Here is a 128,643-nt window from a genome sequence, read left to right on the forward strand (position 1 = left end):
GTCATGGGATTTGTCTTCAATATGAACGCCCACAGCTCTTTTTCCTCCAGTGTCACCACTTTCTTTGTACAAATGCCTCAACCCTTCTGAGCTGGATGTCAGTCCCTCAGGGCAGGTATAACCTAACCCCCATATCCAGGTACCCCCAGCAGCAGCTGCATAGATGCCAGTGATTCACAGTCGGCCTACCCCTCCCAGACCAACCAGTGCCTATAGTGGGTACCCCCTTGATGGGAGGGCTCTCCTGTCTAGGGAAGGGCAGGAAACTATAAAGAACTTCCTTATTTTTGCTTTTAGGGAGAAGAGAGGAACTCAGGTTATGATCCATATCATAAAGCTCATTACATGATTTTTAGCCCTAAATCCACTGTCTTCCAAACCTCCCTATCACTGTACAGGGCATCATTATCCTTCCAGTCCCCCAACTCTTCATAGGCACTCACTCTCTCCCATTTCTCCTATTTAGACAGTTGCCAAATCCAGTCATTTCTGCCTCCACCAAATCTCCCACTTCTATCCCCTTTTCCCCCTCACAGTGCTACCACTACAGTCCGGGCCTTCTTCACCTCCTGCAAGAGTCTCTCCCGTCTCAAATCCAACCGCACACACCTGCCGATATGACTTTCCCAAATCACAGCTTTGACTGTGGCGCTCACTCCAGTGACTCCCCATTTGCTCTTGGACCAAATATTATATCCATCTTTGTGTCTTCTTGTTGTTTTTGTGTAAATTTCACAATACACCATACATATTACTGCTTATTTGTAATGTATAAATAACTATAAACATAATGTGGGTATATGCTCAAAAATCTTACTAATAGGGGTGCGTGTTGCCAGTCAAGGTTGGAGAGCACAGGACTAGACATCTCGAGTCTGTCCCAAGCTCTGAATATTCCACTGGCACCACCTGCAGGGCAGTGAGGAGAATGCCTCATTCTTGTAACATTTTAAAACTAAGTCAATAACAGCCCACAGGAATCCTTATGTATGGATTAGTGGTTTCCAATTCTGTTTGAGTTTGACACCACTACTTTATGTGACTATTCCCACTTTTTTTGTAATTGTTCTATGCAAAAAGTGTAGTAGTAGCTTATATAAGAACTTAGATCTGGAAGGAACCTGAGATGATTGTCTAACTCTCGTGTTGTGAAAGTTTAATGCTCCAGCAAAACCCTGAAGTTCTCACCAGACCAAACAGTGATCATGAAATCCAATGAGGAAACTACAGTGTCTTCCAGCTCAAAACTATCAAAAAAGTCAGTGAGAAGCCAATAAGGCAATGAGAACTTCCCCCAAGGCTTTATGCCTAGAGAAGCAGCAAGATCAGAGAGCTCTCCTGAGAAAGTCCCTGGATAGGGGCCTTGGAAACCTTGGTAATTTTAAGTGGGTAGCAGACAATGCAGTGCTATAGCATAATCTCAAGGACTCTGAGGTCCCTAATACTGTCCTAAGAGCTCAAAGATCCAAGGCGTAGACCTAATCTTAGGAAGGGGAAATCAGTGAAGGAATCCAGGGCAAGACCAAACAGGGTTGACCATCCCACCTGAAAGTGTATTGGGGACTTCCTGGTTCTAGTACAAGGCCTCATTTCTGAAAAGATGAGGAAATCAAAGAAAACACCTACCAGAATAAAAAATTTTTGCATGAGATGGTCCTCCAAAAGAAAGAGTGACATAAGAAAGCAACATAACTATAACAACTGTGAAACAACTCACAGGAAAAAAATGGATTGTTCTTAAAGATTACATGAATACCTAGAAAAGATTAAATGAGATTTTAAAAAAATGAAATAAAATGAAAGAAAGAATTGCAGGAAAAAATGGTTTAGAAGAAAAAGTGACAAACTTTACCCAAAAAATAAGACTCCCTGAAAACTAGAATAGACCAAACAAACCAGTGATTCCATAGGACCACAAGAAATAACAGAACAAAAACCAAAAGATTGAAAGAGAAGGGAATGCATGCAAAATGTCTGATACCAAAAACCATTGGCCTGGAAAACTGGTCATAGAGATTCTTTAGGAGCCAGTGCATACCCTGAAAAGCATGATTTTAAAAAAATTCCTGGACACTATCCTTCAAGAAGGCATAAATGGAAACTGCCCAGATCTATTAGAACCAGAAGGCAAAGTAAAGATAGAAAGAATCCCCTGATAATCTCCTAAAGTAATCCCCAGAAGGGAAAGTACTAGGAATATCATTGCCAAAATCCAGAGCTCTGAGATCAGAATACCAAAAGCATCAAGAAAGAAGCAGTTCAACTGCCAAGAAACTAGTCAGGATCACATAAGAACAGATCTTGGAATATAATATTTCAAAAGGCAAAGGCGAGAGGCTTCCAACCAAGAACATTTTACCCTGCTAAGCTGAGTATAATCCTATAGGGAAAAAATGAACAGAGGACTTTCAGGCATCTCATGAAAAGAGCTGAGTAAGAACATGAGTCCAGAGAAACATAGAAAAGTAAATTGATTTGATCAGTTGGAAGGAGCTATATCATGACATGCTAATCTTCTAATGGAGGAGAAGAAAGAAGTGATGCTTTAGAACCTTAGTGTCTTCAGGGGATGTTGAGGGAGTTAAATAAGAAAAAGAGGTCCTGGGTTTACATTGGCTCTATTCTGAGGGGAAAGAGAAGGGAGGGTAAGAGGAGTATACTAGTGTAGAAAGGAGGAAGAAAGGGTTAGAGTTTGCTAATTCCCATAAATGGGATGTGTGAAGAGTTTGCAAACATGGAAGATGGGGAGGGGGGAAACGGGCATCAGATGAACCTTACAAAGTAGAGTTGAACACAGAATTTGGGGTAGAACTGAATCAAGCTCAAGAAAACAAGTGCATATGGTGGAGGAGGGGGAATGGGATTAAGAGAAGATAATGCCAGGGAGGGACTAGTTGAAGCAAAACACATCTTTTCACCCTTAATGGAAGATTAAAAGTGGGGGGAAGGGTTGGAAGAAAAACGAACAATATAAGGTGGTGCCTTAGATTGTCTTAGACAAGTAGACAATGACTGAACAAACTGTCAGATATGTATGTAATGGAATATCATTGCACCATAAGAAATGATGAAGGAATTCCAAAGCATCCTGGGTGGTATGAACTAATGGAGTGAAGTAAGCAGAAACAGACCAAATTTTATAAGGACAGAAGTAAAGAAAAACAATTGTGAAAGACAATGCAATAACCAACCGTATCCCTCTGTCACTTGTGACAGAGATGTTGGGCACAGTGCTGAAAGAGACATACACTTTTTGATGTGGCCCCCGTATGTCTTTTTGTTTGACTACTTATTTTATTTATTACAAGGATTTTTCCCTCTCTCAGTTTTGAAATGGGAAGGTTGGTAGAGGGCAGTGAGAAACTAGCAATGGTGATGCCCCCAATCCACTACTATAACTTTATTTTTATATAATGCACAGAAAAGAAGAGAAAGAAATTTAGGAAGAAGTACACACTAACTGGACAATTTTGAGAGTAGCATGTAGAATTTATACATTTTTTTAAAATCGAGTTTTATGGAATGGAGATTTACGGTTTCATAGAGAATCCTTTTTGTATTCTGCTATGTATATAGAAATGTTCCTTTTCAGTGTTTAAATTCAGATAAAAAATTTTTTTAAAGTTTAAGGACTTGCCCATGATCACAAGTAATAAGAAATAGAATCAGGAATCAAATCTAGTGCACTGTCCACTCTGCCACATTCCCTCTTGTTAAAGGAAGCTAAGTAAAGCGAAAGAGGGCAGGGGTGGAGTAGAGACCTTGAGTGTCAAGTTATTCAAAGAATATTTTGAACAGGTTGAAAGTAACTTACTGGTCTTGTTTCTATGGACATTCAGAGAGTTCTTGAAATTCTACTGTTGACCATATTCTCCAAGCAATTTGACCTTTTCCAGTATTGCCTTATAATTCCAGCACTGTTCTTGGGACATCTTCCTCATTCTTTTCTTGTTCTGACATAAACTGATACTTTCTATTTTATTTCAGTATTTCTATTGATACTTGTATCAATGATATGCATAAATACAAATCCCACTGTAACTGTTGGTCTGTGATTTGTAAATATCATAAAGCACTTCAACCTGATTCAGTTCCTCTGGATTCCCGGATCTTCAATCAACACATGTAACAGACTGGCCATTGTTGCTTAGAGTCTTTTTTTCCCTTCTTCTCTCTAGGTAGCATAAGGTAATTAATACAATGTCCTATAAGTAACAGAATACTGGATTTGGAATGAGGAAGACCTGGGTTTTAATCCCACTGACAAGTTATAAATGCCAGGGTTCTCACACTGAAGAGAAATAATAGGATTATTAAAAATAGCCACAGTAGATAATTATTCCCGGTCAATCTTAATTCTTTAAGGTTAGGCAAGTCTTTATAGCAAGTGTTTAATGTGCATGCATCAAGGCAGCACCCTGGCTGGAGTGGAACATTCATATTGCAGATAAGTGGGAACAAAGGCAGAATAGTTTGTTTGTCTCCTGTGTCCTGGGAAAGCCTATTATTGGGAAAGGAAATGATGCAGTGTTGGCCAAACTTATCACTTGCACTGTCACAACTATTTTTGCCAATGCCCCACAAATACACACAACGACGACCTGGACATTTATGTTACAAATCTATGGGACAAATCTAAGGATTGGTCTTGTTTGAAGCTCTGTTCAGTTACCCGGCTTTTCAGACCTCTGCTGATGTTCATTTGTTAAGGGGTTGGAGTGGTGGAAGAAAGAGAGGCAGAGGGTTATCGAGGGAGCAGGTGAAAAGGAGAAGCAGAACCAGATTACATGTTGAAGGACATAACGGTCCTTGATGTTAGCGGGCAGGAAAGCTAATCAGGGGCGGGGGAAGCTGAATTGTGGGAGCACTAGGTCTTGTTTACATGGTGAAACTACAATTCCCATGAGCCTCTCCACCTCCTGCCCTAGCTTGAGGTGGCCTGGCAAGGGTCCCCATCTCACGTTCCAGACCAGAACGCTCATGGCTATGGGGGGAGGGCTCATCGCTGGGCGTGGCCAGGCCTTGGGGTGGTGGATAGACCTCCCCCAATCCTGAAACGTTCCTGTGGAGGAGCGCCCAGTCGGTGGCTGCTGTGGCCAGATCTCGACGGAGGCGGGGACGCTGGAAGGGGTCAGCTTGCGCTTGCCCCAAGGCCGAGCCGCTGCGTCAGACGCTGCTGCATTCTGCCTGGTTGCTTGCAGCCGTAGTTGCATCGCTGCCGTCACCCTCCCGGGTTCCAGCGGCTTCTGCCAACCTGCGGCCTTGCGCAGTAACTGGACAAACCGTAAGCGCTTAGGTCACGGCTGCTCTAATGCCCACAGGGATCAAAAGTGGGTCCTCCGCCTTTCCTAACCCTCCCCGTTCTTTCTGGGGAGAGACAACACAGCCAAGGCCGGGAGCGTAACCCCAGGGCAAGCCTCTGCGTGGACAGAGATCTTAAGGGACTCTGGCATGAGTCTGTCTCCTTCCGGGCCTCGGGCAGCGGGGCCTCTTAGTGCCAGGCTTTGGGGTGCGAACGTGGTCCTGCATCCTGGCTCAAAGGACAAGCCCGGAGGTTCTCTGCCTTACGGGCTGGAGGGGTGGGGATTGGGGCGCGGGGAGAGACGCAGCAAGTGGGGTTTGGACGGCCAGCAGAGCTGCCTAGGGGCACCTTCAGTAATACTGGATTTTGAGGGGCCCTGTTTCACCCTGATAGAATGCAGTTGTTCCTAAATAATTATCAAAAAATCTTTTCTCAAGATTGCTATTCATATCCTAACACAGAGATGATGCACTCAGTATGCGGAATGAAACACAATTTTGGACTTGGCCAAGGTGGAAATTTGTTTTACTTGGCTGCATATTTATTACAAGGATTTTGTTTTCCCATTTGCCGGGATGGGAAGGAAAGAAGATAAATGCTTGTTAATTGGAAAGAACTTTATATGTGTGTGTATAATACATGTATAACTTATTTTAAAAGAACCCATATAGTTTGGTTCTCCCCAATGGGCAATATTCTAGCCCTTATTTCCCTGTTCCTTTTCCTCATTCTGGACTTCCCCAAGTCTCCCACAGCTGTGGCCCTTCATTTCTCCACCCCTTAACCAAATTCATTTGATTAGTCTCCACGGCTATTTACATTACAGTTTGTTAGAGGAAAATCAACCCCTGATTTTGTGGAGGAGGAAACAGACCCAGAGAAGGTAGTGACTTGCCCTAAGTCACACAGTGAGCTAGAAAAATATTTTCCTTAAGAGAAGCCCAGGAAATTTGCTTGAAGAGCAAATAAAAATAGCTGAAGTTAAAATTCTGGGTCCCAAGTGAAAAAGTAATTAGGTGTCCAAACTATTGACTCCAGAAACACTGCCCCACTTCATGGTAAACCCTTGCAGGACTACTTTAAATAGCATTTGGGATATGCCTCCATAAATCTCCCTTGAGAAGACATTTGTTTTCCCAGATTTCAAAGATGTTTGGCAACATCCCTAAAACTGGAGGGCACCTTACCTTGTAGTTAGATCCCCAGATAGTCATGTTAGTTTCAGGCTAGAGGCAATTCTCTCTGAGCCCAGCATAATTTATTACATACTTTATCCTGTTTCTGTTAATCAGTAAAATGCCTTCAGATAGACAATTTGATTCAGGTTTGATGTTGTGTTCTTAAGTGAAACTTTCATCCCTGGAATGTTTGTATATTTTAAGCTTTGGAAGTAGAATGGCCTTGACCCCACTTACTCGAAGCCAGAAATGCTGTTTAAATAGTTTTAAGCAGAATTTTGTTTTGTCAAACAAACTTATGTAGCCAATACCAGGGATGGGGAACCTGCAGCCTCCAGGCTGCATGTGGCCCTCTAGGTCCTCAAGTGCAGCCCTTTGAATCCAAATATCACCGAACAAATCCCCCTAATAAAAGGATTTGTTTGGTAAAACTTGGGTGCAGTCAAAAGGCCACACCCAAAGGCCACAAGGCATAAGTCCTTGAGGTCACAGGTTCCCCACCCTTGCAAAATAGACCATAACTGATGCTAATATTTGTCCCCTACTTTTCTCTGGAGAACTTCAGGTAGCTTTTCAGCTTCTCTCCACCTCACTCCCCCACTCCAGCTCCCCCCCCCCCGCCCCCATCAGTGATTTAATGCAGAAGAAGTCAGCCATTGGACTTACATTCCACAGACTTTATAAATACCTTGCTCATGTGGGAGACAGGCTGTGGGAATGCTGGGCACCTAAACTGGCGGAGATCCCCAGGCCTCCCAACACAGGATGGCAGTCTGTGGAAGCGATGAGAGGCAGCGCAATGCTGCTGGCCATGAAACATCACCTGCTGGGGGTTGCAGCTCAAATGTATGAAAGGCGGCTTCTTGCACTTCTGGGAGACATAATGGCCAGGTAGACAGCTCTAATCCCTCCCCCCCCCACCCAGAGAATTCCTCGGAAAAAAAAAGAATGCTGGAACAGAGGAGATAGAAGTGGGGCTTGAGTGACCAAATAGTAGAAGTTCATTAATCCCAAGCCAGCAGGGGTCAACACCAGGAGCTCAGACATAATCTTGCTTCCCTAGGGGAAGTGCCCACACCAGCTCAAACAATAAAGAGCTGAGACCATTGCTGAAGAGCAACAGTGCTGGAGAGCACCCCTAGGGAAAGAGACATCAGGGAGCCAGACCCCCTCCCCCACACCTCAGGAAACTGAAGGATATAATTCACAAAGACAACAACTAGACTCACAATCCCCAGAATAAGAAAGCTGGGACAGAAAGCCCTGAGCCCCAAAGGCAGAAATTTGTTGTAAATCCAGGAAAAGGCTAACCAACATGAAGAAGAACACACACACACACAACACACACACAAAACTGAGGACCATTGATTCTTTTTATGGAGACAGGCATGATCAAAATACCAATTTGGAAGAGGACAGCAATGACACTATAGATACATCTGACACCTCAAAAGGTAATGTGAAGTGGTCTCCAGCCCAAAAAGCATTGCTGGAAGAGCTAAAGTAGGATTTTAAAAACCAAATTAGGGAGCTAAAAGAAAATATGGAAAAAAAAATCCACTGATGAAATCAAGTCCCTAAAGAATAAGACTGGCGAAATGGCTATGGAGAGTCAGAATCTAAGGAGAGAACTGACAACACTGAGAGGTAAACTCAACCAATTGGAAAAGGAGACTCAGAAGCAAAATGAAAACACTAACTCATTAAAAATTGGATTTGAGCAAGTGGAAGCTAATGAATCTAGGAGGCACCAAGAAGAAGTAAAACAAAATGTAAAGAATGAAAAAATAGGAAAAAATGTGAAATATCTGATTGGGAAAACAACTGACCTGGAAAATAGATCTAGGCAAGACAATTTAAGAGTTATTGGTCTACTGGAAATCCATGATGAATAAAAGAGCCTTGACAGCATCTTCGAAGAAATTATCAAAGACAACTGCCCAGAGGTCTAGAACCAGAGGGCAAAATAGTCATTAAAAGAATTCACCGATCACCCCCTGAAAGAGGTCCCAAACTGAAAACACCAAGAAATATTATAGCCAAATTTCAGAACTACAAAGTCAAGGAGAAAATCCTGCAAGCAGCCAAAAAGAAACAATTCAAATATCGTGGAACTATAGTCAGGATCACGCAGGATCTCTCAGCTTCCACATTAAAAGATAGGAGAAATTGGAATATGATATTCCGAAGGGCAAAGGACTACAAAGGGACTACAACCAAGGATCAACTACCCAGCAAAACTAAGCATAATTTTTCAGGCAAGGAGATGGACATTCAACGAAATAAGGGAATTCCAGACCTTCCTGATGAAAAGGCCAGAACTCAAAGGAAAATTTGATCTCCAAATTCAAAACTCAAGAGAGACATAAAAAGGTAAACAGGGGGGAAAACCCTCACAAACCTTATTAATCTATAAGGGCAAATTATTTGCATCTTTTTATAGGATTATATCATCTTATGTATGTTTTATATATATATATAGATGTATATATGTATATATATGTATATATATACATCTATATATATATATAGATATATATATATATAATGTCAGTCTTGAGAATAGTACAGCTATTATGACAATTGAAAGGGATACACATAGGTTGTGAATGCCTGTATAAAATAACTGATATAAGGATAAAAACATAATTAAGAGATGTAAAGGGAGGGCTATGAGAGAAGAGGTGAGGAGGTAGTAGAAAAGGGTAAATTACACCAAATGAAGAGGCACAAAAACATATTATAGTAGAGGGAAAGAAGGGAGGGAGAAGAGCAGTATTTGAGCTTTACTGTCATCTGATCTGGTTCAAGAAGGGAATAACATACCTTGATAAGTATAGAAATCTAACTTGTCCTACAGGAAGTAGGAGGGGAAGGGGGGAAAAAGGAGGGGGGTGGTCAGAAGGGAGGGGAGAAGTAACAAGTGGAAAAAGGTAAGATAAAGGAGGGGAGTAAAGAGGGAGGGTAAACTGAGGAAGGCAGCAGTCAAAAGCAAAACTGTGATGAGGAGGGGAAGGGGAAAGGGAGAAATAAAAGCATAAATGGGGAAATAGTATGGAGAAAAAGACACAGATAGAAATTATAACTGTGAATGAGAATGGGATGAACTGTCCCATAAAACAGAAGCAGATAGCAGAATGGATTAAAAACCTTAATCCTACAAGATGCTGTTTACAAGAAACACATTTGTAACAGGAGGATACACACAGGGTAAAGGTAAAAGGCTGGAGTAAAATATATTGCACCTCAGCTAAAGTAAAAAGAGCAGGTGTAGCAATCCTAATCTCAGACAAAGCAAAAGTAAAGATAGATTTAATTAAAAGAGATAAGGAAGGACACTACATCCTGCTAAAAAGCACTATAAACAATGAAGCAATATCATTGTTTAACATTTATGCACCAAGTGGTATGGCATGCAGATTCTTAGAGGAGAGGTTAAGGGAGTTACAGGAAGAAATAGACAGCAAAACTATAATATTGGGAGACCTCAACCTCCCCCTTTCTGAACTTGATAAATCTAACCTCAAAATAAATAAGAAAGAAGTTAAGGAGGTAAACAGAATTTTAGAAAAGGCAGATATGGGGGGGGGGGGCAGAGCCAAGATGGCAGCTGGAAAACAGGGACTAACATGAACTCCCTGCCGAGTCCCTCCAAAAATCTATTAAAAATGGCTCTGAACCAATTCTAGAACTGCAGAACCCACAAAACAACAGAGGGAAGAAGGGCTCCAGCCTAGGACAGCCTGGATGGTCTCTGGGTGAGGTCTATCCCGTACGGAGCTGGAAGCAGAGCGGAGCGGGGTGGAGCAGAGCCCAGCGTGAGTGGCATGGACCAACCAGACCAGGAGCCGGGCGGAGCGTGCCCTAGCGCCCTGAATCAGTGAGCTGCAGCAGTTACCAGACTTCTCAACCCACAAACACCAAAGACAACAGAGAAGGTTAATGGGAAAAGCTGCAGGAGTAGAAGGAGTTCGAGGTTTGGCTACCGCCCTGGGGGCATCAGAGGTGAGGCAGCTACAGAATTACAGCTGCAGTTGCTTCCAGGCCCAGGCCCACGTGGTGGGAGGAATTAAGTGGTGGATCAGAGCAACAGTGAAGAGCCTGCTGAAGATCTAAGTCCAGTCCGGGTTGGGGGTTCTTGGGGAAGGAGGAGTGCTGGTGTGGCAGAGCTGGCACATCCCCCCAAGCGTGGAACATAGTTCTCTAAACTCTACAAGCAGTCATACCCCACTGAAAAACTCAAGGGTCAAGTTAGTTGGCTGGGAATATGGCGAGGCAGCGAAAACCACCCAGATTCAGTCTCAGACTTTGGATTCAGACTTTGGTAACAAAGAAGACCAAAACATAGAGACAGAATAAGTTAACAAAGTCAAAGAGCCTACAACAAAAGCCTCCAAGAAAAACATGAACTGGTCTCAGGCCATGGATGAGCACAAAAAGGATTTGGAAAAGCAGGTTAGAGAAGTAGAGGAAAAATTGGGAAGAGAAATGAGAAGGATGCGAGAACACCATGAAAAACAAGTCAATGACTTGCCAAAGGAGACCCAAAAAAATACTGAAAAATATACTGAAGAAAACAACACCTTAAAAATAGACTAACTCAAATGGCAAAAGAGGTCCAAAAAGCCAATGAGGAGAAGAATGCCTTGAAAGACAGAATTATCCAAATGGAAAAGGAGGTCCAAAAGACCACTGAAGAAAATACTACCTTAAAAATTAGATTGGAGCAAGTAGAAGCTAGTGACTTGATGAGAAATCAAGATATTATAAAACAGAACCAAAGGAATGAAAAAGTGGAAGACAATGTGAAATATCTCTTTGGAAAAACCACTGACCTGGAAAATAGATCCAGGAGAGATAATTTAAAAATTATTGGACTACCTGAAAGCCATGATCAAAAAAAGAACCTAGATATCATCTTTCAAGAAATTATCAAGGAGAACTGCCCTGATATTCTAGAGCCACAGGGCAAAATAGAAATTGAAAGAATCCACCGATTGCCTCCTCAAATAGATCCCAAAAAGAAATCTCCTAGGAATAGTGTCGCCAAATTCCAGAGCTCCCAGATCAAGGAGAAAATACTGCAGGCAGCCAGAAAGAAACAATTTGAGTATTGTGGAAACAGAATCAGAATAATCCAAGATCTGGCAGCTTCTACATTAAGAGATTGAAGGGCTTGGAATACAATATTCCGGAGGTCAATGGAGCTAGGATTAAAACCAAGAATCACCTACCCAGCAAAACTGAGTATCATGCTCCAAGGCAAAATATGGACGTTCAATAAAATAGAGGACTTTCAAGCTTTCTCAGTGAAAAGACCAGAGCTGAATAGAAAATTTGACTTTCAAACACAAAAATCAAGAGAAGCATGAAAAGGTAATCAAGAAAAAGAACAAGAAAAAGAAATTGCAAGGAACTTACTAAAGTTGAACTGTTTTGTTTACATTCCTACATGGAAAGATGATGTGTAGGATTCATGAGACCTCAGTATTAGGGTAGCTGAAGGGAATATGCATATATATATATATATATCATATATATATATGTGTTTATGTATATATATGTATAAGTGAATGTGTATGTATGTATATATGTATGTGTAGATATATATATATATTATATATATATATACACAGAGAGAGAGAGAGAGCGAGAGAGAGAGAGAGAGCGAGCGAGCACAGGGTGATTTGATGATGAAGGGAAGATATCTAAAAGAAATAAAATCAAATTAAGGGATGAGAGAGGAATATATTGAGAGAGGGAGATAGGGAGAGATAGAATGGGGTAAATTATCTCACATAAAAGTAGCAAGAAAAAGCAGTTCTGTAGGAAGAGAAGAGAAGGCAAGTGAGGGGGGAATGAGTGAATCTTGCTCTCATCAGATTTGACCTGAGGAGGGAATACCATACATACTCAATTGGGTATCTTACACCACAGGAAATAAGAAGGAAGAAGATAAAAAAGGGGGGTGATAGAAGGGAGGGCAGATGGGAGTGGAGGTAATCAAAAACAAACACTTTCGAAAGGGGACAGGGTCAAGGGAGAAAATTCAGTAAAGGGGGATAGGCTAGGAAGGAGTAAAATATAGTTAGTCTTTCACAACATGAGTATTGTGGAAGGGTTATACATAATGATACACATGTGGCCTATGCTGAATGGCTTGACTTCTTAGGGAGGGTGGGTGGGAAGGGAAGAGGGGAGAGAATTTGGAGCTCAAAGTTTTAAAAACAGATGTTCAAAAACAAAAAAAAAAGTTTTTGCATACAACTAGAAAATAAGATACACAGGCAATGGGGCATAGAAATTTATCTTGCCCTACAAGAAAGGAATGCAAAAAGGGATGGGAGGGGAGTGGGGTGACAGAAGGGATGGCTGACTGGGGAACAGGGCAACCAGAATATATGCCATCTTGGAGTAGGGGGGAGGGTAGAAATGGGGAGAAAATTTGTAATTCAAACTCTTGTGAAAATCAATGCTGAAAACTAAATATATTAAATAAAAACAGAAAAGAAAAGGCAGATATGATAGACCCCTGGAGAAAACTGAATGGGGATAAAAAGGAATATAATTTCTTCTCAGCGTTACATGGCACATACTCAAAAATTGACCGTGTACTAGGGCATAAAAACCTCACAATCCAGTGCAGAAAGGCAGAAGTAGTCAAAACATACTTTTCAGATCATGATGCAATAAGAATTATTTGTAACAAAGAACCATGGAAAAATAAGCTAAAAATTAATTGGAATAAAAAATCTAATTCTAAAGAATGAATGGGCCAAAGAACAAATCAGAGAAACAATAACTTCATTCAAGAGAATGACAATAATGAAACAACATGCCAAAACTTATGGGATGCAGCAAAAGCAGTTCTTAAGGGAAGTTTTTTTTTATTTTACTTATTTAACATATTTAGTTTTCAGCATTGATTTTCACAAGAGTTTGAATTACAAATTTTCTCCCCATTTCTACCCTCACCACCACTCCAAGATGATGTATATTCTGGTTGCCCTGTTCCCCATTCAGTCCTCCCTTCTGTCACCCCACTCCCCTCCCATCCCCTTTTCCCTTCCTTTCTTGTAGGGCAAGATGAATTTCTACGCCCCATTGCCTGTGTATGTTATTTTCTAGTTGCATGCAAAAACTTTTTTTTTTGTTTTTGAACATCTGTTTTTAAAACTTTGAGTTCCAAATTCTCTCCCCTCTTCCCTTCCCACCCACCCTCCCTAAGAAGTCAAGCAATTCAACATAGGCCACATGTGTATCATTATGTATAACCCTTCCACAATACTCATGTTGTGAAAGACTCACTATATTTTGCTCCTTCCCAACCCATCCCCCTTTATTGAATTTTTTCCATTGACCCTGTGCCCTTTTGAAAGTGTTTGTTTTTGATAACCTCCACCCCCGTCTGCCCTCCCCTCCATCATCCCCCCCCCTTTTTTATCTTCTTCCCTCTTCTTTCCTGTGGGGTAAGATACCCAATTGAGTATGTATGGTATTCTCTCCTCAGGCCAAATCTGATGAGAGCAAGATTCACTCATTCCCCCCTCACCTGCCCTCTCCCCTCCTCCCACAGAACTGCTTCCTCTTGCCACCTTTATGCGAGATAATCCACCACATTCTATTTCTCCCTATCTCCCTCTCTCAATATATTCCTCTCTCATCCCTTAATTTGATTTTATTTCTTTTAGATATCTTCCTTTCATCTTCAACTCACCCTGTATCCGCTCTCTCTCTCTTTCCATATATATATATATATATATATATATATATATATATATATGTATATATGTATATATATACACACATATATACACATACATATATACATACATGCACATTCACTTATATATATATATATATATACATAAACATATATATATATATATATATATACATAAACATATATATATATGCGTATTCCTTTCAGCTACTGTGATATTGAGGTCTCATGAGTCATACACATCATCTTTCTATGTAGGAATATAAACAAAACAGTTCAACTTTAGTAAGTCCCTTATGGTTTCTCTTTCTTGTTTACCTTTTCATGCTTCTCTTGATTCTTGTGTTTGAAAGTCAAATTTTCTATTCAGCTCTGGTCTTTTCACTGAGAAAGCTTGAAAGTCCTCTATTTTATTGAAAGTCCATATTTTGCCTTGGAGCATGGTACTCAGTTTTGCTGGGTAGGTGATTCTTGGTTTTAATCCTAGCTCCATTGACCTGCAGAATATTGTATTCTAAGCCCTTCGATCTCTTAATGTAGAAGCTGCCAGATCGTGGGTTATTCTGATTGGGTTTCCACAATACTCAAATTATTTCTTTCTGGCTGCTTGCAGTATTTTCTCCTTGATCTGGGAGCTCTGGAATTTGGCGACACTATTCCTAGGAGATTTCTTTTTGGGATCTATTTGAGGAGGCAATCGGTGGATTCTTTCAATTTCTATTTTGCCCTGTGGCTCTCGAATATCAGAGCAGTTCTCCTTGATAATTTCTTGAAAGATGATATCTAGGTTCTTTTTTTGATCATGGCTTTCAGGTAGTCCAATAATTTTTAAATTATCTTTCCTGGATCTATTTTCCAGGTCAGTGGTTTTTCCAAAGAGATATTTCACATTGTCTTCCATTTTTTCATTCCTTTGGTTCTGTTTTATAATATCTTGATTTCTCATAAAGTCACTAGCTTACACTTGCTCCAATCTAATTTTTAAGGTAGTATTTTCTTCAGTGGTCCATTGGACCTCCTTTTCCATTTGGATAATTCTGTCTTTCAAGGCATTCTTCTCCTCATTGGCGTTTTGGACCTGTTTTGCCATTTGAATTAGTCTATTTTTAAGGTGTTGTTTTCTTCAGTGTATTTTTCAGTATTTTTTTGGGTCTCCTTTGGCAAGTCATTGACTTGCTTTTCATGGTTTTCTTGCATCCTTCTCATTTCTCTTCTTAGGGGAAGTTTTATATCCCTAAGTGCTTACATGAATAAAATAGGGAAAAAGGAGATCAATGATCTTGGCATACAGCTGAAAAAGCTAGAAAAAAGAGCAAATTGAAAATCCCCAATGAAACACAAAATTAGAAATACTGAAAATCAAAGGAGAGATTAATAAAATTGAAACCAAGAAAACTATTGAATTAATAAATAAAACAAAGAGCTGGTTTTATAAAAAAAACAATAAAATTGATAAACCTTTGGTCAATTTGATTAAACAACAGAAAGAAGAAAATCAAATTACCATATCAAAAATGAAAAGGGTAAGTTCACCTCCAATGAAGAGGAAATCAAAACAATAATTAGGAATTATTTTGCCCAATTGTATGCCCATAAATTTGACAACCTTAGAGATATGGATGAATATCTACAAAAACATAAATTGCCCAGGTTAACAGAAAAGGAAGTAAAATTTCTAAATAACCCCATCTCCGAAAAAGAAATTGAGCAAGCCAATAATGAACTCCCTAGGAAAAAATCTCCAGGGCCAGATGGTTTTACATGTGAATTCTTTCAAACATTTAAAGAACAACCAATTCCTATGCTTTGTAGGCTATTTGGGAAAATAGGTGAAGAAGGAGTCCTACCAAATTCCTTTTATGACACAAATATTATACTAATACCCAAACCAGGTAGAGTCAAAACAGAGAAAGAAAATTATAGACCAATTTCTCTAATGAATATTGATGCAAAAAGTTTAAATAAAATATTAGCAAAAAGATTGCAGCAACTTATCACCAGAATAATACACTATAACTAGGTAGGATTTATTCCAGGAATGCAAGGCTGGTTCAATATTAGGAAAACTATTAGCATAATTGACCATATCAACAACAAAACTAGCAAAAACCATATGATCATCTCAATAGATGCAGAAAAAGCCTTTGACAAAATACAACACCCATTCCTTTTAAAAACACTAGAAAGCATAGGAATAAGTGGAGCCTCCCTTAAAATTATAAATAGCATCTACCTAAACCATCAACAAGCATTATTTGTAATGGGGATAAGCTAGATGCATTCCCAATAAGATCAGGGGTGAAACAACGATGTCCATTATCACTCCTACTATTCAATTTGGTACTAGAAATGTTAGCTGTAGCAGTAAGAGAAGAAAAAGAAATTGAAGGAATTAGAATAGGAAAAGAAGAAGCTAAATTATCACGTTTTGCAGATGATATGATGATTTACTTAGAGAATCCCAGATACTAATACTAAATACTAAATAAACTAAACAACTTTAGCAAAGTTGCAGGATATAAAATAAACCCACATAAATCCTCAGCATTCCTATACATTACTAACAAAGCCCAACAGCAAGGGATAAAAAGAGAAATTCCATTCAAAGTTACTGTAGACACTATAAAATATTTGGGAGTCTATCTGCCAAGACAAACCCAGGGCTTATACGAACATAATTATGAAACACTTTTCACCAAATAAAGTCAGATCTAAGTAAATGGAAAACTATCAGTTGCTCATGGTTAGGCTGAGCTAATATAATAAAAATGACAATTTTACCTAAATTAATCTATCTATTCAGTGCCATACAAATTGAACTACCAAAAAATATTTTAGAGAACTGGACAAAATAATAACAAAATTCATCTGGAAGAACAAGAGGTCTAGAATATCTAAGGTATTGATGAAAAGAAACGCTAGAGAAGGTGGCCTAGCCATACCAGATATTAAACTGTACTATACAGCAGCAGTCATCAAAACCACCTGGTACTGGCTAAGAAACAGAGTTGTGGATCAGTGGAATAGGATAGGAACACAAGATGGAGAAGTCAACGACTATAACAATCTACTCTTTGATAAACCCAAAGAGGCCAGCTTCTGGGCTAATAATTCACTGTTTCACAAAAACTGTTGGGAAAATTGGAAAATGGTAGGACAGAAACTGGGCATAGACCAGTATCTTACACCATATAACAAAATAAAGTCAAAATGGGTTCATGATTTAGGAGTAAAGGCTGATACTATAAGAAATTTGGGAGAGCAAGGAATAGTTTACTTATCAGATTTATGGAAAAGAAAAGAATTCATGACACAACAAGAGAGAGAGAGCATTACAAAATGCAAAATGGATAATTTGGATTATGTTAAATTGAAATGTTTTTGTACAAAAAAGGCCAATGCAACAAAAATTAGGAGGGAAGCAGAAAATTGGGAGAAAATCTTTACAAGTAATGTCTCTGATAAAGGCCTCATTTCTAAAATATACAGGGAGCTGAGCCAAATATATAGGAATACAAGTTATTCCCCAATGGAGAAATGGTCAAAGGATATGAACAGGCAGTTTTCAGAGGAAGAAATTAAAGATGTCTATAAGCATATGAAAAAATGTTCTAAATCACTACTGATTAGAGAAATGCAAATCAAAACAACTCTTAGATACCACATCTCTCCTGAAAGTATATCATTCTTAATGCTTAAAGGCCTGATTCTAGCATGAATAGGCTGAAACACTACCCCTTCCCTTTTACTTTCTTTGGTTAGATAAGACTTTCCTTATCGTTCACTGGTTTTACATTTCTTCCCAAAGTCAACACAGTGGAATAGTCCATGGCCAAATCCAACAGTTTGCTCTATGAGGTCCAAAGGCTTTGTGCTTAAAGTTCAGGTTAGTTCTAGGTTAGACAAAGGGCAGAGATAACATGTTTAGTCATCATCCTGGGGGAAGGTGCATAGGAAGATCATCTACCCGTAGGAAGTGATCTACATACATTCACTTGTTGAATTGGACTGGGGAAGAAAATATACTCTTCTTTTTTTAAATGAAAAAACATTTATAGAATTCCTATTCCTCCTAAGTTCCAAGTGCTATGCTCAGTACTGGGGATGGAGAACAACCACAGAAAGACAGTCTATGGTCAAGTTCACATTTTCGGCAGGGGTGGGGGGGGTGGGAAAGAGATAACATATTATTAGAGATCTTAGTTGCTGGGTAAATGGAAAGACTTTTAAAAGTTCTAAGTCCTAAAAGTCATAAGAATGCACCAGAGGGGCAGATTGCATGGCCCAGACAGGCATCTTTAGATAGCAATCTGGATTAGTTTATAGGTAGTTTGGGGTAAGAGTTGAGCAAGTCAGAGTTCAGTTGGCTCTGAGAGAATCTGCCTTTCTCTTACTAGTAGTACATGTGAATAATTTCTACAGTTGTTTATAGTATAGAATATAGTATTTTGTTCATATTATTAAAGAAAAGTTAAAGTAGAAAAACAAAGATAGCCATGGAAGACAGCTACAACACAAGATGGGGGTAAGGGTAAAGAGACTGATTTGGAGATTATATTGCAGCATTAAAGAGAGTAATGCTTTGAATTTCACCATTTGCAAAGTATTGATCGAGTCTTCTCACTTCTTTCTAGTTGCTTTTCTGGCTAATCTTTGAGCTTCAGCATTGCCTTCATCTTTCAAACGAGCAGGTACATACTTCCACTCAACATTCACGTTCAGAGTCATATTATCCAGCTCAGTGAATTGGTCTTTGCGGACAACATCTTTATTTTCACTTGTTTTCCAGCCATTTTGTTTCCAGTTGGGAATCCATTCATTCATACTTTTGGTGATAAGTTGATTATCTGTGTACACAGTAAGTCTGTCCTTATTTTGGGCCTTTGGTTGCTCAGTCACTTTGGTAGCTGCTTCTAATGATGCTCTTTGATTTGTCTGTTGTCCAGAATGTGTACCACTTCTGTTTATATCATGGTCTGGTCCCCAGTAGACACCAATACCTCCTTGCACTCCTCTTTTATTATTTTTGCAGGCACTCCTTCTCTTATATTATTTTTTCAGGCCTAATCCTAACACACACACACAGTGTTAGGGTCTGATGCCTGGTATGATTGCCTGTATAGACTTTCAGAGCCTCTAGTCCACCAGCCATACTCACAGCTCCTTGGATTGTGTTTCCAACTCATCTCCAGTCTTTCCAAAGGCTTAGTGAAAAAAGAAAATGAGTCCAACCTTCAGAGATTGTGCCAAAATATATTATCCTTAATGCTTAAAGGCCTCATTCTAGCACGAGTAGCATGGAATACTATCCCTTGTCTTTCACCTTCTTCAGTTAGACAAGACATTCCTTATCATTCACTGATTTTGCCTTTCTTTCCTAAGTCAGGACAGTGGAGTAGTTTGCTCTATGAGGTCCAAAGGGTTTGTGCTTAAAGTTCAAGTTAGTCCCTTTCAAGATTTGACACAGGGCATAGATAATGTGCTTAGTCATCATTCATCAATAAGTGGGATCCTAGGAATGGTGTATAGGAAGATGGATGACAGGTTGAAGCTAGTCATTATTTTTTTTGAGGGGGGAAGGCAGGGTCACCCAGCTAGTAAGTGTGTCAAGTGTGTCAAGTTTCTGAGGCCAGATTTGAACTCAGGTCTTCCTGACTCCAGGGCTGGTGCTATATTCACTTCACCATCTAGCTGCTCCTGAAGTTAGTCATTCTGCCATTATGCTCAGTCCTTTCCAAGATGTTTGCCCCAATCTAAAGTCCCATCAGCATTGGGTGAGAGAATTTATGGTTGTGAGGCCCTAATCCCTATCAGATTTGGTCATCCTTTGATGTTTTTGCCATTCTGATGGACTTATAATGGTATCTTAAGGTTGCCTTGATTTTATTTTCTCTGATTCATAGGGAGCTTGATTGACATTTCACATTATCATTAGCAGCTTGTATTTAGAAATTTTACTGACTAAAGGCATGTGATTCTTGAAGAATAATTTTGAAAGAATGAATGGGGCCTGGCCTAAATATAATCTTGTAAGAACAAGAGGCCACTTCTTTAATCATGACCAAGCTGGGAAAGAATGAAAACTAGTCAAGATTGGGATTAGGGAAAATGGGTTGTCGTTTCATATTCTAAAATGTATAAAAGAGGCGTGAAATACAATTTGAGATCTTTTTCCTTGAGAAAGATCTTTTGCACTTCATGTTGTATACCAATTACAACAGCAATATGTAGGCTTTTTGTCGAGCTGCTCAAAGAGTTGGCTTGAAAGCCTGTGTATCAAAAGCTGAGGTATTTCGTAATAGACCTGGAAGGAGCTCTAGAGGTTTTTGAGTTCAGCTCTCTCACTTTACAGATGATGAAGAAGACCCACAGAGGTTAAGTGACTTGCCCACAATCAGATGTGTTATTTATAGAGGACTATGAATTTAAACTCTTATCCCCCAACTTCAAATCCAGCTGTCTTGCCCCTGTACCAAACCATCTCCTGTTTCAGAGGCCTGGAAACGTTCTTTTGGAGAGTAGTTTAGATTTCCGTGTAAAGGGATCAGCCATTGTCTCCAGAAAGACTGTTTATTCTTCCTGAATTCTTGGAGGAAGACTGGGGAAACCCTTCAACTCTAATGGGTCAGCAATACAACTCTGATTTACTGAAAGTTTGGGCTTCTACTTGAACTCTCAGGGAATCACAACCCCCTGGTAAGATTACGGGTCCCTTGTTTTGATACAGAGGTGTAAACTCCTAACTCAACAAAGAGCTAGTCTCTGTCTTGGAGACTCAGCTTTCCAGTAGTGTTTCAGCAGCCTTGTTAAGGAAGCATCTTTAGGATGATCAAGAGCCTCAAACTTTGAAGAACTCCTTCTGGAATCCACCTGCTAAATTTTAAGCAAATTATATGTTAAGCCCCAGTGTAAGGCAAGAACATTCTTCCCAAGTTCACCATCTAGTCTATCTCTAGAAATGCTTGTTGACTCATTTATTGATTGATTATTAGGTTATTTCCTCTGGCTTCTTTTCTCTAGCAGATTTATTTCAATGCCTCCAAACTTTCCATATATGTTCTATTTTCTAATTCTTTTCTCATTTTCTTTGTTTACTTCAGGATTCTCTCTGAAGTCTCCGCATTGATCATAAAAAAGGGAAAAGGACCCATGTGTACAAAAATATTTATAACAGCTCTTTTTGTGGTGGCAAAGAATTGGAAATTAAGGGGAAGCCCATCCGTTGGGGAATGGCTGAACAAGTTGTGGCATATGAATGTAATGGAATACTATTGTTCTATAGGAAATGATTGTTAGTAGGCAGATTTCAGAAAAACCTGGAAGGACTTACATAAACTGATGCTGAATGAAGTGAGTAGAACCTACACATGTTATAACAGCAACACTGTGTGATGACCAACTTTGATAGACTTAGCTCCTCTCAGCATTATAATGATCTAAGACAATTCTAAAAGACTCATGATGGAAAATTCCATCAACATCCAGAGAAAGAGCTATGAAGTCTGTATGCAGATGGAAGCATATTGTAACACTTTTTTTGTTTGTTTATTTTCTCTATCTTGTGGTTTTTCTTTCACAACATGACTAATGTGGAAATATGTTTAATACGCTTGTACATGTATAGCCTACATCAGATAGAATGCTGTCTTGGGGAGGGGGGTGAAGAATGAGAGGGGCAAATTTGGAACTCAAAATCTTATAAAAGTGAATGTTGAAAACTAAAAATAAATTTAAAAGAAATCTCCTCCTTCCTCTCTGGTGTTGAAGCCCAGGCCAGGAAAAACTTCACTCTCAGAATCCCACAATGTAAGAAGTAATGACTAACTTCAACCTGTCGTCTATCTTCCTATACACCATACCTGGGATGCCAGTTGCTGATGCATGATGACTAAGCATATTATCTGTGCCTTTTGTCTAATCTTGAGAGGACTAGCTTGAACATTAAACACAAATTCTTTTCACCTCATAAAGCAAACTGTCAGTTCCCCAGAAGAGAAAGGGAATCAGGCTTTCAGCAGGTGCAGTGAGTATTCTAGTTTATCTATTTCTCTTATAATTTTTAATATCTTCTTTTGTGTTTATCATAGATGTATTTGTTGGATTTCTAATTTTTCTATATATATTTAGTTTATTAATCCTCTCCTTTTATATTGTGTTAATGTATGTTTTCAGGTATAAAATTCTCCCCTCCCTGCAGAACTTCTTTATCTACATCTCAGAAATTTTGTTATTTCATTATTATAATTTTCTTTGGCATAATTTTTGTTTCTTGGTTTGTTCTTTGATCCATCATTATTTAGGATTTCATTGTTAGTCTTCATTTGGTTCAAATCTTTTGTTGTGCTCTCTGAACTGATTGCTATATCTCTTGCATTACTGTCTGTAAATGTCTTTTTTACATTTATTTGCCATACTTCTGCCCTAATGCCTGGACAATTTTTGTAAAAAGTTCAATGTGTTGCTGAGAAATAGACACACACACACACACACAAACACACACACAAATACACACTTAGCGATACTGTTTAGAAAATTCCATAAGTCTCTTAACTCTAGTTTCTCAAACAATTTGTTCAATTTCATAATTTCCTCTTTGTGTATCTTTCATTAAGATTTGTCTGAAACTGAGAGAGGGTTGTTAAAGTCTCCTGCAATTATTGTATTACTGTATATATCTCATGTAATTCAGTTAATTTTTCCTTAACTAGAGGAAATACTAAGTAAGGCATTCAGAGCATACAAGTTTGATATTGTTTTGTTGTCTGTGGTTCCTTTCAGCATAATGTAGTTTCCTAATTTATCTCTATGTTGTGAATTTTTATTTTTGCTTTTTCTGATAGAGTGATTGTGACTCCTGCTTTTTTGGATTCACCTAGTAAATAGCAAACTTTGTTCCAGCCTCTCATTTAGGTTTGTTCCAGTCACTACATTTAGGTGTGTTTCTAGTAAGCAACAGATTGTGTGTTTTACTTTCCTTTGTAATTGAAGAGCTTTTCCCAGTTACTTGCAAAATGTGTTGCTTGTCATTGGAATTGTTAAATTCAAGCACTACATGTCTTGAAGGTTACAGCACAGGTTTTTTATTTATTCTGGAGGTAACTTGTACATTCTTTTAATCGATTGTGTGTTTTCTCTGTTCAGAAGTTCTGGGCAGTTTTCTGTCTTTTTATTTTTTGCATTATATTGTTAAGGTTTTTGATCTGTCATGTTCCATCTAGAAGACCTGTAAGTTGTCTTTATCCATCTTCTCTTCAAGATCAATACATTTTGCTTGAACTTATCCCTTCCATATCTCGACTTTCCCCATCACGGTTTTGACATATCTCAGGGTCGCCATAAGAAGTAAAATGGGTGGGGCAGCTAGGTGGCATAGTGAGTAGAGTACCAGCTCTGGAGTCAGGAGGACATGAGTTCAAATCCAACCTCAGACACTTGACATACTAGCTGTGTGACCTTGGGCAAGTCACTTAACCCCAATTGCCCTGTCTTCTCCCCTCCAAAAAAAAAGAAAAAGAAACATATGGGAATTTGGGGGGAGTTTTGTGGAAGCCAAAGACGATACAAGAAGGCCAGCGGATGACACCAAAAAAGCTTAGAAACTCAGAAATGCAGGAAATATACGTATGATATTGTATAATATCTTTTAATACCATAATAATTCAGACTTCTTCTCTGATACAAAGGGAGGGCCAAAAAGTTTTATGTGGATTTTCCTGATATTGGAGGCACTGAGCTCGTAGCCGCACCACGATGTTGAAAGGATAACTATATAAAGATCATGTTTTATTTTAACATTATTGCTTTTTGCTCCTCTTCATCCAGGTTGTTCTTCATTTCTTTGTATTTGTATTCCCAGTCATTAGTTCTCTCTTTTGTGTTTTTGGCGAGATTTGCCTTTGTGGATTCAAGTTTTTTTTTATTTTGCCATTTGATTTTACTGTGTGGTCCATAAATTCTCCTTTCACAGTTCTTATTTCTCCCTCAAACCTTTTGGGAACCTCGCACTATGATTTCATGCTCTCTTGGGAATCTCCAGGATCCCCTGCTTCTTCAGGTGTCAATTCATTTTTGTTTGTCTTATTCAGAGGTGTTCAGGCTCATTTATATGATCTAGAGACCATAGTTCCCTCTGTAATTAATATCTTCTCTGTTGGTTTATCTGCTTGTGCTCAATATTTGTAACTGAACTTTCTTCCTCCTAAATTCTTTGGGAATTGCAGTCTTTTCCCCTCAAATTTCCTCATCACATACTTTCTTATTCCTTCTTTGATGGTATTTTCCCTGAAGGCTAGACCTCAAATCTATCCCAGTCTCCTCCCACCCTGGGGAGTTCATTTTTCTCTCACCTCAATCTCTGAGCCAAATGGCAGACAGCACTAGCTTCAGCTGGATGCCATCTCTCTGTCCTTCAGCCCTGGTGGAGCCCCACACATGCTAGTTGCAGTTCCCTTGCTTCCTTAGTGCTCTGGCTGGCTGGGTACTGCTACAGCACAGTGCAAGTTTGTGCAGCCATCCCAGATAGAGCAAATATTCTTCTTTCTTGCACCTTTCCCTCCACAGCAGAGGGTTGAAGGACTCGGGGTGGGGTGCGGTGGGGGAAGTAGCATTTAATTCTCTTCTTTATTGCTGTGGAATGGTAGAATGAGGGCAGGTGGGGGAGGCAGTTAGCTAGCATAGACTACAGCAACATGAAGAAAATTGCTGAGTGGGTCCCAGAGCACAAGTTGACAGACTGGGTTGTGCCCTGCTACCAGAGCATATATGTGTGCTTGTGGGAGACTGGGTGCTGAGTAAGTAGATTAGAAATTGGCCTTTTCTGCTATTAGTGCATCTGGTTGTTGCCTTGTTAGGGTTCTTGGTGTCTTAGGCTGCAACTGCATTATCTTCTGTGCATAGTTCTTTACTGTGGAAAGGTTTGAGAGCTCATGAAGATTGGAGAAAATGTCTTACCTGTCCTCTTGTTGGTCATGTGACTTGGAATATACACTCCAATGTGCATTCCAGTCCAAGGTATGAAGGAACGATGAACGATTTTACCCGTAACTAGTAATTTTGGTACCCAGCATATGCAGAATGAAGAGTTCCAGGGCAAGCATCCTCAAATTGACTTTGTAATTTGTGATCAGTTTTGTGAAAATGATTTTTTTAAACTGACTTGTGATTTTATCTGCTTAGAGAGTTCCTGGTGAGGGACTTCCCCCATCAAAGCAGGTGTCCTCTTCTTGGAAACTTATTGTCTTAAAGAAATGCCTAGAGCATTGAAAGATTCAGTGACTTGCCCAGGGTCACATAGGATGACTGAGAGGCATGACCTGAGCTCAGATCTTTCTGGCTCCAGGATTGCCTATGATACAAGATGGGACCAAGCATGGGATTTCAGGAGTTTAGGGAACTCTCAGGAGGATGAAACCCCTTCTTCTAATGCAGGTCAGTACCTTCTCTGCCATTTATGGTCTTAGAGATTTGCCTAGAATAATTTAGAGATTAAGTGACTGGCCCAGGGTCTTAGAGTCAATAGGACTTGAACCATGCCTTTCTGGCTCCAAGGCCAGCTTTCTAATCACTTCGCCACATTGCCTCTCCAAGAGCCTTGAGTACACAAAGTAATTGTCACTAATTTAGTTGAACTTGGGGGGAAGACTCTGGTACTAGCCCTAAAGGTGAAAGATCCTGGGAGATCTTAAGTCCATTTCTGGGGAGCTTGCTCTTAGGGAAGCAATTAAGAATGGAGAACAGGGTGGGGCTATATTCAGAAGGAGCTTATCTGGAGTCTCAGCTTTACAATGCTGACCAATTATTTTTTACGAACTGGATGTAACTCTTTCTTGTTTCTGCATTGCTGAAATGTGCTGCTCAGATGTAAATGGCACAGATTTTTTTTTAATCATCAACACATTTTATGGAATAGGACAATGTCTTAAATGAAAAAAAAACCCACAATAATGTCTTGGATGAAATCATCTGGATTAATGAAATTCACTCTAAGGGATCATAAGAGCTCATCAAGTCCAACTCCCTCATTTTACTGATAAGGAAACAGCCCCTAAGAATTTTTTGCTGTGGTCAAGATTATACAGGTATTAAATATCAGGGGTGGGATTCAAACCCATTCCCTCCAATTGCCAATCCAGGATTCTTTTCTCTAGGCTTCTAAAAACAAGAATTTCCACCAATTAAGAAAGTCATGGGATACATGTTGACCAGACCAACATGACATTTACATTTTGGGGGGGGGGGATCCTAATGGAAAGAACAAATGAGCCTCGTTAGAATACTTGGCTTTTGCAGGGTGTTGGAAAGCTGTATGAACAAGTGAATTACAGACATTTATGTTTTAGACCATGAAGTTGTGTTATTTTGAACCTTATCAGCATAATAGTGAACATTCCCATATGGGAGTTTACTACAGTTTCATAAGTGCCTTCAGGTCTGTTCCCAAGAAGTAAATGTGAAGCCTTGGTTTTACTTGCTCCAAAGTGACCAGACAAAATATCGTCCAAAATAAAAATGAAAATCACCCCTTTTCTCTTCATCTGGAGGAGCAACTAGGTGATTCAGTGGATAGAGAGGGCCAGGCCTGGAGTCAGGAAGACCTGAGTTTGAATCTGGCTTCAGAAATTTACTAGCTGTGTGACCCTGGGCAAGTCACCTAACCCTATTTGCCTCAGTTTCCTCCAAAATAAGATGGAGAAGGAAATGGCAAACCACTCCAGTATCTTTGCCAAGAAAACCCCAAATGGGGTCACAAAGAGTCAGACCAAATGGGGTCACAAAGAGTCAGACACTGAAACAACTGAACAACAGACCTCATCTGGGACACTGAGTGACTTGATGTGCGGATATGCTTAGTACAAAAGGGAGTTGGATGTGTTTTGCAGTAGCTGCTGTTGGTCTGTTGTCTCCCAGTCTAAGAAAGCACAAGGCAAAGGAGGCCAGTCAGTTCCCAGGCCCTGTGGCACAAGAAAAATTGTTAGTAGTCCTTTTTCCTTCTTTAACAAACAAAACTTGGAGGGACCCTCCCCAGTTGTCACTGTCAAAGCCTCAGAAAGATGAAGAAGGAAAGTCCCTTCAGCCAGGACCAACCCCAAAAGGCAGCCTCTGGACCTGGGCCAAGGGGGCGGGACCTCGCGAGAAAGGGGAGCAGAACCAGGGGTATAGAATTCCCTTGCTTTGTCTCTTTGGGGGAAATCTAAAGCACTTGCCCTGATTGAAAAGGATTAAAATCCTTTCTATTGGAGAAGCTGCCACATCTATTTTGTGTATTTACTTTCAAAAAGACAACTCTCATTTCTTTTGCTTTAGCTGGTTGTCTTACTCTCACAGTTCCTTGGAGCTATTTGGGCATGCTGAAAAAGAGACATCATTACCTAGCTGTAGTAGAGGGCTGACTACTAGGTTCTGAGAGAGGGGAAGGAGGTAAGTGAAAATGGCCTGTGAAGATGCAGCTTTTGAACCTCTCTGGGGCATTGCTCTGAGCTGATGCTCCTTCCAGCACCCCAAGGCCACCCCCTTGCATGTGATGTAATGCTGGGAGGGAGAAAAGAAGGAAGTAGGATAGTTTGTGGATGATTTCAGTTGGAAAAATGAACTAGGACGGTGATCCCGATAAGCGATACCATCATAGAGTGTTAGACTTGGAGTCAGGAAGAATGAGCTTCACGTCCTATCCCCCACTTCCCAACCCACTTACAAGGCGAGTCACCCTAAGCAAGTCACTTAACGTCTTTGAGATTCAGTTTATTCACCTGTAAAATGGTACAGTAATATCCCCTTACCTTAGAGGGTAGGTATAAGGACCCAAAGAAACAACCTATGTAAAGTGAGATAATATATGTACAGGGATTTACAAACCCTTAGGACAGCTAGGTGGTGCAGTGGGTAGAGTGCTGGGCCTGGAGTCAGGAAGACTCATTTTTGTGAGTTCAAATATGTCCTCAGACACTTACTAGCTGTGTGATTCTGGGAAAGTCACTTAACCCTGCTTGCCTCAGTTTCCTCAACTGTAAAATAAAATGGAGAAGGAAATAGCAAAGCACTCCAGGAAACTTTGCTGAGAAAACTCCCAATGGGGTCACAAAGCGTTGGATCCACCTGAACAACAAAGTGATATAGAAATGCTATGATTATTACCATTTGGTGTCAGCTGTTGTTACTTACTCTTACTGCCTTTGTGGCCTTGGACAAGTCATTCAACTTCTGGGCTGTGTTTTTGTCAAATGACAAATGATGGGGTTGGACTGGATGACCTCTAAGGTTCCCTTGTGCTTTGATTCTTTGATTTCTATGAAATTGTGTGTTACAAGTATTATCCTTCTCATTGTACTGATAAGAAAACTTAAAGAGGTTAAGTGACTTCCCTCTAGTCTCTCAGTAACTGTCTGAGGTAGGATGCAGACGGGTCTTCTAATTCCTCATTTAAGCACTCACCCTTCAGTGGTCAGCGACATGCTGAAGGGCCCCTGATAGACAGCAGAGCTGGGGCTTGGATCTAGGTCTTTTGACTCCAAATCTAGTGTTTTCCCCACTCTGTCACAATACCTCTTCTCTCACTACCAAAATGGCGGGAGGATGTTAGACTGGAGAAAAGCAGGATGTTATAGTCTTTTGTCCTCCCACCCAGGCACAGGCTCTTCGACAAATGGTAGGCTATCCTGCTGTCCATTAGGCACCCTCTTTGAGGAACCGAGAGGGCCAATACCAACTGTCTGTGGTTTCTCCCTGTTTTTGATCTTCCTGAAATCACAGAATTTGAGAGTTGGGAAGGAACCTCAAAGGACACCAGCCCATCCCAAAGGAGAATGAACAAGTGGCTGTCTGACTTCCCCGTGAAAACCTTTTTTGAGGTGAAATCCAAGTGCCGAATTGGGTGTCACAGGCCCTGAGTTCAGATTCTGGTTCTGCCATGAGAACATTGTACACAGTAACAGCTACATGGTGTGATGACCAACTTTGATAGACGTCACTCTTCTCAGCAGTACAGTGATCTAAGACATTTCGAAAAGACTCATAATGGAAAATGCTATCCATATCTGAATGCAAATTGAAGCATAACTATTTTCTCTCTTTTTTTTTCTTTCTCATGGTTTTTCCCTTTTGTTCTGATTTTTCTTCCACATGACTAATGTGGAAATATGTTTAATATGATCTATATACATATATATATATGTATATATATATATCCTATATCAGATTGCATGCCATCTTGAGGAGGGGGGAAGGGAGAGAGGGGGATAAATTTAGAACTCAAAATCGTATAAAAGTGAATGATGAAAACTGAAAATAACTAAATTAATTTAAAAAAAAAGATTCTGCTTCCACCACTTACTAGTGCTGTGATTTCAGGTAAGTCACATCATGTCCTTTCTCATGGGCCTCAGCTTTCTCGCCTGTAAAATGTAAGGGCTGGATTCAATAACTAGTCTAAGGTTCCTTCTAACTCCCTCTTTGTGGTCATAGACATAGAGGTAGCACCCGCTCCATACTCAGATCGCTCTGTAAGTTTTTCCTTGCATCAAGCCCAAATCTGATTCTCTGAAACTTTCCTCACACTGCTCCTACCTCCTGTCCTCTGGGGCTGAGCAGAATAAATCTAATCCTTCTTTCTTCCTTGGGCCAGGCCTTCAAATACTTAAAGACACTGATTGAATTCTTCCTGGGTCTTCTTTTCCCTAGACTCAACATCCCCAGTTCCACCCTTTTACAGCATCTACTATGCCTGTCCCAACTGAAATCTGACCTTTCTCAATATTTCTTAGTTCTAGTGCCTTCCCTCTATTAACTATTTCTTATATATCTCATATATAACTTGTTTGTACATAATTGCTTGCCTGTTGTCTCTCCTAATTCACTTGTAAGCTCCTTTTTGCAGGGATTGTCTTTTGCCTTTTTTGTATCCCCAGCACTTAGCACAGTGCTTGACACATAGGAGGCGCTTAATAAATGTTGATTCATTGATTGATTGATTGATTGGTCAGCCACCTCTTCATATTCTCCAGCTTTCTGGACATTTCCTTCTTATAATGTAGCACCAAGAACTGAATATAGTACTCCACCAGAGGTGTGACGAGGGCTAGTACCTCAGGGTTATTGCAACCCCTTGTAATGGGCACTGATATTTTGAATAAATCAGCTTGAGATTTCATTAGCTCGAAATCTAAACATTTTTGTCTAAAAAGAAGAAAGAATTGTGGTGGTATATGATTCAAAAAGGTCCACCCAAACCTTGATTAATATTAAACTTTGAATACAATGAACTGAAAAACAATTTTAAAAAAATATTCTTTTAAAAACTGTTTAAATCCTTATGTATTGTCAGTTCCTGTTTTAGTTTGTAAATATTCAACATTTATAGTTTGAATGAACAAAGCAGATCTTTTGAATATTGTTTTGGAAAAATTAAAACAAATTAATATATGAGGAAAAAAAACGATTTCATTAGCTCGTTCAGCTGCCATGCCATATTATTAACTCCTTCCATCCACTAAACCTGCTCAGCTCTTTTTTTTAGACAAACTCTTGTCAACTCACGCCTTTCCCATCTTGTTCTTGTGAAGCTGATTAAAAAAAATCCAACAGTAAGACTTTGCCCCTATCCATCCCTATTAAATTTCATCTTCTTAGATTCTGGTCATTGTTCTAAACTGCTGAGATCTTTTTGGAGCCTGATTCTTTGTCCCAGCCTGCAAGCTCTTCTTCCCAGCTTTGTGTCCTCTGTAAATATGATGAGGGAAGGTGAAAGGAAGGAGAGGGTATAAACATTTCTTTGGTAAGGCTCTCTAGGCAAACCTTTTGTTGATGCCCGAATGACCTTTGAGTGCCTTATTTCATTCCGACATTGAAACTGAACTAAGAGGGTTAATCCTGCAATACCCCATTTTCCCTGCCACATCCACCCAAGCACAGCATGCTAGATCGGTGGTTTAATGTGTAGTAACTATCTTATTACCACATGAAAGATACAGCCTTTGAAGCATATAATAGAGCAGCATCATAGAATAGAAATGCACTGGAATCGAAGTCAGGGAACTCTCTGTTCTTTTTCTCACTGCCTGGGAGACCTTGGGCAAGCCACCTTTTAGTGACTTGGGCTTCAGTTTCCTTATCTATAAACTTAAAGGGTTGATCCCTAAAGTTTCTTCTAGCTTTGACATGATGTGATCTACGGTATTTATCTTCTCTAGGCCAGTTACGGGTTCACTGATGGTTCAGGTTTATATAGCAATGTAGATAAGTAAGTTCATCTTCTGAGTTCACTCTCATTTCCAATAGCCAATACTTAATACTGAGCTTGTGAGAGTCTCCCCACATTCTGTGAAATAGGTGCTATTATCCCCATGTTACAGATGAGGAAAATGAAGCTTAAGTACACTAACTGCCCAAGGTCACACAGCCAGTAGGTGTTAGAGGCTGCATTGAATTCCAGGTCTACATTGAATCTTACGTTCAGGGCTCTTTTCACTGCACCATGCTGATTCATCCATGTCATCATCAAATGTGTTTACCAACTGCTAAGTCTGAGACTTGGCCCTTCAAAGTGAAAGAGCTAATGTTCCCTGTTTTTGAAGGGGGGCTGGGTTGGCGTGGTCCTAGGAAGAAGGCTGCGCCACTCTACTGGAAGCTTTAAGCCTTAGTCACTGGTCTCCAGGGGGGCTGACTGGTCCTGACCAGCTTTGCTTATGTGTGTCTTCTCTTACAGATATGTGGTTACAGATTTTTGTCGTCCTGTTTGTGGTCCGTTTAATCTACTGGATCCGTAACAGGAAAAATAATGAAAAATTGGAAATGAAAGACGCATGGTGGGGCCCAGGAAGTAAGCCTAGGTCACAGGAGGATGACAGTATCCGTCCCTTCAAGGTGGAAACCTCAGAGGAGGAGATCAAGGTAAGTAAGGCATCTAACTGGGGAGAACCAAACAGAAGAGATAAGCTGAGCTAGGAGACAGAGGGTGCAGTGGCTAGAGTGTTGGGCCTGGAGTCAGGAAGACCTGAGTAAGGATTTTCCTCTACCAATGTATCCTTCCTCTGCAACTTGTAATCTTACAGCATTGGTTGGGAGGGGCAGTATGGTTCAGTGGGTAGAGAGCTGCCTGTCCTACCTCTGACAACACAGTAGCCATGACTTTGGGTGGGGGTGGGGGAGGAGCATAGGATGGGGAAAGGGTGGGGTAATGCCCTTAGAGGTGAGGGAGAATGGAGTGTTTCTATAACCTCTCAAAGTATCACAGGCTTCTCATCAGTCTCTGGCTTCTTCCACACCACTTCTCCCCTCTGTCCCTGCCTCCCCAATCCTTGTATCCTGGCCACATACAGGGGAAGTAAGAAGGTAAGGGGTGAAGAGCAGGGGTAGGGGGGTTCTCTGTGGCCAGATGGCAGAGGTATAACTGGGAAAGCTGGAAATTGTGGCAAATTTGGCTGAATTAGGAGTTGCAGGGGGTGGGATGGTGTTGTCTAAGGTATGACTATTCCTATGTGTGGTCAGGTACACTAGAGAGAGTGCACACATGGTGAGAATCTTGAGAAACTAGGCAGTGAGGAACAAGATTTGTAGAGGTAAAAAAGACTGTGAACCTGGTAGTAACTTATTAAGGAGGAGGGTACCCCACCAACTTGGCAAGGACCCCAGGGGAGGAGGTTGTGATGGCTATAAGTCCCCAAAGGGCCTAGCCAGGAACGTATCTCTTGGCACCTGGACAAAGCTTACTAGTTTCAGTCTGGGCCTGGAATTTCCCAGCTGATGTGGTTCTTTGCCACCCGCTAGGCAACAGTGGAGAAGGGTACAGCTGTTGTGATCAGAATTAATCCATCACCAAATATTAATTATACTCCTACACTGTGCCTTGTACTGATTGAGGCACTGACCTGGATGTGTGTGTGCTGGGGAGGCGGGGCAGAGCAGGGTTGGTATCCAGAAATCAAATGAGTATAAGACATTCGTCTTTTTGAAGTGGTTACTTAAAAAAAAATGCATTCAAATGTTCACACTTAATGCACCCAAATAAGGTGTTGAGCATTTGGAGCAACGTGGTATAGTGGAAAAGATTACTAGCTCAGGTGATCTGGGTTCAAATCCCACCTCTTATGCTTACTACCCCTGAGACCTTGAGTAAGTTATTTACTTTCCTGGGCTTCAGTTTCCTTATCTTTAAAATGAGGAGGATGAACTAGATGGCCTTTGAGGTGTTATTTCAGCTCTCAGTCCATAATTGTGTGTAATTGTCTCTGCCTTCAAAGAACTTACAGCCTAGATAAGGAAACAAGCTTGGCACATGTTAGATGATAAGTATAATCCAAGGTGGTGGAGAGGGTACTCCCAGGAGAAACCTAAAGGGAGTTACTTTAGTTGTTTCTCCACAGAGCAATGTTGCCGCAACAGGCTTTGGGAGGTCCCACACACGGCTGTGCACTGGGGCAAGAAGATGTCCTATGTCCAACGTAGAGAGGTCAGACCTTGTGTAGAGAGCATGAACAGGTGCCAACTGGTAGCTGTGTCTCTCATTACCCAGTGTTTGTCTCTCATTTGTTGTTGTTCTGCTATGTCGAACTCTGCAAAGTCCGCAGGGTTTTCTTGGCAAAGATGCTGAGGGGTTTAGCAGTTCCTTCTCCACTGTGTCCCCGTTTTACAGATGAGGAAACTGAGGCAAACAGGGTTAAGTGACTTGCCCAGAGCCACACAACTAGTAAGTGTCTGAGGCCAGATTTGAACTCAGATCTTCCTCATTCCAGTGTTGGTGCTCTATCCACTGCTCTACATCACCGTCTCTCATCACCCAGGCATAGATCTTCTTCTTTTTGTTTGTCCTTCATTCCCAAAGAGGAGTATGACATCAGGGAGGTGATGCCATGACTTGCATGGGAATTGGATTTAAGTGAGGCAGGGCTGTGCAAATCACCAGCCTACCTCTCTCCTCCAGAGCCATCTGGGTCCAGTGGCAAGATGTAGATCGGGAAGAGTGGAGATGGCTCTGTGACAAGTCTAGTGTACAGAGCTAGGTGCAAATACAGAACCAAGAAGCAGTTCTGTGGCTCTGACCCTAGCCTAGTCTGAAACCTGTAGCAGAAGAGGTAGGGCAGGGAATCCAGACTGAAGGGGACCTATCATTCTGTTACTTTGAACCTTCAGAACTTTCCACGTGGCGATGGTGGGTACGCCCAGCGGTGGTCTACTAGGGCACAGTTATGTTGTTGTTCAGATCAATCTAACCTGGGTCAAGAAGTTGCAGAGCTCAGACCAAGAGGGCAACACTTAAACTTTACCCTGAATCAGAGCATTTTGAGCATTCCAGAAGTTGCAGGTCCCCAGCCTGAGCTGCCCCTGACATCCAGCGATAACCTAACATTCAAAAAAAAACAAAACAAAACAAGTATGTAGCCTTAGGACCCAAGAGGACCAAAGACGACCCACAGGACCAAACAGACATTCCCTACACAAGTGCACAGAACCTTACCCTAAAACAAATTACGAAGTCAGGAAGTAAAGGTGGGAGAATGAGCAAACTAACAAAAAAAGAATCCCATCATAAAGTGCTGTTTTGGTGACAAGGATATTTAAGACATAAACGCAGAAGAAGAGGATGGATTCAAAACATTTACAAGGAAGGCCTGAAAGAAAAACACTGCTTGAGCACAAGTTCATCTACAGCTTCTGGAAAAGATAAAGCAAGAGTTTAAATAAGAATTTTAAAATGATTTTATAAATGAAATAAAAGAGCTGGCAGAAACAATTGGAAAAGAAATGAGAGCACTAGGGGAAAAGGAAAAGAAATGGGAACAATGGAAGAAAGAATTAGAAAGAGAATTAATTAACAGCATGGCACAAGAAGTACAAAACCTTACACAAGCTACAGACTCCTTGAAAATGAGAATGGACTAGATATAAGTTAGTAGCTCCTTGAGATAAGAAATATTCAAACAAATTCAAAAGATTGGAAAATAAAATAAAAGAAAGTATAAGGTATCTCATGTCAAGAACAAGTGACTTGGAAAACAGATACAGGAGAGAGAATTTAAGAATCATTGGACTACCCTGAATGGCAAGATCCCCCAAAGAGTTTATTTCATATTTCAAGAAATCATGAAAGAAAATTGGTAAGATCTCTTAGAATCAGAGGGCCAAGTGAAATTAGAAGGAATCCACCAGTAATCTCCTGAAAGAAACTCTAAAATGAAAACTTCCAGGAACATTATAGCTAAAATCTTGAGTGTCCAGGTGAAAGAAAACAATATTGCAAGGACCAGAAAGTCAAGTCCTGAGGAGTCATAGTTGGGATCACATAAGACTTAGCAGCCACCATTATAAAGAATGAAAAACTTGGAATATGGCCTTTCAGAAGTCAGAAGGTAGGCTTACAACCAAAATTAACTTATCTAGTCAGTCAACAAATATTTATTAAGCACCAGTTAAGTGGCAATTACTGTGCTAAGAGCAGGAGATACAAAGAAAGACAAAAATCAGTCCCTGTTTTCAAGAAGTTCAAAACTGGGTATAATCCCAACAAGAAAAAAAATTGATCTTTAATGAAATACAGGATTTTAAGCATTCCTGATGAAAAGCTCGAAATTGCATAGAAAGTTTGAAATACAGACATAGAAGCCAAGAGAAACATTAAAAAGTTAACTCTGAGTGAGCAATCATACCATACTAAACAAAGGTAAACTGTTTACATTCCAGCGTGAGGATGTGGTACATGTAACATCTCAGAATCTTAGCAGGAGTCATAGGGGGAGTCTAATAAGACAGAAGGCCTGTGAGTTGTTTATTTTTGTTTTGATGATCTAAAAAAAAGAAAGAGAAGGGAAGGGAAAGAAAAAGGAATACACTGAGAGGGAAGGGGATAGCAAGGGTGGGGGGAAATTGTCTTACATAATTGGGTTGTTTAAGTAGAAGATTCTACAAAGGGGAAGAGACAGAGAAAATAGGTGACACTTGAACTACCTCGCTTTCTTCTGAACTAGTCAAAGGAGAAAAGAATACACAGTGGAATTCAAGGAAATGGGAGAGAAGCAAGAGGTGGATATAAGAGGGAGAGCACATTAAGGTAGGATTTAGTCTTAAGCAAAGCAAAGTAACCATGGAGGGTAGATTGTGAAGAGGGGTTTAAAAGGAAAGAATGAAAGGGATAAGAACTTGTAATTAGGTTCTAGTTGACAGAAAGAGGAGAGGGGCAGGGGAGTAGAAGCAGACTGCATCAAGCCTAGAGCACTGGTGCTGAGCACACTCCTCTCTCACCACCCTCTTCTTTATAAGGAGGGTTCAGGTAAACTCTGATCAACAGAACTAATCCCCATTCCAGGAAAGTAATGATGAAACCTGATGTTTATCTCCAAACAAAGAGATGATGGACCTTTTTGAAGATTGAAACCTTTTTTATGTGTGCGACATGGACAATGCAAAATTTGTTCTTTTGTGCCTTTGTTACAAAGGTTTTATTTTTCTTTCTTTTTCAATAGCTGGGGGAAGTTGGAGGGAGAGAAGATGAATTTCATTCATCGAAATAAATTTTTTTAAAGATGTCTCTAGGACATAGGACATCCAATTCGAGATGTCCAACAAGTAGTTGAAGATGCAAAACTAGAAGATAAGAAAGAGGTTAGGGCTGGATAAATAGTTGTGAGAATCATCTTCATAGATGTAATATGGTCATTCCAAATGAGGGGCCCATCACAAGAGTGAAGGCATAGTATTTTGCTTGACTATACATATTTGTTATAAGGGAAGGCTTCTATTGGGTATGGGAGTGGAAAGGGTAAGTAAGTTAGTGGTTAGCTGACAAAAAAGGGAAAAAAGAGCATTAAAAACATTTTAAAATACCATAAAAATACTGCTTTCCTAATTCAGTAGCATATTGTGAGTTTATGTGCACAATGTAAGTTCTTGCTCTAACTTTGTTCTGCCACTAGCAAACTATAGTATGCACATACAGAAACTTAGATCTGGAAGGGGCTTCTGTTCCCCTAGGCAAAATTCTTTTATTTTTAAAGACGAAGAACTGACTACTTGATTTGCTGTTTAAATGTTTGTGGATGTCTCCAGGGAATAGAGCATTCCATATGTGTCCTCTCCCTCTGTCACTCTTTGTTCCTGCTTTTTCCCCCTCCCAGGACTTACACCAGAGGATTGATATGACTCGATACACACCGCCCCTGGAAGATTCCGGCTTCCAATATGGGTTCAACTCTAATTACCTAAAGAAGGTGGTTTCCTATTGGAGGAACCAGTTTGATTGGAAGAAGCAGGTGGAGATTCTCAACCAATACCCTCATTTCAAAACTAAGATTGAAGGTACTTTTCCAAAATATACTTCTCCACCTTAGCCTTCCCATTGTTCTGTGACAGAGTCAGGATGTGTTCATACCTTGAATACCTGACTCAACCATGTTCCCTAGCCATGCTTCCAGTAGTAGTTGTTTTAAACTGAAGGATCCCCTGGACCTGGGGACTCATGAAATCTTCAAGGTGACATTAAGAGGACATCTCATCTGTCCCCATCCCTTTAACAAATCCAGCCAAGTTCAAACTATCTCAGAGAGCGAGATTTATGGCCTACTCCTTTCATTATTCCAATGTTAAATGACGACCCTCTTGTTTTTTCTTATGCCCTAACCCTAGAAATCTTAAAAACAATCTTTTAAAAAAAGGCCAGGGTTTCCTAAAAATGATCCCTTACAGGACTCCCTTGGAGGGCCAGGTTACTATCTGTTCCATAGCACCTGGGAGCCCATCTGTTCCTGCATACATATGACCTGATTCCTGGGTTAACCTGCCTTCTCTGCCATCCACAGCAGATTCCCTGCCCTAAGGTGATTTTTGAATGTGGAGGAAAATGTTGGTCTTCCTCAGTTTGTTTTTGTGGAGATAACTGAAGGGAATCACCTCCCCATCTCCAATAATCTACCCTCTGGCCTTCCCTACTGCCAGGAACTGCCTCACCTCACACCCCACATCCATGTCTTCCTGGTGTCCTTCCCTAGTACTAACATTCCTTATTCAATAGATGTTTATAAATATAATTGGTAAATATAAATATAAAATATAAATGTTTGTGTGCCCAGGACTAGGATAGATACTAGGAGGACAGAGTTTAAAAGCCCGCTGGAGAGACAAGATAAGAGCATGAGAAATTATGAGAGAAAATATAAGGCACTAAGAGATAAGCAGTGTGGCCAAGATGCTAAGTTTCCTGAGAGCATGGTGTGGGTTGTGGTGGGCTGTAATGTGTAGCTCAGGACCTTACCCAGGTAGATTTATTTGACCTTGGACCTGACCTTACTATGTTTCCTTCCAGGGATTGACATCCACTTTATCCACGTGAAGCCCACAAAACCACCAGCAGGCCACAAAGTAAAACCATTGTTAATGATTCATGGTTGGCCTGGCTCCTTCTACGAATTTTACAAGATCATACCCCTCCTGACTGACCCTGAGAGCCATGGCATGAATTATAACCAGGTCTTTGAAGTCATCTGCCCTTCCATTCCTGGCTATGGCTTCTCTGAAGCACCTTACAAGCAAGGTAAGAATGCTGGCCTGTGGGGATTGTGCAACATTCCCATTTGGTATCCATCTTGACTAAATTCTCTCATACACATACACTTCCCGGGGGATCCAGGATAGGGCTTACTATCTTTAGAACCAGAAGATGCTACTGGGAGCGGAGGGACCACAAACAGAGAGTGGGAAGAGTGAATTTTGAAGAAACAAGAATAGTATAATCAAGGAATAAGGTGGAATAGGGGAGGGATAAGAGTCATTGTGTGAAGGTTGAGAAGCACTGGCTTTGGGGAAGGAGGACTGCGAAGAACAGGGTTAGACTCTCACAGCTCACAATCACATTCTTATACTTCCCCTTTAGAGGGGCTGGTGAACAGCAGGGGAGAGCAGAACATTGAATAAGACTATCTTTTTGGCGGGGGATGAAAATGGCAGTCGGGGTTAAGTGACTTACCTGGGGTCACACAACTAGTAAGTGTCTGAGGCCAGATTTGAACTCAGATCTTCCTGACTCCTAGGCCAGTGCTTTTATCCACTGTACCACCTAGCTGCCCCTAAACTATTCTGTCTTAACAAACTTAAAACCATCTGTGAACAAGCTATTCTCCTGCAGACTTGAGTGCCCAAGGGCTCTTCATGAGTATGTGCCCATACAGAGCAGAGTCCTACATCTGTATTCTTGCCATTATATGCACAACACACACACACACACACACACACACACACACACACACACACACACATATTTATCCATTCATGGATCCACTCACATTTAATTCGACTTATTGAATTTAATTCAATTATCATTATTAAAATTAAATCATTTTTAGATGCCTGCTCTATTGTAGATGCTAGAAACATATAGTCATGTTTCCCCTCGGGTTTCCTTCATCTCCCTGTCTTTGGCTAGACTCATATGTTGGGGGGGTTTCCATCTCTGTCAGCATGTTAGAAAGCCCTGAGGACTAGGTAGCCGTTGTTCTGCCTAATGTCAATCAGTTCCCTGCCTGCCTAGAATGGTTCTGCTGCCACTATGTTCCCCCATAACCTCAGAACCTCTCCCCAGCCTACCTTCTTACACTAGCACTAGCACCAGCATCATAGAGGTGCAGAAATGTTGTGTGGGCAGGAGAAGAGATGCTACTGATAGATGCAGTTGGCTGGTGATGGCAACACAGGGCAAAGTGATGGGGAGAGTGATCACTCTCTCCCCGCTACTGACATTGTCCAGTGGTGCTTGGCTTCTGGAGAAGAGAGGGAGATGTGGGCTAGAAGCACTAAGCTCCACACTTTCTTTATCCCAAGTGTAGATAGCATGGGTGAGGGAGTCAGAATCCTGAGGCCTCTTGGATGATGGGGGTGGGTGAGAGTTCTCTCCATTGGTACAGAGCTCCACTCTTTGGGTTCTGCTAATCAAGGGATAACAAAGGGCCTGATAACTGGCCCATGGGACTGAGGAACCACATAGATAGAAACCAGATAATGTCTAGGCTCAAAAGATGATTTTTCGGATTCTGCCTACCCAACTCTTTTCCAGGCTTCAACACTGTGGCTGCTGCTCAGATCTTCTGTAAACTGATGAGCCGCCTGGGCTTCCAAGAATTCTTCGTCCAGGGTGGTGACTGGGGTTCTCTGATCTGTACCAACATAGCCCAGATGGCGCCCTTGTGAGTGCTGCATTCTTGCCTGTTGTTTGAATATACAGGTGGTTATGTTGATGAGACTGGTCTAATTAATCTGCAGGGAAGGGCCATTCATAGCCACAGAAGCATCCTCCTCCCCTGAAGCGTTCTAGTGTGGCAGTTTTACCCCCATTTCCACTCCATCTGTGGTACCCTGGTCCTGACTGGTACCAGACACAGATTTTGGCTCTTGCTCTAGATCTCCCCCTGTTATAGTACACAAACTCCCTGGTGCCCAGTAATTTTTGGGATGAGGGTGATGGCATCCATAAAGGCCTACTGCCATTTAATGCCAAGGACTTTTTAGCACGAAGGCTGAGTTTTTGGGGTGGGATTTAGACCCAGGCCTTTCTAACTCCTTTCTTATCCTCCATATACAGCCACTCTTACTCACCAGAGACACAAGTTGTCCCCATCCTAAAAGGGGTGAACTGAGATCCAAACCAGTGATGTCCTAAGCCAGTTCCCGTGTCAGAGTTGAGGGGAGGGAAGGGGAGATTGCCAGCAACTAGGATCTTGGGTTGAGTGCTCTGGCTACTGAAATTTGGGATACACCCTGGGTTTAATGATCTGTAATCTCAGCATCCCTCTAACTCAATAACCTTCTGAAGAGGTTAGAGTGGAGCCCAATAGACATTGATCCTAGATGGCCAGAGGCTGAATGTAGTGTCTGGATTCCCTTCTTTCACCCTATGTTCCTTGACCCCACCTTTTCCCTTTCTCTTGGACTTTGTCCTTTACCCCTCCTCCCCATTCTCTTTACCTTCCTTTCTGGCCCCCACTTCCTCCTTCATGGCCAGCTGACCTGACCTAAATCCCCTTCCTCTGGATTCCTAGACAGGTGAAAGGCATCCATATGAATATGTGCTTGCTTGATTCTCAAACCTTCTTCGTCTTGGGGTCTCTTCTGGTGGGACGGTGGTTCCCATCGCTTTTTGGCTTCCAGAAGAGGGATTTGGAGTTGTTGTACCCTGCCAAAAATATCCTCTATACAATGTTTAGGGAATCTGGCTACATGCACATCCAGGCCACCAAGCCTGATACTGTAGGTAAGTAAGAAGTCACCCCACTGCCCTGCTTATGGAGGGGATTTTCCAGAGGCCCAGAATTGGCTGATGGCAAAACAAATAAACCAAAACAAACCCAACCATCCCAGACTTTAAAGTAACATGGAAGTCCTTAGGCTGGCCCCAGCCTTTCTACTCCATTCTGAGACTTCATCCAATTCAATCCAATTCAGTTGACTAAGCATTTATTAAGTTCCTGATACTGTTCTAGGCACTGAGGATATACCAAATACTGTACTAGGAAAGAAAAAAATAGAAAAGAAAGTGGGCTCTGCCCTCAGGGAGGTTATGTTCTTTTGGGGGAGAGCAACTTGTACACAGACAAGTGTACACAAAATGTTTGCAAAGTAAATAAATTAATTTTGTGGGGGATGGGGAGAGAATTTGTTAAAATGCAGGGCAATCAGGATAGGTGTCATGTAGGAGATAGCATTTGGGTGAGCCTTGAAGGTAAGGTTACTGAGGTAAGGATTACGTAGTGACAGAGGTGAAGAGGGAGAGTGTTCTGGGCATGCTCAAAGGTCCAAGAAAAGGAGGTCATTGTAAAATGAAAGGGTTAGACTAGGTGGCCTCTCAGGACATTTCTTGCTCTCCAACTTCTTTTTTTTTAATGATAGCATTGTTTTATTTTTAGTTTACAACACTCGGTTCTACATAATTTTGAGTTCCAGATTTTCTTCCCTCCCTTCCACCCTCCCTCCCCAAGACGGCATGGAATCCCATATAGCTTCCACATATAACTTCGCATTGAATTAATTTACACACTAGTCAAGTTATGGAGAAGAACTGTGATCAAGGGAATGAATCATGCAAAAGAAAAAACAGGATCAAAAAAACCCAACCCAAAAACAAGAACAAAAGAGATAAAAAGAAAAAAAAGGGGGGGGAAAGGCTAGCATGAAGTGTACCTCAATCTGCATTCATACTCCATAGTTCTTTCTCTGGATGTAGATAGCATTCTCCACCGTGAGTCCTTTGGAGTTGTCTTTGTACCTTGTGTTGCTGAGGAGAGCAAAGTCTGTCAGAGTTGGTCCTCACAGAATCCATATATCTGTGGTTGTATATAATGTTCTCCTGGCTCTGCTCCACTCACTCAGCATTATGTCGTGTAAGTTTTTCCAGGTTGTTATGAAGTCCGTATCATCTCCATTTCTTATAACACAATAGTATTCCATTACCTTCATATACCACAGCTTGTTCAGCTATTCCCCAGTTGATGGGCATCCCTTTGATTTCCAATTCTTAGCTACCACAAAAAGAGCCACTATAAATATTTTTGTACATATGGGTCCTTTTCCTGCTTCTGTGATTTCTTTGGGATACAACCCTAGAAGTGGTATTGCTGGGTCAAAGGGTATGAACATTTTTATAGCCCTTTGGGCATAGTTCCAAATTGCTCTGGATCAGTTCACAACTCCACCAGCAATGTAACAATGTTCCAATTTTCCCACATCCTCTCCAGCATTTATCATTTTCCTGTTTTGTTATTTTAGCCAATCTGACAGGAGAGATGTAGCATCTAAGAGTTGTTTTGATTTGCATTTCTCTAATCAGTAGTGATTTAGAGCATTTTTTCATATGCCTATAGACATCTTTAATTTCTTCCTCTGAAAACTGCCTGTTCATATCCTTTGACAATTTCTCAATTAGGGAATGACTTATATTCCTATATATTTGGCTCAGTTCCCTGTATATTTTAGAAATGAGGCCTTTATCAGAGACATTACTTGTAAAGATTTTCTCCCAATTTTCTGCTTCCCTCCTAATTTTTGTTGCATTGGCCTTTTTTGTACAAAAACATTTCAATTTAACATAATCCAAATTATCCATTTTGCATTTTGTAATGCTCTCTCTCTCGTTGTGTCATGAATTCTTTTCTTTTCCATAAATCCGATAAGTAAACTACTATTCCTTGCTCTCCCAAATTACTTATAGTATCAGCCTTTACTCCTAAATCATGAACCCATTTTGACTTTATTTTGTTATATGGTGTAAGATACTGGTCTATGCCCAGTTTCTGTCGTACCATTTTCCAATTTTCCCAACAGTTTTTGTGAAACAGTGAATTATTAGCCCAGAAGCTGGCCTCTTTGGGTTTATCAAAGAGTAGATTGCTGTAGTCGTTGACTTCTCCATCTTGTGTTCCTATCCTATTCCACTGATCCACAACTCCGTTTCTTAGCCAGTACCAGGTGGTTTTGATGACTGCTGCTGTATAGTACAGTTTAATATCTGGTATGGTTAGGCCACCTTCTATAACATTTCTTTTCATTAATACCTTAGATATTCTAGACCTCTTGTTCTTCCAGATGAATTTTGTTATTATTTTATCCAGCTCTGTAAAAACATTTTTTGGTAGTTCAATTAGTATGGCACTGAATAGATAGATTAATTTAGGTATAATTGTCATTTTTGTTATATTAGCTCGGCCTAACCACGAGCAACTGATATTTTTCCATTTATTTAGATCTGACTTTATTTGCATGAAAAGTGTTTCATAGTTATGTTCATATAGGCCCTGGGTTTGTCCTGGCAGATAGACTCCCAAATATTTTATAGGGTCTACAGTAACTTTGAATGGAATCTCTCTTTCTATCTCTTGCTGTTGGGATTTGTTAGTAATGTATAGGAATGCTGAGGATTTATGTGGGTTTATTTTATATCCTGCAACTTTGCTAAAGTTGTTTATTATTTCAAGTAGTTTTTACTTGATTCTCTGGGATTCTCTAAGTAAATCATCATATCATCTGCAAAAAGTGATAATTTAGCTTCTTCTTTTCCTATTCTAATTCCTTCAATTTCTTTTTCTTCTCTTACTGCTACAGCTAACATTTCTAGTACCAAATTGAATAGTAGGGGTGATAATGGACATCCTTGTTTCACCGCTGATCTTATTGGGAATGCATCTTGGCTCTCCAACTTGTAACCCTGTGTAAAGTGATGTCATATGGAAGAAGAATTAGAATCTCTAAAATCTGTGGTCCCAGAAGGGAAAAGTCAGACCAATGAGTGGAAATTATAAGGACACAAATTTCTGCCAAGTGTAAGAAAGATATCCTTAAGCTGCCTTATGAGGTGGTGAGCTCCCCATCACCACAAGGATGCAAGCAGAGAGGTTGATAGACTGTTTGGCTTGAATTGGGTGGGGAGCTGGACTAGCTGACTTTCAAGTCTCGTTCTAACTTCATCAGGCAGATAAGGCAGGAATTCTTATTTCCAGTATTTCTCAGTTAAGGAAACTGAGGTCCAGATGAGTGAATTGACTTGCCAAAGAGAACCTGACTTTTTTTACCCATACTAGGCTGTGCACTGAATAACTGCCCTGTGGGATTGGCTGCCTATATCCTGGAGAAGTTCTCCACATGGCGCACTTCAGAATATCTATACCTAGAGGATGGAGGCCTGGAGAAGTGAGTAGCATTTTTCCTCTCCGTAGCTTAGACCCCAATCATACCAGAATTGGAGAAACCTAGACAAGCAGAAATCTTGCCTCTGCTTCTTCACACGTAACACTTATCTTTATCTCTGGCTGCTTAGCTCTCAGGGGCTAGAAATGAGTCTTCTGTTTTGGCCAACTCAAATCCTAAGCCTGTGGGGCAGGACAGGGTTGCTAAAAATTATCCCCTTTTTATATATGTAGAAGCTGAGATGCAGAGAGCTAATATTTTTTACCCAAAATACATAGTGATGGATCCAGGAGTAGGATAGTAACAGTGGGCAATGGGCAATGTGTCCAGAGCCCTATGAGTGCAGGAGAATATAGTGAAAGGGGCAGCAAGGCATAGTTGATGTATTGCTTGACTTGGAGACAGGAAGACTTAGATTCAAATCCCACCATAGCTACTTATGAGCCTTGGTGACCCTGGGCAAGTCATTTAAGTGCCTCAGTTTCCTCATCTGTAAAGTGACAGAGGTGAAATCGATGGTCTCTGAAGTCCTTTGCAAGTCTAAATCTATGAGCCTATGAATGAAAGAATCACTCAACTGAGAGACAAAATGGGAATTTGGCTGGTCTCTCTCGTGGGTAGGATCCTATTCTGGTTGTATGAGCAGGCAAGAATACTTGGAAATCATTGTCCATTTCTATTTCTGAGAAGGCCAGTCTCCAAATAGCAGGGACTCCCAGCTTTGACAAGCTCAGTCATGTTCCATTAACTCCAACTCCAGACTTTATTCTCCAATTAGCCTGTTTAAATGTTTAATATTGACACGAGTCTTAGTCATGTATCCTGTGTAAACTTTGTCTTCCTGAGTGCCTAGAAGCTCTGTGTATACAGCAGGCACTTAAAATGAGTATTTTGAATTGAAGTGAAGATATAGTCATTGCTCAGCCAACTGGCTCCTGGATCCTCATGCTCTCTCTCTGGCGGCACCCTAGCTCATGACTGGGTGTTTGTTGGGGGTAGCAGCTGGAGAGAGAGAAGGTTCTCATCACAGGCTGTGTCCCACCCTGGCCTTCCCCACAGGGGCCCCTTTTTTACTTGTATATACCTCACTGATGGCTGACATGAATTTCAACTCTGCCCTCCGGTTTCAAGCATGCAGGCTATCAGGGTTAGTAAACAATACATGCTTGTTGTCCCAGCTGATTTTCCCCAAGGCTGGGTGGAAAGTTGGACTGAAAAGGCACCCCTGAGGTTGTTCAGGGGGTAGCGCTCCTCCCACATCTCCGCCTTTCCAGCTTTGGCTGCATTTTTACCCATTTACCCCAACTCGCCAGTCGCAGCAGGGGAGTTTGAATACTCCTTGCTCTCCATTGCCACATGTTCTTCCTCTCCCGCCATCACGCAGTCATCTCTCCTTTGAGGTTTCCTCAGCCCGTATCTACTACACAACCAAAATCCTGGTAGCTGTTATGTACCAACCTCCAGGCCACTCTCCTTTCCTTAATGAATTCAGCGAGCTTCTGTCCTTCCCAACTCTTCCCTTCATTCTAGAGGACTTCAACATATGTATTTATATTCTGTCAAACACCTTCAACTCACAGTTCCTCAACTTACTCATATCACCCGACCTACTCCTGTACCCCACCTCAGCCACAAAGGGTTATACCCTTAATCTTGCCATCTCCCACAAATGCACCACTTCCATGTTCATGAACTCTGAAATTCCTGTCCTTGAATACACTCTATTGTCAGTCTACTTCTCCCTCTGCCTCGCACCCCCAAACTTGTTCTGCCTCCTTACTTCCTTATTTCTTTCAGGGCTGTCACCCCTGCCCCAACTGCACTCTCCTTCCCCATCTTCAAACTTTGGTGAAGCAATTTAACTCTACATTTTCCTTTTCTCTTGAGTCTCTTGCCCTCTAATGGTATTGAGAGTCTCGTCCTGCCAAGCCTTAGCATTGAATTGTTCTCACCATCTGCTGTCTTCACTTCTAAAAAAAATCACAAAACAATGATGAATGGGTTCTCTGCAGATTTGTGTTAGGTACCTCAACTGGGCCCTCACTGCTACAAGGCAATCCTTGCACACCTGCCCAATTAACTCACTGTCCTACTCACTACACCTCCTGCCAAATCTTTTCATCCTTCTTCAAGCCTTCACATGGTTCTCTCCTTCTCTCCCACCACTATCTAGCTTTCACCTAGTTTCCTTTTTCACTGAAAAAAATTGAGACCATTCTCCAAAGACTTCCCTAGGTGGCACAGTGGATAGAGCATGTGGCCTACGGTTAGGAAGACCTGAGATCAAATCTGGCCTTAGATATTTACTAATTTTGTGACCCTGAGCAAATCACTTAACATCTGCCTGCCTCAGTTTCCTCAACTCTAAAATAGGGATAATAATGGTACCTACCTTCCAGGTTTTGAGGATCAAATGAGATAATTGTAAAGTGCCTAGCACAGTGTCTGGCATATAATAGACATTTAGTAAATGCTCTTTTCCATCCCATTCTCTCTTCTTCCCCTCCCCCATCGTTTCACATCACATGTTGCCTTCTGCTATTTTTTCCTCCTTCACCCTTGTCTCACATGAAGAGGTGGCCTTACTCCTTGCCAATGCAAACCCCTCTACTTGCACAAGTAATCTCATTCCATACCATCTCTCTCATTTATGTTCAATATCTCCTTGCCTTCTGGCAGTGTCCTACTACCTCCTAGCATATCCATGTCTTCCCCACCCTCAAAAAGCCCTCACTTGATAAATCCATCCTCACTAACGATTATTCCATATCTCTTCCTTCCATAATCAGTGCCTCTACTTCCTTTCCTCTTGTTTTCTGCCTATGTACCACCTGGCCTCATCATTTAACCAAAACTGCTCTCTCCAGAGTCACCAGGGGTGACTTCATGACCAAATCAAATGGCTTTTCTCAGTTTTCATTCTTGACCTCTTTGGAGCCTTTTATACTTACCAATCACCCTCCTCTCCTTGATACCTCCTCTCTCTAGGTTTCTGTGATACTATTCTATCCTGATTCTCCTCCTGCCTGTCTGACTGCTCCTTCTCAATCCTCCTTTGATGGATCTTCTTTCAGGTCAAGCTTACTAAAGGTGGGTGGCCCCCAGGACACTGTCATTGTTCCTTTATGCTACTTCACTTGGTGATCTCATCACCTTCCATGGTTTCCATTATTTTCTTTGTACTCATAATTCTCAGAGTTGCTGACCTTGCCCTAACCTTTCTCCCAACGTCCAAACTCTTATCTCCAACTGCCCATTAAGTATCTCAAAATGGATGTCCCATAGGCTTTTTAAATTCAGTGTGTCCAAAATGGAACTCATTACCTTTACCCCCAAAACCTCATCCCCTAATGAACTTTTTTCTTACTGTCTATGGCACCACCATTCTCTCAGTCACTTAGACTCACAACCTAGGCATCATCCTGGACTCCTCCCGCCCTTACACCCATATTCAATCTATTGCTAAGTCCCATCTATTTTACCTTTAAAACATGTCTCATATATGTCCTCTTCTATCCTCTAATGTTGCCATCATCCTGATGCAGGTTCTCATTCACTTATGCCTGGACTATTACAATAGCCCGCTGGTGGATCTCCCTGCTTCAAGCTTCTCTCTTCTCCAGTCCATCCTTCACCCTGGCATCAAGTCAATCTTTCAAAAGAACTTCCCAGTGACACTGACCGAGTCATTCCCCTATTCAGTAATCTCCAGTGGTTCCCTATCCCTTCCAGGATTATGTATATAATCCACTGTTTGGCATTCAAAGCCCTCCACAAATTGTTCCCCTCTTACCTTTCTAGACTTCTTACATACCGCCATGTATGCTGAGATTCAGAGATACATCCTCCTTGCTCTTCTTCACATGAGACATTCCATCTCCAGACTCTGGGCATTTTCACTGGCTTTTTCCCGTTCCTGGAATGCTCTCTATCCTCATGTCCATCTCCTGGCTTCCTTCAAGTCCCAACTAAAATCCCACCTTCTACAGCAAGCTTTTCCTTATTCTCTTTACTGCTAGTGTTTTCCTTCTCTTGATTATCTCCAATTTATCCTGTTATATTTTGTTTGCACATAGTTCTTTACATATTGCCTACCCATTAGACTGTGAGCTCCTTGAGGGCAGGGAATGTCGTTTGCCATTCTTTCTATCCCTAATACTTGGCACAGTGTATTTAATAAATGCGTATTGGCACATAGTAGGTGTTTAATAAATGCACATTGACTGCCTTGTAGAGTACCTGGCTTCCTTTGGGGTTCAGCTCAGGGGACACCTCCTACACCAGAACTATCCTAACCTCCCCAGTTGCTAGTGCCCTGCCCCCCCACATCACTTTGTATTTGTGAATATTTTGTATTTGTTTGTATTTACTTTGTATTTACTTATGTTTACTCTCTTCCTTGTACATGATACTTCAAGCCCTGAAAGAGACTCTGAATCCTGATGTCTCCCCAAGGCCTGATCTTATCTGGAATTTTTTCTTTGATGTGTACAGGAAGTTTCCTTTGGATGATCTGCTGACTAATGTCATGATCTACTGGGTGACCGGCAACATCATCCCCTCACAGCGATTCTACAAGGAGAATATGGGCCGAGGCATAGGTGTAGAGAAGCATTCAAAGTGAGTCTTAGGACTTAAGGAAAATCCCGTTGGATAGATGGGGATGTTTCTTCCTTCTTGGAGGATTTGGGTCTGAATCTTTCCATTATCTTAATCCTCATCCCCATTGTCCTCTCTGCCTGCCCAGCCCTGTCCTCTCTTGTATGGTACTTAATGGACTGGAGAGAACACTTACTGGTTGGTGCTAGGAAAAGGCAGCTAAAATCCTTCCATTTGAAATCTTGTATTCAGCCTGAATGCTCCTTGACTCACCCCAGTGAGCCCCGGAAGTTAATGAGCTGTTTCCCTAAGAATAATGATTCAGACCCCCTTTGGGGGACAGGGATAGGGGTAAAGCTATGTGACCTACCCCACCTCAGCTGACATCTCTTGTTTTGTAGGATGCAGGTATTTGTGCCCGCTGGTCTGTCCACCTTTCCCTATGAGCTGCTGCACTGCCCAGAAAGTTGGGCTCGGAAAAAATTCCCCTCTCTCTGCTCCTACACTCATATGTCCCGAGGGGGCCACTTTGCTGCCTTTGAGGAGCCTCTGCTGCTTGCAGAAGACATCCAAAAGTTCATGGGGGCAATAAAGGGGAAGTGAGTTTCAGAACTAGATACTTCCCTCCCCTCCCCAAGTAGTTCCAGTGTATCCACCTCTCCATCCCGCTATCTCCCAGATGCCCCAGGTTCCCCTTCCATACCCCCTGCTCCAAACCATAGCTCTGATGGAAATCTACAACCAGCCTCTTGGAGGTGATGAGGGAAGGGGACTATGCCAGCTCTTCTTGCCTTGAATCCCAAGGTTGGTCCGCTAGGCTGGGGAGATCAAACCCCATCCTTGTGGCATGTGCCAGATCCTGTTAAACTTCTGTGTTCCAGCTACCCAGAATTGGTTTCTAAGGTAGTGGGGTCTTTATTTGGAGGGGTGGTACTGGTTCCCTTACCCTTGCTATTGGAGCTTTTATTGGTTGCTTGTTTACTGCCAGATCAGTGATGTGGCTTCCCTTCCCTCTGTAGGCTGCAGATAGTGCAGCTCTACATTGGTAGAGGGAGTTCGCTCATCCTGGAAGTGCCACCATGAATAAATCACACTCTCTGCCTTCTCTGTGTGTGCTCACTGGGGCCCAGTACACAAATTCCATGTTCCCTACAAGTCCCATTGCTTTTCTTGGGTCTTGAGGTGGTAGATTTGGGCTGGATGGGCCTGTGGAAAGGAAAATGGCTTTTGATAATAAATTGTTTTGCTTCATAAGAGCTATTAAGTCTTGCACATAGGGGAAATAGGAGGTGGGGAGGGGAGGACGGTTGAAGAAAATGGAGTGTATATGATGGGCTGAATGTCCTGGAAAGCTCATTCCAATCCTGAAGCAGGATACTGCTTCCCAAGCTCCTTTCGTTGCCTAGGACCCCACCAGACCCTCTGATTTCTAGGATCTAGCTGTAGATCTCATCCAGTCACCTCATCTTCATAGGAAGAGACATGGCCAGGAGAGACGGGTCTCAAAGGCTCCAGTGCTCAGGTCTAGCTCCCTTCATGCTTGTACTCATTTCAAACTGAGAAGCTGACTCCCAACCTGTAGCCTTCAATGGTCCCATAAAATGCTGCTCCATTCCCACCTTCCCCAGTCACCCAGTTGGTTGGCTCATTCCCCAAAACCATTGGTCTAAGCCCCATAGTCCCCAGCTGGTGGGGTGGGGCTGAGAAGAGGGGCAGGTTCTGTTATTACCTGTGTGACCCCTTTTCCCCAAGTCATTTAACGTGGGCCTCTGGTTTCTCACTAGGATCATAAAAGTGGGAGGGATCTTGGGAATTCTCAAATCCAGCTAGATTATGTTCTTTGCCTGCCTCCAACAGACTAGAGACGAGCATCTTGAGTGGATGTCCCCCATCACTAGGGGCTAATCTTGGCCCCACAGGAGGGATTGATTTGCAGAGCTGTTGATAGCAGCTGTCAGGCCTGCTGCTGAGGGGTGGGGCCAGGTTACTGTGCTCAGGTTCACCCCATTCTCCCTCATCAGGAAGCAAAAGAAGGGGAGCCCAGGGGTGGAGGGGAAGAAGGTGTCTAGCCATAGACTCCCATCTGCCACAGCCTCTGGGCTGCCAAGAGAGAGGAAGGGAGAGAAGGGGAGAGGGAGAGAGGCAAATGGTGTGAGTGAGGAATGAGGAGAGACCGAATTTTCTGCCCCAAAGTCCTGTGGGTCCTCCTTCTGCTTATCTCCCCAGGTGCACACATATCAATGCTCTGTCACCCTGGGTGAGGCAAGAGAAACAAAGGTCCATTGTTCAAAGATGATTTTGACCTCTGGGAGCCAAACAGCAACAGGAGTGACAAGAAATCAGCAGACATTCATCAGCCCCTCTGCTGCCAGGCTAGCAGAGGCTCATAACCCTGGCCACCAAGTATCAGTGGGAGGCAGGCCTGCTGGGATGCTGACTTGGGGGTGTGTGTGTTAAATACCAGTTCTATCACTTAGAAGCTGTGTGACTCTGGGAAAATCACAGCTCATCTGAGGTTTCATTCCCTCATCTGTAAAATTAAGGGGCTGGGCTAAGTCATTGGTTTTCGAAGTAGGTGGTCAAAAGATCCCTATAACTGACCAGCTTATAGGAGAGGAGGTGGATGCCATATCCCAGCATCCTCAAGATAACCTGTCATGGGATTTGTCTTCAATATGAACGCCCACAGCTCTTTTTCCTCCAGTGTCATCACTTTCTTTGTGCAAATGCCTAACCCCAGCCCTTCTGAGCTGGTTGTCAGTCCCTCGGGGCAGGTATAACCTAACCCACATATCCAGCTGCATAGATGCCAGTAATTCACAGTCGGCCTACCACTCCCAGACCAACCAGTGCCTATAGTGGGTACCCCCTTGAAGGGCAGGAAACTATAAAGAGTTTCCTCCTTTTTGCTTTTAGGGAGAAGAGAGGAACTCAGGTTGTGATCCATACCATAAAGCTCATTACATGATTTTTCTCCCTAAATCCACTGTCTTCCAAACCTCCCTATCACTGTTGATGGCATCATTATCCTTCCAGCCCCCCAACTCTTCATAGGCACTCACTCTCTCCCACTTCTCCTATGTAGACAGTTGCCAAATCCAGTCATTTCTGCCTCCACCAAATCTCCCACTTCTATCCCCTTTTCCCCCTCACACTGCTACCACTACAGTTCAGGCCTTCTTCACCTCCTGCCTGGACTTTTGCATGAGTCTCTTCCCTCTCAAATCCATCCCCACACACCTACCAATATGACTTTCCCAAATCACAGCTCTGGCTGTGGCGCTCACTCCAGTGACTCCCCATTTGCTCTTGGACCAAATATTATTTCCATCTTTGTCTCTTCTTGTTGTTTTTGTGTAAATTTCACAATACGCCATACATATTAGTGCTTGTTTGTAATGTATAAATAAATATAAACATAATGTGGGTATATGCTCAAAAATCTTTTACTAATAGGGGTGCGTGTTGCCAGTCAAGGTTGGAGAGCACAGGACTAGACATCTCGAGTTTGTCCCAAGCTCTGAATATTCCACTGGCACCACCTGCAGGGCAGTGAGGAGAATGCCTCCTTGCCTGAGTCCCAACTCAGTTCCCCTGGAGGAGCCTGTTGGAGCAAGGTCAGCCCTGACAGGATCACAATTCATAAATTTAGAGCTGTAAGAGATGTTGGAGGCCATTGAGTCTAACCTTTGCCTTTCATAGATGAGGTGACTGCGGCCCAGAACTAAGCTAAGTGACTTGCCTCAGGTCACACCCCTAGCACAATTCAGAGCCAGGATTCAAAACCAGATCTCCTGACTCTGTCTCCTACCTTCCCTGGTACTGGTGGGTCCAGATGATGCTGCATCTGACAGTTCAACACCATCTGCTTTCCCTGCTTTGGCCAACCCTAGCCACAAGGGAGGAGACCATCGCAGGATATTGGTGGTAGCAGCCTTTGACTGACCAGCGCTCCTAGACTGGGAAAGGCCCAGGGCTGGAAAACCAATGGCTATCTCTTCTCCTTGGCTCTTCCAAGACAGTAACATTGTCCACTTGGTTTCCCAAGAGAGGTTAAGTCATTACCCAGGATCAGACAGCTACTAGGTTGTAGAATGGACCCAAACCCAGGCCTTTTAGTTCCAAATCTGTTGTATTTCCCAGTATACTTCCCAGTACTTCCCATTCTCAGTTTTCCATAGACACTGCATTTTTGAATTAGTTTCATTGAAGGTGATGAATTCTAGATCAGCTGTGTCAAAAATGTTATCCAGCCCTACTGAGTGACCAGATTAAAATGCAAGTGAGAAATATTTACCACAATGGGAAAAATTTGATAAAGCATAGGTACCATTTTAAAACTAAGTCAATAACACAGCCCACAGGAATCCTTATGTATGGATTAGTGGTTTCCAATTCTGTTTGAATTTGACACCACTACTTTATGTAACTGTGTGGGACGAGTGAAGACCTCTCATAAAAGGGAACAAATTAAAAGTAGGATAGTGAGTCCCATTTCTCTACTTAGATATTTTCCACTCCACAAGCTTAGCTAGTGACCGTAGGCCCCCGAGGTTAAGAACAGGTCCTGTGTATTTACCTAATGGCGAGAGGCCTGAAAGAAAGAAGGGTTGAGGTGAATAAGTCAGCAACCATAAAATTCTCTGAGGATAAGCATAAGACACAGGATACTCACCCCTGTACGTTGACCCCAAGATAAGAGAACCTCTGTTTGGGGAAGAATGGATGGAAAGCCGAAAAGCCAGGTGCAATATAGATGTGCAGGATTAGGTAACTAACAACTAATTCCTGCCTGTCACCGATAACCGAACTGTTTGTTTAATCGTCATTGTCATTTAAGACAGATTTACTACCTTGAGATTGATAGTAGAATGAAACAAAGATGGTGGGAAGTTTATGACTGTGGCCTGCTTGTAAAAATAACCATACTGTTTGTTCCTTGCCATTGCCCCTGGGTAGATTTATCGCGTCTAGATTGTACCCTCAAAGCTTACGTCTGCAAGCTGAGAGGAAGGAGGTTGGGAGGGGGAATTGCAGTTAGGGACCTATATAAACACCCCAATTTTCTGTGTCCAGTGCGCTCTGACACTGAGAGACCTTCGGTGTCCGAGTGGCCCTTTCCCGGGATCGTAATAAATTTTCCTTTCTACTTTCACCTTGAGACGCCTCTGTTGTTAATTTTTGGATTCGTAAAATCCATCCCACACATAACTATTCCCACTTTTTTGTAATTGTTCTATGCAAAAAAATATAGTAGTAGCTTATATAAGAACTTAGATCTGGAAGGAACCTGAGATGATTGTCTAACTCTCTTGTTATGAAAGTTTAATACTCCAGCAAAACCCTGAAGTTCTCACCAGACCAAACAATGATCATGAAATCCAATGAGGAAACTACAGTGTCTTCCAACTCAAAACTATCAAAAAAGTCAGTGAGAAGCCAATAAGGAAATGAGAACTTCCCTAAAGGCTTTATGCCTAGAGAAGCAGCAAGATCAGAAAGCTCTCCTGAGAAAGTCCCTGGATAGGGGCCTTGGAAACCTTGGCAATTTTAAGTGGGTAGCAGACAATGCATTGCTATAGCATAATCTCAAGGACTCTGAGGTCCCTAATACTGTCCTAAGAGCTCAAAGATCCAAGGAGTAGACCTAATCTTAGGAAGGGGAAATCAGTGAATGAATACAGGGCAAGACCAAACAGGGTTGACCATCCCACCTGAAAGTGTATTGGGGACTTCCTGGTTCTAGTACAAGGCCTCATTTCTGAAAAGATGAGGAACTCAAAGAAAACACCTACCAGAATAAAAAATGATTGCATGAGATGGTCCTCCAAAAGAAAGAGTGACATAAGAAAGCAACATAACTATAACAACTGTGAAACAACTCACAGGAAAAAAATGGACTGTTCTTAAAGATTACATGAATACCTAGAAAAGATTAAATGAGATTTTAAAAAAAGAAATAAAGACCCTGAAGGAAAGAATTGGAAGAACAAATGGTTTAGAAGAAAAAGTGGCAAACTTTACCCAAAAAATAAGACTCCCTGAAAACTAGAATAGACCAAACAAACCAGTGATTCCATAGGACCACAAGAAATAACAGAACAAAAAATAAAAGATTGAAAAGAAGGGAATGCATGCAAAATGTCTGATACCAAAAACCATTGGCCTGGAAAACTGGTCATAGAGATTCTTTAGGAGCCAGTGCATACCCTGAAAAGCATGATTTTAAGAAAATCCTGGACACTATCCTTCAAGAAGGCATAAATGGAAACTGCCCAGATCTATTAGAACCAGAAGGCAAAGTAAAGATAGAAAGAATCCCCTGATAATCTCCTAAAGTAATCCCCAGAAGGGAAAGTACTAGGAATATCATTGCCAAAATCCAGAGCTCTGAGATCAGAATACCAAAAGCATCAAGAAAGAAGCAGTTCAACTGCCAAGGAACTAGTCAGGATCACATAAGAAAAGATCTTGGAATACAATATTTCAAAAGGCAAAGGCGAGAGGCTTCCAACCAAGAACATTTTACCGTGCTAAGCTGAGTATAATCCTATAGGGAAAAAATGAACAGAGGACTTTCAGGCATCTCATGAAAAGAGCTGAGTAAGAACAAGAGTCCAGAGAAACATAGAAAAGTAAATTGATTTGATCAGTTGGAAAGAGCTATATCATGATGTGGTAATCTTCTAATGGGGGAGAAGAAACAAGTGATGCTTTCGAACCTTAGTGTCTTCAGAGGATGTTGATGGAGTTAAATAAGAAAAAGAGGTCCTGGGTTTACATTGGCTCCATTCTGAGGGGAAAGAGAAGGGAGTGTAAGAGGAGTATACTAGTGTAGAAAGGAGGAAGAAAGGGTTAGAGTTTGCTAATTCCCATAAATGGGATATGTGAAGAGTTTGCAAACACGGAAGATAGGGAGGGGGGAAATGGGCATCAGATGAACCTTACAAAGTAGAGTTGAACACAGAATTTGGGGTAGAACTAAATTAAGCTCAAGGAAACAAGTGCAGATGGGGGAGGAGGGGGAATGGGATTAAGAGAAGATAATGCCAGGGAGGGAATAGTTGAAGCAAAACACATTTTTTCACCCTTAATGGAAGATTAAAAGTGGGGGGAAGGGTTGGAAGAAAAAACAAACAATATAAGGTGGTGCCTTAGATTGTCTTAGACAAGTAGAGAATGACTGAACACACTGTCAGATATGTATGTAATGGAATATCATTGCACCATAAGAAATGATGGAGGAATTCCAAGGCATCCTGGGTGGTATGAACTAATGGAGTGAAGTAAGCAGAAACAGACCAAATTTTATAAGGACAGAAGTAAAGAAAAACAATTGTGAAAGACAATGCAATGACCAACCGTGTCCCCAAAGGACTTCTGATGAAGTGACAGAGATGTTGGACACAGTGCTGAAAGAGACATACATTTTTTGATGTGGCCCCCGTATGTCTTTTTGTTTGACTACTTATTTTATTTATTACAAGGATTTTTCCCTCTCTTAGTTTTGAAATGGGAAGGTTGGTAGAGAGGAGTGAGGAACTAGCAATGGTGATGCCCCCAATCCACTACTATGACTTTATTTTTATATAATGCACAGAAAAGAAGAGAAAGAAATTTAGGAAGAAGTACACACTAGCTGGACAATTTTGAAAGTAGCATGTAGAATTTATACAATTTTTTAAATTGAGTTTTATGGAATGGAGATTTACAGTTTCATAGAGAATCCTTTTTGTATTCTGCTATGTATATAGAAATGTTCCTTTTCAGTGTTTAAATTCAGATAAAAAATTTTTTTTAAAGTTTAAGGACTTGCCCATGATCACAAGTAATAAGAAATAAAATCAGGAATCAAATCTATTGCACCGTCCACTCTGCCACATTCCCTCTTGTTAAAGGAAGCTGACTGAAGTGAAAGAGGGCAGGGGTGGAGTAAAGACCTTGAGTGTCAAGTTATTCAAAGAATATTTTGAACAGGTTGAAAGTAACTTACTGGTCTTGTTTCTATGGACATTCAAAGAGTTCTTGAAATTCTACTGTTGACCATATTCTCCAAGCAATTTGACCTTTTCCAGTATTGCCTTATAATTCCAGCACTGTTCTTGGGACATCTTCCTCATTCTTTTCTTGTTCTGACATAAACTGATACTTTCTATTTTATTTCAATATTTCTATTGATACTTGTATCAATGATATGCATAAATACAAATCCCACTGTAACTGTTGGTCTGTGATTTGTAAATATCATAAAGCACTTCAACCTGATTCAGTTCCTCTGGATTCCCAGATCTTCAATCAACACATGTAACAGACTGGCCATTGTTGCTTAGAGTCTTTTTCTCCCTTCTTCTCTCTAGGTAGCATAAGATAATTAATACAATGTGCTATAAGTAACAGAATACTGGATTTGGAATGAGGAAGACCTGGGTTTAAATCCCACTGACAAGTTATAGATGCCAGGGTTCTCACACTGAAGAGAAATAATAGGATTATTAAAAATAGCCACAGTAGATAATTATTCCCGGTCAACCTTAATTCTTTAAGGTTAGGCAAGTCTTTATAGCAACTGTTTAACGTGCATGCATCAAGGCAGCACCCTGGCTGGAGTGGAACATTCATATTGCAGGTAAGTGGGAACAAAGGCAGAATAGTTTGTTTGTCTCCTGTGTCCTGGGAAAGCCTATTATTGGAAAAGGAAATGATGCAGTGTTGGCCAAACTTATCACTTCTACTGTCACAACTCTTCTGCCAATGCCCCACAAATACACACAACGACGACCTGGACATTTATGTTACAAATCTATGGGACAAATCTAAGGATTGGTCTTGTTTGAAGCTCTGTTCAGTTACCCGGCTTTTCAGACCTCTGCTGATGTTCATTTGTTAAGGGGTTGGAGTGGTGGAAGAAAGAGAGGCAGAGGGTTATCGAGGGAGCAGGTGAAAAGGAGAAGCAGAACCAGATTACATGTTGAAGGACATAACGGTCCTTGATGTTAGCGGGCAGGGAAGCTAATCAGGGGCTGGGGAAGCTGAATTGTGGGAGCACTAGGTCTTGTTTACATGGTGAAACTACAATTCCCAGGAGCCTCTCCACCTCCTGCCCTAGCTTGAGGTGGCCTGGCAAGGGTCCCCATCTCACGTTCCAGACCAGAACGCTCATGGCTATGGGAGGAGGGCTCATCGCTGGGCGTGGCCAGGCCTTGGGGTGGTGGATAGACCTCCCCGAAGCCTGAAACGTTCCTGTGGAGGAGCGCCCAGTCGGTGGCTGCTGTGGCCAGATCTCGACGGAGGCGGGGACGCTGGAAGGGGTCAGCTTGCGCTTGCCCCAAGGCCGAGCCGCTGCGTCAGACGCTGCTGCATCCTGCCTGATAGCTTGCAGCCGTAGTTGCATCGCTGCCGTCACCCTCCCGGGTTCCAGCGGCTTCTGCCAACCTGCGGCCTTGCGCAGTAACTGGACAAACCGTAAGCGCTTAGGTCACGCCTGTTCTAATGCCCACAGGGATCAAAAGTGGGTCCTCCGCCTTTCCTAACCCTCCCCGTTCTTTCTGGGGAGAGACAACGCAGCCAAGGCCGGGAGCGTAACCCCAGGGCAAGCCTCTGCGTGGACAGAGATCTTAAGGGACTCTGGCACGAGTCTGTCTCCTTCCGGGCCTCGGGCAGCGGGGCCTCTTAGTGCCAGGCTTTGGGGTGCGAACGTGGTCCTGCATCCTGGCTCAAAAGACAAGCTCGGAGGTTCTCTGCCTTACGGGCTGGAGGGGTGGGGATTGGGGCGCGGGGAGAGACGCAGCAAGTGGGGTTTGGACGGCCAGCAGAGCTGCCTAGGGGCACCTTCAGTAATACTCCATTTTGAGGGGCCCTGTTTCACCCTGATAGAATGCAATTGTTCCTAAATAATTATCAAAAAATCTTTTCTCAAGATTGCTATTCATATCCTAACACAGAGATGATGCACTCAGTATGCGGAATGAAACACAATTTTGGACTTGGCCAAGGTGGAAATTTGTTTTACTTGGCTGCATATTTATTACAAGGATTTTGTTTTCCCATTTGCCGGGATGGGAAGGAAAGAAGATAAATGCTTGTTAATTGGAAAGAACTTTATATTGTGTGTGTATAATACATGTATAACTTATTTTAAAAGAACCCATATAGTTTGGTTCTCCCCAATGGGCAATATTCTAGCCCTTATTTCCCTGTTCCTTTTCCTCATTCTAGACTTCCCCAAGTCTCCCACAGCTGTGGCCCTTCATTTCTCCACCCCTTAACCAAATTCATTTGATTAGTCTCCAGGGCTATTTACGTTACAGTTTGTTAGAGGAAAATCAACCCCTGATTTTGTGGAGGAGGAAACAGACCCAGAGAAGGTAGTGACTTGCCCTAAGTCACACAGTGAGCTAGAAAAATATTTTCCTTAAGAGAAGCCCAGGAAATTTGCTTGAAGAGCAAATAAAAATAGCTGAAGTTAAAATTCTGGGTCCCAAGTGAAAAAGTAATTAGGTGTCCAAACTTGACTCCAGAAACACTGCCCCACTTCATGGTAAACCCTTGCAGGACTACTTTAAATAGCATTTGGCATATGCCTCCATAAATCTCCCTTGAGAAGACATTTGTTTTCCCAGATTTCAAAGATGTTTGGCAACATCCCTAAAACTGGAGGGCACCTTACCTTGTAGTTAGATCCCCAGATAGTCATGTTAGTTTCAGGCTAGAGGCAATTCTCTCTGAGCTCAGCATAATTTATCACATACTTTATCCTGTTTCTGTTAATCAGTAATATGCCTTCAGATAGACAATTTGATTCAGGTTTGATGTTGTGTTCTTAAGTGAAACTTTCATCCCTGGAATGTTTGTATATTTTAAGCTTTGGAAGTAGAATGGCCTTGACCCCACTTAATTGGAAGCCAGAAATGCTGTTTAAACAGTTTTAAGCAGAATTTTGTTTTGTCAAACAAACTTATGCAGCCAATACCAGGGATGGGGAACTTGCAGCCTCGAGGCTGCATGTGGCCCTCCAGGTCCTCAAGTGCAGCCCTTTGACTGAATCCAAACGTTGCAGAACAAATCCCCCTAATAGAAGGATTTGTTGGGTAAAACTTGGGCGCAATCAAAAGGCCAAGCCCAAAGGCCACAAGGCATAAGGCCTTGAGGTCACAGGTTCCCCACCCTTGCAAAATAGACCATAACTGATGCTAATATTTGTCCCCTACTTTTCTCTGGAGAACTTCAGGTAGCTTTTCAGCTTCTCTCCACCTCACTTCCCTCCCCCCGCCCCCATCAGTGATTTAATGCAGAAGAAGTCAGCCATTGGACTTACATCTGCCCCCCTGGCATGAGCATTCTGGCATACAAATTGGAGAGATGAACCAGCCCAAGAACAGGTTGGAAGAACCATGGGTCTTAGGGGACAGTGATAGTACCTTCTGAAAGGAAATCCCCACCAAACTCATCAGTGGGATGGAGTAGAAGGACCCCTGGACCAGGAGTCATAGGATCACAGAACTCAGAGCTTGGGAAGACTTAGAAACCATCTTGCCTTTTTATGAGATTGCTATTTAACAAAATGGACCTAACATCCCCACTCTACAGATGAGGAAACCGAACAGTGAGAGATTAGTTTGTTTAAGACTACTACAAAACTGTTAAGAATTGGAACCAGAATTAAAACCCACATCTCCAGGGTCCTAGAATTTGAAGTAGATATGTAATAGGAAGTGAATCCAAGAAAGGAATGGATGTGGTCTAAAATTTTATGATAAAACTCTGTAACTTCAGGACAATTAGGTAGTATAGGAAATAGAGCATTGGCCAGGGAGTCAGGAGGACCTGAGTTCAAATCCAATCTCACACACTTATTCATTATGTGATCCTGGGCAAGTCATTTAATACTGCCTCCAAAAGCAAAAGAACAAAAACAAAAGAAAAAACCCTCTATAACCAGTGAAGCTAAATCATCAAGTAAGCTTACAATACGAAGAATAAAGTCTTTTATAAATACCTTGGTATTTAACAAAATGGACCCAAAGTAACAGACAAGTTGACAAAGCAAGCATTTGCCCTTTGCTTTTTTTTCAGGTTCTTTTGAAGTTCTGCTACATTTGGTGTCTTTAGTATCCATCAGCAGTCAGCTAACATTTATTAGGCACCTGCAACACACCAGGCGTTGTCCTGAGCATCAGGGATACAATGAAAGGCAGAAAACAAAAAAATGGAACCCAACCCCAAAGTAACTCCCCCCATCAAAACAAAAAATCTAGCCCTTGCTCTCATGGAGCTCACTGTCTAATAGGGGAGACAGCAGGCAATGAACTATGATTGAATAAGATGGGAAGAGGATAAATTGGGGGTGACCTCAGAGTGAAGGCCCTCGGATTAAGGAGGACTGCGAAAGGCTTCTTGTAGGGAAGGTGCAGCTTGAGCTGACACTTCACAGCTGAGCTGAGGGTTATCTAGAACGGGGGTGGGAGGGGATGAGACTTGAGGTGGAGAGACCAGCAGGCTATTGCAGTATCCAGGCTTGAGGCGATCTGAGTCTGCACAGGGGTGATGGCGGTGTCTGAGGTGAGAAAATGGCAGGACTTGACCCCTGGTTGGATATGGGGAAAAGAGAGTAGCTAGAAGAAGGTGTCAAATGATGAACACCAGGAAAAGGCTGCTGGAGAGATGATTGTGACCTTGGAGAGAGCAGGTGGTGGGAATGGAAGCCATACTGTCAGGGACTGAGAAGTGAGTGGGAAATGAGGGAGTGGAGACAATGAGTATAGACAGCTTTTTATTTTTTAGGAGTTTGAGAATAAGAGTAGAAATGCAGGACATTAGCTTGAGGGGATGAGAGAGTCTGGGGAAGGTTTCCTAAGGGATGGGGCAGATCTGGGGATGTTCTTAAGGTAACAGGAAAGAAGCCAGATTGGAAAGGTTGAAAATCAGGTGAGGAGAGGGGCTGATTGACAGAGTAAATTCCTGGAGGAGACAGAAGGTTTCACGGACGCATTTGGAATTCATAATCCTTAGTCTGGCATTCAAGGCTTTCCACAGGCTGGTACATCTCTACCTTCCCACCTTATCTTATATAACTGCATTTGTAATAATAGCTAGTGTTTTTGTAGTGCTTTACAATGTGCTTTACAAATATTGTCTCATTTGATCTTCATAACAACTCCAGGAGGTAGGTGATATTTTTATCCCTAATGGAGAAACTGAGACAGACAGGTTAAGTGACTTGCTCAGGGTCACAGAAGTGTCTGGGGCTGGATTTGAACTCACTTGTTCCTGACTCCAAGCCCAGTGCTCTATCTACTATGCCTCCTGTCTCTATGTGTTCTGTATTCCAGACCAACCAGAGTACTACTTGTCACTGTTCCCTTGAGCACATTCAGCACAGTCTTATTCGTGGTGTGTCTTTGTCCCTGCTGTTCCCATTCATGGAATGACTTTCTCAATTTGCCTGTCAGATTCCCTCTCATTCTTTAAAGTCCAACTTAAGTGCTCTTTCTTCTATAAAGCCTTCTTCATATAAGATCTGGAGCAGTGTGTGTGGGTTTTTTTATCCTTCTTGTACACTTACCATGTATTATTTTGATCACAGTTTTTCATTTCATCATGAGATATGACAGGAAAACTCCATTAGACAGAAACCAGATCTCATCTTAACTGAATGTCTCCCAGGCCTAAAACATATGATCTATACGTATTCAATTGCTGAATTGAATTGGGGAAGAAAGCATATTATTCTTAATGCTTAAAGGCCTGATTCTAGCATGAATAGGATGAAACCCTACCCCTTCCCTTTCACCTTCTTTGGTTAGATAAGACATTCCTTATCACTCACTGGTTTTGCATTTCTTTCCTAAGTCAACACAGTGGAATAGTCCATGGCCAAATCCAACAGTTTGCTCTATGAGGTCCAAAGGCTTTGTGCTTAAAGTTCAGGTTAGTTCTACGTTAGACAAAGGGCAGAGATAACATGTTTAGTCATCATCCTGGGGGATGGTGCATAGGAAGATCATCTACCCGTAGGAAGTGATCTACATACATTCACTTGTTGAATTGGACTGGGGAAGAAAATATACTCTTCTTTTTTTAAATGAAAAAACATTTATAGAATTCCTATTCCTCCTAAGTTCCAAGTGCTATGCTCAGTACTGGGGATGGAGAACAACCATCCCCAGTCTATGGTCAAGTTCACATTTTCGGCAGGGGTGGGGGGGTGGGAAAGAGATAACATATTATTAGAGAGCTTAGTTGCTGGGTAAATGGAAAGACTTTTAAAAGTTCTCAGTCCTAAAAGTCATAAGAATGCACCAGAGGGGCAGATTGCATGGCCCAGACAGGCATCTTTAGATAGCAGTCTGGATTAGTTTATAGGTAGTTTGGGGTAAGAGTTGAGCAAGTCAGAGTTCAGTTGGCTCTGAGAGAGATGAGGAATCTGCCTTTCTCTTACTAGTAGTACATGTGAATAATTTCTACAGTTGTTTATAGTATGTTTATAGTATAGAATATAGTATTTTGTTCATATTATTAAAGAAAAATTAAAGTAGAAAAACAAAGATAGCCATGGAAGACAGCTACAACACAAGGTGGGGGGAAGGGTAAAGAGACTGATTTGGAAATTATATTGTAGGATTAAAGAGAGTGATGCTTTGAATTTCACCATTTGCAAAGTATTGATCGAGTCTTCTCACTTCTTTCTAGTTGCTTTTCTGGCTAATCTTTGAGCTTCAGCATTGCCTTCATCTTTCAAACAAGCCGGTATATACTTTCACTTAACATAGTCATATTATCCAGCTCAGTGAATTGGTCTTTGTGGACAACATCTTTATTTTTACTTGTTTTCCAGCCATTTTGTTTCCAGTTGGGAATCCATTCATTCATACTTCTGGTGATAAGTTGATTATCTGTGTACACAGTAAGTCTGTCCTTATTTTGGGCTTTTGCTTGCTCAGTCATTTTGGTAGCTGCTCCTAATGATGCTCTTTGATTTGTCTGTTGTCCACAGTGTGTACAACTTATGTTTATATCATGGTCTGGTCCCCAGTAGACACCAATATCTCCTTGCACTTCTTCTTTTTTCTTATTTTTGCAGGCCAAATCCTAACACACACACACAGTGTTAGGGTCTGATGCCTGGTAAGATTGCCTGTATAGACTTTCAGAGCCTCTAGTCCACCAGCCATACTCATAGCTCCTTGGATTGTCTTTCCAACTCATCTGCAGTCTCTCCAAAGGCTTAGTGAAAAAAGAAAATGAATTCGACCTTCAGGGATTGTGCCAAAATATATTATCCTTAATTCTTAAAGGCCTGATTCTAGCATGAGTAGCATGGAATACTATCCCTTGTCTTTCACCTTCTTCATTTAGATAAGACATTCTTTATCACTCACTGATTTTTTGTTTCTTTCCTAAGTCAACACAGTGGAGTAGTCTCTGGCCAAATCCAGTAGTTTGCTCTATGAGGTCCAAAGGGTTTGTGCTTAAAGTTTAAGTTAGTCCCTCTCAAGATTTGACACAGGGCATAGATAATGTGCTTAGTCATCATTCATCAATAAGAGGGATCCTAGGAATGGTGTATAGGAATATGGATGACAGGTTGAAGCTAGTCATTTTTTTTGAGGGGGGAAGGCAGGGTAGTTGGGGTTAAGTGACTTGCCCAAGGTCACCGAGCTAGTAAGTGTGTCAAGTTTCTGAGGCCAGATTTGAACTCAGGTCTTCCTGACTCCAGGGCTGGTGCTATATTCACTTCACCATCTAGCTGCTCCTGAAGTTAGTCATTCTACCATTATACGCAATACTTTTCCAAGATGTTTGCCCCAATCTAAAGTCCCATCAGCATTGGGTGAGGGAATTTATGGTTGTGAGGCCCCAATCCCTCATGTTTTTGCCATTCTGGTGGACTTAAAATGGTATCTTGAGGTTGCCTTGATTTTACTTTCTTTGATTCATAGGGAGCTTGATTGACTTTTCACATTATCATTAGCAGCTTGTATTTAGAAATTTTACTGACTAAAGGCATGTGATTCTTGAAGAATGATTTTGAAAGAACGAATGGGGCCTGGCCTAAATATAATATTGTAAGAACAAGAGGTCATAGGGAGGCCACTTCTTTAATCATGACCAAGCTGGGAAAGAATGAAAACTAGTCAAGATTGGGATTAGGGAAAATGGGTTGTCGTTTCATATCCTAAAATGTATAAAAGAAGCGTGAAATAGAATTTGAGATCTTTTTCCTTGAGAAAGATCTTTTGCATTTCATGTTGTATACCAATTACAATGCATTATGTAGGCTTTTTGTCGGGGTGCTCAAAGAGTTGGCTTGAAAGCCTGTGTATCAAAAGCTGAGGTATTTCGTAATAGACCTGGAAGGAGCTTTAGAGGTTTTTGAGTTCAGCTCTCTCACCTTACAGATGAGGAAGAAGACCCACAGAGGTTAAGTGACTTGCCCACGATCAGATGTGTCATTAATAGAGGATTGTGAATTTAAACTCTCATCCCCCAACTCCAAATCCAGCTGTATTGCCACTGTACAAACCATCTCCTGTTTCAGAGGCCTGGAAAAGTTCTTTTGGAGAGTAGTTTAGATTTCCGTGTAAAGGGATCAGCCCTCATCTCCAGAAAGACTGTTTATTCTTCCTGAATTCTTGGAGGAAGACTGGGGGAACCCTTCAACTGTAAGGGGTCAGCAATACAACTCTGATTTACTGAAAGGTTGGGCTTCCACTTGAACCCTGAAGGAATCACAACCCCCTGGCAAGATTAGGGGTCCCTTGTTTTATACGGAGGTGATAAACTCCTAACTCAACAAAGAGCTAGTCTCTATCTTGGAGACTCAGCTTTCCAGTAGTGTTTCAGCAGCCTTGTTAAGGAAGCATCTTTAGAATGATCAAGGGCCTCAAACTTTGAAGACCTCCTTCTGGAATCCACCTGCTAAATTTTAAGCAAATTATATGTTAAGCCCCAGTGTAAGGCAAGAACATTCTTCCCAAGTTCACCGTCTAGTCTATCTCTAGAAATGCTTGTTGACTGATTTATTGATTGATTATTAGGTTATTTCCTCTGGCTTCTTTTCCCTAGCAGATTTATTTCAATGCCTCTTAACTTTTCCACATAGGTTCTATTTTCTAATTCTTTCCTCATTTTCTTTGTTTACTTCAAGATTCTCTCTAAAGTCTCCTCGTTGATCATAAGAAAGGGAAAAGGACCCATGTGTACAAAATATTTATAACAGCTCTTTCTGTGGTGGCAAAGAATTGGAAATTCAGGGGAAGCCCATCAGTTGGGGAATGACTAAACGAGTTGTGGCATATGAATGTAATGGAATGCTATTGTTCTATAGGAAATGATTGTTAGTAGGCGGATTTCAGAAAAACCTGGAAGGACTTACATAAACTGATGCTGAATGAAGTGAGCAAAACCTACACATATTATAACAGCAACACTGTGTGATGACCAACTTTGGTAGACTTAGCTCCTCTCAGCATTATAATGATCTAAGACAAATTCTAAAAGACTCATGATGGAAAATTCCATCCACATCCAGACAAAGAGCTATGAAGTCTGAATGCAGATCAAAGCATACTATTTCTCTTTTTTTGTTTGTTTATTTTCTCTATCTTGTGGTTTTTCTTTCACAACATGACTAATGTGGAAATATGTTTAATACGCTTGTACATGTATAGCCTATATCAGATAGAATGCTGTCTTGGGGAGGGGGGGTGAAGAATGAGAGAGGCAAATTTGGAACTCAAAATCTTATAAAAGTGAATGTTGAAAACTAAAAATAAATTTTAAAAAATCTCCTCAAAGTTCACTCTCAGAAGCCCACAATGTGAGAAGTAATGACTAACTTCAACCTGTCATCTATCTTCCTATACACCATACCTGGGATGCCAGTTGCTGATGCATGATGACTAAGCATATTATCTGTGTCCTTTGTGTAATCTTGAGAGGACTAGCTTGAACATTAAACACAAATTCTTTTCACCTCATAAAGCAAACTGTCAGTTCCCCAGAAGAGAAAGGGGATCAGGCTTTCAGCAGGTGCAGTGAGTATTCTAGTTCATCTATTTCTCCTGTAATTTTTAATATTTTCTTTTGTGCTTATTATAGATTTGTTGGATTTCTAATTTTTGCATATATATTTAGTTTATTAATCCTCTCCTTTTATATTGTGTTAATGTATGTTTTTAGGTATATAATTCTCCCCTCCCTGCAGGACTTCTTTATCTGCATCTCAGAAATTTTGTTATTTCATTATTATAATTTTCTTTGGCATACTTTTTGTTTCTTGGTTTTTTCTTTGATCCCTCATTATTGAGGATTTCATTGTTAGTCTTCATTTGGTTCAAATCTTTTGTTGTGCTCTCTGAACTGATTGCTGTTTCTCTTGCATTACTGTCTGTAAATGTCTTTTTTACATTTATTTGTCATACCTCTGCCCTAATGCCTGGTCAATGTTTCTAAAAAATTTAATGTGTTGCTGAGAAATACACACACACACACACACACACACACAAACACACAGACACACACCAACACACAGACACACACAAACACACACTTAGCGATACTGTTTAGAAAATTCCAGAAGTCTCTTAACTCTAGTTTCTCAAGCAGTTTGTTCAATTTCGTATTTTCCTTTTGTATATCTTTCATTAAGATTCGTCCAAAACTCAGAGAGGGTCATTAAAGTCTCCTGCAATTATTGTATTACTGTATATATCTCATGTAATTCAGTTAATTTTTCCTTAACTAGAGGAAATACTAAGTAAGGCATTCACAGCATACAAGTTTGATATTGTTTTGTTGTCTGTGGTTCCTTTCAGCATAATGTAGTTTCCTAATTTATCTCTATGTTGTGAATTTTTATTTTTGCTTTTTCTGATAGAATGATTGTGACTCCTGCTTTTTTGGATTCACCTAGTAAATAGCAAACTTTGTTCCAGCCTCCCATTTAGATTTGTTCCAGTCCCTACATTTAGGTGTGTTTCTAGTAAGCAACAGATTGTGTGTTTTACTTTCCTTTGTAATTGAAGAGCTTTTCCCAGTTACTTGCAAAATGTGTTGCTTGTCATTGGAATTGTTAAATTCAAGCACTACATGTCTTGAAGGTTACAGCACAGGTTTTTTAATCTGGAGGCAACTTGTACATTCTTTTACTTGACAGTGTGTTTTCTCTGTTCAGAAGTTCCGGGCAGTTTTCTATCTTTTTTTTTTTTGCATTATATTGTTCAGGTTTTTGATCTGTCATGTTCCATCTGGAAGAGCTGTAAGTTGTCTTTATCCATCTTCTCTTCAAGATCAATACATTTTGCTTGTACGTATCCCTTCCATATCTTGACTTTCCCCATCACGGTTTTGACATATCTCAGGGTCGCCATAAGAAGTAAAGTGGGTGGGGCAGCTAGGTGGCATAGTGAGTAGAGCACCAGCTCTGGAGTCAGGAGGACCTGAGTTCAAATCCAGCCTCAGACACTTGACATACTTACTAGCTGTGTGACCTTGGGCAAGTCACTTAACCCCAATTGCCCTGTCTTCTCTCCTCCATAAAAAAAAGAAAAAGAAATATATGGGAATTTGGGGGGAGTTTTGTGGAAGCCAAAGACGATACAAGAAGGCCAGCAGATGACACCGAAAAAGCTTAGAAACTCAGAAATGCACGAAATATATTTATGATATTGTATAATATCTTTTAATACCATAATAATTCAGACTTCTTCTCTGATACAAGGGAGGGCCAAAAGTTTTATGTGGATTTTCCAGATATTGCAGGCGCTGAGCTCATAGCCGCACTACAACGCTGAAAGGATAACTATATGAAGATCATGTTTTATTTTAACGTTATTGCTTTTTGCTTCTCTTCATCCAGGTTGTTCTTCATTTCTGTGTATTTGTATTCCCAGTCATTAGTTCTCTCTTTTGTTTTTTTTGGCGAGATTTGCCTTTGTGGATTCAAGTTTTTTTTTTATTTTGCCATTTGATTTTACTGTGTGGTCCATAAATTCTCCTTTCACAGTTCTTATTTCTCCCTCAAACCATTTGGGAACCTTGCACTATGATTTCATGCTCTCTTGGGAATCTGCAGGATCCCCTGCTTCTTCAGGTGTCAATTCATTTTTGTTTGTCTTATTCAGAGGTGTTCAGGCTCATTTATATGATCTAGAGACCATAGTTCCCTCTGTAATTAATATCTTCTCTGTTGGTTTATCTGCTTGTGCTCAATATTTTTAACTGAACTTTCTTCCTCCTAAATTCTTTGGGAATTGCAGTCTTTTCCCCTCAAATTTCCTCATCACATACTTTCTTATTCCTTCTTTGATGGTATTTTCCCTGAAGGCTAGACCTCAAATCTATCCCAGTCTCCTCCCACCCTGGGGAGTTCATTTTTCTCTCACCTCAATCTCTGAGCCAAATGGCAGACAGCACTAGCTTCAGCTGGATGCCATCCCTCTGTCCTTCAGCCCTGGTGGAGCCCCACACATGCTAGTTGCAGTTCCCTTGCTTCCTTAGTGCTCTGGCTGGCTGGGTACTGCTACAGCACAGTGCAAGTTTGTGCAGCCGTCCCAGATAGAGCAAATATTCTTCTTTCTTGCACCTTTCCCTCCACAGCGCAGGGTGGAAGGACTCGGGGTGGGGTGGAGGAAGTAGCATTTAATTCTCTTCTTTATTGCTGTGGAATGGTAGAATGAGGGCAAGTGGGGGAGGCAGTTAGCTAGCATAGACTACAGCAACATGAAGAAAATTGCTGAGTGGGTCCCAGAGCACAAGTTGACAGACTGGGTTGTGCCCTGCTACCAGAGCATATATGTGTGCTTGTGGGAGACAGGGTGCTGAGTAAGTAGATTAGAAATTGGCCTTTTCTGCTATTAGTGCATCTGGTTGTTGCCTTGTTAGGGTTCTTGGTGTCTTAGGCTGTAACTGCATTATCTTCTGTGCATAGTTCTTTATTGTGGAAAGGTTTGAGAGCTCATGAAGGTTGGAGAAAATGTCTTATCTGTCCTCTTGTTGGTCATGTGACTTGGAATATACCCTCCAATGTGTATTCCTGTCCAAGGTATGAAGGACCCAGAACGATTTGAGCCGTAACTAGTAATTTTGGTACCCAGCATATGCAGAATGAAGAGTTCCAGGGCAAGCATCCTCAAATTGACTTTGTAATTTGTGATCAGTTTTGTGAAAATGATTTTTTTAAACTGACTTGTGATTTTATCTGCGTAGAGAGTTCCTGGTGAGGGACTTCCCCTATCAAAGCAGGTGTCCTCTTCTTGGAATCTTATTGTCTTAAAGAAATGCCTAGAGCATTGAAAGATTCAGTGACTTGCCCAGGGTCACATAGGATGACTGAGAGGCATGACCTGAGCTCAGATCTTTCTGGCTCCAGGATTGCCCATTATACAAGAAGGGACCAGGAATTGGATTTCAGGAGTTTAGGGAACTCTCAGGAGGATGAAACTCCTTCTAAGGCAGGTCAGTACCTTCTCTGCCATTTATAGTCTTGGAGACTTGCCTAGAATAACTTAGAGATTAAGTGACTGGCCCAGGGTCTTAGAGTCAGTAGGACTTGAACCATGCCTTTCTGGCTCCAAGGCCAGCTTTCTAATCACTACACCATACTGCCTTTCCAAGAGCCTTGAGTACACAAAGTAATTGTCACTAATTTAGTTCAACTTGGGGAAAGACTCTGGTACTAGCCCTATAGGTGAAAGATCCTGGGAGATCTTAAGGCCACTTCTGGGGAGCTTGCTCTTAGGGAAGCAGTTAGGAATGGAGAACAGGGTAGGGCTATATTCAGAAGGAGCTAATCTGGAGTCCCAGCTTTACAATGCTGACCAATTATTTTTTACCAACTAGATGTAACTCTTGCTTGTTTCGACATTGCTGAAATGTGCTGCTCAGATGTAAATGTCACAGATTTGAAATTTGTGCAGTCTTCTAGAATCATTATTTAATTATTTTGCCTTCTAAATTTCATTGCCTTGAAAAAAGCCCTAGTCACCACACCCTAGTTAGAGCTCCATGAGGGAATCCTTTTTTTTCTTTTAATCATCAACAAAAATTTTATGGAATAGAACAATGTCTTAAATGAAAAAAAAACCCACAATAATGTCTTGGATGAAATCATCTGGATTAATGAAATTTACTCTAAGGGATCATAAGAGCTCATCAAGTCCAACTCCCTCATTTTACTAATAAGGAAACTGAGCCCCAGAGAATTTTTTGCTGTGGTCAAGATTATACAGGTATTAAATACCAGGGGTGGGATTCAAACCCATTCCCTCCATCTGCCAATTCAGGATTCCTTTCTGTAGGCATCTAAAAACAAGAATTTCTACCAATTAGGAAAGTTATGAGATACATAACGTTTATATTTGGGGGTGGGGTGGGGCGTGAATCCTAATGGAAAGAACAAATGAGCTTCTTTAGAACACTTGGCTTTTGGAGGGCGTTGGAAAACTGTATTAACAAGTGAATTACAGACATTTGTGTTTCAGTCCATGGAGTTGTGTTAGTTTGAACCTTATCAGCGTAATAGTGAACATTCCCATATGGGAGTTTACTATAGTTTCATAAGTGCCTTCAGGTCCATTCCCAAGAAGTAAATGAGAAGCCTTGGTTTTATTTGCTCTAAAGTGACCAGAAAAATATTGTCCAAAATAAAAATGAAAATCACCCCTTTTCTCTTCATCCAGAGGAGCAACTAGGTGATTCAGTGGATAGAGAGGGCCAGGCCTGGAGTCAGGAAGACCTGAGTTCGAATCTGGCTTCAGAAATTTCCTAGCTGTGTGACCCTGGGCAAGTCACCTAACCCTATTTGCCTCAGTTTCCTCATCTATAAATATAAAATAATATGGAGAAGGAAACGGCAAACCACTCCAGTATCTTTGCCAAGAAAACCCCAAATGGGGTCACAAAGAGTCAGACATGACTGAAACAACTGAACAGCAGACCTCATCTGGGACACTGAGTGACTTGATGTGCGGATATGCTTAGTACAAAAGGGAGTTGGATGTGTTTTGCAGTAGCTGCTGTTGGTCTGTTGTCTCCCAGTCTAAGAAAGTGCAAGGCAAAGGAGGCCAGTCAGTTCCCAGGCCCTGTGGCACAAGAAAAATTGTTGGTAATCCTTTTTCCTTCTTTAACAAACAAAACTTGGAGGGACCCTCCCCAATGGTCACTGTCAAAGCCTCAGAAAGATGAAGAAGGAAAGTCCCTTCAGCCAGGACCAACCCCAAAAGGCCGCATCTGGAGCTCAGCCAAGGGGGCGGGACCTCCCAAGAAAGGGGAGCAGAACCAGGGGTATAGAATTCCCTTGCTTTGTCTCTTTGGGGGAAATCTAAAGCACCTGCCCTGATTGAAAAGGATTAAAATCCTTTCTTATTAGAGAAGCTGCCACATCTACTTTGGGTATTTACTTTCAAAAGGACAACTCTCATTTCTTTTGCTTTAGCTGGTTTTCGTTATTCTCACAGTTCCTTGGAGCTGTTTGGGCATGCTGAAAAAGAGACAGTAATAGCTGTAGTAGAGGGCTGACTACTATGTTCTGAGAGAGGGGAAGGAGGTAAGTGAAAATGGCCTGTGAAGATGCAGCTTTTGAACCTCTCTGGGGCATTGCTCTGAGCTGATGCTCCTTCCAGCACCCCAAGGCCACCCCCTTGCATGTGATGTAATGCTGGGAGGGAGAAAAGAAGGAAGTAGGATAGTTTGTGGATGATGTCAGTTGGAAAAATGAACTAGGACAGTGATCCTGATAAGCCATAGTATCATAGAGTGTTAGACTTGGAGTCAGGAAGAATGAGCTTCACATCCTATCCCCCACCTCCCAACCCACTTACAAGCCGAGTCACCCTAAGCAAGTCACTTAACGTCTTTGAGATTCAGTTTATTCACCTGTAAAATGGTACAGTAATACCCCCTTACCTTAGAGGGTAGGTATAAGGACCCAAAGAAACAATCTATGTAAAGTGAGATAATATATGTACAGGGATTTACAAACCCTTAGGACGGCTAGGTGGTGCAGTGGGTAGAGTGCTGGGCCTGGAGTCAGGAAGACTCATTTTTGTGAGTTCAAATATGTCCTCAGACACTTACTAGCTGTGTGATTCTGGGAAAGTCACTTAACCCTGCTTGCCTCAGTTTCCTCAACTGTAAAATAAAATGGAGAAGGAAATAGCAAAGCACTCCAGGAATCTTTGCTGAGAAAACTCCCAATGGGTCACAAAGCGTTGGATCCACCTGAACAACAAAGTGATATATAAATGCTGTGATTATTATCATTTGGTGTCAGCTGTTGTTACTTACTCTTACTGCCTTTGTGGTCTTGGACAAGTCATTCAACTTCTGGGCTGTGTTTTTGTCAAATGACAAATGACGGGGTTGGACTGGATGACCTCTAAGGTTCCCTTGTGCTCTGATTCTTTGATTTTATGAAATTACATATTACAAGTATTATCCTTCTCGTTGTAGTGATGAGAAAACTTAAAGATGTTATGTGACTTCCCCCTAGTCTCTCAGTAACTGTCTGAGGTAGGACGCAGATGGGTCTTCTAAGTCCTAATTTAATGCACTCACCCTTCAGTGGTCAGCGACATGCTGAAGGGCCCCTGACAGACAGCAGAGCTGGGGCTTGGATCTAAGTCTTCTGACTCCAAATTCAGTCTTTTCCCCACTCTGCCACAGTACCTCTGCTCTCACTACCAAAATGGCGGGAGGATGTTAGACTGGAGAAAAGCAGGATGTTATAGTCTTTTGTCCTCCCACCCAGGCACAGGCTCTGTGACAAATGGTAGGCTACCCTGCTGTCCATTAGGCACCCTCTTTGAGGAACCGAGAGGGCCAATACCAACTGTCTGTGGTTTCTCCCTGTTTTTGATCTTCCTGAAATCACAGAATTTCAGAGTTGGGAAGGAACCTCAAAGGCCACCAGCCCATCCCAAAGGAGAATGAACAAGTGGCTGTCTGGCTTCCCCGTGAAAACCTTTTGTGAGGAGAAATCCAAGTGCCGAATTGGGTGTCACAGGTCCTGAGTTCAGATTCTGGTTCTGCCATGAGAACATTGTACACAGTTACAGCTACATTGTGCGATGACCAACTTTGATAGACGTCACTCTTCTCAGCAGTACAGTGATCTAAGACAATTCGAAAAGACACATAATAGAAAATGCTATCCATATCCAGAGAAGGAACTATGGAGTCTGAATGCAAATTGAAGCATCACTATTTTCTCTCTTTTTTTTCTTTCTCATGGTTTTTCCCTTTGGTTCTGATTTTTCTTCCACACCATGACTAATATGGAAATCTGTTTAATATGATCATATATATATACATATACACACACACACACACACACACACACACACACACACACACATGTATGTCCTGTATCAGATTGGATGCCATCTTGGGGAGGGGGGAAGGGAGAGAGGGGGATAAATTTAGAACTCAAAATCATATAAAAGTGAATGATGAAAACTGAAACTAACTAAATTAATTTAAAAGAAAAGATTCTGGTTCTACCACTTACTAGTGCTGTGATTTCAGGCAAGTCACATCATGTCCCTTCTCATGGGCCTCAGCTTTCTCACCTGTAAAATGTAAGGGCTGGATTCAATAACTAGTCTAAGGTTCCTTCTAACTCTCTCTTTGTGATCATAGACATAGAGGTAGCACCTGCTCCATACTCAGATAGCTCTGTAAGTTTTTCCTTACATCAAGCCCAAATCTGATTCTCTGAAACTTTTCCTCACACTGCTCCCACCTCGTGTCCTCTGGGGCTGAGCAGAATAAATCTAATCCTTCTTTCTTCCTTGGGCCAGGCCTTCAGATACTTGAAGACACAGATTGAATTCTTCCTGGGTCTTCTTTTCCCTAGAGTCAACATCCCCAGTTCCACCTTTTTTGGTCCAAACTAAAATCTGACCTTTCTCAATACTTCTTAGTTCTAGTGCCTTCCCTCTGTTAACTGTTTCTTATACATCTCATATATAACTTGTTTGTATATACTTGCTTGCCTGTTGTCTCTCCTAATTCACTCGTAAGCTCCTTTTTGCAGGGATTGTCTTTTGCCTTTTTTGTATCCCCAGCACTTAGCACAGTGCTTGACACATAGTAGGTGCTTAATAAATGTTGATTCATTGATTGATTGATTGGTCAGCCCATATGTACAAGGATATTTATAGCAGCTCTTTTTGTGGTAGCCAAGAATTGGAAATCAAAGGGATGCCCATCAATTGGGGAATGGCTGAACAAGCTGTGGTGTATGAAGGTGATGGAATATTATTGTGCCATAAGAAATGGGGATGATGAAGACTTCGTAACAACCTGGAAAAACCTACACGACATAATGCTGAGTGAGCGGAGCAGAGCCAGGAGAACGCTGTGCACAGCCACAGATATATGGATTCCGTGAGGACCAACCCTGACATACTGCGCTCTTCTCAGCAACCTAAGGGGCAAGGACAACTCCAGGGGACTCATGATGGAGAATGCTATCTTCATCCAGAGAAAGAACTGTGAAGTTTGAATACACATCGAGGCGCACTACATGCTCGCCTTTTTTGCTTCTCTTTTGTTTTTGGGTTGTTTTTTTTTTTGGTTCTGTTTCTTCTTTCTCATGATTCATTCCATTGGTCAAAATTCTTCTCCACAACTTGACTAGTGCATAAATTAATTCAATGCGAAGTTATACATGACAGTTATATGAGATTCCATGCCGTCTTGGGGAGGGAGGGGGGAGGGAGGGGAGAAAATCTGGAACTCAAAACTATGTAGAACCGTGTGTGGTAAACTAAAAATAAATAAATAAATTAAAAAAATATCCTTTTAAAAACTGTTTGCTTAAATCCTTGTGTATTGTCGGTTCCTGTTTTAGTTTGTAAATATTTAACATCTATAGTTTGAATGAAACAAAGCAGATCTTTTGAATATTGTTTTGGAAAAATTAAAACAATTTAATACATGAGGAAAAAAAAGATTTCATTAGCTCATTCAGCTACCATGCCATATTATTAACTCCTTCCATCCACTAAACTTGCTCAGCTATATTTTTTAGAAAAACTCTTGTCAACTCACGCCTTTCCCATCTTGTTCTTGTGAAGCTGATTAAAAAAAAATTCAAGTGTAAGACTTTGCCCCTATCCATCCCTATTAAATTTCATCTTCTTAGATTCTGGCCATTGTTCTAAACTGCTGAGATCTTTTTGGAGCCTGATTCTTTTTCCCAGCCTGGAAGCTCTTCTCCCCAGCTTTGTGTCCTCTGTAAATATGATGAGGGAAGGGGAAAGGAAGGAGAAGGAATAAACATTACTTTCCTAAGGCTCTCTAGGCAAACCTTTTGTTGATGCCCGAATGACCTTTGAGTGCCTTATTTCATTCCGATATTGAAACTGAACTAAGAGGGTTAATCCTGCAATACCCCATTTCCCCGGCCATATCCACCCAAGCACAGCATGCTCGATTGGTGGTTTAATGTGTAGTAACTATCTTATTACCACATGAAAGAAACAGCCTTTGATGCATATAATACAGCAGCATCATAGAATAGAAATGCACTGGAATCGAAGTCAGGGGACTCTCTGTTCTTTTTCTCACTGCCTGGGAGACCTTGGGCAAGCCACCTTTCAGTGACTTGGGCTTCAGTTTCCTTATCTATAAACTTAAAGGGTTGATCCCTAAAGTTTCTTCTAGCTTTGACATGATGTGATCTATGATATTTACCTTCTCTAGGCCAGTTACAGGTTCAGTGATGGTTCAGGTTTATATAGCAATGTAGATAAATAAGTTCATCTTCTGAGTTCACTCTCATTTCCAATAGCCAGTACTTAATACTGAGCTTGTGTGAGTCTCCCCACATTCTGTGAAATAGGTGCTATTATCCCCATGTTACAGATGAGGAAAATGAAGCTTAAGTACACTAAGTGCCCAAGGTCACACAGCAAGTAGGTGTTAGAGGCTGCATTGAATTCCAGGTCTACATTGAATCTTACGTTCAGGGCCCTTTTCACTGCACCATGCTGATTCATCCATGTCATCATCAGATGTGTCTGAGACTTGGCCCTTCAAAGTGAAAGAGCTAATGCTCCCTGTTTTTGAAGGGGGGCTGGGTTGGCGTGGTCCTAGGAAGAAGGCTGCGCCACTCTACTGGAAGCTTTAAGCCTTAGTCACTGGTCTCCAGGGGGGCTGACTGGTCCTGACCAGCTTTGCTTATGTGTGTCTTCTCTTACAGATATGTGGTTACAGATTTTTGTCATCCTTTTTGTGGTCCGTTTAATCTACTGGATCCGTAACAGGAAAAATAATGAAAAATTGGAAATGAAAGATGCATGGTGGGGCCCAGGAAGTAAGCCTAGGTCACAGGAGGATGACAGTATCCGTCCCTTCAAGGTGGAAACCTCAGAGGAGGAGATCAAGGTAAGTAAGGCATCAAACTGGGGAGAACCAAACAAAAGAGATAAGCTAAACTAGGAGATGGAAGGTGCAGTGGATAGAGTGCTGGGAGTGGAGTCAGGAAGACCTGAGTATGGATTTTCCTCTACCAATGTATACTTCCTCTGCAACTTGTAAACTTACAGGATTGGTTGGGAGAGGCAGTATGGTTCAGTGGGTAGAGAGCTGCCTGTCCTACCTCTGACCACACAGTAGCCATGACTTTGGGTGGGGGGGGGAGGAGCATAGGATGGGGAAAGGGTGGGGTAATGCCCTTAGAGGTGAGGGAGAATGGAGTGTTTCTATAACCTACTCCCCTCTCAAAGTATCAGAGGCTTCTCATAAGTCTCTGGCTTCTTCCATACCACTTCTCCCCTCTGTCCCTGCCTCCCCAATCCTTGTATCCTGGCCACATACTGGGGAAGTAAGAAGGTAAGGGGTGAAGAGCAGGGGTAGGGGGGTTCTCTGTGGCCAGATGGCAGGGCTGTAACTGGGAAAGCTGGAACCTTTGGCAAATTTGGCTGAATTTGGGGTTGCTGTGGGTGGGATGGTGTTGTCTAAGGTATGACTATTCCTCTGGGTGGTCAGGTACACTAGAGAGAGTGCACGCATGGCGAGAATCTTGAGAAACTAGGCCGAGAGGAACAAGATTTGTAGAGGTAAAAAAGACTGTGAACCTGGTAGTAACTTATTAAGGAGGAGGGTACCCCACCCACTGGGCAGGGGCCCCAGGGGAGGAGGTTGTGATGGCTATAAGTCCCCCAGGGGCCGAGCCAGGAATGTACGCCTTGGCACCTGGACGAAGCTTGCTAATTTCAGTCCTGACCTGGAATTTCCCAGCTGATGTGGGTTTTTACCACCCGCTAGGCGACAGTGGAGAGGGGTACAGTTGTGATCAGAATTAATCCATCACCAAATATTAATTATACTCCTACAGTGTGCCTTGTACTGATCGAGACGCTGACCTGGATGTGTGTGTGCTGGGGAGGTGGGGTGCGGAGCAGGGTGGTATCCAGAAATCAAATGAGTATAAGACATTTTTCTTTTTGAAGTGGTTAATTAAAAAAAATACATTCAAATGTTCACGCTTAATGCACCCAAATAAGGTGTTGAGCATTTGGAGCAATTGCAGGTCCCCAGCCTGAGCTGCCCCTGACATCCAGGGATAACCCAACATTCAAAAAAACCCAAAAAACAAGAAAGTAGCCTTCGACCCAAGAGGACCAAAGAGGACCCATAGGATCAAACAGACATTCCCTACACAAGTTCACAGAACTTTACCCTAACACAAATTCTGAAGTCAGGAAGGAAGGGTGGGAGAATGAGCAAACAAACAAAAAAAGAATCCCACCATAAAGTGCTGTTTTGGTGACAAGGATATTTAAGACATAAATGCAGAAGAAGAGAATGGATTCAAAACATTTACAAGCAAGCCCTGAAAGAAAAACACTGCTTGAGAACAAGTTCATCTACAGTTTCTGGAAAAAATAAAGCAAGAGTTTAAATAAGAATTTTAAAATTATTTTATAAAAGAAATATAAGAGCTGGCAGAAACAGTTGGAAAAGATATGAGAGCACTAGGGGAAAATGAAAAGAAATGGGAACAATGGAAGAAAGAATTAGAAAGAGAATTAATTAACATCATGGCACAAGAAGTACAAAACCTTACCCAAGCTACAGACTCCTTGAAAATGAGAATGGACTAGATATAAGTTAGTGGCTCCTTGAGATAAGAAATATTCAAACAAATTCAAAAGATGGGAAAATAAAATAAAATAAAATGTAAGGTATCTCATGTCAACAACAAGTGACTTGGAAAACAGATCCAGGAGAGAGAGAATAAGAATCATTGGACTACCCTGAATGTCAAGACCCCTCAAAGAGTGTATTTCATATTTCAAGAAATCATGAAAGGAAATTGGTAAGATCTCTTAGAATCAGAGGGCCAAGTGAAATTAGGAAGAATCCACCAGTAATCTCCTGAAAGAAACTCTAAAATGAAAACTTCCAGGAACAATATAGCTGAAATCTTGAGTGTCCAGGTGAAAGAAAAATATATTGCAAGGACCAGAAAGTCAAGTCCTGAGGAGTCACAGTCGAGATCACATAAGACTTAGCAGCCACCATTATAAAGAATGAAAAACTTGGAATATGGCCTTTCAGAAGTCAGAAGGTAGGCTTACAACCAAAAATAACTTATGTAGTCAGTCAACAAATATTTATTAAGCAACAGTTAAGTGCCAATTACTGTGCTAAGAGCAGGGGATACAAAGAAAGACAAAAATCAGTCCCTGTTTTCAAGAAGTTCAAAACTGAGTATAATCCCAACAAGAAAAAAAATGAATCTTTAATGAAATACGAGATTTTAAGCATTCCTGATGAAAGGTTCGAAATTGCATAGAAAGTTTGAAATATTTATTTTGAGGTTAGATTTATCAAGTTCAGAAAGGGGGAGGTTGAGGTCTCCCAATATTATAGTTTTGCTGTCTATTTCTTCCTGTAACTCCCTTAACCTCTCCTCTAAGAATTTGTATGCCTTACCACTTGGTGCATATATGTTAAGCAATGATATTGCTTCATTGTTTATGGTGCCTTTTAGCAGGATATAATGTCCTTCTTTATCTCTTTTAATTAAATCTATCTTTACTTTTGCTTTGTCTGAGATTAGGATTGCTACACCTGCTTTTTTTTTCTTTAGCTGAGGCACAATATATTTTACTCCAGCCTTTTACCTTTACCCTATGTGTATCTCCCTGTTTCAAATGCGTTTCTTGTAAACAGCATATTGTAGGATTATGGTTTTTAATCCATTCTGCTACCTGTTTCTGTTTTGTGAGAATGTTCATCCCCTGCACGTTCAGGGTTATGATTTCTATCTGTGTCTTTTTCTCCATCCTAATTCCCCTTCTTTATGCTTTTATTTCTCCCTTTCCCCTTCTCCTCCCCAACAAAGTTTTGCTTTTGACCGCCGCTTTCCTCAGTTAACCCTCCCTCTTTATTCCCCTCCCTTATCTTACCGTTACCTACTTGCTACTTCTCCTCTCCCTTCTGACCACCCCCCTCCCTTTTTCCCCCCTTACCCTCCCACTTCCTGTAAGACAAGTTAGATTTCTAAACTTATCAGAGTATGTTATTCCCTTTTTGAACTAGATCAGATGACAGTATAGCTCAAATATTGCTCTTCTCCCTCCCTTCTTTCCCTCTACTATAATATGTTTTTGTGCCACTTCATTTGGTGTAATTTACCCTTTTCTACTACCTCCTTACTGCTTCCCTCATAGCCCTCCCTTTATATCTCTTACTTATATTTTATATCTTTACATCAGTTAATTTATACAGGCATTCACAACCTATGTATGTCCCTTTCAATTGTCATAATAGCTGTACCATTCTCAAGACTGACTTATATATGTGTGTGTGTGTGTGTGTGTGTATATATATATATACATATATATATATATATATAAAACATACATGAGATGATATAATCCCACATAAATATGTAAACAACCTGCCCTTATTGGTTAATAAGGTTTGTGGGGTTTTCCCCCCTGGTTACCTTTTTATGTCTCTCTTGAGTTTTGTATTTGGAGATCAAATTTTCCATTGAGTTCTGGCCTTTTCATCAGGAAGGTCTGGAATTCCCTTATTTCATTGAATGTCCATCGCCTTGCCTGGAAAATTATGCTTAGTTTTGCTGGGTAGTTGATCCTTGGTTGTAGTCCCAGCTCCTTTGCCCTTCGGAATATCATATTCCAATTTCTCCTGTCTTTTAATGTGGAAGCTGAGAGATCCTGCGTGATCCTGACTGTAGTTCCACGATATTTGAATTGCTTCTTTTTGGCTGCTTGCCAAAGAACAAATCAGAGAAACAATTAATAACTTCATTCAAGAGAATGACAATAATGAAACAACATACCAAAACTTATGGGATGCAGCAAAAGCAGTTCTTAGGGGAAGTTTTATATCCCTAAATGCCTACATGAATAAAATAGGGAAAAAGGAGATCAATGATCTGGGCATACAGCTGAAAAAGCTAGAAAAAGAGCAAATTGAAAACCCCCAATTAAATACCAAATTAGAAATACTGAAAATCAAAGGAGAGATTAATAAAATTCAAACAAAGAAAACTATTGAATTAATAAATAAAACAAAGAGCTGGTTCTATGAAAAAACCAATAAAATTGATAAACCTTTGGCCAATTTGATTAAAAAAAAGAAAGAAGAAAATCAAATTGCCAGTATCAAAAATGAAAAGGGTGAGGTCACCTCTAATGAAGAGGAAATCAAAACAATAGTTAGGAATTATTTTGCCCAACTGTATGCCCATAAATTTGATAACCTTAGAGATATGGATGAATATCTACAAAAACATAAACTGCCCAGGCTAACAGAAAAGGAAGTGAAATTTCTTAATAACCCCATCTCAGAAAAAGAAATTGAGCATGCCATCAATGAACTCCCTAGGAAAAAATCTCCAGGGCCAGATGGTTTTACATGTGAATTCTATCAAACATTTAAAGAACAACTAATTCCAATACTTTGTAGACTATTTGGGAAAATAGGTGAAGAAGGAGTCCTACCAAATTCTTTTTATGACACAAATATGGCACTAATACCCAAACCAGGTAGAGTCAAAACAGAGAAAGAAAATTATAGACCAATTTCTCTAATGAATATTGATGCAAAAATTTTAAATAAAATATTAGCAAAAAGATTGCAGCAACTCATCATGAGAATAATACACTATGACCAGGTAGGATTTATTCCAGGAATGCAAGGCTGGTTCAATATTAGGAAAACTATTAGCATAATTGACCATATCAACAACAAAACCAGCAGAAACCATATGATCATCTCAATAGACGCAGAAAAAGCCTTTGACAAAGTACAACACCCATTCCTATTAAAAACACTAGAAAGCATAGGAATAAATGGAGCCTCCCTTAAAATTATAAATAGCATCTACCTAAAACCATCAACAAGCATTATTTGTAATGGGGATAAGCTAGATGCATTCCCAATAAGATCAGGGGTGAAACAAGGATGTCCATTATCACCCCTATTATTCAATTTGGTACTAGAAACGTTAGCTGTAGCAATAAGAGAAGAAAAAGAAATTGAAGGAATTAGAATAGGAAAAGAAGAAACTAAATTATTACTTTTTGCAGATGATATGATGATTTATTTAGAGAATCCTAGAGAATCAAGTAAAAAACTACTTGAAATAATAAACAACTTTAGCAGAGTTGCAGGATATAAAATAAACCCACATAAATCCTCAGCATTCCTATACATTACTGACAAAGCCCAACAGCAAGAGATAGAAAGAGAAATTCCATTCAAAGTTACTGTAGACACTATAAAATATTTGGGAGTCTATTTGCCAAAAGAAACCCAGGGCCTATATGAACATAACTACGACACACTTTTCACGCGAATAAAATCAGATCTAAATAAATGGAAAAATATCAGTTGCTCATGGTTAGGCCGAGCTAGTATAATAAAAATGACAATTTTACCTAAATTAATCCATCTATTCAGTGCCATACCAATCAAACTACCAAAAAATTATTTTACTGAGCTGGACAAAATAATAACAAAATTCATCTGGAAAAACAAGAGGTCTAGAATATCTAGAGTATTAATGAAAAGAAATGCTAGAGAAGGTGGCCTAGCAATACCAGATATTGGTACTGCCTGGTACTGGTTAAGAAACAGGGGTGTGGATCAGTGGAAATAGGTACACAAGTAGGTGAAATCAACAAGTTTAGCAATCTACTCTTTGATAAACCCAAAGAGGCCTGCTTCTGGGCTAATAATTCATTATTTCACAAAAACTGTTGGGAAAATTGGAAAATGGTAGGGCAGAAAGTGGGCATAGACCAATATCTTACACCATATACCAAAATAAAGTCAAAATGGGGTTCATGATTTAGGAGTAAAGGCCGATACTATAAGTAATTTGGGAGAGCAAGGTATAGTCTATTTATCAGATTTATGGAAAAGAAAAGAATTCATAACCCAACAAGAGATAGAGAGCATTACAAAACGCAAAATGGATAATTTTGATTATGTCAAATTGAAATGTTTTTGTACAAAAAAAACCAATGCAACAAAAATTAGGAGGGAAGCAGAAAATTGGGAGAAAATCTTTGCAACTAGTATCTCTGATAAAGGCCTCATTTCTAAAATATACAGGGAACTGAGCCAAATATATAGGAACACAAGCCATTCCCCAGTTGAGAAATGGTCAAAGGATATGAACAGGCAGTTTTCAGAGGAAGAAATTAAAGCTATCTATAGGCATATGAAAAAATGCTCTGGATCACTACTGATTAGAGAAATGCAAATCAAAACAACTCTTAGATACCACATCTCTCCTGTCAGATTGGCTAAAATAACAAAACAGGAAAATGATAAATGGTGGAAAGGATGTGGGGAGATTGGAACATTGTTACATTGCTGGTGGAGTTGTGAGCTGATCCAGCCATTTTGGAGAGCAATTTGGAACTATGCCCAAAGGGCTATAAAAATGTTCATACCCTTTGACCCAGCATTACCAATTCTAGGGTTGTATCCCAAAGAAATCACACAAGCAGGAAAAGGACCCATATGTACAAGGATATTTATAGCAGCTCTTTTTGTGGTAGCCAAGAATTGGAAATCAAAGGGATGCCCATCAATTGGGGAATGGCTGAACAAGCTGTGGTATATGAAGATAATGGAATACTATTGTGCCATAAGAAATGGGGATGGTACGGACTTTGTAACAACCTGGAAAAACCTACACGACATAATGCTGAGTGAGCGGAGCAGAGCCAGGAGAACATTGTACACAACCACAGATATATGGATTATGTGAGGACCAACCCTGACATACTTTGCTCTTCTCAGCAACGTAAGGTGCAAGGACAACTCCAGGGGACTCACGATGGAGAATGCTATCTTCATCCAGAGAAAGAACTGTGAAGTTTGAATACACATCGAGGCGCACTACATGCTTGCCTTTTTTGCTTCTCTTTTGTTTTTGGTTTTGGTTTTGTTTTTTTTTGTTTGTTTTTTTTGGTTATGTCTCTTCTTTCTCATGATTCATTGCATTGGTCATAATTCTTCTCCACAACTTGACTAGTGTATAAATTAATTCAATGCGAAGTTATACATGGTAGTTATATGAGATTCCAGGCTGTCTTGGAGTGGGAGGGGGGAGGGAGGGGAGAAAATCTGGAACTCAAAATTATGTAGAACCATGTGTGGTAAACTAAAAATAAATAAATAAATTTGAAAAAAAAGAAAGTTTGAAATACAGACAAAGAAGTCAAGAGAAACATTAAAAAGGTGAATCTCAGTGAACAATCATACCAAACTAAACAAAGATAATCTGTTTACATTCCAGTGTGAGGAGATGATACATGTAACATCTCAGAATCTTATCAGGAGTCATAGGGGGAGTCTAATAAGGCAGAAGGCTTGTGAGTGGTTTATTTTTGTTTTGATGATCTAAAAAAAAGAAAGGGAAGGGAAGTGAAAGACAAAGGAATACACTGAGAGGGAAGGGGATAGGAAGGGTGGGGGCGGAAATTATCTTACATAACTGGGTCCTATAAGTAGAAGATTCTACAAAGGGGAAGAGATAGAGAAAATAGGTGACACTTGAACTACCTCACTTTCTTCAGAACTAGTCAAAGGAGAAAAGAATACACAGTGGAATTCAAGGAAATGGGAGAGAAGCGAGAGGTGGATATAAGAGGGAGAGCACATTAAGGTAGGATTTAGTCTTAAGCAAAGCAAAGTAACCATGGAGGGTAGATTGTGAAGAGGGGTTTAAAAGGAAAGAATGAAAGGGATAAGAACTTGTGATTAGGTTCTAGTTGACAGCAAGAGGAGAGGGGCAGGGGAGTAGAAGCAGACTGCATCAAGCCTAGAGCACTGGTGCTGAGCACACTCCTCTCTCACCACCCTCTTCTTTATAAGGAGGGTTCAGGGAAACTCTGATCAACACAACAAAAAAACCCCATTCCAGGAAAGTAATGATGAAACCTGATGTCTATCTCCAAACAAAGAGATGATGGACCTTTTTGAAGATTGAAACCTTTTTTATGTGTGCGACATGGACAATGCAAAATTTGTTTTTTTGTGCATTTGTTACAAAGGTTTTATTTTTCTTTCTTTTTCAGTAGCTGGGGGAAGTTGACAGGAGAGAAGATGAATCTCATTCATTGAAATAAATTTTTTTAAAGACATAGGACATCCAATTTGAGATGTCCACCAAGCAGTTGAAGATGCAAAACTATAGGATAAGAAAGAGGTTAGGGCTGGATAAATAGATATGAGAATCATCTTCATAGATGCAATATGGTCATTCCAAATGAGGGGCCCATTACAAGAGTGAAGGCATAGTATTTTGCTTGACTATACATATTTGTTATAAGGGAAGGCTTCTATTGGGTATGGGAGTGGAAAGGGTATGTAAGTTAGTGGTTAGCTGACAAAAAAGGGAAAAGAGAGCATTAAAACCATTTTAAAATACCATAAAAATACTGCTTTCCTAATTCAGTAGCATATCGTGAGTTTATGAGCACAGTATAAGTTCTTGCTCTTTGTTCTGCCACTGGCAAACTATAGTGTGCACATACAGAAACTTAGATCTGGAAGGGGCCTCTCTTCCCCTTGTCAAAATTCTTTTGTTTTTAAAGATGAAGAACTGACTACCAGATTTGCTGTTTAAATGTTTGTGGATGTCTCCAGGGAATAGAGCTTTTCATATGTGTCCTCTCCCTCTGTCACTCTTTGTTCCTGCTTCTTTCCCCTCCCAGGACTTACACCAGAGGATTGATATGACTCGATACACACCGCCCCTGGAAGATTCCAGCTTCCAATACGGGTTCAACTCTAATTACCTAAAGAAGGTGGTTTCCTATTGGAGGAACCAATTTGATTGGAAGAAGCAGGTGGAGATTCTCAACCAATACCCTCATTTCAAAACTAAGATTGAAGGTATTTTTCCAAAATATGCTTCTCCTCCTTAGCCTTCCCATTGTTCTATGACAGAGTCAGGATGTGTTCATACCTTGGATACCTGACTCAACCATGTTCCCTAGCCATGCTTCCAGTAGTGGTTATTTTAAACTGAAGAATCCCCTGGACCTGGAGATTCATAAAATCTTCAAGGTGACATTAAGAGGGCATCTCATCTGTCCCCATCCCTTTAACAAATCCAGCCAAGTTCAAACTATCTCAGAGAGCAAGATTTATGGCCTACTCCTTTTATTATTCCAATGTTAAATGACAACCCTCTTGTTGGAAAGTTTTTTATTATGCTCTAACCCTAGAAATCTTAAAAAAAATCTTTAAAAAAAGGCCAGGGTTTCCTAAAAATGATCCCTTACAGGACTCCCTTGGAGGCCCAGGTTACTATCTGTTCCATAGCACCTGGGAGCCCATCTGTTCCTGCATACATATGACCTGATTCCTGGGTTAACCTGCCTTCTCTGCCATCCACAGCAGATTCCCTGCCCTAAGGTGATTTTTGAATGTGGAGGAAAATGTTGGTCCTCTTCAGTTTGTTTTTGTGGAGATAACTGAAGGGAATCACCTCCCCATCTCCAGTAATCTACCCACTGGCCTTCCCTACTGCCAGGAACTGCCTCACCTCGCACCCCACATCCATGTGTTCCTGGTGTCCTTTCCTAGTACTAACATTCATTATTCAATAGATGTTTATAAATATAATTGGTAAATATAAATATAAAATATAAATGTTCATGTGCCCAGGACTGGGATACATACTAGGAGGATAGAGTTGAAAATCCCACTGGGGAGACAAGATAAGAGCATGAGAAATTATGAGAGAAAATATAAGGCACTAAGAGATAAGCAGTATGGACAAGATGCTTAGTTTCCTGAGAGCATGGTGTGGGTTGTGGTGGGCTGTAATGTGTAGCTCAGGACCTTACCCAAGTAGATTTATTTGACCTTGGACCTGATCTTACTATGTTTCCTTCCAGGGATTGACATCCACTTTATCCACGTGAAGCCCACAAAACCACCAGCAGGCCACAAAGTAAAACCATTGTTAATGATTCATGGTTGGCCTGGCTCCTTCTACGAATTTTACAAGATCATACCCCTCCTGACTGACCCTGAGAGCCATGGCGTGAATTATAACCAGGTCTTTGAAGTCATCTGCCCTTCCATTCCTGGCTATGGCTTCTCTGAAGCACCTTACAAGCAAGGTATGAATGCTGGTCTGTAGGCATTGGTAGCAAGCCCAATCCATGTGCAACATTCCCATTTGGTATCCATCCTGACTAAATTCTCTCATAAACGTACACTTCCTGGGGGATCCAGGATAGGGCTTACTATCTTTAGAATCAGAGGACGCTACTGGGAGAGGAGGGACCACAAACAGAGAGTGGGAAGAGTGAATTTTGAAGAAACAAGAATAGTATAATCAAGGAATAAGGTGGAATAGGGGAGGGATAAGAGTCATTGTGTGAAGGTTGAGAAGCACTGGCTTTGGGGAGGGAGGACTGCGAAGAACAGGGTTAGACTCTCACAGCTCACAATCACATTCTTATACTTCCCCTTTAGAGGGGCTGGTGAGCAGCAGGGGAGGGAAGAACATTGAATAAGACTATCTTTTTGGCGGGGGATGAAAATGGCAGTCGGGGTTAAGTGACTTACCCAGGGTCACACAGCTAGTAAGTTTCTACGGCCAGATTTGAACTCAGATCTTCCTGACTCCTAGGCCAGTACTGTATCCACTGTACCACCTAGCTGCCCCTAAACTATTCTGTCTTAACAAACTTAAAACCATCTGTGAACAAGCTATTCTCCTGCAGACTTGAGTTCCCAAGGGCTTTTCATGGGTATGTGCCCATACAGAGTCCTACATCTGTATTCTTGCCATTATATACATAACACAAACACACACATATATTTATCCATACATGGATCCAGTCACATTTAATTCAACATATTAAATTTAATTCAATTATCATTATTAAAATTAAATCATTTTTAGATGCCTGCTCTATTTAAGGCACTATTCTAGATGCTAGAAACATATATTCATGTTTCCCCTCAGGCTTCCTTCATCTCTCTTTCTTTGGCTAGACTCATATTTTTGGGGGGTTTCCATCTCTGTCAGCGTGTTAGAAAGCCCTGAGGACTGGGCAGCCATTGTTCTGCCTAATGTCAATCAGTTCCCTGCCTGCTTAGAATGGTTCTGCTGCCACAATGTTCCTACATAACCCCAGAACCTCACCCCAGCCTACCTTCTTACACTAGCACTAGCACCAGCATCATAGAGGTGCAGACAGGTTGTGTAGACAGGAGAAGAGATGCTTCTGATAGATGCAGTTGGCTGGTGATTGCAGCAGAGGACAAACTGAGGGAGAAAGTGATCAGTTCTCTCCCCACTACTGACATTCCCCAGTGGTGCTTGGCTTCTGGAGAGGAGAGGGAGACGTGGGCTAGAAGCACTAGGCTCCAGACTTTCTTTATCCCAAGTGTAGATAGCATGGGTGAGGGAGTCAGAATCCTGAGGTCTCTTGGATGGTGGGAGTGGGTGAGAGTTCTCTCCATTGGTACAGAGCTCCACTCTTTGGGTTCTGCTAATCAAGGGATAACAAAGGGCCTGATAACTGGCCCGTGGGACTGAGGAACCACATAGATAGAAACCAGACAAAGCATCAACAAAAATCAAAGCATGATTTTTCGGATTCTGCCTAACCCACCCTTTTCTAGGCTTCAACACTGTGGCTGCTGCTCAGATCTACTGTAAGCTGATGAGCCGCCTGGGCTTCCAAGAATTCTTCGTCCAGGGTGGTGACTGGGGTTCTCTGATCTGTACCAACATAGCCCAGATGGCGCCCTCGTGAGTGCTGCATTCTTGCCCGTTGTGTGAATATACAGGTGGTTATGGTGATGAGACTGGTCTAATTAATCTACAGGGAAGGGCCATTCATAGCAACAGAAGCATCCTCCTCCCCTGAAGGGTTCTAGTGTGGCAGTTTTACCCCCATTTCCACCCCATCTCTGGTACCCTGGTCCTGACTGGTACCAGACACAGATTTTAGCTCTTGCTCTAGATCTCCCCCTGCCATAGTACCCAAACTCGCTGCTGCCAAGTAATTTTTGGGATGAGGGTGATGGCATCCATAAATGCCTGCTGCCATTTAATGCCAAGGACCTTTCAGCACGAAGGCTGAATTTTTGAGGTGGGATTTAGACCCAGGCCTTTCTAACTCCTTTCCTATCCTCCATATACAGCCACTCTTACTCACCAGAGACACAAGTTGTCCCCATCCTCAAAGGGGTGAACTGAGATCCAAACCAGTGATATCCTAAGCCAGTTCCCACGTCAGAGTTGAGGGGAGGGAAAGGGGGATAGCCAGGGACTAGGATCTTGGGTAGAGTGCTCTGGCTACTGAAATTTGGGATAGACCCGAGGTGGAATGACCTGTAATCTCAGCATCCCTCTAACTCAATGACCTTCTGAAGACGTTAGAGTGGAGCCCAATAGACATTGATCCTAGATGGCCAGAGGCTGAATGTAGTGTCTGGATTCTCTTCTTTCACCCTATGCTCCTTGATCTCATTTTTTCCCTTTCTCCTGGACTTTGTCCTTTACCCCTCCTCCCCATTCTCTTTACCTTCCTTTCTGGCCCCCACTTCCTCCTTCATGGCCAGCTGGCCTGACCTAAATCCCCTTTCTCTGGATTCCTAGACGGGTGAAAGGCATCCATGTGAATATGTGCTTCATGGATTCTCAAACCTTCTTCGTCTTGGGGTCTCTTCTACTGGGACGGTGGTTCCCATCGCTTTTTGGCTTCCAGGAGAGGGATTTGGAGTTGTTGTACCCTGCCAAAAATATCCTCCATACAATATTTAGAGAATCTGGCTACATGCACATCCAGGCCACCAAGCCTGATACTGTAGGTAAGTAAGAAGTCACCTCACTGCCCTGCTCATGGAGGGGATTTTCCAGAGGCCCAGAATTGGCTGATGACAAAAGAAATAAGCAAAAAAAACTAACCAACCCAACCTTTAAAGTAACATTGACGTCCTTAGGCAGGCCACAGCCTTCCTACTCCATTCTGAGACTTCACCCAATTCAATCCAATTCAGTTCACTAAGCATTTATTAAGTACCAGATACTGTTCTAGGCACTGACGATATACCAAATACTATACTAGGATAGAAAAAAATAGAAAAGAAGGTAGGCTGTGCCCTCAGGGAGCTTATGTTCTTCTGGGGGAAAGCAGCTTGTACACAGACAAGTGCACATAAAATGCTTGCAAAGTAAATAAAACAATTTTTGTGGGGGATGGGGAGAGAATTTGTTAAAATGCAGGAGAAGCAGGATAGGTGTCATGTAGGAGATAGCATTTGGGTGAGCCTTGATGGTAAGGTTACTGAGGTAAGGATTACTTAGTGACAGAGGTGAAGAGGGAGAGTGTTCTGGGCATGCTCAAAGGTCCAGGAAAAGGAGGTCATTGTAAAATGAAAGGGTCAGACTAGGTGTCCTCTCAGGATGTTCCTGGCTCTCCAACTTGTAACCCTGTGTAAAGGGATGTCATATGGAAGAAGAATTAGAATCTCTAAAATCTGTGGCCCCAGAAGGGAAAAGTCAGACCAATGAGTGGAAATTATAAGGAGACAAATTTCTGCCAAGTGTAAGAAAGATATCCTTAAGCTGCCTTATGAGGTGGTGAGCTCCCCACCACCACAAGGATGCAAGCAGAGAGGTTGATGGGCTCTTTGGCTTGAATTGGGTGGGGAGCTGGACTAGCTGACATTCAAGTCTCATTCTGACTTCATCAGGCAGATAAGGCAGGAATTCTTATTTCCAGTATTTCTCAGTTAAGGAAACTGAGGTCCAGATGAGTGAATTGACTTGCCAAAGAGAACCTGACTTTTTTTCCCCATACTAGGCTGTGCACTGAATAACTGCCCTGTGGGATTGGCTGCCTATATCCTGGAGAAGTTCTCTACATGGACCAATCCAGAATATCGATACCTGGAGGATGGAGGCCTGGAGAAGTGAGTAGCATTTTTCCTCTCCAGAGCTTAGACCCCAATCACACCAGAATTGGAGAAACCTAGACAAGCAGAAATCTTGCCTCTGCTTCTTCACACTTAACACTTATCTTTATCTCTGGCTGCTTAGCTCTCAGGGGCTGGAAATGAGTCCTATGTTTTGGCCAACTCAAATCCTAAGCCTGTGGGGCGGGACAGAGTTGTTACAAATTATCCCCTTTTTATATATGTAGAAGCTGAGATGCAGAGAGCTAATATTTTTTTACCCAAAATACATAGTGATGGATCCAGGAGTAGGATAATCACAGTGGGCAGTGGGCAATGTGTCCAGAGCCCTGTGGGGGAAGGAGAGTATAGGGAAAGGGGCAGCAAGGCATAGTTGATGTATTGTTTGACTTGGAGACAGGAAGACTTAGATTCAAATCCCACCATAGCTACTTATGAGCCTCGGTGACCCTGGGCAAGTCATTTAAAGTGCCTCAGTTTCCTCATCTGTAAAGTGACAGAGGTGAAATCGATGATCTCTGAAGTCCTTTGCAGGTCTAAATCTATGAGCCTATGAATGAAAGAATCACTCAACTAAGAGACAAAATGGGAATTTGGCTGGTCTCTCTTGTGGGTAGGATCTCAATCTGGGTGTATGAGCAGCCAAGAATACTTGGAAATCATTGTCCATTTCTATTTCTGAGAAGGCAAGTCTCCAAATAGCAGGGACTCCCAGATTTGACAAGCTCAGTCATGTTCCATTAACTCCAACTCCAGACCTTATTCTCCAATTAGCCTGTTTAAATGTTTAATATTGACACGAGTCTTAGTCATGTATCCTGGGTAAACTTTGTCTTCCTCAGTGCCTAGAAGCTCTGTGTATACAGCAGGCACTTAAAATGAGTATTTTGAATTGAACTGAAGGTATAGTCATTGCTCAGCCAACTGGCTCCTGGACCCTCATGCTCTCTCTCCAGCAGCACGCTAGCTCACAGCTGGGTGTTTGTTGGGGGTAGCAGCTGGAGAGAGAGAAGGTTCTCATCACAGGCTGTGTCCCACCCTGGCCTTCCCCACAGGGGCCCCTTTTTTATTTGTATGTACCTCACTGATGGCTGACATGAATTTCAACTCTGCCCTCCGGTTTCAAGCATGCAGGCTATCAGGGTTAGTAAACAATACATGCTTGTTGTCCCAGCTGATTTTCCCCAAGACTGGATGGAAAGTTGGACTGAAAAGGCACCTCCAAGGTTGTTTAGGGGGTAGTGCTCCTCCCACATCTCCACCTTTCCAGCTTTGGCTGCATTTTCACCCATTTACCCCAACTCACCGGTCGCAGTAGGGGAGTTTGAATAATCCTTGCTCTCCATTGCCACATGTTCTTCCTCTCCCACCATCACTCAGTCATCTCTCCTTTGAGGTTCCCTCTGCCCGTATCTACTACACAACCAAAATCCTGGTAGCTGTTATGTACCAACCTCCAGGCCACTCTCCTTTCCTTAATGAATTCAGCGAGCTTCTGTCCTTCCCAACTCTTCCTTCATTCTAGAGGACTTCAACATATGTATTTATATTCTATCAAACACCTTCAACTCACAGTCCCTCAACTTACTCATATCACCCGACCTACTCCTGTACCCCACCTCTTGCCATCTCCTACAAATGCACCACTTCCATGTTCATGAACTCTGAAATTCCTGTCCTTGATTACACTCTATTGTCAGTCTACTTCTCCCTCTGCCTCGCACCCCCAAACCTGTTCTACCTCCTCACTTCCTTAGTTCTTTCCCGGGCTGTCACTCCTGCACCAACTGCACTCTCCTTCCCCATCTTGAAACTTTGGTGAAGCAATTTAACTCTACATTGTCCTTTTCTCTTGAGTCTCTTGCCCTCTTATGGTATTGAGAGTCTTGTCCTGCCAAGCCTCAGCCTCGAATCGTTCTCACCATCTGCTGTCTTCACTTCTAAAAAAAATCACAAAACAATGATGAATGGGTTCACTTCAGATTTGTGTTAGGTACCTCAGCTGGGCTCTCACAGCTACGAGGTAATCCTTGCACACCTGCCTAATTAACTCACTGTCCTACTCACTACACCTCGTGCCAAATCTTCATCCTTCTTCAAGCCTTCACATGGTTCTCCTCTTCTCCCCCACCACTATCTAGCTTTCATCTAGTTTCATTTTTCACTGAAAAAATTGAGACCATTCTCCAAAGACTTCCCTAGGTGGCACAGTGGATAGAGCATGGGGCCTAGAGTTAGGAAGACCTGAGATCAAATCTGGCCTTAGATACTTACTAATTTTGTGACCCTGAGCAAATCACTTAACATCTGCCTGCCTCAGTTTCCTCACCTCTAAAATAGGGATAATAATAGTACCTACCTCCCAGGTTTTGAGGATCAAATGAGATAATAATTGTAAAGTGCCGAGCACAGTGCCTGGCATATGATAGGCATTTAATAAATGCTTTTTTCCTTCCCATTCCCTCTTCTTCCCCTCCCCCATCGTTTCACATCACATGTTGCCTTCTGCTACCGTCTCCTCCTTCACCCTTGTCTTACATGAAGAGGTGGCCTTACTCCTTGCCAAGGCAAACCCCTCTTCTTGCACAAGTAATCTCATTCCATACCATCTCTCTCATTTATGTTCAATGTCTCCTTGCCTTCTGGCAGTGTCCTACTACCTCCAAGCATATCCATGTCTTCCCCACCCTCAAAAAGCCCTCACTTGATAAATCCATCCTCACTAGCTATTATTCCATATCTCTTCTTCCCATAATCAGTGCCTGTACTTCCTTTCCTCTTGTTTTCTGCCTATGTACCATCTGGCCTCATCATTCAACCAAACTGCTCTCTCCAGAGTCACCAGGGATGACTTCATTGCCAGATCGAATGGCTTTTCTCAGTCTTCACTCTTCTCGACCTCTTTGGAGCCTTTTACACTTACCAATCACCCTTCTCTCCTTGATACCTCCTCTCTCTAGGTTTCCATGATACTGCTCTATCCTGATTCTCCTCCAACCTGTCTGACTGCTCCTTCTCAATCCTCCTTTGATGGATCTTCTTTCAAGTCAAGCATACTAAAGGTGGGTGGCCCCCAGGACTCTGTCATTCTTCCTTTATGCTACTTCACTTGGTTATCTCATCAGCTTCCATGGTTTCCATTATTTTCTCTGTACTCATAATTCTCAGAGTTGCTGACCTTGCCCTAACCTTTCTCCCAACCTCCAAACTCTTATCTCCAACTGGCCATTAAGCATCTCAAAATGGATGTCCCATAGGCTTTTTAAATTCAGTGTGTCCAAAATGGAACTCATTACCTTTACCCCAAAACCTTATCCCCTAATGAACTTTTTTCTTACTGTCGATGGCACCACCGTTCTCTCAGTCGCTTAGACTCACAACCTAGGCATCATCCTGGACTCCTCATGCCCTTACACCCATATCCAATCTGTTGCTAAGTCGTATCGATTTTACCTTTGAAACATGTCTCATGTATGTCCTCCTCTCTCTTCTAATGTTGCCACCACCCTGATGCAGGTTCTTATTCACTTATGCCTGAACCATTACAATAGCCCGCTGTTGGATCTCCCTGCTTCAAGCTTCTCTGTTCTCCAGTCCATCCTCCACTCTGGCATCAAGTCAGTCTTTCAAAAGAACTTCCCAGTGACACTGACCGCGTCATTCCCCTATTCAATAATCTCCAGCAGCTCCCTATCCCTTCCAGGATCATGTATAAAATCCTCTGTTTGGCATTCAAAGCCCTCCACAACCTGGTCCCCTCTTACCTTTCTAGACTTCTTACACACCGCCATGTATGCTGAGATTCAGAGATACATCCTCCTTGCTCTTCTTCACATGAGACATTCCATCTCCAGACTCCGGGCATTTTCACTGGCTTTTTCCCATTCCTAGAATGCTCTCTCTCCTCATGTCCATCTCCTGGCTTCCTTCAAATCCCAACTAAAATCTCACATTCTACAGCAAGGCTTTCCTCATTCTCTTTACTGCTAGTGTTTTCCTTCTCTTGATTATCTCCAATTTATCTTGTTATATTTTGTTTGCACATAGTTCTTTACATATTGCCTACTCCATTGGACCCCATTAGACTGCTCCTTGAGGGCAACAGCTGTCGTTTGCCATTCTTTCTATCCCCAATGCTTGGCATAGTGTGTTTAATAAATGTGTATTGGCACATAGTAGGTGTTTAATAAATGCATATTGACTGACTGCCTTGTAGAGTACCTGGCTTCCTTTGGGATTCAGCTCAGGGGCCACCTCCTACACCAGGACTATCCTAACCTCCCCAGTTGCTAGTGCCCTGTCCCACCTCCCACATAACTCTGTATTTGTGAATATTTTGTATTTGCTTGTATTTACATTGTATTTACTTATGTTTACTCTCTTCCCTGTACATGATACTTCAAGCCCTGAAAGAGACTCTGCATCCTGATATCTCCCTAAGGCCTGATCCTATCTGGAACTTTTTCTTTGATGTGTACAGGAAGTTTACTTTGGATGATCTGCTGACCAATATCATGATCTACTGGGTGACCGGCAGCATCATCCCCTCACAGCGATTCTACAAGGAGAATGTGGGCCGAGGCATAGGTGTAGAGAAGCATTCAAAGTGAGTCTTAGGGCTTAAGGAAAATCCTGTTGGATAGGTGGGGATGTTTCTTCCTTCTTGGAGGATTTGGGATTGAATCTTTCCATCATCTTAATCCTCATCCCCATTGTCCTCTCTGCCTGCCCAGCCCTGTCCTCTCTTGTTTGGTACTTGCTGGACCGGGGAAAACACTTACCTGGTTGGTGCTAGGGAAAGGCAGCTAAAATCCTTCCATTTGATATCTTGTATTCAGCCTGAATTTTCCTTAACTCACCCCAGTGAGTCCCAGAAATTAATGAGCTGTTTCCCTAAGAATGATGATTCATACCCTCCTTGGTGGACAGGGATGGGGGTAAAGCTGTGTGACCTACCCCACCTCAGTTGACATCTCTTGTTTTATAGGATGCAAGTATTTGTGCCCGCTGGTCTGTCTGCCTTTCCCCATGAGCTGTTGCACTGTCCAGAAAGTTGGGCTCGGAAAAAATTCCCCTCTCTCTGCTCCTACACTCATATGTCCCGAGGGGGCCACTTTGCTGCCTTTGAGGAGCCTCTGCTGCTTGCAGAAGACATCCAAAAGTTCATGGGGGCAATAAAGGGGAAGTGAGTTTTAGAAGGAGGTACTTCCCTTCCCTCCCCTCCCCAAGTAGTTCCAGTGTACCCACCTCTCCATCCTGCCATCTCCCAGATGCCCCAGGCTCCCCTTCCATACACCCTGTTCCAAACCATAGCTCTGATGGAAATCTACAACCAGCCTCTTGGAGACGATGAGGGAAGGGGACTATGCCAGCTCTTCTTGCCTTGAATCCCAAGGTTGGTCCACTAGGCTGGGGAGATCAAACCTCATCCTTGTGGCATGTACCAGATCCTGTTAAACTTCTGTGTTCCAGCTACCCAGAGTTGGTTTCTAAGGTAGTGGGGTCTTTATTTGGAGGGGTGGTACTGGTTCCCTTACCCTTGCTATTGGAGCTTTTATTGGTTGCTTGTTTACTGCCAGATCAGTGATGTAGCTTCCCTTCCCTCTGTAGGCTGCAGATAGCGCAGCTCTACATTGGTAGAGGGAGTTCGCTCATCCTGGACATGCCACCATGAATAAATCACTGTCTGTACCTTCTCTGTGTGTGCTTGCTGGAGCCCAGTATACAAATTCCATTTTCCCTACAAGTCCCATGGCTTTTCTTGGGTCTTGAGTTGGTAGATTTGGGCTGGATGGGCCTGTGGAAAGGAAAATGGATTTTGATAATAAACTTTTTTGCTTCATAAGAGCTGTTGAGTCTTGGACATAGGGGAAATTGGGGGTAGGGAGGAGAGGATGGTTGGAGAAAATGAAGTGTATATGTTGGGCTGAACGTCCTGGATAGCTCATTCCAATCCTAAGGCAGGATGCTGCTTCCCGAGCTCCTTTCTTTGCCTAGGACCCCACCAGACCCTCTGATTCCTAGGATCTAGCTGTAGATCTCATCTAGTCACCTCATCTTCATAGGAAGAGACATGGCCAGGAGAGACAGGTCTGAAAGGCTCCAGTGCTCAGGTCTAGCTGCCTTCATACTTGTACTTATTTCAAACTGAGAAGCTGACTCCCAACCTGTAGCCTTCAATGGTCCCATAAAATGCTGCTCCATTCCCACCTTCCCCAGTCACCCAGTTGGTTGGCTCATTCCCCAAAACCATTGGTCTAAGCCCCATAGTCCCCAGCTGGTTCGGGGAGCTGAGAGGAGGGGCAGGTTTTGTTATTCCTTGTGTGACCCCTTCTCCCCAAGTCATTTAACCTGGCCCTCTGGTTTCTCACTAGGATCATAAAAGTGGGAGGGATCTTGGGAATTCTCAAATCCAGCTAGATTATGTTCTTTGCCTGCCTCCAACAGATTAGAGACGAGCAACTTGAGTGGATGGCCCCAACCACCAGGGGCTAATCTTGGCCCCACAGGAGGGATTGATTTGCAGAGTTGTTGATAGCAGCTGTCAGGCCTGCTGCTGAGGGGTGGGGCCAGGTTACTGTGCTCAGGTTCACTCCATTCTCCCTCATCAGGAAGCAAAAGAAGGGGAGCCAAGGGGTGGAGGGGAAGAAGGCATCTGGCCATAGACTCCCATCTGCCACAGCCTCTGGGCTGCTGAGAGAGAGGAAGAGAGAGAAGGGGAGAGGGAGAGAGGCAAATGGTGTGAGTGAGAAATGAGGACAGACCGAATTTTCTGCCCCAAAGTCTTGTGGATCTTCCTTCTGCTTATCTCGCCAGGTACACACATATCAGTGCTCTGTCACCCTGGGTGAGGCAAGAAAAACAGGTCCATTGTTCAAAGATGATTTTTACCTCTGGGAGCCAAACATTAACAGGAGTGACAAGAAATCAGCAGACATTCATCAGCCCCTCTGCTGCCCGGCTAGCAGAGGCTCTTAACCCTGGCCACCAAGTGTCAGTGGGAGGCAGGCCTGCTGGGATGCTGACTTGGGGGTGTCCGAGTGTGCGCGCGCGAGTGTGTGTGTGTGTGTGTGTGTGTGTGTGTGTCTTTGAATACCAGCTCTATTACTTGGAAGCTGTGTGACTCTGGGAAAATCCCAGCTCATCTGAGGTTTCATTGCCTCATCTGTAAAATGAGGGGGCTGGGCTACGTCATTGGTTTTCAAAGTAGGTGGTCAAAAGATCCCTATAACTGACCAGCTTATAGGAGAGGAGGGGGTGCCATATCCCACCATCCTCAAGATAACCTGTCATGGGATTTGTCTTCAATATGAACGCCCACAGCTCTTTTTCCTCCAGTGTCACCACTTTCTTTGTGCAAATGCCCAACCCCAAACCTTCTGAGCTGGATGTCAGTCCCTCAGGGCAGGTATAACCTAACCCCCATATCCAGGTACCCCCAGCAGCTCCATAGATGCCAGTAATTCACAGTCAGCCTACCCCTCCCAGACCAACCAGTGCCTATAGTGGGTACCCCCTTGACGGGAGGGCTCCCCCCTCTAGGACATGGCAGGAAACTACAAAGAACTTCCTTATTTTTGCTTTTAGGGAGAAGAGAGGAACTCAGGTTATGATCCATACCATGAAGCTCATTACATGATTTTTCGCCCTAAATCCACTGTCTTCCAAACCTCCCTATCACTGTTTAGGGCATCATTATCCTTCCAGTCCCCCAACTCTTCATAGGCACTCACTCTCTCCCACTTCTCCTATCTAGACAGTTGCCAAATCCAGTCATTTCTGCCTCCACCAAATCTCCCACTTCTATCCCCTTTTCCCCCTCACAGTGCTACCACTACAGTTCGGGCCTTCTTCACCTCCTGCCTGGACTTTTGCAAGAGTCTCTCCCCTCTCAAATCCATCCCCACACACCTGCCGATATGACTTTCCCAAATCACAGCTTTGACTGTGGCGCTCACTCCAGTGACTCCCCATTTGCTCTTGGACCAAATATTATTTCCATCTTTGTCTCTTCTTGTTGTTTTTGTGTAAATTTCACAATACACTGTACATATTACTGCTTGTTTGTAATGTATAAATAACTATAAACATAATGTGGGTATATGCTCAAAAATCTTTTACCAATAGGGGTGCGTGTTGCCAGTCATGTTTGGAGACCGCAGGACTAGACATCTCGAGTCTGTCCCAAGCTCTGAATATTCCACTGGCACCACCTGCAGGGCAGTGAGGAGAATGCCTCCTTGCCTGAGTCTCAACTCCATTCCCCTGGAGGAGCCTGTTGGAGCAAGGTCAGCCCTGACAGGATCACAGTTCATAGATTTAGAGCTGTAAGAGATGTTGGAGGCCATTGAGTCTAACCTTTTCCTTTTATAGATGAGGTGACCACAGCCCAGAACTAAGCTAAGTGACTTGCCTCAGGTCACACCCCTAGCAAAATTCAGAGCCAGGATTCAAAACCAGGTCTCCTGACTCTGTCTCCTGCCTTCCCTGGTACTGGTGGGTCCAGATGATGCTGCATCTGACAGTTCAACACCATCTGCTTTCCCTGCTTTGGCCATCCCTAGCCACAAGGGAGGAGACCATCGCAGGGTATTGGTGGTAGTAGCCTTTGACTGGCCAGCGCTCCTAGACTGGGAAAGGCCCAGTGCTGGAAAACCAATGGCTATCTCTTCTCCTTGGCTCTTCCAAGACAATAACATTGTCCACCTGGCTTCCCAAAGTAGGGCCAGAGTCATCTTTCAAAAAAGAAAGTGAAAAAGCAGCAGACTACCTGCCATTAGTACTTTTGCTCAGGAGCAGTAGGGGTTGGGTGGGTTGGGGTGTTGTTGGAGAAGTAGCCCCCAGTCATGGCTGGAATACTCCAATGAGGGCTCTTGCACCAAGAGACCCACAGAAAGAAGCTAGGAGCAAAATATTAAAAACAATTGTTTCCTTTTGGACTTTGTATCCCCAGCACCTAGCACATAATAGGCTCTTAATAATTGTTGGTTGGTTGATGGATTCCTCACTTAATTAGCCACAAGCCACAAAAACCAGGGAAGATCTTTCCCTTTGGCCTGAGGGAAAGCACAGGTCCAGCTGGGTAGCAGAGACAAGCCCAGGGTTTAATAGTCTCTGGAACAAGGTCAGATGACAGAGGCCAAGAGTGAGCCTGGAACCAAGGCCTAATACAACACTGGATGGACTTGTGTAGTGGCAAGGGGCAGGATTCATTTGGAGACCAGGAAAGGCCCCTGATGCAACCAGCCCTTCATTTGCCCAATTAGCTGTGTAGTTTAGAGAGTTGAACCCAGAGTCTGGGTTCAAGCTGAGGTCCTCTCACTCCAGAGTGGGTGCTCATTCCAGTAAGAGTCAAACTGCTACCTGGCTGGGGAGGCAGGGGGCAGAGGCAGAAGGCTGAAAGGGACGAGGACCACTGCCATAGGTGGAGGCACATGTTGGTGGGGAGCGGGTCTTGCACTCCAGTCACAGGGCAGGGAGAGGAAGAAAGGGACAGGATGTCAGTCAAGTCAGAAATCGAACCTCACCTGGCCTGGCCACCTGTGCACTCTATTCCATGCTTTATTAAGGGACCACCATCTTCATCCTTGGGCAACTATGACACAAGCCCTGGCTGGCAGTGACGTGGCTGGCAGTGTCACTGACATCTGAGGCAACAACAGAAAAGCCCAAGAACCAACACAAGCAATAAGGCAGCTGTAGGCAAGGAGCCATGGTGCTGTGGATGGAGTTGGCATTCAACCCAAGAACCCAAGAAGAGATGAACTGTGAAACCACCTTCCCCTCCCCTTCATCACCAAGGCCCCTGGGGCAGCTACTGGGAAGGTCTCGAGCAGATGGAGGCCCAGTGCCCAATAAACTGGGGACTCCCTGGCAGGTGGGAAAATACTGGTGCAGAGGGAAGCCTGGACTAAGAGCTGTCCCCTTTCTCTGACCTGGAAACCTACCCAGCAACCTTTGCCTCTGAAGGCTGGTTTCAAGCAACTTGGATGTGTGTATTTGGATATACATGTTAGTGCCAGGGCTCAGGAGAGACACAACTTCCTGTTCCAGGCTGCCCTGGCCCCACTCTCTTATTCCCAGTCCTGGCTCCAGTGCCCTGGATTGATTGTCCAGGGCCACAATCTAACATGAACCCTTAATTAAAGTACATCATTGCAGGCAGTGAACTATATATGCTGGCACCGTAGGGGCAGCATTGCCAGGAGCTGGAGGGGAAACCCTCTCAAAAGGGACTATCAAGAATCCAGAAACCTAGGGTTGCCCCTCCTACTGGCCATCTAGGGGATGTCCACTGAGCAGTTTGGGCCAGGAGCCTTAACTACCCTCTCAGATGGGCCCCTGACTTTGTGAGCTATTTACATTACAGTTTGTTAGAGGAAAATCAACCCCTGATTTTGTGGAGGAGGAAACAGACCCAGAGAAGGTAACGACTTGCCCTAAGTGACACAGCGAGCTAGAAAAATATTTTCCTTAAGAGAAGCTCAGGAAATTTGCTTGAAGAGCATATAAAAATAGCCAAAGTTAAAATTCTGGGTCCCAAGTGAAAAAGTAATTAGGTGTCCAAACTATTGACTCCAGAAACACTGCCCCACTTCATGGTAAACCCTTGCAGAACTACTTTAAATAGCATTTGGCATATGCCTCCATAAATCTCCCTTGAGAAGACATTTGTTTTCCCAGATTTCAAACATGTTTGGCAACATCCCTAAAACTGTAGGGCACCTTACCTTGTAGTTAGATCCCCAGATAGTCATGTTAGTTTCAGGCTAGAGGCAATTCTCTCTGAGCTCAGCATAATTTATCACATACTTTGTCCTGTTTCTGTTAATCAATAATATGCCTTCAGATAGACAATTTGATTCAGGTTTGATGTTGTGTTCTTAAGTGAAACTTTGATCCCTGGAATATTTGTATATTTTAAGCTTTGGAAATGGAATGGCCTTGACCCCACTTAGTGGAAGCCAGAAATGCTGTTTAAACAGTTTTAAGCAGAATTTTGTTTTGTCCAACAAACTTATGCAGCCAATACCAGGGATGGGGAACCTGCAGCCTCGAGGCTGCATGTGGCCCTCTAGGTCCTCAAGTGCAGCCCTTTGACTGAATCCAAATGTTGCAGAACAAATCCCCCTAATAGAAGGATTTGTTGGGTAAAACTTGGGCATAGTCAAAAGGCCATACCCAAAGGCCACAAGGCATAAGGCCTTGAGGTCACAGGTTCCCCACCCTTGCAAAATAGACCATAACTGATGCTAATATTTGTCCCCTACTTTTCTCTGGAAAAGTTCAGGTAGCTTTTCAGCTTCTCTCCACCTCACTCCCTTCCGCTCCCCCCCCCCCGCCCCCATCAGTGATTTAATGCAGAAGAAGTCAGCCATTGGACTTACATCTGCCCCCTGGCATGAGCATTCTACCATACAAATTGGAGAGATGAACCAGCCCAAGAATAGTTTGGAAGAACCATGGGTCTTAGGGGACAGTGATAGTAACTTCTGACAGGAAATTCCCACCAAACTCATCAGTGGGATGGAGTAGAAGGACCCCTGGACCAGGAGTCATAGGATCACAGAATTCAGAGCTTGGGAAGACTTAGAAACCATCTTGCCTTTTTATGAGAAAGTTATGTTTTAAAGAGTGAATTTATCCAGGGTTACACAACTGGCAAGTAACAGCAGGCATTTTAGTACAGGCCCTCTGAATCTAAAGCCAACATTCTTTTCGCTCCACTATACTACCTCTTTTGAGGCATAATTTTTATGGGTTTATTTTGTATGCTACCACTTTACTGAAGTCTTTTATTGCTGCCAATAAATTTTTTGTTTAACTCTCTTGGATTTTCTAGGTACAAAGACATTCCCTAACTCTCCAGTGATGAAGATCCTGGTCCTGGGTTTTCTTTTTGACTTTGCTAGTAACTCTATGTATGAGGTTTTTCTTTCTCTCTAAGCTTTAATTTCCTTAAGGAACTGCTGTTCCCAAGGCCTTTGGGGTCAGAATCCTTGGCTGTCACCATCAGGGTCGGAAAGGAGGTAATGATTGAGATTAGGGTTCGATTCACCTGGTAGAGAGCACCTCCTGTCTCTCCTTTAGGGTCTTACTTCCCCTGTATATACCAGCAATAATAATAATGTGAATTTCTTTTGCTTCTTTGATGGAAAAATGGAGTATCTTTTCCCTCCCAGACATATCACACAGTTATTCTGCCTTCCCCATCCTACCAAACTACTTTTTAAAATGTCCTTTTTTTTTGGAGGGGGGAAGGCAGGGCAATTGGGGTTAAGTGACTTGCCCAAGGTCACACAGCTAGTAAGTGTGTCCATTGTCTGAGGCCAGATTTGAACTTAGGTCCTCCTGACTCCAGGGCTGGTGCTCTAGTCACTGCGCCACCTAGCTGCCCCATAAATTTCTTTTTTTATTGTGAACTTATTCAATAATTCAAATATTTCAGTATACCAAGAACAAAAGAGGCTCTCATACTAACCATTTGAACTTCTATTATGTAGTTTATTTTAAAAGATTATATGCTAAATCCAACAAAGTAGTAGCAAAATTGCCTTGTTCCTCTTCTCTTTTGAAATTCTTTTTGTTTTCTTTTGTATAATTTTAATATTTCCTTGAGTGATTGATTTTTTTTCCATTTGCATCACTACCCACCAACTCTTCCTCTACTTCTGTAAAAGCATTTCCTTGTAATAAATAAGTATAGTCAAGCAAAGCAATACATCAGATGTGTTTGAAAACGTACGCCTCATGCTGCACCTGTGGTCCATCATCTGTCCGCCAAGACACAGGAAGCCACTTTCATCATCAGTGTTCCCAAAGTTAGACCCTTCAGGTTCTGACCCGTATTCCAGGCTTGTACAGACTTCAGTATCTAGAGAAGCAAACAGAGGGGGCGGAGCCAAGATGGCAGCTGGAAAGCAGGGACTAGCGTGAGCTCCCTGCCAGGTCCCTCCAAAAACCTATAACAAATGGCTCTGAACCAATTCTAGAACTGCAGAACCCACAAAATAACTGTGGGAAGCAGGGCTCCAGCCCAGGATGGTTGCTGGGTGAGGTCTATCGCCCACGGAGCTGGGAGGGGAGTGGAGCAGAGGAGAGCCTAGCGTTGGCTGCACGGACCAACCAGACTAGGAGCCGGGCGGAGTGGGCCCTAGCGCCCTGAATCAGTGAGCTGTGTCAGTTGCCAGACTTCTCAACCTACAAAAACCAAAGACAACAGAGAAGAACTGCAGAACCCACAAAACAGCAGAGTGAAGCAGGGCTCTAGCCCAGGACAGCCTGGATGTTCTCTGGGTAAGGTCTAACCTGCATGGAGCTGGGAGCAGAGCGGAGCAGAGCAGAGCCCAGCGTTGGCCGCACAGACCAACCAGAGCAGGAGCCGGACGGAGTGTGCCCTGAATCAGTGAGCTGCCGCAGTTACCAGACTTCTCAACCCACAAACCCCAAAGACAACAGAGGTTAGTGGGAAAAGTGGCTGGGGACAGGGTGATAGAGTTCGTGGTTCAGCCACCACCCCCTGTAACATGAAGGATCTGGGCTACATGGTATCTGAAGTCCTTTTTAACTCTGTGTCTGTGACCTTTAGGAGGACTGCAAAATGCCTCTCTTAGATTGTGTAACCAAAGTGGTGATTGCGGAATGCACATTGCAAACTGAAGCCTGTTCACCACAAACTCACGATTTGTTTACTCTTGTCTTTAGCAAAATCTGGGGTCACTAAATGGTTCCAGCCTGTTATTATATCAACTTCCCTGACAATACATCTTACATGTAAAGTATTCTAGCAAGAATGAACAATCACTAGCAATTCTGACACATAGGGCAAACAACACATTTCATACCCTCAAATCAGCTTTTGAAGACAAATTTGGTTGAGGAGGAGGGGAGGGGAACTACGTCTAGATGGAAGGAGAGATTGAGATCCTGGAATACCTTGTGTCTCCTGCTAGAGAGGTTGTTCTGATGGGGGATGGGGGAGAAGAGGAAAAGGATGGTGCTTAAAGAACTGTGCAAATGGCCAGGCACTGTTCTAGGTGGTCCATTTAGAGTCCCACTTTGCCTTCCTTAGAGAAATTTTTATTCCAGCATAAAAGGGTAAAGAGCCCTTACTGTCTGAGTTACTCCCAGATATTTTCATTGAAGGTTAGGGACCTATTAGGCCAATACTTGAAGTTGCATAATGATAAAAAAGTTTACCGCAAGCGAAAGCTAAGCAAACAAAAAGAATAAAAGAAAATTTGGTCATATTATTGCTCCATCAGAAAATAAACATTCCCAGCGTCCTTTCTCAACACTATCCATTTCTGTTTTGGCCAAATAAGTCTAAAATTATGCCAGCAAATTCCACAGGAAATGGTGCTGTCCAGTGAACAGTGCTGTTTGTGACATAGCATTAAAGGGCTTGTCAGAATGTGAAACCAGGGGTTCAGGTTGACAGGGATCTTGAGTGATGGGGGAGGAGGGGAAGGAAAAGAAAAGAAACAAGGGATTGTAAAGTATATAGTAAGAGATGGAATGAGTTCATGGTGGGGTGTGGGTATGGGGAGAAAATCAAACCAAGTGGATTATGAAGCCTATGTACATTATACCCTGACATCTGAGCCTTTCTTTGCTTGTTGGTGGATTTTATTCTTCACCAGGGATAGCTTTTCTTAAGTATTGAAATTCTATATTTAGGCTGAGGAAGGTACAGTTTTTTTCTTATTATGAACAGACTATTTTCTCAGCAGTTATAAGAATTAAAAACAAACAAAATTCAAATGTTCAGGAACTCATAATCAACAGAAAATGAAGGTACCCATTTCTTCACAGCAAAGGTGAGCAAACAGAACCCACAGAGCCACAAATGAAATGTCAAGGAGTGGGAAAATCCCCTAGTCTAATGATTGGCTTATAGCCCTGCTCCCCCAAAAGAGCACTTGTGTTTACCAGTGTAAAAATCTAAGGAGGGAGATGTTCCCAAAGGAATTTATGATAAATGTAGATACTGGAATTATTAAAATCTGTGAAAGCTGCGTGATCTTCCCAGATCGATATTCTAGCTAGGTAGTGACTTGGAAACATGCAGGGATAGGTAGTATGCTTATCAAATTTGCAGATTTGCAGATCAAGGCAGGGAAGGAGAGCTGATATGCTGAATGATAGAGTTTGGGCTCAAAAAGTTCTTGTTGGGTTTCAAGAGTTGGTTTAATTTTTCAATAAATGATAAATATAATTTATATGATTTATTAATATGAATAAAATAAATTAATATATTACTTAATAGATAGTATTTATATTGTCCTTGTCACATGCCAGGCACTTTGCTGACTGCTTTACAAATTCTCATTTGAACCTCACAACAACTTTGAGAGATAGGTACTATTAGTATCCGCATTTTACAGTTGAAAAAACTGAGCAAGCAAAAGTTAAATGGCACCTAGCTATTAAATGTCCATGGCTATATTTGAATTGATGTCTTCATGACTCCAGGACTACCGCTCTATCCACTGCATCATCTAGCTGCCTAGGAAACTACCTTCATTGATAAATCAGCAGTTTATCTGTAATTTATAATCTTAGGACGTTGATAAAAGGAATAAATACAAAGTCCTTTACTTGGGTTCAAAAAATCAATTGCACAGGTATAGGATTGGAGAGATGTGGATAGATGATATTTCTTGGGAAAAGATCTGGGGATTTTAGTGGGATATAAAGTCATCATGAATTAATAACTTGCCATGGCATTCAAGAAAGCTAATATGGTTTTAGGCTACATTAAAAGGTATGTAGTGTCCAGAACAAAGGTGGTGACAATTTAGCAAAAGACCAGGTATCTGTCCTAATCAGGCCACATCTCAGATTAGCAAAAATATTGACTTAGAAAATCACAAATTAACGTTGTCTGTGTTGTATTTTTATTTTATTAAATGTTTCACAATTACATTTTAATCCTGTTTTGACTGTATTCAGGAGTGTTGCAGGCTACATGTGGCCTATGCCAGACACTTCTCATCCATAGACTTCTGTCTTTACCTACCCAGTGCTTCCGCTCTCTTAGAATGCTTTCCCTCAGCCTTTCCATAGGGGAGCTGACCAACCTCAATGCTGCCCAAGAAGACAGGTCCAACCTGTGCTTCTCAGACCCTTTCACTCCCTCTCATTTTCACCTAAAAATTACTCTGGTCATCCTGATACTCCTTTTGCTCCCATGGAACACATTTGTCATCATTCTCTTTTTAGGACCCTAATCCTACCTCCTTCCCCAAAGATTGGCATGATCCTTGAGCTCAGAACAGCATGGGAATGCCTGTGTCCAAGCTCAGAGCCCCCTTTCCCACACTTACACCCTGCCCTCTCCCCTCAATACCCTGACATGGTTAGCTGACTGCTCTGGAGGTCAGCTGACAGGATAGCTGTTAGTCAGTCCGTGAGAGCTGTGAATAAATGCCAGAGGAAGTTTTTCTCAGGAAGCTTGTCCCCCTTCCTGCTAGTGTGAGTTATCCCTTCTGTTGTGATGGGTATGGTTGTGACATTTGGGGAGGATGGGGGGCGGGGACACTGCCTGGAAGTCCCAGGAGACTGCCACCACCAGCTTCAGTTATTACTAACTGAAGAGTTGGCGGGCGGGAAATGTTCGCAGTCTGTTTGCCTTGGCAGATCCACCTAAGAATGAAAGCAAAGACCATCTGTCTTCTTTTTCTCACTGGACGTTTAAAACCAGAGTAGTAGGAGAAGACAGATTTCAGTCCCTGGCCCCTCCCTTGGCCGATACTACTGCCCTGCCCCCACCGCTGGACTTTGGGAGGCTCAGGCTGACCTTCCCTGTTTTCACTTCTTTCTCCATCCTCGCATCTGTGCAAACACACAGCCTGTGTTTATTTCCCATCTCCCCTCTACCCCTCACAGCCCATGTGCAGTTTTTCCTCCTTTAAGAGCATAAGGTTCTCACTCTAATTTGTATCTGAATCATCATGAGGAAAAGATCACATGAATATCATATTGCATTCAGGGTGTTCTCATGTTCTCATTCAGCCTGCACCTTCCTCTTACTGCATCTTGTCATCACTCCCTCATTCCATAGCCTGCAACCCCAGAGCAAGTGGAGTTACCTGGGGTTGCTACCATTCTTCTATTTTCAGGGCTTTATTAGAGAAAAGTAACTTTTTACAAGCTCCTTAAGAGGGGGTAGATAGCATTAATTGGCGCAAAGTTTTGCTTCTGTCCCATGGTTGGAGAAACTGATGTCTCATCAATTGGATGGAGAAACAGAAATTGAACCCCAGATATTTTGGCTCTTTTAGTCAATAGATGTTTCAAATTTCTAGCTTTAACTGTGGATTATTGAAGACCTTATGCATGTTCCTTGCTAGGGAGTATAGAAAAGCAGGACTGTATGGCAGATGGATTGGAGAGGGGAGAGATTAGAGTCAGGGAGACCAGCTAAGAGTCTGATAGAAGAGCCCAAGGAAGAGGCAGGAGTCTGAAGAGTGGAGAGAAGAGTCCGAGTATGATTTTTGTGGAAGGATTAACATGATGGCATTTGAAGACAGCCAGATAGAGAATTCAGGGAACAGTTAGTAATATAGTACTGAGGCTCAGATGAAAGATGAGGGCCAGATAGGTAGATTTTGCAGAAATGATCATTGAACCTATTGGAGCTAATGAGATCCCTGAGAATGCAGAAAAAGAAGAGAAGAGGATCCAGGACAGAGTTGGGTATACCTAGGGATAGGGAGTGGCTCATGGATGATGATCCAGCAAAGGAGACTGAGTATCTAGAAAGAGCAGTCAGATCGGTAGAGAGAGAATCAAAAGAGAGCAATGTCATGAAAATTCAGAGAGGAGAGAGTGTCTGCAAGGAAGAGATGGTCAGTGGGGGACCAAAAGTCCTATAGAGATGAGTCAAGAGTACAGCCTGGAGAAGAAAGTCTTTTTTTTGAAATATTTTGAAAAAAGTATGCATGATAAAGACATGTACATATGCATATATATATATATATATCTAGAGAAGCGTATATATGCACATATGAGCATATATATATATATATATATATATATATATATATATATATATATATATATCCTTTTGTGTCCTATTCCTTAGCTATTTCTTCCAATATATTGTTTCTTGTCAAATCCTACGCCCATGTTTATATTGGAGTCACCGAGTATTAAGACATATGTAGACTTCATTTGGAAGTTTTCACTGAATTCTTCATAAATTCCTCTACCTCTCTGTCCTCTGCATGGTTGTTGGCAAATAAGCCACAGTTATTTTCGTGGTTGTTCATTTTTTTGTTTTTTATAAATGCTTGTCATGACCATCACAATACCAGATGACCAGATGTCTCATACAGTGATATTTCTTGTTCACTTTGGAGGCATGATAAAACCAACTCCTTTATTTGTGTTTTCAAAGAGAATTTGTGAGCCATCTTTCCGTTTAGCTTCAGCTTCCTTATATCTTGTTTCATTTACAGTGAGAATGTCAGTGTGAACATGATCCAGTTCCTCTAGGAGCGAGTCACTTCACACGTCCATCCCATTCAGTGGTCATTGGACAGCGATTGCACACTTAGAGACCTACAAGATTAGTTTTTATATCTGGTCTAAAAACCCTCCTCTGTCTCCTTTTCTACCTCACTACCACCACATTGCCAGTGTAGAAATAGAAGTGGGGACACATAGCACCGAGCAACATTTTGTATTTTTCTTTGCTTCATGAGTTGCCATGGCCAAAGAGTTCGTCTCTCAGTAGCTAGTTCATTGGTGAGAAGCCTCTCTATACCCCAGCACACTCAGTTTTTTGTGATATTGTTGTTATTGTATATGCTGTTTTACCTGGTTTTGCTTATTTCACTCTACAGCAGTTCAAACAAGTCTTCTGAGGTTTCTCTGAAATCATCTCCTTTATCATTTCTTACACTATAATAGTACTCCATCACATTCAGAACTTATTTAGTCATTCACCAATTGATGGACACCTCTTCAATTTCCACTTCTTTACTACCACAAAAAAGCTGTTGTAAATATTTTTGTATGTGTGGTCTTTTTCCTCTTTCTTTGATCTCTTTGGGGTATATACCTAGTAGTGGCATTTCTGTCCAGTTTTATAGCTTTGGGGACATAGTTCCAAATTGCTTTTCATAGTGTCTGGACCAGTTCACAACTCTGCCAACAGTACATTAATGTATCCGTTTTTCCACAACTCCTTAAGCATTTGTTGTTTTCTTCTTTTTGTCAACTTTGCCAATCAGATGGGTGTGAAGTGGGATGTCAAAGTTGTTTTTAATCTGATTTTCTGCAATTATTAATGATTTAGAACTTTAAATATGACTCTGGTAGCTTATATGTATTCCTCTGAAAACTAGCCTGTTCATATCCTTTCACTATTTGTGAGTGAGGAAATTACTATTAGTCATAAATTTGAACCAGTTTCCTATGTATCTTAGAAATAAGACCTTTATCAGAGAAACTTGCTATAAAGATTTTCCTCTAGTTTCCTGCTTCTCTTCTGATTTTAGCTGTGTTTGTTTTGTTTGTATACAAACTTGTTAAATTTGATGTAAATAAAATTGCTTGCACTATCTTCTGGGATCCTTTCTATCTCTTATTTGGTCATGAACTCATCTATCCATACATTTGACAGATATTCCTTTCTTGCTCCTTCAATTTATTATGCTGACCTTCTTTGTGTCTAGGTCATATCTCCATTTGGTGCTTTTCTTGTTAAATGGTGAGAGATGTAAGGTGTATTATGCTTAATGACTTAAGCCAGATTCTAGAATGAGTAGCATGAAACAATAACCCTTCTTTTTCAAATCCTTCAGTTAGATGAAAAATAGCTTAGCATTCAACAGCTCTATATTTCTGTTCTAAGTCAGCATATTTCAGTGGCAGATAGCCGAACCTATACTCTAGTCTATGAGATGTTAAAAAAATTATATTTAAGCTTTAGGCCAGTCCTCCTGAAAACACAGTGCACTGATAACATGCCTGGCCAACATGTATCAGTAACAGGGATCCCATGAGTGGTATATAAAAATATGGTCCATACTTAGAATTACATTAGGTTACCATGCTCCAAGCCTCCTGGAATGAGCTGTTGGAATGAGGTCTAGGCTTCAAAGCCAGAGAGGAGTAAGAACTTAGGATTCTGAGGTGAACAATGAAAATGACAGAAGAATTAGAGAATAAAACTATGTGGAAAGGTTAAAAGAATTGAAATAATTCTGCCCAAAGAAGAAAGGATGGAGGGAAGAGCTAATAATTAATCAATCAAAATGCATCCAGGCAATGTGCTGTGTATTAGGGATACCAAGACATAAATGCAACTGCTCTTGCCCTCGAGGAGTTTATATTCCATATGGGGATACAACTTGTATGCATCAGGTACGGGCTCCCTTTTTAATTGGGTCAAGAAGGAAATAGTGGGATTGGCTGACCCAACAAGCTAACCACACACTTGGGGACTTTAAATAGCAGGAGAATTTCAGCATTTCTATCAAGCTGTGGAAGAGTCCAGGGGTGGAAACTTTCAGTTTGGAGGATTCTAGCCAGGCCCTTTCCAAGGACATCACCATTGGGTGAGGGAGGAGACTTTCTTTCTCTCCCCTTTTCTCTCCTCTCCCTCCATGGTATAGACCATTTTATCAAAGATACTGGACCAATAGTGGACAGTGCATCCAGAGAACACACTGAGGACGAACACCAGACAAGGACACAAACAGATATATAGATAGCCTTCCAAGGAAGGAAGAACTCTAAGAAGTGTGACAGAGGGACTGGACCTCAGAGCTCAGTAGAGATCTGTACCTAAAGGGAATTTCATGAGAACTTTTTTTTTTCATCGTCTACTTGGAGATTTCTTTTTTTAATTTATTAGTTTTTTTTAATTTTTAGTATACAGCATTCAGTTCTACATAATTTTGAGTTCCAGATTTCCTTCTCTCCCTCCCTTCCTCCCCAAGACGGCATGGAATCCCATACAGTTTCCATGTATAACTTCGCATTGAATTAATTTACACACTAGTCAAGTTATGGAGAAGAACTGCGATCAATGAAACGAATCATGCGAGAGAAGAAACAAGACCAAAAAAAAAAAACCCAACCCCAAAACAAAAACAAAAGAAAGAAAAAGAAAAAAAAGGGAGGCAGGGGAAGGCTAGCATAAAGTGTGCCTCAATCTGCATTCATAATTCATAGTTCTTTCTCTGGATGTAGATAGCATTCTCCATCGTGAGTCCTTTGGAGTTGTCTTTGTACCTTGTGTTGCTGAGAACAGCGAAGTCTGTCAGGGTTCATCCTCACAGAATCCATATATCTGTGGTTGTATATAATGTTCTCCTGGCTCTGCTCCACTCACTCAGCATTATGTCGTGTAGGTTTTTCCATGTTGTTATGAAGTCCATATCATCCCCATTTCTTATAGCACAATAGTATTCCATTACATTCATATACCATATCTTGTTCAGCCATTCCCCAATTGATGAGCATCCCTTAGATTTCCAGTTCTTAGCTACCACAAAAAGAGCCACTATAAATATTTTTGTACATATGGGTCCTTTTCCTGCTTGTGTGATTTCTTTGGGATACAACCCTAGAAGTGGTATTGCTGGGTCAAAGGGTATGAACATTTTTATGGCCCTTTGGGCGTAGTTCCAAATTACTCTCCAAAATGGCTGGATCAGCTCACAACTCCACCAGCAATGTAACAATGTTCCAATTTTCCCACATCCTCTCCAGCATTTATCATTTTCCTGTTTTGTTATTTTAGCCAATCTGACAGGAGAGATGTGGTATCTAAGAATTGTTTTGATTTGCATTTCTCTAATCAGTAGTGATCCAGAGCATTTTTTCATATGCCTATAGATATCTTTAATTTCTTCCTCTGAAAACTGCCTGTTCATATCCTTTGACCATTTCTCAATTGGGGAATGACTTGTATTCCTATATATTTGGCTCAGTTCCCTGTATGTTTTAGAAATGAGGCCTTTATCAGAGACACTAGTTGTAAAGATTTTCTCCCAATTTTCTGCTTCCCTCCTAATTTTTGTTGCATTGGCTTTTTTTGTACAAAAACATTTCAATTTAACATAATCCAAATTATCCATTTTGCATTTTGTAATGCTCTCTATCTCTTTTGGGTCATGAATTCTTTTCTTTTCCATAAATCTGATAAGTAGACTATTCCTTGCTCTCCCAAATTACTTATAGTATCAGCCTTTACTACTAAATCATGAACCCATTTTGACTTTATTTTGGTATATGGTGTAAGATATTGGTCTATGCCCACTTTCTGCCCTACCATTTTCCAATTTTCCCAACAGTTTTTGTGAAATAGTGAATTCTTAGCCCAGAAGCAGGCCTCTTTGAGTTTATCAAAGAGTAGATTGCTATAGTTGTTGACTTCTGCATCTTGTGTTCCTATCCTATTCCACTGATCCACAACTCTGTTTCTTAGCCAGTACCGGGTAGTTTTGATGACTGCTGCTCTATAGTACAGTTTAATATCTAGTATGGCTAGGCCACCTTCTCTAGCATTTCTTTTCATCAATACCTTAGATATTCTAGACCTCTTGTTCTTCCAGGTGAATTTTGTTATTATTTTGTCCAGCCCTGTAAAATAATTTTTTGGTAGTTCAATTGGTATGGCACTGAATAGATGGATTAATTTAGGTAAAATTGTCATTTTTATTATATTAGCTCGGCCTAACCATGAGCAACTGACATTTTTCCATTTATTTAGATCTGACTTTATTCGCGTGAAAAGTGTTTCATAATTATGTACATATAGGCCCTGGGTTTGTCTTGGCAGATAGACTCCCAAATATTTTATAGTGTCTACAGTAACTTTGAATGGAATTTCTCTTTCTATTCCTTGCTGTTGGGCTTTGTCAGTAATGTATAGGAATGCTGAGGATTTATGTGGGTTTATTTTATATCCTGCAACTTTGCTAAAGTTGTTTATTATTTCAAGTAGTTTTTTACTTTATTCTCTAGGATTCTCTAAGTAAATCATCATATCATCTGCAAAAAGTGATAATTTAGCTTCTTCTTTTCCTATTCTAATTCCTTCAATTTCTTTTTCTTCTCTTATTGCTACAGCTAACGTTTCTAGTACCAAATTGAATAGTAGGGGTGATAATGGACATCCTTGTTTCACCCCTGATCTTATTGGGAATGCATCTAGCTTATCCCCATTACAAATAATGCTTGTTGATGGTTTTAGGTAGATGCTATTTATAATTTTAAGGGAGGCTCCATTTATTCCTATGCTTTCTAGTGTTTTTAATAGGAATGGGTGTTGTATTTTGTCAAAGGCTTTTCCTGAATCTATTGAGATGATCATATGGTTTCTGCTAGTTTTGTTGTTGATATGGTCAATTATGCTAATAGTTTTCCTAATATTGAACCAGCCTTGCATTCCTGTAATAAATCCTACCTGGTCATAGTGTATTATTCTTGTGATAAGTTGCTGCAATCTTTTTGCTAATATTTTATTTAAAATTTTTGCATCAATATTCATTAGGGAAATTGGTCTATAATGTTCTTTCTCTGTTTTGACTCTACCTGGTTTGGGTATTAGTGCCATATTTGTGTCATAAAAAGAATTTGGTAGGACTCCTTCTTCACCTATTTTCCCAAATAGTCTACAAAGTATTGGAATTAGTTGTTCTTTAAATGTTTGATAGAATTCATATGTAAAACCATCTGGCCCTGGAGATTTTTTCCTAGGGAGTTCATTGATGGCTTGCTTAATTTCTTTTTCTGAGATGGGGTTATTTAGAAATTTTACTTCCTTTTCTGTTAACCTGGGCAATTTATGTTTTGTAGATATTCATCCATATCTCTGAGGTTGTCAAATTTATGGGCATACAATTGGGTGAAATAATTCCTAATTATTGTTTTGATTTCCTCTTCATTGGAGGTGAACTCACCCTTTTCATTTTTGATACTGGTAATTTGATTTTCTTCTTTCTTTTTTTTAATCCAATTGACCAAAGGTTTATCAACTTTATTGGTTTTTTCATAGAACCAGCTCTTTTGTTTTATTTATTAATTCAATAGTTTTCTTGGTTTCAATTTTATTAATCTGTCCGTTGATTTTCAGTATTTCTAATTTGGTATTTAATTGGGGATTTTCAATTTGCTCTTTTTCTAGCTTTTTCAACTGTATGCCCAGATCATTGATCTCCTTTTTCCCTATTTTATTCATGTAAGCATTTAGGGATATAAAACTGCTTTTGCTGCATCCCATAAGTTTTGGTATGTTGTTTCATTATTGTCATTCTCTTGAATGAACTTATTAACTGTTTCTCTGATTTGTTCTTTAGCCCACTCATTCTTTAGAATTAGATTATTTAGTTTCCAATTAATTTTTAGCTTATTTTTCCATGGTTCTTTGTTACAAGTAATTCTTATTGCATCATGGTCTGAAAAGTATGCTTTGACTACTTCTGCCTTTCTGCACTGGATTGTGAGGTTTTTATGCCCTAGTACATGATCAATTTTTGAGTATGTGCCATGTACCGCTGAGAAGAAAGTATATTCCTTTTTATACCCATTCAGTTTTCTCCAGAGGTCTATCATATCTGCCTTTTCTAAAATTCTGTTTACCTCCTTAACTTCTTTCTTATTTATTTTGAGGTTAGATTTATCAAGTTCAGAAAGGGGGAGGTTGAGGTTTCCCAATATTATAGTTGTGCTGTTTATTTCTTCCTGTAACTCACTTAACCTCTCCTCTAAGAATTTGTATGCCATACCACTTGGTACATATATGTTAAACAATGATATTGCTTCATTGTTTATGGTGCCTTTTAGCAGGATATAATGTCCTTCCTTATCTCTTTTAATTAAATCTGTCTTTACTTTTGCTTTGTCTGAGATTAGGATTGCTACACCTGCTTTTTTTACTTTAGCTGAGGCACAATATATTTTACTCCAGCTTTTTACCTTTACCCTGTGTGTATCCCCCTGTTTCAAATGTGTTTATTGTAAACAGCATATTGTAGGATTAAGTTTTTTAATCCATTCTGCTATCTGCTTCCATTTTATGGGAGAATTCATCCCATTCACGTTCACAGTTATAATTTCTATCTGTGTCTTTTTCTCCATCCTTTTTCCCCCTGTTTGTGCTTTTATTTCTCCCTTTCCCCTTCCCCCCCTCAACAAAGTTTTGCTTTTGACTGCCGCCTTCCTCAATTTACCCTCCCTCTTTATTCCCCTCCCTTATCTTACCGTTTCCCACTTTTTACTTCTCCCCTCCCTTATGACCACCCCCCTCCCTTTTTCCCCCCTTCCCCTCCTACTTCCTGTAGGACAAGTTAGATTTATATACTTATCAGGGTATATTATTCCCTTCTTGAACCAGATCAGATGACAGTAAAGCTCAAATACTTCTCTTCTCCCTCCCTTCTTTCCCTCTACTATAATATGTTTTTGTGCCTCTTCATTTGGTGTAATTTACCCTTTTCTACTATCTCCTTACCTCTTCTCTCATAGCCCTCCCTTTACATCTCTTACTTATGTTTTTTATCCTTATATCAGTTATTTTATACAGGCATTCACAATCTATGTGTATCGCTTTCAATTGTCATAATGGCTGTACTATTCTCAAGACTGACATATATACGTATTTATATAAAACATACATAAGATGATATAATCATATAAAGATGCAAGTAATTTGCCCTTATTGATTAATAAGGTTTGTGGGGGTTTTCCCCCTGTTTACCTTTTTATGTCCCTCTTGAGTTTTGTATTTGGAGATCAAATTTTCCATTGAGTTCTGGCCTTTTCATCAGGGAGATCTGGAATTCCCTTATTTCGTTGAATGTCCAACTCCTTGCCTGAAAAATTATGCTTAGCTTTGCTGAACCGAGGACCATTGATTCTTTTTATGGAGACAGGCATGATTAAAATACCAATCTGGGAGAGGACAGCAATGACACTATAGATACATCTGATACCTCAAAAGGTAATGTGAACTGGTCTCCAGCCCAAAAAGCATTGCTGGAAGAGCTAAAGGAAGATTTTAAAAACCAAATTACGGAGCTAAAAGAAGATGAAATAAAGTCCCAAAAGAATAAGATTGGTGAAATGGCTATGGAGATTCAGAATCTAAAGAGAGAAAATGACACCCTGAGAGGTAAAATCAGCCAATTGGAAAAGGAGACTCAAAAGCAAAATGAAAACACTAACTCATTCAAAATTAGAGTTGAGCACGTGGAAGCTAATGAATCTAGGAGGCACCAAGAAGAAGTAAAACAAAATATAAATAATGAAAAAATAGAAAAAAAAATGTGAAATATCTGATTGGGAAAACAACTGACCTGGAAAATAGATCCAGGAGACACAAGTTAAGAGTTATTGGTCTACCAGAAATCCTCGATGAAAAAAATAGCCTTGACAGTATCTTCGAAGAAATTATCAAAGACAACTTCCCAGAGGTCCTAGAACCAGAGGGCAAAATAGTCATTGAAAGAATTCACCGATCACACCCTAAAAGACATCCCAAGCTGAAAACACCAAGAAATATTATAGCCAAATTTCAGAACTACAAAGTCAAAGAGAAAATACTGCAAGCAGCCAAAAAGAAACAATTCAAATATCATGAAACTACAGTGAGGATCACGCAGGATCTCTCAGCTTCCACATTAAAAGACAGGAGAAATTGGAATATGATATTCCGAAGGGCAAAGGAGCTGGGACTACAACCAAGGATCAACTACCCAGCAAAGCTAAGCATAATTTTTCAAGAAAGGAGATGGAGATACATGAGAACTTTAAAAAGGGAGAAAAGGACTTCCAGTATCCAGGAGTTGTAAGTGTATTCTTTAAATATGTGTTTTGTACCTCATCACCACTGGGTATGTTTGTTGGAGAGTGCATCTTAGAACTGAGAAGGTGGTGTTTTGTACCAGTTCTTACTATACCATCTCAGTAAATCCCTTTTCTAAAAGCAAATAGAGTCAACTGATTGTTTACGAAGAGCCTACCAGTAGGGACTCAGTAGTACTAATATTAGAAACCCAGCCCTTTCAGGTTTAACCCTAGGATCCTAATGGAGTAATAGGCAGTAGTCCAATGGGGTTTGGCCCATCAGTGTGAATATAAGTTTGGAAAGTAATTCCTCAAGGAGTCCTACACAAAGGAGAAGAGAAGGGAACAAGCATGTATTAAGCACCTACTATGTGCCAGATATTCTGCTAAGTGCATAACAGGTATCTTGTATTGATCTCCATTTGGTTTGAGCACAAATAGATGGAAGTGAGGAGAGAGTATATTCCTAGCATCACTTAAATAATCACTCTAGGAATCATAAAAGGCTTTAAAGTCCTGTTACAAGAAGTTTCTCATTGCCTTATCACCAGTGAAGTTCAGATAAGAGTATAACTTACAAAATTTTATTTAAAGGGCAAGAATTTAAACTATGCCATTATTTAAAATTTATTGTATTTGTAACTTTTTAAGTACCTATGATTTAGATGCATAATATGCATGATTTAGCCCAGTAGCAAATGAATTTTTAGTAGGATATGGTTCACATGCTAGGTGGATAGCCTTCCAGTATCTCTCCTTTTCCCTCTCCCTCTCAGCAAGTTTTTAGCCTTTTCTTGAAATAAAATCTTGTTTTCAAGCACATAAGCTGTATATGAAATACCTAATAATAACAGCTAATATGATAATAGTTTAAATGGATAGGGTGATGGTCAACTCTTCTGCATTCTCTCCCAGGAAAAAAATTTCTTTAAAAGATACTTGAAGCTTTCACATCACTGGAGAATAAGGGACCATGTAAAAATCTCCCTTTCTGGGATATTTAAAAATAGAAGTTGACCTCTTGAGGGTGCTTATCCTGAAGACAGCCGGAACCAGTTGTAGGCTTCATAAACAAAGAGGGATATAGAGAGCTTGGAGAAGATCCCTGGGCAAGTATGCATCAAAGAAATCAAAATGAAAAAGAACCAGATTTACAAAAATATTGCAGTTCCTATAGCAAAGAATTGGAAACTTTGAAGGTATGTATCAATTGGGGAATGGCTGAATAAATTATGATGTATGAATGTAGTGGAAATGACAAAAGGGATGGTTTTAGAGAAACCTGAGAAAACGTATATGTGCTAATTCAGAGTGAAGTGAGCTGAACTAGGAGAAATATGTAGAAAAAACATTGTTTAAAAAAAAAAAACTTTGGAAGATAATAACTCCGATCAGTTCAGTGGACCCTATGGGACTGATGAGGAAGCCTTCTACCCACCTCCTGCCAGAGAGAGGATTGACTCAAGGGGGAAAATGAGGTATACATTTTTGAACATGGCCAATGTGGAATTTGTTTTGCTCGACTATGCATATCTGTTACAAGGGTTTTGCTTTTCTTTTTTCCTTTTTCCCAATTTGTGGGTAGGAAGGTAGATAGGAGAAGGGGCTAGCAATAGGGTTGCCCCCAAAAAAAGAAAAAAAGAAAGAATCCTTGAAGTATTTTTTTAAAGCGCAGAAGGAAACACAGACAAGGACAACTTTAAAAGTTAAATGTTGAACTTATTACACTGGAGAGGAAAAGCAAGGCACATGTAATAGAGATTCTCAGCTTCATGTATGATCATTTTTAGTGTTCACATTGTGTGTGTCAGTGCTCATTTTGTTTGGTATTTATTAAGTTCAGAATAAAGGAAATACATTGTTTTTAAAAGTTCACAAAACAAAGAATCATCCAAAGTGCCAGAACTTTCTTTGCTAGTAACTGGGTAAAGTTCTCAGGTTTAATCTCAGGGGAATACATTGGACTATGTAATTCCCAAATACTGCTGAAGGAAAGGGGGTGTAGCTGGCAGGAATGGAATCTCTGGGGAAGGGGAAAGATAATGTGTTTGCTTTGGGATGTTCAGGGTCTGGTTAGACAGACCTCCAAATAGATAGAAATGCCCTGTTGGGAGGTGGGAAAATGCAGGCCTGGAATGTATGTCAGGGCTAGAACTGTAGAAGGAAATAGTTCAAACTGTAGGAGTCAGTGAGATTGTGGGAGGAATGTGTACCTAGAGGTAGAGAAGGCCAAGGACAGAGCCTTGGTAGGTATCCACAGTTACTGGATGGGGTGGTGGGACAGGAAGGAAGGGGAGCCAGTAAAAGAGGCAAGAACGAGAAGAGGGTCTCATTCTTTGTAATCCTACAATCTTGGCTCTTTGTTGTTTTTTTCCATTCGCATTGTGGTTGTAGCCCATGTGTCTGTTGTTTTCTTGGCATAAGGGGAGCATTTTAAGAAGGAGGGGTAGTCAGTGTTCTCAAATGCCACAGGAGGAAAGAGCCCTGGGAACAAACATTGGATTTAGCAAAGGGAAGTCGTTGGTGGTCAGTGCAGCGATGAGGACAGGAGCCTGATGGCAGAAGGTTGAAAAGGGAATCGGGTACATGGTGGGCAGAGATCAAGGGTCAGAGGAGTTTGCTAGAAAGTGGAAGGAGAGAGATTGATAAGTAACTAATCATGGCAATAAGATCACGTGAGGGCTTTTAATTAAAAAAAAAACAGAAGCATGTTTGTAGGCAGAAGAGGGAGAACTCATGGAGTATCACAATCCCATGACTACTGCTGGCCACCCCTTCCTTGGGAAAGGGAACTGAGTTAAAAGATGTTCTGAAAAACTGTTGTGAAAACACATCGTCAATGATCAGAGTCATCGTCTTTCAGAGTTTTTCTTAACAATGCTTGATGTATGTATCTGGAGGGGAAGGCCCTCTTCACCTCCATCCTAGACTATTGCAGTAGCTTGCTGATTGGTTCCCCTGCCTTGTCTCTCCCAACCCCAATATAACCCCTGCTTGTCTGTCAAGTTGATCTTCCTATAAAGTTCAGGTCTGGCCACACCACCCTCCACCAATCAGTCAACTCCAGTGCCTCCCTCTTGCTCCCAGGATCAAATATAAAAAGGGCTTGTAAATCCCTTTATAACCTGGACCCTTCCTACCTTTCCAATATTCTTATATCTTACTTAACTCCCCCTGAAGAGTTTTGACAGGATTGAGGACACGTTCTGGCTATCCCTTCACATCACCTTACTTCTTGGTCTTCTGATGCCACTGAGTGGCATAACCACCCCTAGGCCTCCTCCCTCCAAGTCCTGTTGTCATGGTACCCTTATCACAAGTAGTTTTTCTTCCTTTGCACGTGGGCTGAGGATCAGACTGCCCCCTCTTCTCATATGACTTCACAGAAGGTCATACTGATCTCTGTAGGAGGGCCATTTAATTCTCCCAGTTTTTTTTTTTTTGGCTGATTGCAGCTTGGAGATTTTTTTTTCTTTCATTTTTATTTTGAATTCCAAGTTTTCTCCTTTCCCCACTCATTGAGAAGGCAAGAAATTCGAATCCTATTACACATGTGAAGTTGTGCAAGACATATTTCTGCTTTAGCCATGTTAGCTTGGAGCTTTCTTTAAAAACTTTCTCTTGCGTGACCCAAGGGCAGGAAAAGACCCTGAAGATTATCTGCAGGGTGTAGCCCCAGATATGGACCTTTGACCTTGCACATGTTGCAATAAAGAGAGTGTGAGAATGGGACGTTTGTTAGTCCTTGGAATTAGGAGTTTAAGGACCGACAGAACAATAAACTTACAAAGTCTTTGGAGCAAAATATTTGATAAGAGAAATTAAATCATTTATGATTAATACTAACATTAATGATACTTCAAACATTACCGTTTAAGGTTTACAAAATGCTTTCCTTCAAACAACCTCTAATGGTAGTTTGAATGGGCATTATCATCCCCACTCTACAGATGAGGAAACCGAACAGTGAGAGATTAGTTTGTTTAAGACTACTACAAAACTGTTAAGAATTGGAACCAGAATTAAAACCCACATCTCCAGGGTCCTAGAATTTGAAGTAGATATGTAATAGGAATTGAATCCAAGAAAGGAATGGATGTGGTCTAAAATTTTGTGATAAAACTCTGTAACTTCAGGACAATTAGGTAGCATAGGAAATAAAGCATTGGCCAGGGAGTCAGAAGGACCTGAGTTCAAATCCAGTCTCAGACACTTATTAATTATGTGATCCTGGGAAAGTCATTTAACACTGCCTCCAAAAGCAAAAGAACAAAAGCAAAAGAAAAAAACCCTCTATAACCAGTGAAGTTAAATCATCAAATAAGCTTATGAAGTGAAGAATAAAGTCTTTTATAAATACCTTGGTATTTAACAAAATGGACCCAAAGTAACAGACAAGTTGACAAAGGAGGCGTTTGCCCTTTGCATTTTTTTTCAGGTTCTTTTGAAGCTCTGCTACATTTAACTTTGGCATCTTTAGTATCCATCAGCAGTCAGCTAACATTTATTAGGCACCCGCAACCCACCAGGCATTGTCCTGAGCATCAGGGACACAAAGAAACGCAGAAAACAAAAAAACAGAACCCAACCAAAGAATAACTCCCCCCATCAAAACAAAAAATCTAGCCCTTGCTGTCATGGAGCTCACTGTCTAATAGGGGAGACAGCAGGCAAAGAGCTATGATTGAATAAGATGGGAAGAGGATAAATTGGGGGTGATCTCAGAGTGAAGGCTGTCAGATTAAGGAGGACTGGGAAAGGCTTCTTGTAGAGAAGGTGCAACTTGAGCTGACACTTCACAGCTGAGCTGAGGGTTATCTAGAACAGGGGTGGGGTGGGGGGATGAGACTTGAGGTAGAGAGACCAGCAGGCTATTGCAGTATCCAGGCTTGAGGCGATCTGAGTCTGCACAGGGGTTATGGCAATGTCTGAGGTGAGAAAATGACAGGACTTGACCCCTGGTTGGATATGGGGAGAAGAGAGTAGCTAGAAGAAGGTGTCAAGTGATGAACACCGGGAAAAGGCTGCTGGAGAGAGGATTGTGACCTTGGAGAGAGCAGGTGGTGGGAATGGAAGCCATACTGTCAGGGACTAAGAAGTGAGTGGGAAATGAGGGAGTGGAGACAATGAGTATAGACAGCTTTTTATTTTTTAGGAGTTTGAGAATAAGAGTAGAAATGCAGGACATTAGCTTGAGGGGATGAGAGAGTCTGGGGAAGGTTTCTTAAAGGATGGGGGAGATCTGGGGATGTTCTTAAGGTAACAGGAAAGAAGCCAGATTGGAAAGGTTGAAAATCAGGTGAGGAGAGGGGCTGATTGACAGAGTAAACTCCTGGAGGGGACAGAAGGTGATGGTTTGAGTGACACATTTGAAATTCATAATTTTTAGTCTGGCATTCAAGGCTTTCCACAGTCTGGTACATCTCTATCTTTCCACCTTATCTTATATAACTGCATTTGTAATAATAGCTAGTGTTTTTGTAGTGCTTTACAATGTGCTTTACAAATATTGTCTCATTTGATCTTCATAACAACTCCAGGAGGTAGGTGATATTTTTATCCCTAATGGAGAAACTGAGACAGACAGGTTAAGTGACTTGCCCAGGGTCACACAAGTGTCTGGGATGGGATTTTAATTCACTTGTTTCTGACTCCAAGCCCAGTGCTCTATCTACTATGCCTCCTAACTGTCTCTATGTGTTCTGTATTCCAGACCAACCAGAGTACTACTTGTCACTGTTCCCTTGAGCACATTCAGCACAGTCTTATTCGTGGTGTGTCTTTGTCCCTGCTGTTCCCATTCATGGAATGACTTTCTCAGTTTGCCTGTCAGATTCCCTCTCATTCTTTAAAGTCCAACTTAAGTGCTCTTTCTTCTATAAAGCCTTCTTCATATAAGATCTGGAGCAGTGTGTGTGGGTTTTTTTATCCTTCTTGTACACTTACCATGTATTATTTTGATCACAGTTTTTCATTTCATCATGAGATATGACAGGAAAACTCCATTAGACAGAAACCAGATCTCATCTTAACTGAATGTCTCCCAGGCCTAAAACATATGATCTATACATATTCAGTTGTTGAATTGGGGAAGAAAGCATATTATTCTTAATGCTTAAAGGCCTGATTCTAGCATGAATAGGATGAAACCCTACCCCTTCCCTTTCACCTTCTTTGGTTAGATAAGACATTCCTTATCACTCACTGGTTTTGCATTTCTTTCCTAAGTCAACACAGTGGAATAGTCCATGGCCAAATCCAAATGTTTGCTCTATGAGGTCAAAAGGGTTTGTCCTTAAAGTTCAAGTTTGTTCCAAGTTAGACACAGGGCAAAGGTAACATGTTTAGTTATCATCCTGGGGAATGGTGAATTGGAAGATCATTTACCTGTAGGAAGTAATCTACATACATTCACTTCTTGAATTGGACTGGGGAAGAAAATATATTTTTCTTTTTTTTAATGAAAAAACATTTATTGAATTCCTATTCCTCTTAAGTTCCAAGTGCTATGCTCAGTACTGGGGATGGATGACAACTACAGAAAGACAGTCTATGGTCAAGTTCACATTTTGGGTGGGGGTGGAGGGGTGGGGAAGAGACAACATGTTATCAGAGAGCTCAGTTGCTGGGTAAATGGAAAGACTTTTAAAAGTTCTAAGTCCTAAAAGTCATAAGAATGCACCAGAGGGGCAGATTGCATGATCCAGACAGGCATCTTTAGATAGCCATCTGGATTAGTTTATAGGTAGTTTGGGGTAAGAGTTGAGCAAGTCAGAGTTTAGTTGGATCTGAGAGAGATGAGGAAATCTGCCTTTCTCTTACTAGTAGTACAAGTGAATAATTTCTACAGTTGTTTATGGTACGTTTATAGTATAGAATATAGTATTTTGTTCATATTATTAAAGAAAAATTAAAGTAGAAAAACAAAGATAGCTATGGAAGACAGCTACAACACAAGGCGGGGGTGGGGGGAAGGATAAAGAAACTGATTTGGAAATTATATTGCAGGATTAAAGAGAGTGACGCTTTAAATTTCGCCATTTGCAAAGTATTGATTGAGTCTTCTCACTTCTTTCTAGTTGCTTTTCTGGCTAATCTTTGAGCTTCAGCATTACCTTCATCTTTCAAATGAGCAGGTACATACTTCCACTCAACATTCACGTTCCGAGTCATATTATCCAGCTCAGTGAATTGGTCTTTGTGGACAACATCTTTATTTTCACTTGTTTTCCAGCCATTTTGTTTCCAGTTGGGAATCCATTCATTCATACTTTTGGTGATAAGTTGATTATCTGTGTACACAATAAGTCTGTCCTTATTTTGGGCCTTTGCTTGCTCAGTCATTTTGGTAGCTGCTTCAAATGATGCTCTTTGGTTTGTCTGCTGTCCAGGATGTGTACCACTTCTGTTTATATCATGGTCTGGTCCCCAGTAGACACCAATACCTCCTTGCCCTCCTTCTCTTTTATTATTTTTGCAGGCACTCCTCTTATATTATTTTTTGAGGCCAAATCTCAACACACATACACACAGTGTTAGGGTCTGATGCCTGGTAAGATTGCCTGTATAGACTTTCAGAGCCTCTAGTCCACCAGCCATAGTCATAGCTCCTTGGATTGTGTTTCCAATTCATCTCCAGTCTCTCCAAAGGGTTAGTGAAAAAAAGAAAATGAGTCCGACCTTCAGAGATTGTGCCAAAATATATTATCCTTAATGCTTAAAGGCCTGATTCTAGCATGAGTAGCATGGAATACTATCCCTTGTCTTTCACCTTCTTCATTTAGATAAGACATTCCTTATCATTCACTGATTTTGCATTTCTTTCCCAAGTCAACACAGTGGAGTAGTCTCTGGCCAAATCCAGTAGTTTGCTCTATGAGGTCAAAAGGGTTTGTGCTTAAAGTTCAAGTTAGTCCCTCTCAAGATTTGACACAAGGCATAGATAATGTGCTTAGTCATCATTCATCAATAAGTGGGATCCTAGGAATGGTGTATAGGAAGATGGATGACAGGTTGAAATTAGTCATTCTTTATTTTTTTTTGAGGGTGGAAGACAGGGTAGTTGGGGTTAAGTGACTTGCCCAAGGTCACCCAGCTAGTAAGTGTGTCAACTTTCTGAGGCCAGATTTGAACTCAGGTCTTCCTGACTCCAGGGCCGGTGCTCTACTCACTTCACTACCTCGCTGCTCCTGAAGTTAGTCATTCTACCATTATACTCAATACTTTCCAAGATGTTTGTTCCAATCTAAAGTCCCATCAACATTGGGTGAGGGAATTTATGGTTGTGAGGCCCCAATCCCTATCAGATTTGATGTTTTTGCCATTCTGATGGACTTAAAATGGTATCTTGAGGTTGCCTTGATTTTATTTTCTTTGATTCATAGGGAGCTTGATTGACTTTTCACATTATCATTAGCAGCTTGTATTTAGAAATTTTACTGACTAAAGGCATGTGATTCTTGAAGAATGATTTTGAAAGAACGAATGGGGCCTGGCCTAAATATAATATTGTAAGAACAAGAGGTCGTAGAGAGGCCACTTCTTTAATCATGACCAAGCTGGGAAAGAATGAAAACTAGTCAAGATTGGGATTAGGGAAAATGAGTTGTGGTCTCATATCCTAAAATGTATAAAAGAGGCGTGAAATAGAATTTGAGATCTTTTTCCTTGAGAAAGATCTTTTGCATTTCATGTTGTATACCAAGTACAACAGCAATGTGTAGGCTTTTTGTCGAGCTGCTCAAAGAGCTGGCTTGAAAGCCTGTGTATCAAAAGCTGAGGTATTTTGGAATAGAGCTGGAAGGAGCTTTAGAGGTTCTTGAGTTCAGCTCTCTCAACTTACAGATGAAGAAGAACGCCCACAGAGGTTAAATGACTTGCCCACGATCAGATGTGTCATTAATAGAGGATTGTGAATTTAAACTCTCATCCCCCAACTCCAAATCCAGCTGTCTTGCTACTGTACCAAACCATCTCCTGTTTCAGAGGCCTAGAAAAGTTCTTTTGGAGAGTAGTTTAGATTTCTGTGTAAAGGGGTCAGCACTCGTCTCCAGAAAGACTGTTTATTCTTCCTGAATTCTTGGAGGAAGACTGGGGGAACCCTTCAACACTAAGGGGTCAGCAATACAACTCTGATTTACTGAAAGGTTGGGCTTCTACTTGAACCCTGAGGGAATCACAACCCCCTGGCAAGATTAGGGGTCCCTTGTTTTATACGGAGGTGATAAACTCCTAACTCAACAAAGAGCTAGTCTCTTATCTTGGGGACTCAGCTTTCCAGTAGTGTTTAAGCAGCCTTGTTAAGGAAGCATCTTTAGAATGATCAAGGGCCTCAAACTTTGAAGAACTCCTTCTGGAATCCACCTGCTAAATTTTAAGCAAATTATATGTTAAGCCCCAGTGTAAGGCAAGAACATTCTTCCCAAGTTCACCGTCTAGTCTATCTCTAGAAATGCTTGTTGACTGATTTATTGATTGATTATTAGGTTATTTCCTCTGGCTTCTTTTCTCTAGCAGATTTATTTCAATGCCTCTTAACTTTTCCACATAGGTTCTATTTTCTAATTCTTTCCTCATTTTCTTTGTTTACTTCAGGATTCTCTCTAAAGTCTCCTCATTGATCGTAAAAAAAGGGAAAAGGACCCATGTGTACAAAATATTTATAGCAGCTATTTTTGTGGTGGCAAAGAATTGGAAATTAAGGGGAAGCCCATCAGCTGAGGAATGGCTGAACGAGCTGTGGCTTATGAATGTAATGGAATACTATTATTCTGTAGGAAATGATTGTTAGTAGGCGGATTTCAGAAAAACCTGGAAGGACTTACATAAACTGATGCTGAATGAAGTGAGCAGAACCTACACATGTTATAACAGCAACACTGTGTGATGACCAACTTTGATAGACTTAGCTCCTCTCAGCATTATAATGATCT

The 128,643-nt window shown here is 41.4% G+C and overlaps 2 protein-coding genes across 8 annotated transcripts; both read left to right on the forward strand.

Annotated features, from left to right (window-relative positions):
• The first annotated feature begins 5,195 nt into the window (after window positions 1-5,195).
• LOC118845679 (epoxide hydrolase 1-like) lies at window positions 5,196-50,698 on the forward strand. Of its 5 annotated transcripts, none has more exons than XM_036753679.1 (9): window positions 5,196-5,284; window positions 31,899-32,083; window positions 37,300-37,480; window positions 38,484-38,711; window positions 40,227-40,356; window positions 41,209-41,420; window positions 44,740-44,848; window positions 49,340-49,465; window positions 49,846-50,698. In XM_036753679.1, exons 2-9 carry the CDS (start codon window positions 31,901-31,903, stop codon window positions 50,045-50,047), a joined length of 1,371 nt encoding a protein of 456 aa, XP_036609574.1. In that variant the 5' UTR covers window positions 5,196-5,284; window positions 31,899-31,900; the 3' UTR covers window positions 50,048-50,698. The 5 variants fall into 5 exon arrangements, with proteins under 5 accessions (XP_036609574.1, XP_036609575.1, XP_036609573.1 ...); XM_036753680.1 differs by lacking the exon at window positions 5,196-5,284 and adding an exon at window positions 19,050-19,061; XM_036753678.1 differs by lacking the exon at window positions 5,196-5,284 and adding an exon at window positions 22,138-22,226.
• A 7,950-nt stretch (window positions 50,699-58,648) lies between these two features.
• Window positions 58,649-97,748, forward strand: LOC118848514 (epoxide hydrolase 1-like). 3 transcript variants are annotated; one of them, XM_036757426.1, is made up of 9 exons: window positions 58,649-58,906; window positions 77,652-77,836; window positions 86,668-86,848; window positions 87,859-88,086; window positions 89,603-89,732; window positions 90,585-90,796; window positions 91,792-91,900; window positions 96,384-96,509; window positions 96,891-97,748. In XM_036757426.1, the coding sequence occupies exons 2-9, from the start codon at window positions 77,654-77,656 to the stop codon at window positions 97,090-97,092; spliced, it is 1,371 nt and encodes a 456-aa protein (XP_036613321.1). In that variant the 5' UTR covers window positions 58,649-58,906; window positions 77,652-77,653; the 3' UTR covers window positions 97,093-97,748. The 3 variants fall into 3 exon arrangements, with proteins under 3 accessions (XP_036613321.1, XP_036613320.1, XP_036613322.1); XM_036757425.1 differs by lacking the exon at window positions 58,649-58,906 and adding an exon at window positions 67,376-67,479; XM_036757427.1 differs by lacking the exon at window positions 58,649-58,906 and adding an exon at window positions 67,406-67,474.
• The last annotated feature ends 30,895 nt before the right edge of the window (window positions 97,749-128,643 follow it).

The sequence above is a fragment of the Trichosurus vulpecula genome, chromosome 4 (genome assembly GCF_011100635.1).
Source record: "Trichosurus vulpecula isolate mTriVul1 chromosome 4, mTriVul1.pri, whole genome shotgun sequence".
In the NCBI taxonomy this organism is placed as follows: domain Eukaryota; kingdom Metazoa; phylum Chordata; class Mammalia; order Diprotodontia; family Phalangeridae; genus Trichosurus; species Trichosurus vulpecula.

Bases quoted from the DNA above. Each gene is read 5' to 3' on its own strand.
- LOC118845679 (XM_036753677.1), top strand. From the start codon at position 25,498: ATGACTGAGAGGCATGACCTGAGCTCAGATCTTTCTGGCTCCAGGATT. The intron at 38,712-40,226 runs GTAAGAATGCTG...ACTCTTTTCCAG, and splicing joins TGAAGCACCTTACAAGCAAG to GCTTCAACACTGTGGCTGCT. The intron at 41,421-44,739 runs GTAAGTAAGAAG...TACCCATACTAG, and splicing joins CACCAAGCCTGATACTGTAG to GCTGTGCACTGAATAACTGC.
- LOC118848514 (XM_036757426.1), top strand. From the start codon at position 77,654: ATGTGGTTACAGATTTTTGTCATCCTTTTTGTGGTCCGTTTAATCTAC. The intron at 86,849-87,858 runs GTATTTTTCCAA...GTTTCCTTCCAG, and splicing joins TTTCAAAACTAAGATTGAAG to GGATTGACATCCACTTTATC. The intron at 91,901-96,383 runs GTGAGTAGCATT...TGATGTGTACAG, and splicing joins GAGGATGGAGGCCTGGAGAA to GAAGTTTACTTTGGATGATC.